The sequence below is a fragment of the Lygodium microphyllum genome, chromosome 19 (assembly GCF_053477565.2).
Source record: "Lygodium microphyllum isolate KBCC chromosome 19, Lygodium_microphyllum_v1.1.10, whole genome shotgun sequence".
Lineage (NCBI taxonomy): Eukaryota > Viridiplantae > Streptophyta > Polypodiopsida > Schizaeales > Lygodiaceae > Lygodium > Lygodium microphyllum.
The window spans coordinates 40273647-40417825 of record NC_141153.1 but is presented as its reverse complement, the minus strand read 5'-3'; the positions used below and the strand labels follow the sequence as shown (position 1 = coordinate 40417825).

The following is a 144179-nucleotide window of genomic DNA, read 5'->3' as shown; positions in this document are numbered from 1 at the left end:
CACACAACAATGAAAGAAAGATGATAAAATAGAAGAAGTGAATAGAAGTTTCAATACTTACATCGAAAAAGCTTTCGTAGCATGGATGTACCAATAAGAGTAAATACAATTGAGACCTCCCACCCTCATATAAACCAAGATTAGGATTAGGGTTTGCACCCCCCTTTGAATTTTTTGATTTCAACAACTATGAATTAGGGTTTGTGCTCTCTTTTGGTAATCCTATCCACTTTGCACTTTGTGGGATTTCGTTTGGTCCTTCTTTGTAGCATGCTTTGTCCTTAGCCTAATTAGACATATCATACACTATTTTGATTATAAACAAATGTATGTAACCCACACAACAACTATGGATGTGACAAATACAACTACGTGGGTGATAAATACAATGTACACAGGAGTGATCCCGGCTCTCACAAAATAATACATGAATGATGATAACATGTCCATGAAGTACAATAGATAATACAAGTCCCCAAAAAGAATGTACTCAAGTGATCCAAAAAATAATATTCTTTCAAGAATAATCACAACAACTATGCTTTGACTTTATATTGACCTCTTTAAATTGCTTTAATTATAGCCTTCCACATTTACTTTTAACACAACGTATGATTTGCTAAATGATAAATAATGGTGTACTATGCAAAGAAGCTCAAGTGATATACAATACATGGCCCATGTAAGAATATGATAAGAATATGATAGGGTGGATAGATGGAGCAATGCATGTACATTTGTATAGGTGAATATGATACACTAATAACTAGCTCCACCAGATCAGGATTGTGGTGGGGGGTAGACTAGGTCATATATCCATGATGAGATTGTATGGGGATAGCATCTGGTCTAGTTCCTCAATATTGTTATGTGCTATTTGTGTCTTTGGTAGATGTCCCTCATCTCTCTTTGGTATAATATTTTTGTTTGGCACCTTTGCACTTACAATTGACATATTTTTGTAAACTTCTTAATTCTCTGTGTACTATCACTCTTCTTTGTGTAGTGTGCATTGTGTGTGGCCACTGTTTGGGTGAAATCAATGAGATGTGACCATTGTCCCCTTGTTTATGGAGTGACTTCCCATACTAATGATATGCATTTCCAATTAGGATTTGGCCTATGTGTTGTTGGGCTAGAGGTTACATGACTAGTCCAAGGGAGGTGTCTTCTTTGAATAGTCCCTACATATGCAAACATACTGCTCCGTAGTCTCCATCTCCTCTTGGCATAGTTTCTAGATCTCTTAACCCTAGGGATTGTTGAGATATTGAGCTCTACATGAGCTGGCATCCATTATGTGCCTTGGTGATGTGGGAGGATATTACTCATTGGTAGGTTAGGTGATTGACATGAGGATACACCAGTGATTCTATAGTTGGACTATACCCATGTAGTCCACCCTTGGTTGTGGTACACTTATTGTGCCACCTCTTCTTTTCTTAATGAGTTCATACTTAGTGACTACATGTACATAGGTTGTGGTACTTTCATATTAGTCCTTTATTAGGTTGTAGAATAAGTTCTTTTGTGTGGAAGAAGAAGAAGAAAGAAGAACAATGTGATTTCATACTAATCTCTTTGTGTGCTCAAGTCTCCACTTCTTTTGTGTGGGTGCTCTTGGTGTCTTCACCTCTCTTCCCTCTTGTCTATTTTTAGGGATGTGAATCACTCTCCCAATCTTGATCTTGAACTAATGAGAGGAGACCTTGATTTGGCCAATGGCTACTAGCATCTTGTGTGGCATGTATATGTCTAGGTATCAAAGTCTCTCCATGAAACCATCTATTGTAGTACTCATAAAGTGGTCCCTATAGTATAACACTTTTGTGAGAAGGGCTATTGAGGTGAGATCCATGTCTGCTATATGCTCAATTGATAGATATCTTGTTACATGACTAGTTTTCTCTTAGTTTGAGAGAGATGCATGGAGGGGGGAGTTAGGGCTATATTGAAAGGGGGATTGAGGGACATGGTCCATGTAAATCCCATATCCACAAAGCCACTACTCCATCTATGCATACCATGAGATCTCGTGTCTTGGCCTGAGATAGCTATCTAGAGGCCTTGAAATCTCTTCTAGAAGTAGTTTGTATGGGTTAATATCACACAATTTGTGTATGAAGCTGATGGATTGAAAAAGGGTATCCAAAACCATGGCAGGTATAGTAACCTCTGCTTTAATGATCTCATGTGATACTCATAGTATGTTGTGGATCATTTCATGAGAGTATGATGATTTATGGTCTCTCAATCTATGTCCATAAATATACATCAAGGCTAGGGGTCCAAACTATAGTATACATCATCATTGGAGTAACCAATGTGTCAAGTAGCCACCTTTATGTATGGAGCTCATGTAAATGCACTCAATGGCACTATCTGTCTAACATGGCCAATGTTGCATATCCTCAAATAAGTCGATATGTGGCTACTTGTGCTGCGGTGAATTTCCAAGAGAATGTACTAAATTGTTTGGTATGGAGCTTGTGTGCATGACTAGTAAGCTATGATGGGTGAGACTCCATGGAGATGAGAGACAACACAATGTTTGTGAGAGAATTATTGCAAGTACACACAAGTTGAATTAATAAACTAATAATGATGATTGATATAAAAGTATAAGAACTAGGATCTCATTATATAGGTTGTATAAGAACCTCGGGGAGTCCAATCATAAATATATGTATGTATCACGTGGATTCAACATAAGGGATTTTTAAAATACCATTTTTAAATATCCTTTACATACAGAGAGGTCCCATATAAAGGGTCACAGATAAGGATATTTATAAATAGGCCTTGAATGCACGTGATCTAGAGGGTATACATATAGTAAATTCCACAGGATAAGAACTAGAAACTCCTTGTATATGCCTAGGGTTTCCTCGGAACATTTGATCCTTATGCTAGGAGGTGTAAAAGGTGTTCTCACCTTCAACACACATATACACACATGCAAAATTTTTTTCATGGATACTTGAAAGAGTGACATAGAATATAGAAAAGGAAATGGGACATGTTACATCTAAGAGATGGTGTCTAATCTTGTACAATGATTCTCAAAAAGAGAGATATAAATGTAGAGAGATGCAACATGATGATGGAGATGGCATGGCCTAGTGACAAGCTTAGGGACCTAAAATAAGGCATGATTCAAATGTATATGTACATAGCTTCGAGACTAATCAAATATCAGCATGGCTCAAAGGCACTGAGCATATGGCTAGGCCAAGTATGCTTATATAGCTTTTGGGGTAAATTGAGAGGCCATTAAAAGTGGTTACAACCACCTTGAAATATAACTCCTTAAATGATTGGAAGGAAAGAAAACAAGTATAACTCATTTGGATCAAATCTAAAGCAAAGGACCCCAATGAATTATTTAGTATTAATGTGATGGGAAGGTCTTAGTGCATGCATGAACATGGCCAATGTGTAATTCCAATTATATTTTAAAAAGTTAAGTTTTAAGTTTTAATTTTTGATATTTTGATATTTATTTTAAAATATGAAAGTAATATTAAAAAATCCACCACTCAATCATAGGCATGCCATATTTTATCATGTTGTTTTTTTCTCTTGTGTGTAGTAATTTTGACGCCTTTGTGATTTTTGCGATTAATTGGGAGGAAAACATGCTTTTGCAATTGCATGCATAGATTGTGTTAGTGTCCATGAGATTGAGAGTGTAGTGGGGGTAGTGTTGCACTGAAAGAAATTGGTTATAGCAGGAATTGGTTGCCTATGGTTAGCCCACATTAAATTACTTAAGAAATCTCTAATATTGAAACCCCTCAATACACATTTGGATTCTCAACACAACTCATTGATACAAGACTTCTCAACTCACCTCAACACTCAACTTATTGACACACAAATGTTCAACTCATCAACATTCAACTCATCAATACTCAACTCATCGACACATGAAACTCTCAACACTCAATGTATGGGCATATGAAACTCTCAACACAACTCATTGGCACGCAAACACTCAACTCATCAACACTGAACTAATTGATACAAAAATACTCAAGTCATCAATACCGAAATCATTGGCACACAAAACTCCCAACACTCAACTCATCAATACACACAAATTCATCAATACTCAACTCATCACAACACATGAAACTCTCAACACTCAAATCATTAACACACAAACTTGTTGTCATACATACTTTTCAACACATCAACATATCATCATAGAAATCTCTCATCACATAAACCCTTCTACTCATCAACTCTTTGCCACATAGACTCACTAGCATGCCAACTCATTGATACATGAAATTGGTCGTCACACAAACTTGTCAACTCATCAATACATGAACAACTCATCACATAGTAACCAATATTGGCTTGCCATATAGTAATTGTTGGCCATTGAAAGTCTTTGACACATGACTTAAGTTTTTCATTGAATGGTTGATATCATCTATCTCATAGCCTTCTTCACTTTGGGCTGATAAAACCTTGTTGGTGTTTATAAGTTAGAAACTCTAAGGGATTGTTGAGAATCACTTGAATTTACTAGAAGATCCATACGTTGCACCATGATACACTCAATTCCATGGAACAAAGTGACAAGGCCAAGCATACTTGTTTGGTTGATGTTCTCCTCACACATCATAGGAATTCAAATACCACTAACAAGCATAGGGCATCACAAAGCCATTTAGACATAGCTAGAGTCTCATTGGGAGAGAATAACCAATTAAGCTTAGGAGAAGATCACAAGACTCTTGAGTTTAATCAATAAGATTCAGACATGTAACACTCACATGAAGGCCCAAGGGAATCAGAGTTTTGAAATTGCAAATGATACCCTAGGAAGAGGCTAAACATCTCTTTTAGGACTCAATTGAATCCTTATGCTATCCAAGCAAACCATTGCCCAAAAGAGACCCAATTGCACTCCAAAATTGGGCTTCACATGTAGTGTCTTGCGAGATTGTGAAGAAGGTAGCATCATTGCGAAACATTGAAGCATTGAAGAAGATTTTGTCTCTAGTGGTGCATAAAGCATTTAAGTCTACACTTCTTCAATCTTGTGTCAAGGAAGCCAAGTTGATCAAGCAAGGGTAAATCACATCAAGTGTCTCTTTTACATTCAAAGGCAACTTCATTATGCATTCAAAGGCCACAAAATTTGAGAAACAAGAGTGAACATATCAAACTTCAACAAGTTGTAAGAACCATCTTGCACACCAAATTGATGAACCAAGTTGTGGAAGCAAGGTGTGATAAATCAACCACCCTTAGAGCCCACATAGACACCTCCTCAATAATCAATTCCTAGACCCACCCATCTTCCCTTAGGACATCTAGTGACAATTGAAACCAAGTGATTTAACGTGCATTACAAAAGCTTAGATGCTCACATGATGCATGTTATTGCACAAAATACCATGAATACACATGCAACTTGAATTAGGTGCATGGTCATATCAAGGATATGCTTCACAATCACTTGTAGTTATGATAAGAAGCCTAGAATATCATCCTAATGCTTCTACATGATAGAATATTCTTTAACCCCTTTTGGCAAGTCCAGTCCTTTCTTGATGTCTAGAAGAATTAGGCAAGTTCAATTGTAGCCCTCAAGCATTGAGGAGTGCAAGCAAGCTAGAGGATTTCAGAGCCCTAAGTTGCAAGGAATGATCAAGATGAATATAGATTAGGAAGGAGACATTTCAATTGCTTAACCTACTTCTTTTGCACCAAAACTTGCCATATTTGGATCTCCCAATAGTTTTAATTATATCCAACTTCTCAAGGTTAAAGATGGTACTATTCCTAGAAGCATTTGCCATTATGACATCAAAGCAAAGAGACAATGATCTATTATCATAATAGTAAATCAGACCTAAAAATTGAGCTAGAATTGAATGCAATAGAGGGAGCACAGCCCAAGGTATTGCAATCCACAAAGTAAAAGCGCTAGAGTGCATGATACAAGTTTCTACTCTTAGTAAAGTGGCTAATTTTAATAATGCTACCCATAAAACTATATTAAATAATGAGATAATTGTAGAAATAAGTCCAAAATAGAGTGGTTTCATTGCCAGGGAAGTCTAGATAGCAACATGACTTACAATACAACTAGTTGTGTCCAAAAGAGGGCATAAAACTCTGAGGATCAAATATTATCAAAGGTCCCAAAGGTGTCAAATACATAGATGCATCTTGAATAAAGGGGTAACCATGTACATAAGCTAATTGTGCATAAGAGATCTCAAAACAATGGTGAGATCTACCAAACCGTAACCAACTCACTGATTATGAATAGTGAAGATCAATACATAATGAAGCATATATCCATGATTGACAATTTGTCAAATAGGTCGAAAAGTATTGAATCAAGTAGAGATGTGCCCATAGTGATCAATGATTGCAAAGACAAGCTGTACATAAACCAATGAGAATAAAGAGATATCCCATGGGCTCAACAGGACAAGATATGTAATAAAAAATTGAAAATACTCCCACTGGAAGTAAACTAGAATGTTATAGAGTAAGCCAAGCTCAATGTATATACACAATAACACCTGGAAGCCCAATAATACCAAGCAATATATCTTAGAGCATACAAATGACATAAATATCCAAGCTTTTAAGTGGTAAAGCACTAACCAATGAAACCTCTACCAAGTATGAATGTAACAAAGCTTGAAATCAAAGCTCAAAGATCAAGCAAGAGCATATTCAGCGTAACCAGTAGTGGTAAGCATGCATTTGATCCAAGAGGATTCCCTAGTGGCATTAAAGCAGGTATTTCAATGATATTTAATATATAAGCTTGTTGTCCATTGTTTATGATAACAATAAATATTCCAATGGCTAAGAAAGGAAGCTCTAACTAATTTGTAGAGCCTTCTTGATCACTGATACATCATCTTAGCATTGAATTTTTAGGGCATAAGCATCAAAGGAGCATAAATCTTCAATATTTTTCTACCCAAATTGTGAACAATAAGCTTGTCCACAACAATGATTCAAAATTTCCCCAAATGGTGTAGAATGGAGTGTAAGATGCTAGGAGGAATCCCTAAATGCTAGATAATGAGAAGGAGGAGTGCCAGGAGCCAATGGCTAAGCAAATAGGGTAGGGATAGTCCCTAAAAATGCATCGCAAGTAGTAGACTATTCCTTGGGCTTTTCCTTGTTGTGGGTAACGTTTCAAACTCTCTTGCTTCTACTGAGTGAATGTACTTTGGGGAGGTATTGGGCACCTTAGTTGGAAGAAGGTGCAGTTGCCATGGGAGCTTAGTTGAAGCTCTCTTTCCTAGGTTAAAAAACAAATGGTTGAATATCCTCAAGTGCATATTCTAATATTGGTTTGAAAGAGTGGGCAAGAGTGAGAGTGAGAGAGAATATCAAGTAGAAGAAAGAGAGAAATGGATATGGAGGTTTGAACTTAAGAGAGTAAGACCAATATGTGGAAACTCCAACAGTCATAATGTGTAACTTGCCTTCCCTTTTTAATTCCATAGTACATGCTACACATAATGCAGAGGGGGCACATTTGGTTGACAATGCAAAAGTAGAGGCTTCTTTTGATAAGCATGTCTCCCTTGATTTTGGGGCATCTTCTCAGGGAGATGATAGATTCAGATGGTTCTCCCTTGTGTAGAAAGTTGATGGGGACACCTATTATTGACATTGATCTTTTGTTTCTATATAAATTTTTGATATCCATGCTAAGTCATTATGGTATCTTTGTAGTTTATGTACACACTTCATACTCAAGGAACCACATGAGTGCTTTTGGTTTGTACATTTTCCTCAACATGATCAATGATTCATCTCTTGAAATAATTTCGAAACTAAGTTATAGTTAAATTTCATATCATATTTTTAAAAGATATTTATGGTTGGAATTAAATACCATTATAAGTACATGATTTGTGGTGCTTTGCCTAAGCTACAAGTTTTGAGTTATGATCTTTAACACAATCCTAATTTGAAGTAGGTTATCTATATTTCAAGTAGTTCTCCAACCTTGATATTCTAGGGATATTCTATCATCTTGCTTTCATTGTTGAGAGTGAGTGAGTGAGAGGTGTGTTTGACCAAGGGCATAAGGAAAGATGAAGCTCTACATCATATTATTATTATTCTCTATTTTTTGGTGCACTTGGTGGTGGATGTGAAGGAGAAAGGCCATCAGACTACATTACTTGGGTCATGGAACCATCTTTGAGCCTTCAAGATTTTGGACTACAATGCAAAAAGGTAAGTTGGTGAGTGAAATGAGTTCACGACACCTCAAAGCTAATCTTGTGCTCTTGCATTTTTGGGTTGGATAGAAGAATTCATGGTTAGTTAGAGTGAAGTGGCAAGAAGAAAAGGTGAGACATTGTCAGCAAAGTGAGTTACAACTTCTAAAATAATAAAAGTCCATTAGATATCCCAAATTGTGTGCATTTAGCCTAATATTTTGGTTACGTTTCCCAAAAGAGGATGCAAGGCTGATTCCATATTTGTGGAAACCCTAAAACACAAGGTGGAGCACAAATCCTAAAATGCAAAAGGAACGCAAACCCTAAAATGCAAATAGGATGCCACCCTAGAGAAGAAGCCAAATCCTAATAATTGCTACTTCTTGTGTTCCTCCGTGGGCTCATCAAGAAGTTCAAGGCATACATCTTCACCTATGATGAGGTCCCATAGACCTCTCCCCATCAAAAAATTATCCATGGGGTAGGACCATGCATTATAGTTATCCTTAGTCAAAATTTCACCCACAATTTGAGTAATTTGTGCAGTTTTTGACATTATTATAGTTGTAATTTTAGAAAAACTAGCAATATACAATGTGCCACACCATGTCCAAGCATGTGAACAAGTGCATCAGCCACCTAAATTTGAGAGCAAAAAGCATTAAAAGTGCCCAAAAAAATACACATAAAATGAGTTCCAATTATATGTCTATCATCATACATGTATCCAACTATTGTCACATATACTCATACATCATGCCCATACATCATATATCATCTATCCAGCATGAATAAGTGAAAATGGGGCTCACATTGTATACAAGTCCAAAACTGACCATTATCCTTGCTATTTTTCTATATTTTTTGTACCAAGAATCGATTGCTAGATGATCTCAGTCCATAGTAATTTTCCTAGAATTTTTAAACCAAATTTTCACTTTCCAATTTGCATCCAAAAATTTCATAAAAATGAGACTTTTAGCCTTGAAACAACTAGTTCAATAAGACTGTAGTGTGAACACAGAATAGTGAACCAGTTTAGAGAATAACTAGTTCAAGCCTACCTTTAGTGTGAATAGAATTCACGAGATATCCTATTCCTAGGGGGCTCTAGTGAGAACACTCAAAATAACTAGTTCAAATGGTTCAAGTATTGAAAAAGGCTTGACAAGGGGGGCTACTTTAGCCTTTCTAACTAAAGGCTTAATGGTTAAAAGGAATGGGATTAATCATGGCTACCTTGCACCATTTTTGAGGCAACAAAATGAGCACAAGCCTTCAATGTGGCTTCATGAAAGTAATTCAATTGAGGACATCCTCTCATCCTTTGCATTGCAGGATAGAGGTCAAAGATCTCTTTTCGAGGTCATAAAAGCAAGCTCTCAAACTTCTTCTCTCTTTGTAATGTAAGACTCCTACTTCTCTTTTTCGAGTAGGCCCTATGCTTCTAGCAAGCTGCTCTTGAGCTTTTGAGTGGCAAGCAAGCCTTGAGCTTAATCAGCCCTTGAGCTTTTGGCATCCAACCATGACCCAAAATTGTAACCAAAATTGATCAAAATCTTATTATCATACATCCATTTGGAGCCTTCCATGGCTTCCAAAATGCGTTCAAAGCAAGCATCAATGCCTGAAATCCAAGCTCTAATGACTCTACAATCCTTGTACATGTTTTGAGTGGATTAGGGAGGATTTGTACTTGATTTAATGGTGGATGGAAAGCTTTCAATTTGATGTAGACCTCAATTTATCACATTCCTCTATCCAATCCTTCAATCCCACACTACAACTCTGATACCGACTGAAAAGAATCAACATGGATGTGCAACAAAAGGGAGATGACACAATGCAAAGTATCCCACTAAAGTGACAGATACACATTGACCCTAAAGTCTCTATGCATAGCCTCTCTTTTATTTAGTGCATATATAGGATATGGGCTTAGCCTATGTTATATTTCTCAACATCACTATTATCTCACAATTGGGTCAAAGGCCTAGCTCACCCATCCTAGGGTGGAGTTTTTAGGAGTGATCCATTCGAGGCCTCTCCATTTTGATCTGCTTATGGAAGCTTACTGTTAGATGAAGATTTTGTCTAGAGAAGGGTTCTTACTCCTTGGTTGGCATTCTTCATTGAAAAACTTCATTAGCATTGACACTCTTTATGCCACTCTTGGCTCTGCATCTTCTATGGCCTTTCACTACTTCTAGGATCTGAGAGGGGGTGTTAATAGACACACATGTCTTATCCCATCATCTCCTATCTGTGAGCCTCAATCTTAGGCAAAAAAGGGTACTGAGAGCTCTAACATTGTTTTTGTTTGTGATTTTATATGCTTTAGGCACTTTTGATGGAGGGTACATTAGATCGTTTCTCTTTAAGCGCAATGTATACTATCTTGGGTACCTACTTTATGGGTCTCACCACTTGATTACCAGGTTCAACCTGAGTTTTCCTAGCTATAGGTGGCTTGGCCTCTCATTCATTCATTCATCACATCATTTTAATCATCCAACTAGTACTCCTCATTCTCTTTCATCCCTTGCTATGGTCTACCCACTTTGATGATTAGTGATGTATGTTGGGGCTAACCATTATTGCAGCCTTGTATCTTTCAACCACCATTGCAGTTAGTTTGTTCCTTCTCTCTTGTGTTCATAGAAAATTAAAAACCACATGTTGGGCTCCAAGCAATATATCACCTTGCATTCAAACTCTTGTAACATCAGAATCCATTTGGCTATTAGTTGCCCAGTGACATTCTACTACTTAACCAAATAAATTAAAGTTGAATGATCCACATACAAAATAAAAGTGTGCATTAGCAAATAATGCCGAAAATTCTTGATGGAATAGACCATTCTAGGGAACTCTCTTTCTGTGAGACTGATTAGTTCTTGTCTACATTGAACAATCTCTTGCTTGCATAAAATACTGTGTGGAACCATCCATTGGCAACTTCCTGCATAAGCACACTAACAATAGCCATATAAGGGGCATCAATAAATACACTAAATGGTTTCGGTGGGATCACAATTAGGGCTCTAGAAAGTAATAGATTAAGGTGAGGTGACAAAATGCTAAGCTCACCTCTTGATTCCACTAAAAGATAGGTTTCACCACATATGCCGATTTGTTTAAAGGGATGCCCAAGTGCACTAGAAGTCACAAGTGGTGACCATGCCACCATATTTTCCCCAAGAATCTAAGTAGTATAGATGGCAAATCTAGCATTATGGTTTGCATGATTGCTGGCATCTTGGTTGGCTCGATAGCAATGTCATCTTGAGAAATAATGTGGCCTAGTAAAATGCCACCATGAACAATAAACACACATTATAAAGGATATAAACTTAATATTATCTCTCAACATCATGTTAGATAAAGCCATAGGTGCATCAAATGAATCATTGCTTTTCCAAACACACTAAAGTCATCCAAAAATATTGTCATACAATCAATTAGATAAGGCCCAAAGATCTCCTGCATGTCTCTCTGAAAAGAGACTAGAGCATTTTTTAGACCAAACCATATCACAATACAGACATACACACCCCATGTGTTAATGAAATTTGTTTTAGATTGATCTTTTAGGGAAAGTTGGTAGAATTTTTTGTAACCACCAAAGTTATTGAGAAAGGAGCACACCTCGTGGAGGACAGCCTTTTCATCTAGAATGGTATCAAAGTAGGAAATGGGGAATGGATCCGGAATGGTGGTTGCATTAAGATTTTTGTAGTCAATAAAGATCCACAGCTTCTTAGTCTTCTTGGGGATTGTGATAATTGGAGAAATTCAATCAGCTTGATCAATTCAGACCATAACGTTAACTCACAATAGTCAATCTAACTCCTATTTGACCTGTTTGGCCATTTGAGAGTTCATCTAGTATCATTGCATTTGAATTGGAAATTTTAAGGGAATCTAGTGTTGGTATAATCTTGAGTCCGGTCCTTTCATCTTTGAGTACTCCCAAGTGAACGCATATTTAAACTTAGTCAGTAAACTAATGAGTTGCTCATGGAAATTTGGATTCTGATCTTTACTAGTTAGATATTTTTTGGGACCAAGAAACACTGTGGCTAATTCATCTTCCTTCACTCTTGTGACCTTTTGCATTTGTGCCTCAAATTTCTACCAATGAAGGAAGATGACTTTTATCTCACAGTCTAGGTTCTAGCATGCAGAACTAGTCAAATTCTCCTCCACCTTCTTTAATGTTGTATCCAGTAGACTCTATGGCTGCATATATTGCTAACTAATCTATAATACATTAATTAGATACCACGGTTGTAAATATGCATTAGCCTTTAGAAATTCCTCCTCATCTCATCACTCAAGTCTTCTACCATATTGATTGTTTTGGCCACAATCGATCTACATTGTGGTGAGGGAGGGGTAGTATTTTTCAAGAACAAAGTCACTTTATGTTGATTCTTGCAAATTATGAGTTTGTCTTTATCCTAATTATGGGTGACTCTTGCTTGGTGGAGCTAAGGCCTTTCCAACAATAGGTGGTACTCTTTGCCTGCATGCTCCATATTTAACACAACTAAAGAAATCAAGAATTGAATTGTAGCAATTTCTAGAAGTTTAGAGCATATGATACCAAGTGGTCTCACCCTTTGCTGATTTGCCATTCTTACTAGGAATGGGGCCAGTTCCCAATCCATCAACCCTAATTCTTGATAGGTTGCCAATGCAATGTTGATATTGGATCCATTGTCAAGCACGACATTTTGGATGATTCGGTACTTGCATGGAACAAGAATTATTGGAATGGTTAGATCTAAAAAAGGGCTCAGTGGTAGTGGCTCTTGTTGGACTCTTCAAACTATTGCCTTTAGAGAGTTAATAATGATAGCTGCTACTTGAGATTCTAGTAACACTGGTTTCTTTGCTTGAATTATCTTCAATAGGTGATCCCTGAAAGCTAATATAAGATTCAAGAGATCTCCTGATGGAACAATAATATTCACTATCCCCCATCTGATTGATTCTTTCAATGAGTCTAGAACAACTACAACTTCTAGTGTGTTCCCTTTGACTGTTGTGAGTTGGGAATCATTTTTATTGCTTCTACTACCTCTAGGATTAGCATCCGAGGTCTTCTCATGTCTCTATCTTGGGAAATCTTTTGGATTTTTATTGTGCTCTTAAATCGAGATAATCATTCAATATATGACTTTTTTGTTTGCCAGAAGATACCTATGGCTTCTTCCCTTTGTGAATTCAAGGGTGATCATCTGAATTCTTAACTCTAGTGGGTTGCAAATCTTCTCTCAAAACTTGATTTTTTCTCTCGTACTTTGGGATTTGTACTTTCCATCCATATTCTTGCTACAATTTTTACTTTATAGACTCCAAGATTATGGCCATTTGTAGGGTTGGTGACTCCATCCGAGGTGTGGATTTATCTTTATACCTTGTTGTACTCCCTGTGGTGCTACTGGGGTACGTGCATCTCATTACTAGCTAGACTGTGGATAATTCATTGCAGTGCAGCTCCCTTTTGTTCCTATTAGTAGGGTTTTATCATCTAAACTATCCTTATGTTGTAGAGGATTTTTCTCTACACATGAGCTACCAAACCAACTTTGGGGTTTAACTTCCAGACTAAGCCTTAGACTAGAGCTCGACGGTGGATATTTCATCACATTCGACTCTCTTGTTGAGCATCTTTTCACTTGATGGTGGACTTTCTCTTGCTCTTCCCACAAAGTTTGTGTGGATTTCAATGCATCCTCCTTGTATGTTTTCATGGACCAGGTTAGCACATGAACATCCGATTCCATTAGTTCCTTGATTTCAAGTGTGTTGGATACGAGCATGGGTGTTGAGCTTTGTCCTTCCCATTTTTGGGCATCATAGGCTTGAACTTTTGGACACTATAATCTCTAATGTCCTTCCTGTGTATAGAAGAAACAATGTTTAGAGAATGGTCAAAAATTTCTTCGGCCTCTTCCTCCTCTACCATGCATACCATGGCCACCATTGGGTTGCTAGTACTCGTGATTTGTGTAAGCAACTTTAGATGTCTAAGCTTAGTTTGTTGGAATGGTGATCCATTGGCCAGATAGGGATGCTCGAGTACCTTGCCATCCTCTCAGGTGGGCCATCTAGTACTTGCCATTATATCGGCAATACTCGATGTTATGAGAGGCCATATTACAAATACACCATCTCTAATTTAGGCCACCTTTAGATGGGGTTATTGCATTGTGTGCACCATAGATTTTTAATCTAATTTTTAAAGTGCTCTTCGAGGTTTTCTTGCCCTTGTCCTTCTTCTTACTCTTGCTGGGCTTTTTCTATTCCTTCTCTTTGGAGTTAGTTTCCTCACTATTGGGTTCTATCTCCATATTGGAATCAAAATCAAAATCACTAGTGTCATCACTTTGGCTCTTTTGGGCCAACTTGGTGGGTTTCTTTCCTTTTCTTGACTTTTCCTTCAACATAAATTGTTCTAATCTGAGGGCTTTCTTGTAAAATGGGTCTAATACTATTACCAAACAAGTCAACAAAAGTAAAATATTTTCAAATTGGCTTATTGAAGCCTTGGACATATAAGGTATTCAACATTTTGTCTTTGTGTTGGACATTTGGGTCAATTCTATTGTTAAGGATGGTGAACTTGGTTGTATATGGTTGGACAAATCTATCTCCTTGCTTAAGATCACAGAGCCTTTCTAGCTTCTAGGCATTCATTGGATTGGGCTTGAATCTAATACATAATGTGGTGAGCATATCATTCCAGGTTGGCCATCCATGTTGTGCCGCTACCTAGGTCACAACCTTTTTTTGCATCAAAGATTTGAATATGGTAACTTTGTGAGGTTCATTGACATTGATTGTGTAAGAAAAATCAAACTATTGGATGAAGGCATCTAGATCCTCATTTGAAGATCTCAAAAACTTTGGAAATAAAATGCAAGGCGGATGAGCCGTTGGAATAGAAAGTGAAGATGTATGAGGGGGTATTGGTAGGATAGAAATCGATTAAATAGAAGCTAAGAAATGACTCGCTAGGTTTAGTGGAGTAGTGGGAGCAATTGATAGAAGTGCATATTTGCTACAATATGTAGAGAGGAATGCAAATGGTACTATTGCAATTGTAGAGAGGGTTGTTGTGCTCAAGAACATCATCATCAACCGAGGATAGAAGGAGCCTTAGGAGATGCTACCAAGATCATTGACCTGAACCTAGAGCCAAAATTGCATCAATCGGGGACCTTTCAAACGCATATGCGTTCAGCTTAGCACATGGAGGAATGATGATCATGATTACCATGTGTAATCGGGTCCAAGAACCATTGCCATAGGACAAAGGGTGGTCACATACTTAGAGCCAACATAGGTGGACATCAACATTCTAATTTACAGTCAACATCTAGTGTACAGAGTTTGATAGAGTCAAATAAATGAAAATAGATACCAAGATACTCAACCAAGGAAATCGGTAAATGCCTATTGCTAGATAAAACCCGTACAGGAGTCCCAATAGAGATGAAAATCATAGTGACAAAATACTCTGGAACAATCAAAGGAGAGATAATATAATCTCATACACTCAAGCAACCAGTGATATAAAGATGATGGAAATACTATTGCCAGAAGTCATGACTCAAGACATACAAAAGAGACAAGTCTAGTACTGTTGTAGCACTCACGATGTTTGGTCGAAGGGACACACAAGAAATCTACATGTCAAGCCTGATCCCCTTAATCCTTTGGTCCCTCGAATCTCTTGCTTGCGTAAGTCTCTCCCTTGTTATAGCCTAATTTGGCATATGTGATATTCTCTCCATCCCTATGCCGTACCAATAGCCATAGCTGCTCTTGCACTTGTCGGCTCATTAATGTGTCACTGGTAGTCCTTTCTTTAAATGTTGTTGTCACCTTTAACACCTTGCACATGTGATATGTATCGAAAAGATTTAAAGGGGGGGGGGGGGGGGGGGGGGGGGACTCTCTTATGAGCCTATTCCACACTCTTCAAATGCAACGGGGGGTCCATTTGCTTGTACCCCCCCACGCGTTTATATATGATAAAATTAAGGGGGATCATCCCCCCTTTCACACGTGATTCCAACATATAAGGGAAAAATTAAAGGGAGGTGCTTAGCACACCCCCCCCCCCCCCCCCCCCCCAACACACACACACACACACCCCTTATATGTCATATAGTGAAAGGAGGGGTGACCTAAAACTAGGGGAATTAAAGTAATACAAAATTATATAAATAATTTTTTCTATGGCAGGGGGTCTTAATTTTTTAATGAACTAATTATTAAATGGGAGATCTAAAATAATATAAAAAGTATATTTTTAAGCAATACTAGTGTGCGGGCAGGATCGGGGGTGGATATGCTAAATGCTAGGCATTTGGTTGTGGGGTGCCAATGCCCCTCTGCTTATGCAATGCATGGTTATGCTCCCCCTGAGCCTTGCCATCTAGCCCTACCTTTCTTTCCTTGTCTCTTAAACCTTCTCTCCTAGTTAATACATTTTTCTATAAGGGTTGGGCTTTTGGATGTGGGATACCCATGCCCCTCCACCTATGCAATGTGTGCTTATGCTCCCCCTGAGCATTGCCATCTAGCCCTACCTTCCTTTCCTTGTCTTCATCCTTCTATCCCAGTTAATGCATTTGTCTATAAGGGTGGGGTTTCCCCCCTCCATGCATGTAACAACTCTATGTGATACAATTGTCTATGTAGCACATAAAAAATGGCATAAATATTAAGGATGCTCTAGTTTTCAATTCAACAAAAAACCCAATCATGGGACTTGTAGTACCTAGATGAGTTCAAGGGCACCGTGGATGCCACTATGTGCTTCCTTCTCCTATATTCCTCCTTCAATTGTATTTGGTAGTTCAGTGAAACAAAAGTGGAATGTTAGGATTTTCTTTCCTATGGACACAATTTTGGGGATATTTTAAACCCACCACGTGTTTCTTTCATTATGTTCTTTAAAATTCTCCTTTTGTAACACATCTCTCTATGTATAATCTTGTGGACTCTTTAATTTTTCCTTCTTCAATAATTATTAATCATAGTAATTAGAATCACTTTCACATCACATCTTGCTATGGATAATTTTTGTATGCCCTTTCAATTTGTGGTTTTATAATTATTTAAATATAATTGTTCATGTATGGTTGTTAGGACTTGTTCAAATGTTTGCATCTCTTTAATTATAATTTTTGTAAGACCTTTCAAATTGGTCTCCTTCAATAGGTATTAAACGTGGGATTTAGAGTCATTCTCATGACACATCTCTTTATAATAACTTTTGTAGTTATTAAATGTAATAATTAGATGTAGAAATGATTGTATTTGTTGAAATAAGTTGTTAAAATGTTTATACTATTCTAAATTCTACCATGGCATGAGATAGATGAGGAGCTCGGAAGAGAAGGGCAAGGATGAGCTCAACCTAGATCTTGGAACACCTCAATCCCTACAACCCCAACCCCAATAACCAACCAAACCCACAAGGTTAAATAATGATAGGCTAGAAAGAGAGTTGAACAAGAGAATCATGAAAATATGGGATGCGATAGAAGATTATAATAGGAAAGAAAAGGAAAAAGACTAACTAGATGGAGCCATAGAAAAGATCAAGGAAAAGATGAGACAAGAAAAGAGATAGAAGAACAAGTAGAGTTCACTAGGAAGAATCTAGAAGAGAAAGGATAGATAGAGCAAGATGAGAAGAAACAAGTAGAAGAAAACAAGAAGAAGAAAGTTAGAAAAAAGATTGAGCAAGTAGAAAGAGGCATAGGAGCCAAGCTTGGATAACGAGTGTGAAGAGCTAGAAATCCAAAGAAAGAAGATGGGCTAGAATAAGAAGAGAAAAAACAAATAGACCAAGGTATGAAGGCCAAGAAAAAAAATGATAGAAGAGAACTTATACTTAGGTGAGAACAAGCAAGAAGAAGAGGAGCAAAATATAGACCTAGGCAAATAAGGCCAAAAATACAAAGGAAAGATAGAGAAAGAGGAGAATCATAATGAGAAGAACGAGAAGGTAAAACCAAACGCCAAGAAATGGAGGCAAGCCGCTAGAGCCAAGATGAGAGATGAGAATGAAGATGCCTCCCAAACCCTGCAAGCTAAACTCACAGCTAAGGATGAAGTAAACCAAGCTTTCGAACCAAGGCCACATTCCATCCTAGACAACTCATATCACAGTAGGAACGAAGTGTACTTCAGTAATGGATTCATTGGCTACACCTTTGAGCCCAAAGAGACAAACCCTTATGAGCATGTACAAAATGAGTAAAGGATAAAGCCTTAAAGAAGGGAGAGCATGAGGTATCTTCTACACCATTCTTATCGCATTGACGACCTGCAAGACACTTTTATGGGAGAAGCTTTCACTGCTTGTCTTGGAGTATGACAAGTGACTCAAAGAATTTGGAGCCAATGGTTTTGGCTCCACCACGACATTTACTAGAGGGATAGGTAAAGGATTAGAAGAAGGAGAAGAAGCTTTGCGTCCACACTCATCCTGAAGAGAAGTATTATCAAAAGTACCCCCATTTAAACCTTGTTTAAAAGGACCCAGTGTACCAATGACAACCCTCAAGTTTTACAGAGTCATTAGCAAATGGGATTGAAGCATGTGGACTTGTGGATTGATAGGGAAATCTACCCTATTGATCCCCTAACTAATAAACCTCCGACTTTCTCAGTAATTACAAATTTTTTGAAGTATATGAGAGAGGATAATAATGGGTTCCTCGATTACACAAAGTGGCTCAACGATCATGCATTCAAAGTATTTACAACCTGCCAAGCAACCATTAAAATGTATCATGAAATCATTGCACATCAACTTCATATACAATAGCTCATGTGAAAAGTGGTGCAATTGAATGAGACTATAATTCAACAAAATAATTAGATTATCACAATGCATGACACTATCCATAACATTGGTATCTCATATGAGGAGGCAAAGGCACAATTGGACGGCCTTAGAAAGATCAACAACAAGCTAATATAGGAGTGCAAACAAAAGAAGAAGCCAATCAATGAGTTAATTGTGAATAGGGGCTAGTGGAAGCAACTTATAAAAGCATATAAGGAAGCTTAGAATGAAAACCTAGGTGAGAGTGAGCTTGAAATATCTATTAGAGGATTGCTAAAGGAAAGTACATTGAAAAACACTTTGAGCAATCCAAAGTTCAAGGTTGTCAAGGAGAAGATGATTGAATCCACATTAAAAGATGTGTCAAACAAGTTCTTCAACTATGGATACATAATCCATTTGTGACAAGGCGAGTATTAGTACAGTGACTTACCTAAAATATTCAAGGATATGAAGACTAGGTTTGGTCTATACTGAAGAGAAATAGAATCATATATCTTTCTAGACCTTCAAAGTTAATAGAGTCTTGAGGGTAAGTTAATACAAAGGTTTTGGAGTTGATAGGAGATCCCATGCATGTTCACGATATGGACACACTAAAGATTGTAACCAAATATGCATATGAGATTAAGTTCACCGAAATAAAAAATTATTATCTAAATCTATACAAGGTACAGATGGCAATGGTAATGTACTATAATATATCTGTTAAGGAATGTAATGGTAAACTATAGTTTGTCATAAAATTAGATGAAACATAGGTTATTAAAGGAATAAAGCTTCAAAGAGTTGGCGTAACTTTGATAAACACAACTTTAGAATTTGACAAGAGCAACCCAATAAAAATTAGTGTTCAATCAAAGCCCCATGTGTGGTGGCTTGCTATGTTTGACATTCCTAAGGAAACATTTGAGGTGTTACAACTATTCTTTATGTACACAAGCATTCCAAACATCATCCATCGTCAGGGTGAGATGCTCTCAATTGAAGGGTATGGTCAATACTTGGTGGAATGGCATCTTGCAAGAGACTTGAAAACTTTAAAATGTACATGTGGAATATCCAATGGTGCAAATGCAAAGCATCCATGCCTATATTGCTTGACACAGAGGATGAAAGGAAAGGATAGGAAGAACTAGCAACGGCTGGCAAGTGTTGCACCGAGACGTGATAAAGAAGAACTCACTTGAAAGCCCATCTTCAATATTCCATTGAATTGTATTCATATATTTTCATTGCATGCTATTTTTTACACACACAAACATTCCAAACATCATCCATCGTCAAGGTGAGATACTCTCAGTTGAAGGGAATGGTCAATACTTGGTGGAATGGCATCTTGCAGGAGAATTCAAAACTTTAAAATGCATGTGTCAAATCTCCAATGGTACAAATTCAAAGCATTCATGCCTATATTTCTCGATAGAGAGGATGGAAGGAAAGGACAAGAAGAAGTAGCAAAGGGTAACAAGTGTTGCACCAATGTGTGATAAAGAATATCCCACTTTGAAACCCATCTTCAATATTCCATTGGATCGTATTCACATATTTTCATTGCATGCTTTTGTCAAAATCATGAAGAAAATTATGTATGAGTATATTTACTTTGCTTATAGGATGCAATTAGAAAAAGAATCCATTGCAATGTATAGAAATGTGGAGCAAGTGCTATCAAAAATTGGGCTACACAAGCATTAAGTAATAATTGAAAAAGATGAGAAGAGATTTAAAAAAAATGGTAACTTGCCAAAAAAGCCTTGCTTTGGAAGAGAGAAGGCTAGGAAGTTTCTTTCAACACCCATCAGTGAGGAAAAAAAAGTCACATTTCATAGGCCATAAGATTACGATAGGTGAAAAAAGTTGCATATTGCAGTTCCTAATCAAAGTAATGGAGGCAAAACAAGGTTATTGGCCAAAGTCAATGTTTGGATTAGTCTCAATAGATTGGATCTCTTACTTTGAAAGATGGTATTTGATCATGGAGATAAGCAAGAGTTTATTGCTGATGATGTGCATAGCTTCTACGTAAACATGGTGGAAGGATGGGGCAAAAGTTCTATCATACATTACATGGTATATACTAAGTCGATATTTTTAAAAAGATTATGAATTGTATAAATTATTGAGCATAGTTTTATCCGTGTGTGATATGTGCCTTTGTAGCACATCCTTGAGGTGCATGGGCTATACTTTGTAGAAAAGGAAAGCATTAGAATTTGGTCCACACAAGGGATGGAAATTTCACATTGGATAGCACTTGGTGCATACCAAAGGAAAACCGATCATGGTGGAGGGGGTAAGTGGCAACAATCCAATGATCCAATTGCTATCTTGGTGGTACAAGAATATAATAACAGATGAAGGTCAACTCTCACATAAGAAAACAAATGAAAGTGTTGATGAATTGACTACAAACATGATTGACTCACTTCATGTCACTAAAGAGTGTGTTATGATATCTCAAGTGCTAAAGAAATCTATGCCAAGTGGCTAGAAATAAGGCTTTGAGAAGTCAATAAATGGGTTTGAAAAGAGCTGAGATACTAGGATAAAGAATGTATTCAGTGTAAACGCAATTCATTATTTAAGAGAGAAGGAGAGAATATGTCTATGTGAATGAGTCTTAAAGTTTAAGGATTATATAAGAGGGTGTCAGTTTCTATCTCATTCATTGAGATTTCAAATCTCTTGCTATGAAGAAAATATGGCTAGATCTAAGGTAGCTGCAAAGAAGCTTCCCCTCAGAGCTCCATATTGTATTCAGCTTCATGGAGTATCTACTAGCTCAAATATAGTCTTGGATAATGGAACTTCACAACCTATGAATTGGCCAACCACTTCTCAACCTAACCTTGCTTCCCCAAGTTGCCTTAAGAGGGGTCCTCCTTAGCATCTCCATAAGAAATGCAAGTGGAAGTCAAGTACAATGGCCCTAAGAGAAATCAAAAGTATCAGTGCTCTTTTGATCTCATCATTCAGAAGGAAAGTTTCTCAAGACTTGTTCATGAAATTTTGCAAGACCTCTATTGCACAGAAAGTAGGAGGTGGTTTTTGGCACAGGGTCAGGATAGACCCAATCGCTTCACAAAAGAATGTATTCATACTTTATAGTGTGGTGTAGAGGCCTTTTTGGTAGACTTGATGACTAATGATCAACGTTGTGTAATACATATGAAGCGTATCACTATAACTCCTAAGGACTTCCAACTTGTATGAGATCTTCAAGCAATAAAGGATGCATTCATTCCAATGGAATGAATATAGTTTGAAATATTATATTTTATGGAATAATGCTCTCCTTGTGCATTGGACATGTGACTATGTCCCAATGCAAAATTGTTATCCTTGCTTAAAAATATATATTAATTTTTTGTTGTCGTTCTTCGCTCTTAGCTTCAATGTGCATCTTCGTTGTGGTTTTTACTAGCATTATCAATTTCAATAGGAAAAACATGTGAAAATTTGCCAATTCTCATTGCAGACTTTACTCTTGATACCTCTATATAGTCTATGTGTGGTGCAAAGTTTATGGGGGCTTGCAATCACAACATTCATTTTTTCATAATCAATCCATCCATAATTTTGATACAAGATAACTTTAAAATACCAAAGGCGAGAAAAGTGGCTCCAAATGATACCAAACTTTGGACAAGGGATCTCTTGGTTTTTTTTTTCCAAAAAATATATATTGGGCTCTTAGCGGTGCACTCTATTAATTGACATCAAAAGAGAGGTGCCTTCTCCCCATCTTGGGTGGATGATCAAATTTATGTGCCTTATCTTGATTAAAAAATATGTATATGTGTTCAAAAAAACCAAGGTTAGGGTAGGCATTTCTCCCCCAATGTCCAATTGGATGCATGCATCTTATCTCAAATTTTAAAGTACATGTACATACACATATTCGAATAGTTTTGAATATAATTACATAAACACAAGATAAGCTAAAAAATAATTAAATTTTAAAACATTACAAGTGTATAATTTTACAAAGAAATAATATTTTATTAGCCAAAATTTCTTGAAAGCTTACAAGTGTTGGATATTATAACTTGTGGAGTTAGAATTTTAAGGAAACTCTACAATTTTTGAAATATATGGAGCCATGCACTTTCCACTAGGAATAGTATCCTCAACTCAACTATTTCGAATCTTCCTATCATCTAATTTAAAATAGAGACTAGGAGGTGGATTCTCCATTAACAGTATGATGTTTGGGCGCATTATACTCAAGGGCCAATCATCTTGCATTTGTAACACTTGGGGTTCACGGTCCTCATAGATGACAGTAATATCCACAATTATACTTTTATGTTTGTCTTGATCAAGGTAGAACCATTCGACCTTGAGCATCCTCCATCTATAATACTTAAACACTAGGCATAAAGTCTGTCATACAACAAAATACCTACAATTGGGAAGGAAAGTTAGTTTATCCATCCCAAAGTAATAAAGTAGAGGAAAATTTTATCTTAAAGCCATATCCCTTGTTGTGACTCAACACTCTACCGTATCACGAGCTATGAGTGATTTTCGATGTCCAAGTTTTGCCTAAAATTCTTGTTACATAATTCTCCAATGCACTTTTCATGACATACGTGCTTTTGATACATCTCAAACTCTCACATTCCTTGAACATATGCGCAAAAATTGCAATCGGTATGAGCCAACTTAGGTGCACATTCTTTGAGCGAGTGCTTGGCTTCATAGAGTTCAATATGTCTACTAAAATTTTTGTGCTACATGTGTAAAATGTTGCTACTACACAATGGCCATTCTATGCTATTGAGATTCGATATATGTATAAACTCAAGGGTTCCATATTCTAAACTCCCCTTGGGCAAGATGTACTTAATGTGATACAATGATTTACTATTTGCAATGTCTCATTGAACGGTTACAATGGGTAAAATATGTATTTGCTTTTGCATGAATACATGTTGTACCAACACCTTTGTTACAAGGTGAGAATTAATATTCCTTCTTCTAAGAGCTAAAATTTTAACCTTCTAGTGCTTTGATATATCAGCAATTGCATATGCTTTCACCATGAAAGTTCCCTTCATACTTGGATGAATATGTACCCAAGATAAGCAATGATGATACATATTCAGGATTGAAATTTTACCTTCCAATGATTTGATCTATCTACAATTGCATATGCTTTCATCGTGAAATCTCCCTTCATACTTGGATGCATATGTACCCAAGATAAGCAATGATACGTATTAGTGATCCAATTCCTTCTTCCTATTTCTTATTACATACTTTTATCAATAAATTGAATGTTCTTCTCTCAAACATTATAATGTAGGAAATAGATATAAAAAAGTATGTGTCAAGCCCTAAACATTAAGCATCTTAAGTCCAACCAATAATCTAGCAATATGTCGTACACATCAACATGGCGTTAAAGAGATGTTTATGCTTTTGTAAATAGACACAAACATTGATATTGAAATGCATATAGATGTGTACATTGACAAAAGTAAGGATTTGGTTTCAAGGCATCACTTTAATCATAACATTTACATGAAATAGAATGGAAAGAGTAGTATAAGAATACTCAAAGAATTTTGCAAAAAAATAAGCTTTATAATGAATAGGAGTCTAATCTAACTCAATACATTGCATAAAAATGTAAGTATTAAAGAGTATTCAATACAATGATGACATCCACATGGAGTGCAAATTTGAATAGGCACATTATTGGATTAACACCTTAGATATTCTATGACTCAAACATTGTGCATTATATGGATGATATGATACACGAGTTTCATGGATCATAACTAATTGGCATGGAGATCCAAATGGACATGTAGGATAAAAAAATCAAAGGATTTTTTAACCTTGACTTCCAATAGATCCATATCTTCAAGTACAACGGAATCAAATCACACCACAGCAAAGTAGTCGATCAAGAGTCTTGTGCTTCACCTAAACTTTGCACAATACTTGTATGTCACAAAAAAATAGCACTTCAATAACAACCAAAATAACTAATTATTCACGAGTTCTTGCAATATAAAGGAGATAATTTATCTATAAGGTAGTATACCTACACTACTCTGTTGATTGCAGCAACTATAACATATCTGAAACTTATGATCATCAAAACCCATTGAAATCATTGACATGAGAAAACTGTGACTAGATTGTTCAATTGATAAATTCCTTTTAACAAAAAAATGTCTAGATAGTTGCATGAATAAAAGTAATATAAAATTGTGTGAATTTTGTTGATATATTTACAATCACACCTAATGTGGCCTCTTTGTATGAGAAAGTTCTGGGCTTAGGACATGCAGGCTACAGTAATCCCATATACACAAAGAGGAAAACTACTACCCATCTAGCAACTATAAAGTATATGATGAATACAATATCATGATGCTTTTCCATTTCACTTAGTGTCTTGGTCATTGTCAATATCATACTTAAGATTGTGTTTATGAGTCTAAGCTTTCATCTTGGAACCTAATTCACTTGAGTAACAATTGGTCAAGTCTTCAGTCTATGTCCTCATGAACTTAAGCTTCATCTTCCATCCGCCATAGTCATGCTCTAGATCCGTGTCTTTTCACATGGTATCAGAGCATAGCTGAGCATGACTTAGCATGTCTTAGGCCTCCTCTTTGCTCTTTCAACTCCTCTTCATCTCTGGATAGCTCAGGATTAGCGTATATTCTTTGCTCTACCTTATGTTAATAGCTGCAACAACAATTGATCCGAAAGTTAGAACTAGCATCAAACCCTACTCTAAAGATAGCCAAAAAAAGGAAAACAGAGAGAGGAAGAAAGAGAGAGTATGTGAATGAGAGAGAGAAAGCAATGAATACATATCCTATCTTGCCCAAATTGATCTCTACAAAAAGACAAAAGAAAGAATTACTATTTACATGAAGATAGCTTAAAAAACAATAAAAAAAAGAGAAAATGATAGAGAGAAAAAGACACAGAGAGAGAGAGAGAGAGAGATTAGCACTTATGCAAAATCACCCGAAATGATAGCTACAATAAAACAATAACAAGGGTTAGAACCAACACTATGATATATGGAAAAGATAACAACAAAGAAAATCCATATAGAGAGAGAGAGAGATTAACACCTTCACCTCTTGCTCCAAATGAACTCTACAAGAAAATAACAACAATTAGAACCAATATCAAAGTCTATTGAAAATACAACAAAAAATAGAAACAACACATAGAGAGAGAGAGAGAGAGAGAGAGAGAGAGAGAGAGAGAGAGAGAGAGAGAGAGAGAGAGAGAGAGAGAGAGAGAGAGAGAGAGAGAGAGAGAGAGAGAGAGAGAGAGAGATGAGCACCTATGCCTCCTGCCCAAAACAACCTTTGCAAAGCAAAATAATAATAATAGTAAGAAATGATATCAAACCCTATTGAAAAAACAACAAACACGAGAAAATGCAAAGAGAACTGGGCACTTGTGTTTTGCCCAAATTCTAGAGCTGTAAGGAGAAGAAAGTGGAGAGGTAAACAAAATGCTCAAAACCCTATTTACTCTCACCACAGAGCTTCAATGGAGATGAAATTTTATTAAAATGGAGAAGAGAGGGAAAGTAGTCTGCTATTACACTTTTAGGTCAAATTGATTTCGTGAGGGAGAGAGAAAAAAAGAAAAATTAAAAAATTTCAAAAAAGAAAAATTAAGAGGTGAGAGAAACTTAAATTTTGTGTACTATTCAGCCACTCCTTTTTTACTAAATGTTGAGATAGCAAGCTCAACACATGGGACATTGATGATGGACCGCCTAGCTAGATGGATCCGAACTTCTACACTTAGCACGTTGGTCATTATGATACTCACATGGCCATTGACTTATCACGTATTATATTTAGTTTATTACACCTATCTACAGCTGGCAAAGATAGGTCAATTAGTATAGTCTGTTATCTTTATGTTGTATCTTATCTATACTTTGTGTACATTGTATAGTGTGTGGAAGAAAAAGAAAAAATCAGCAAGAAAGCGTTTTGACCTCCATCTCTCTTCTTGTGTTCTTAAGTGAGCTTCCTCTTATGTATACAGTGTGTGTTTGGCACAACAACAACTCAAGCAAGTCCCTCCGCGCAATTCTTGATATGGTATCAGAGCGGCGCCACTGAGAGAGGTTGATTTTGAAGGCTGAAGTGAAGGAAAAGAAGAAAGGTTCGAGCAAGCAAGCAACGGGTAATAAGCTCTCCAATTATTCCACTCTTTCTCTTGGATAGTGCCTGTGGAGGCACCGAAAGCAGGGTAGAGTGAAAATCTTCGATTGTTGTGAGATTTGGTGTGCGAGCAGAGCACTATATATTCTGCGAATTGATCCTTTAGGGATTTCCCGTAGTTTTTTTGGGCTTCTGAGGCCATTTCAGGCCCCATTTTAGAGCCGCAAGGTTGCGGACAGTAGTTTCAGGGTATACTGTGATTTTGGCTGTATTGATCAAAAGTGGGTGCACAAGTTACAAATTTTGAATCTATTTTTTTTACTACGAAGAAAACATAAGATTTATTTACAAACAGGTTGCAGATTACATGAACTATTGAGCAATCAGTAAAAAAGGCTGCTTGATATATTACTATGCACTTGTTGTGAAAGGTCGCAGAAGACTAGCTTGCTGTGTTATATTATTTTTTGTGGTAATGGCAGGGAACAGTGGAAATCCCATTATTGAGAAGCTCGACAAGAACAACTACCCTTCATGGAAGTTCCATCTGACGAACTTTCTCATTGGAAAGGACCTTTATGAGTTTATTTCAAGTGAAGAAAATGAGCCGGAGTTGAATATCCCTCCGACTGTAGATGAATTAAAGACATGGAAAGAATGGAATGCAAAAGACAAAAAGGTGATGTATTGGCTATCTACAATCATTGATAATACTATGCTAGGACATATCAGGAATGTAGAAACTTCACATGCAGCTTGGATAATTTTTTAGAACATGTTTTCAATAAATACAAAGGCATGAAAGATTCAACTCAAGCAAGAGTTGAATGCCTTGAAGAAAGAGAAAATGTCTATCAATGAGTATGTTTTGAAGGTGGTGAGGAGCATTGCAGATGCTTTAGCAGCGATTGATGATTATGGTCTAGTTTCATACACTTTGAGTGTTCTTAATAATTAGAAGGCATGAAAATCATTTGTCACTTGTGTATATATACGGGAGCCATTTTCAAATTTTGATGAGCTGGTCTTTCTCATGATTACCAAAGAGATCAATATGTAGGGTGACTCATCTGAAAGAAATGGTGAACATGTCCAAGCATTTTACTCAAGTTCAAGAAGGGGATGTGGTAGATCCTCTTCGAGAGGGCCATGGTATAGCACGTGCTGGCGATAACCAGCAAAACAAGTCCAATCAACAATTTGGTGAAATGCAAGTTTCATAAGGCCGAGAAAACTTTAGAGGCAAGGGGAGCTCTAGAGGAAGAGGTGGATGGCAGAACATGGGTTCTTGAAATTCTGCTATTGTTTGCCATTATTGTGGCAAAACAGGCCATACTGCAGCCCATTGTTATGCTAAGAAGGATGATATTTGCATTCGTAAATTGCGGCAATGAAACTATGCATCGTCTTCACAATAGAATGAAGATAAAAATGAGCGTCTGTTTATTATGCAGCATATGATGAATGCAGTTACAGGAAAGGGGACACATGATGATGTATGGTATGTTGATTCATGTGCATCTAATCATATGACCAGTCATGTCGAATGGTTTGGAGAGATGCAAGACTTACAAAATCTAGGTTATGTGCAAACGGGTGATGATTCATGCTAGGCAATTTCACACATTGGAAATGTTCCCTTGTCCTTGCATGATGCCTAGACAAAGAGTCTAACAGATATATTACATGTGCCATCAATCACAAAGAATCTAGTGTATGTTGGCCAAATGGTAGAGCAAGGGTTGCAAGTTCGATTCAATGCAAAAGGTTGTTTTGTAGAAGACTTAAATTATAAGTGTAGGTTGGTCACAAAAGGAAGTAGAGTTGGCCGCATGTTCACTTTAGATGCTGGAATTCCTGCAATGGATGCTGTTATATATGCTAAAGGAAAAGGAGTGGTTGCAGACATTGAAATATGGCATAAATATATTGGATATGCAAATGTGCAAATGCAAAAATTAATGCAGTCCAAAGGGTTGGTTATAGGGTTGCCTTCTTTTAGAGCTGCAGAATTTCATAAAGTTTGTGAAGCATGCCAATTTGGTAAGCATGCGAGATAACTCTTTTCACATGACAAAGAAGTGAGTAGAAATATACTTGATGTAGTGCATATAGATGTTTGGGGGGCTTCACAAAACGTATCTCTTAGTAGCAGCAAATACTTTATTTCATAAAGGAAAAGAGTGATGTATTTGAGCACTTTAAATCTTTCAAGGCAACTGTTGAAACATAAACAGGCTTGAAAGTTAAGTGCTTGAAATCAGATGGAGGGGGGGAGTACCTCTCTAATGAGTTTAGTGGCTTCTTGAGGACTTATGGAATAAAGAGTCAATTTACTTGCAGGTATACCCCATAGCAAAATGGGGTTGCAAAAAGAAAAAATAGGCATATTGCAGAAGTTGCACGAGCATTAATGGTGGCTGAAAAGAATATGCCAAAATATTTTTTGTCTAAAGTTGTTCATACTACTGCCTATATTATGAACAAAACTCCCACAGTTGCAGTTCATGGGATGAATCCCAAAGAATTCTTTACAACAAGAAGCCCGATGTATCACATTTAAAGGTATTTGGTTGTGTTGCATATGTTCATGTGCCAGATGTGCTACGGAAGAAGCTTGATCTAAAAGCTGAAAAATGTATTTTAATTGGATACTCTTTAGAGCAGAAAGGGTATCATTGTTATAACCCTGTCACATGTGAGTTTAGAGTGAGCAGGAATGTTATTTTTTATGAGATGAGCCATGGGTATGCACCTACTGGTGATGTATTAGATGATAATGATCATGATAGCTATATGCAGAAAGAAAACCAAGAATCACAAAGTCTTAGTGGACTAGAAACATCATCTGGTAGTACATCTATAGTGAGCCCTTGGTCTAGGAGACTAAGGAGTAGCCCCACATCTTCAGGTGGATCTATAAGTGTTGTAGGCAAAGACAAAGGAAAGAAGAAAGTGCTGGATGGTAATGATGCATCTACTAGTCATTTGGGACTTGATGGAGATTCTACTAGTTCAGAGAGTTTGGATGATGAGCTTGGTATTCCTTCAATCAGGACACCAAGTGTATAGAGAGCACATAGTAATGTAAAGTCTCCATTGAGTGATCCAGTGGTACGCAGATCTAGTAGGGTCATATACCCTATTAAAAGATTTGGTTTTGAAGGTTATGCAGCTCACCATTATGCTTATATTGAGCCCACTTGTTTTGAGGATGTTGTTGGTCATGCTCATTGGGATGCAGTAATGGATGATGAGATAGTTGCATTAGAAGCTAGTAAGACTTGGGATTTGGCACCCTTGCCTAAGGGTAAGAAAGCTATTGGCTATAAGTGGGTTTACAAAGTCAAGCATAATGCAAATGGTTCCGTTAGCAGGTATAAGGCTAGGCTGGTTGTGCTCAAACATATGGCATAGATTATGAAGAGACATTCAGTCCAATTGCTACGATGGCAATTGTTAGATGTGTGATTGCCTTAGCAGTAGCCAAAGGTTGGAGTTTACAGCAAATGGATGTTAAGAATGCCTTCTTGTATGGTGAATTGCAAGAAGAAGTGTATATGGAGCAGCCAACAGGTTATGAGGATCTAGAGCATCCCACATATGTGTGCAGGTTAAAGAATGCACTCTATGGGCTAAAGCAAGCACCTAGAGCATGGTCTAACAAGATTGGAGAGTATCTTTTCAATATTAGATTTTGTATTTTTGATGATGATCACTCACTTTATGTGAGAAGGGGAGATGCAGTTTTGGTCATCATAGTCATTTATGTGGATGACTTGATTATTACAGGTGATAGTGATAATGGGATTGCTCAAGTTAAAGAAGAAGTTTGAGATGAACGATTTGGGTGAGCTGAGATACTTTCTTGGTATTGAGGTGATGTGATGATGGTATATGGCTATCCCAAAGGCAGTATGGCTTGGATATGTTATCCAAGTATGGTATAACAGCATGTAAGTCTCTTTCAGTATCATTAGAGCAAAATGTGAAGTTGAGTACTAACGTTGGGGATGAGATAGAAAACCCTACTATGTTCAGAAGGATAGTAGGAAGTTTGCTTTACATGACTATCACAAGGCCAAACTTGAGCTATGTTGTTGGCCTTGTTAGTTAGTTTATGCAGATGCCTAGAAAGCCTCATTTGGATGCAGTTAGACGTATATTGAGGTATGTGAAGTCCACTTTACATTATGGAATTTTTATGAGGCAGGTAAGGATGTATAGGTCTTTGGATACACAGATACAAATTGGGCCGATAGCATGTCAGACAAAAGATCTACTAGTGGATTCATGTTTTCCCTTGGTAGTGCAGTAGGTACATGGAGCAGCAAAAAGCAACCTACAGTTGCTTTATCGAGTACAGAGGCTAAGTATAGAGGTGCTACTATGGCAGCATGTGAAGTGGTATGGCTGCAAAAGTTATTAGGTGATTTTGATGTGCAGGGAGATGTCCAATTGTCATTCATTGTGACTACATGAGCAATATACAACTAGCTAGAAATCCAGTATTCCATGCTAGGACAAAACACATTGAGATGCACTACCACTTTGTGAGAAAGAAGGTACTTGCAGGAGAGATTGACTTGGTATATGTTAGCACATATGATCAGATAGCTGACATTTTCACAAAGGCATTAGGTGCAGAGAAGCTTCGAAAGTTCTGAAGCTTACTTGGAGTTGTAGAGATAGAGTTGAGCTTGAGGGGGAGTGTTGAGATGGCAAGCTCAACATGTGCGGACATTGATGATGGACTGCCTAGCTAGATGGGTCCACACATCTACGCTTAGCACGTTGGTAGTCATTATGATACTCAGATGGCCACTAACTTATCACTTATTATATTTAGTTTGTTACACCTACCTACAACTGGCAAAGATATGGTGCCAGTCGATTAGTACAATCTGTTATGCACTATTTGACTTAGTAGGCCACTTTCCTTTATGTTGTAACTTATTTATACTTTGTGTACATTGTATAGTGTGTGGAAGAAGAAGAAAAAATCAATAAGAAAACGTTTTGGTCTCCATCTCTCTTCTTGTGTTCTAGAGTGAGCTTCCTCTTATGTATACAATGTGTGTTTGGTGCAGTAGCTCAAGCAAGTCTCCCCACCACCTGATTCTTGACACTAAAAACCCAAGATTTGGAGAGAGAATATTCACCCTCCATGGAGTCACCATTTAATCTTCGTATAGGACAATTCAAAAGGCCCATATCTGAAACTACATTATTTTTAAGGGCCCATTTTTTAGTCCAAATTTTTCCTAATGTGGGATGGTAAGATGGTCGAAACTCCAACAAATCCTTCAACGATGGTTAGAAGGCCTAGTCTTCTCTCTCTTTATGAATTGCATCTATGAGACAGCTAAGACATGCATGGATATTGATATCTAATATGTCGACCCATCGAACCTTAGTCTCATTAAATAAAGAGCCAGATTGTTCATTCTATAACAGTAGATTATGTTCTATAATAGTAGATTAATGTGTCCAACTCTAGGTCAAAACAAGTTTAAGCTCCAATTCAATGTTTTCATAGTGATCTACAAAACTAAAGACTCATAGGCATGTCTATCATTAATGTCTTACTAGTCTCAAAATCCAATGCATCTAAAAATAGAACATCACGTTTTCTTACATTCAAACAAAGTTTCTCCACCAATTTACTGCACTGCATCAAGTTATCTTGAAATTTGTAGAAGTTCCATGTTAACTTGATACATTGCATCAATTCTTTTTGAAAATTTGGAGAAATTCCATGCCAACTTGACACACTGCCATAGTAGGACTCGAGTATTATCTCAACGTATTCATCATGTTACCTTAAAAACCATTATCAGCAAATTTGATGTAGTGCATCAAGTTTCTTTGGAAAGTTAGCAAAATTTTCACTTTACCTTAATGCATTCATCAAGGTGCACTATGAAAACTATTCTAATTTCCTTTCAACTTGATGTAGTACATCAAGTTGCTATGTTATGTAAGTAAAATATTGAACTATATCGATGCGACACATCAAGTTGCATTAGAAGTTATTGTAGTATCCAATCAACTTGATGCAATGCCACAAGTTTTCCATCACAAGTTATAACACTTTCATATTGCCTTTATTCATTATATCAAGTTAAAAGGTGCAACATATTTACAAAAAAATGATATATAGTGTCTAATTGGATTTGAGTTATGGGGATCAATTGTATCCAACATCTACAACACTATAGGCCATGGGAATGAACAACAAACATGTGAAAACTTCATACTGTCCATGATGTACTCTTATTAATATGTACTCCTATTGGTATGTTGGTTCTTAATTTTTTGTATCCAACATCTACAACACCATAGGCCATGGGAATGAACAACAAACATGTGAAAACTTCATATTGTCCATGATGTACTCTTATTAATATGTACTCCTATTGGTATGTTGGTTCTTAATTTTTTGTTTACTTTTAATGATTTTCTAGTAAACAAGATTTTTGCACCAAAGAAAACAAAGACATCAAGGAGTATGTTATTTGGGAGGATTTATCTCTACGAGAGCAGTGAACTTTATTCGATTCAAACATAAGTGCAAACCTTTTGGGTAAGTTGCATGTTTCTCCTAAGGAGATTCCTCAAGATTCTCTAAAATATCAAATATTTCAAAAACTACTCATATTTTTTTTAAAATCCAAAAATCAATGCGTGTTTTCAAAAACTCTCAACTTTTAGCTATTCTTGCTAATTTGATGACTCTTTTTATGAAAGTATTTTTAGACCTACCACGTTTTTGGCCCCTTGTTCTACCCAAATATATTCCTAGATTTGAAATTTGAAGGATCATTAAATATATTTAATTTTATATAAAAGAGAAAAATGCTAAATTCCAATGTTATTATGCTATGTAAAGTCATAAGGATTTTGGTACTAAAGCTTTGCTACTAGATCGAAAATCCAAACATCCATAAACCTCTACACCAAAATCTTCAAATATTCATGTTTGACTTGGTAACTAAAATTTTTCTCTAATCTAATTTTACTTAATGTTGCTCACTAATATTTGAGATACAAATGTAGTGTGCTACTGCAAAATAGTCTTACATCCTTCTTAGTACAAGCCTTAATATGCTTTTGTGACATTAAACATGAGATTGATAACTCAAGGGCCTATGTGAAAAGTTATTGTCTAAAAATTGTGTGAAACTAAACAACAATCTCAAGCATGATTTGTCTTCTTAAGGTGATTACATACTTAGCAAAATTATTGATATGCTTCATAATCAATATAGGAAAACCTCATATTTTGGCATTTAGCATGTACTTTGAAATTCAGGTGCTTGAAGTGAATAATATCTCATAGACTTGAAGAAGCTACCTTCTTGCTTCTATTGGGTTGAGTCAAGTTACTATACTTTGAAATCATTATAATGTTCATTGGAGGGATATTGTAATGGTTACTCCATGACAATTAATAATAAAACCATAGCATATGGGTTAACCTTTATTTTAAGATGAAGATTGATCACATGACCTTTGTTTAGAGCATATACCTTCGATGATTTTTTTAATCTCTATGTCCTAAAAATCACAACACATTGAATGAGATGATGCCTGCCTTCATAAGCTTATGCTCTTTCATGCATTTCCTTAACATATTTTCATTTATGATAAAATCATTGAATAAAGCTTACCACTAGGACTTAGCAAGTCCTTGCAATGCATGTTTCAAAATATTCAAAGTATATGTACTCTTGGACAACTTACATTGAACTAAGATGAAACCATGAACGTGAGTCTCATTTGTAATTTCCAATTTATAATACAATTATTAGGGTCCATGTAGTTTGTAATCCTATCAAACTTAAACAACACAAGACCTAACAAGGACCTAACCTTCATGGGGCGTAACATGGTATTCCATTATTGGTGGGCAACTTGCATGCCGCTAAAATATACCCTAGAGTCATGGTGATTGTTGTTGATGACCCTTCTGGACCATGAGGAGGTACTCCATTTTTCTCTCATATCTTACTTAACCCTTTATCTTCATTGCCTACTTTAGTTTTTAATCTAACTTACATCACCTCTTCTTCCTTGACCAAGATACATTCAGTTATAGATTTTTCTTAGCTCCTACTTGGGAGCTCCTCATCCTCTTCTTTTGTATGTCCAACTGGAGGATTAGTTATTCTATCAAATGTTGTGGAATGCTACTTTGAAGAATTTTGCTACCCAAACATTCATTGGGTGTTTCATTGCATTTCACCCTTGATAGGGGTTGATCACTCTTTCTATGCTCCGCACTTTCTCACATAGTACTTTGACAAGGATATCTTTCATGCCAATTTAATACATACAAACTCAAAAACTCCATATCATAGATCAAAGAAGAATAAATGAACAAATAGATAAGTAAAAAAAGTTTGGGATTTTTTTATTGAATACAAGATGTAAGAGAGATTTGTGTGTGTGGGCGAGCGCACGTGGATCACACACCCACACGCATTAATCTATTAAAAAAGTAAAAGAGAGTCTTATATGTGGTGCATATAATTCAAGCAACGTTTCATAAGGACATGCAAGCTTCCATTCAAGAGAGAGAGAGAGAGAGAGAGAGAGAGAGAGAGAGAGAGAGAGAGAGAGAGAAAGAGAGAGAGATGAATCTATTAAAAAGTACAGAAATTTTTAAGAATGAGATAATTAAAAAATGGTTTGTCATGCGTCCATTTCATGCAAGATGTGAGAGAGGGAGAGGGAGTGTGTGTGTGTGTGTGTGTGTGTAAAAGGTTTGCCATGCGCCCATTTCATGCAAGATGTGAGAGAGAGAGAGAGAGGGAGGAGGGGGTATATTTACTCGAGTCCATAATCAACAGCGAGGAACACGTCTTTGGAGAGTGAGACGATCATCGGGCAACGGAGCAGCTCGCCTGGTTGATTTCGAACACGGCCGCTCGTTCCCAAATTATCACGCCTGCGGCCTCACGAGCGCAGCTCAGCCAGGCTTTGTAGCTAATCCATCCATGGAGGTACATCCAATTCGGACAACGATGAGGCTGACGGTTTGTGCCATCATCCTATCGATGGCTTCTCTCGTCGCATCGGCGAAGCTGCAGGACAATGAGGTACTGAAGACAAGGTTGCAGCAGAAGAAGGCCACGGGTGACTCGATAAGCCAGCAGCTAGAAAGTCTGATCGAATGCCTGGAGGCGGCCGGCGTGACGAACTACACACTCCCGGGCTCGCAAACCTTCTACGAGCTTCTGGATTTCTCAGCTCACAACTTGCGGCTCAGGGAGGCGGAGCTGGCGGCGCCGAGCCTTCTCATTCTGCCACGGGCAGAAGAGGAAGTGAGGGCCGCGTACGTGTGCGTGGCAGGGGGCGGGTTCGAGTTCCGGGTGCGCAGCGGCGGGCACGACTACGAGGGGCTGTCGTACGCGGATCGCGGCGCCGCTGATTCCTCTTCGGGCCCGACCAGGTTTGTCGTCATCGACATGATGAACCTGCGGCGAGTCGACGTGGACCCCGAGACGGCCACCGCGTGGGCGCAGTCGGGCGTCACTCTCGGGCAGCTCTACGTGTCGATCTCCGAGGCCCTGCCGGAGTACGCTTTCCCGGCGGGGGCCTGCCACACGGTCGGCGCAGGCGGCCACTTCAGCGGAGGAGGCTACAGCTTCCTTTCGCGCCGCTACGGCCTGGCGGTGGACAACATCCTGGACGCGCTGCTAGTGGACCCGGCGGGGCGGCTGGTGGACCGCGCTGCCATGGGGGAGGACCACTTCTGGGCGCTGCGGGGGGGCGGGGGCGGAAGCTGGGGGATCGTGGTGGCGTGGAAGCTGCGGCTGGTGCACGTGGGGGGAACGGTGACGGCGATCAACAGCTACAGAACGGAGGGGGTGGCGGAGCTGGTGGGGGCGTGGCAGACGATGGCGGCGGAGGCGGCGCCGGAGGAGTTACTGATATCGGTGTATCTGAGAGGGGGGAAGGAGGCGGGGCTGGTGGCGGCGGTGTACGGGTATTATGTGGGGGCAACGAGGGAGGAGACGGTGGAGGTGGTGGGGAGGATATTCCCGGAGCTAGGGCTGAGGTGGGAGGAGACGAGCGAGGGGAGCTGGCTGGAGGCGGCGGCGGTGGTGGGGAGGGTGAACGGGACAGCGGGGCTGGCGGACCGGTTCAATAGTGCGAAGCTGTCGTTCAAGGCGAAGTCGGACTACGTGCAGGAGGCGCTGCCGCTGTCGGCCGTGCGGGGGGTGCTCTCTCTCATCGAGTCGTCGGACCCATTCACTGGCACCCTGTGGCTGGTCCCCTTCGGCGGCTTCATGTCGCGCGTGCCCCGGGGCCGACTCCCCTTCTCCCACCGCGCCGGCATCCTCTACATGATCCAGTACCGCGCCCAGTGGCCGTCTAACACGTCCTCCCCGGACGAAGCCATGCTCGCCTGGTCTCGTCTTATCTACTCCTTCATAGAGCCCTACGTCTCCCGCAACCCTCGCCTCGCCTACGTCAACTACCTCGACCTCGACCTCGGCACCAATGCCACCTTCGAGGGGGCTCGGGCCACCTGGGGAAGGAGCTACTTCGGCGACGACAACTTCCGTCGCCTCGCCCGCATCAAGGCTCGTGTCGACCCTCACAACGTCTTCCACCACCCTCAGAGCGTGCCTCTCCTTCTCGACGAAGACGCAGACAACCGCTCTGATTCCTATGTTGGTGGCGCAGCAAATGTGCAGATGATACGTCAGTCCCCTTACGAGGATGGCGCATCCACTGCTGCTTGACTAGCTAATGCATCCGATTATTTTCCTTAAAACGTCTTGTCGACATCTATTAAATCCTTTTTCTGCAACAAACCCACCATTGGTTGGCTCAACCATTGTTTGTTTCATCTTCGACGTCGAAGGTCCCCACAGAGAAAATGGAGGTTGTCATGCAGTCCTAGAAAAGACACTATAAGTGAGAGCTTATACAAGAGCATCCAATCTAGAACTTTGTATTCCTCAAACACTCACAAGTCTTCTTCCAATTTTTGCAATTCAATTGTCAATAAAACCTTGAGTGTTTCATGAGCATCAAACTCTCTCTCTCCCCTCTCTCTCTCTCTCTCTCTCTCTCTCTGTGCATCAGGCATCATAGGATTATTTCTACAACATTAGAGAATCATAAGGTTATTTCTACCATGGTTTAACAACGTTATGTCTAGATCATTAAGGACTTAAAAGGTACATGACATCTCTACACTTTCTTTATTAAAGTCATTTAGCACGATTTAAGCAATGTAATAATAGCCTTCACATGCTTTGTCTATACCTCATTTTGAAGAAGAACTACATAGAAAAAACTACATTATACATTTTGGTGTAGTTTAGAACTGGCATTATAAAGAAAGCCAGTGGCTATGTTATCATTACACACTAACTTCGAATGCTTCAAAATGTTGATAGTTTGTCTTTCAATATATGTAATGCTTTGAAAAATTCTAAAACTTGTTATGAAAGATAGGAAGAAAAAACTCAAGTTGAATAGTCTTTTCTCAAATCATCCTCAATGATGCTCCTCAGAAAATAGACTTTTTTAGCCCAAAGGATGATATGATAGAAGGTATACAGAGGGTCCCAATTATGGTTTTTCTACTATAAGTATCGTGTTGAGCCATACAAATAATCATAACACATCAACCTTTGCAAGTGTCCTCATCTACCAAGTGTGGCTATGAATACTATGAATCAATCATATGTATACTCATACATAAGATTCACTTTTATATCTCACATTCAAGGACCTATTGTTTATCTAATTTTAAATCGCTTAAAAGTTACTTAGTCAATGTGACGCATCATTGTTGCTCACATATATAGCATAGTTTGCTTCGCCCCTTTGGCCTCATTTTAGAGAGAGCAATTCGTCTCTTTAGAATTTGGCCTCATGTAAATATTGAGAACCACATTGGGAAAAGAACCAATAAATTTGAATGCACTTGCATAGATGGGATTTTATGGCCTTTTTTTTAAAGATAAAGATCAATGGAGAGACGTACAACAAGCATACAATGGGAGGTCAAGGATAATGAAAATCACTATTCCTCATGATGTGGATGAAGCAGTACCTAAAGAGAGTAATCTTTGTAAAAGGTTTGTTCAATATTCTCAATATTCTTTATCTCTCTATTTACAGGATATTCAAGGTGATTATTCAAGACTTTGTTTTTTAACATTGTTGTTGTTAAATCTCCTTAATGATTATGGCTTAGTAGATAGCTTATTAAGCATAACTAGAAAAAATATGAACTCTCTTTTGGGGGTTTAAAAGCAATATATATTTTAAGAGGTGGATCTTTTGGATTGTCCAATCGAAAGATAGGATGTTCATTGTGGACATCGCTATCACAAGTGAATCCTCTCTCTCCAAACCTTGAATTTTTGTTAAACCAAACACATGAAGAAGAGTGTTTTAATGAATGAATTGGGTAAATAAGATCTTGCAACATTAATTTTTTGAGTTTCTCCTCCTCTACTTTTCCTCTTTTTATGGTCCATTTTCAAAAATTGATTGACTTTTCTCCCTCACCGGCAAAACTCGTTTTGAGCTGGGAATTTAGCTACACACCCTTCCTTCTCTTTGATGCTTAACTTTCATCAAGTTTTGTTTGCTATTCAAATATAAATAAGTGTTTTGATCATCGAGCTTAGCTATATAATTTCTTCTACTTGCATTAGTACATTTTTGGGAAAACATAAACCCCATCTTCTATTCTGAAGCTCTTCTCACGCGTAAGTTTTTTCTATGTTTTGCTCAAGACTGAGATTAATCACCGCTTTTAAGTCAATGGTGTTTAGTTGGTTGATTCACCTTGTGTGCAAGTATAATACAAGGGCATATTGAAACACGTGTTTTTTGAATGCTTTAGTAAGGTGAATATTCATCTTTCTATGGTCCTAAATCTGAAAACAAAATGAGGTTTTGATTTTTACACACACACAATTTCCTACCCCCCTACTCCAAATGACTTCACAATCTCCCTAGTAGCTAGGGTTTAGGTTTTTAGGTTCTTTGTTAAGTTTGCATATACCTAGTATTCAAGTACCAATTATGGATGATACAAAAGAATGAGTGGCTTAGTCTTGACCAAGGCATTCATAAAACAAAGTTATAGAGTACCTTAAGAGAGCTACTTTAAGACCCTCTAAAAGGGGTCAATAAGACCAATAACTAAAGCATGTATTTATTATTTCATGACTAGATAATGATGTTGTTTGATTGAATAGCTCTTAATGCATGTGAAGTATTGTTGTAGAATATTTGAATTAAGGATCCAAATATAAGGATTTCATCTTGCTTACATTATGCAATCAAACTATTTTAAAATCAAAATGGATGTCTTGAAATGACATTTTTCTATACCTTAATGTGGTTGTTCCCTAATTTCTATGTGTAGTAATTAAGAAGATTCCTAAAACCCATCACTCAATCCAAAAATTATGAATTAATCAAATGAGGAGAGATTATATCATAGTGGATCCACCTTAAGTCCACTAGTCATGTCATTTGAGGCAATGATAAATCCCAAAAGGCCACTACTCAAGACAATCAACAATAGAGTAATGAAAAGCCCAAAGATGATGTGTTCACCCTTAATCATTCTTAGGAAGCCATCGTGGCTTTATTAGTAATTACCATGGTTTTTTATAAGATATGGAAGGGAGTTGCCATGTGCCCAATGTCTTAGGGCATTGGAGGCTCCAATTCTAAGGATATTTAGCTCAATGTAGGACAAAGCAACCCTATCAGTGGTTACCCATTCTAGAAAGAAAAAAGAAAGTTGTATTAACATCCTTTTAGACTCCTTAAGGGCATATAAAACAGACACAAATCAAAGTTTTTAGTTACAATCTACTTCAAGGAGCCATTTGCACAAAAGGAACCACAGCAAGGTGCCATTAGTATGAAAAAGAAAACAAACCACTAAAGCTATCAAAGTTACTAAAAACGTCATGCCCCAAAAGTAACTTAGTGTTTCTATGATGTCTTTGCCACATCAATAAACTACCCATTTGTCCCAAAAGTAACTTAGTGCTTAGGCTAGTTAAACTCCTCTATGATGACTAAGAGTGATGAAGAGAAAATTTACTTTGCAATAAAAATATAATTTGAAATGACTATTTGGCCTATTTATGTGTCATGTGCCTAAAGAACATGTGAAGGAATAGTCTATCTAAAAGAATTAATTGAGAAAGCTATTTATTGGTCAAATAATATGGTAGCATGCTATGCTTGAAAACTGAGTGGAAAGTGAGTGCAAGGATCCCTAATAGATGTACCCTACAAATGAGTGGAGATAGTTGACCGAGTAGCTTTTCAAGCTCTAAAGAATGCTAGCTGAAAAGTGAGGCTAGAATCTTGGCCAATTCTATTCAAGGGAACGATGTGGTAAGAGTACTAGTTCTAGTGATTGTGGAAGCAAATGCTACTCTCTTATGAACTAAGTACGAGTTGATCATTCATGTGAGTTGATCATTCCGAGGAGCACCTCTTGTTCGAAGGGTACAACTACTAATATTTTTGAAACTAGATAGCCCAGCTTGGCCAATCAACTAATCGATAAGTTAGATCATGCCATACCTTTATAATGTAGCTCAAATTCAAAAGGATATTTCATCCCCTTAAACCAAGTCCATCACATTAGTTCTACTACTATTGCTAGTTAGTGCCTAGTGCTAAGTAGTGTTCTCTAATGCTAGCAATATCACTAGCAATGCTATTGCAACTACCAAAGCAAGTTAGTAGTAGTATAACATTGCGATAAAGTTAGGGCAATTATAGTGATAGTGCTCTTACCACCCTCCATATTGTTAGTGCCAATTGGTGCTACAACAAGAGTTAGTCAAAGCCTACCTCAAAAGACCATACCACATGGTTTAGACTTACAACATGAGTTGTTCAAGCTCAAGAAGAGCTAGAGAATGTGCCAAGAAAAACTCATGTATGCAAAGGCTTACTTCAATTCCACATCCCTTTAGTGCAATCGTTCCTGAAAAATCCTTTTTGTCTAAGTTGGGAAAATTAAGTTTCTAAAGCACCAAACTTAGAGCACATGAGAGCAATATACATTTGCAATATCCACTAATTCCTAATGACTATGTGCTTTATCACCTCCAATGTAGATGCTAGAGTATCTATTTTCATTTGAGCCTTCAACTATTGTCATCAATTGCACTTTCAAAAGTCCCTATAGCACTAACCATGGCCATGTTCACTTTTTGGATAGCTCAATTCCTTCGACTACTTTTGAGTCATGAACCACAGTTTCAAACATCTACATGGCACTAGCTTTGCCCATGTTCACTTTTTGGATAGTTGATTTCACATCTTGAGTCTAAGGTAATTAGCCCTTTTTAAGTGATGCAAATGCTTCGGCATACTCAATTCATCTTTGTTTCCAATGTATGTTGCCATCAAGCGAAATGGGATGTGATAGTCAAAGACCCATGTATATTCACTCAATTGTTTGCACTTTTTGGTTGTTCCCATACCATCTACACACTACCCAGGGTAGAACCATCTAGTCCAAGAGCTCTAGGATTTGCATGTCATGTCATTATATGCTTTCATGTGCCTACTCACCCACTTTTGCAACTTTTATTGGAGCTTGTTTTGATGTTGAGCAAAGGAAATAACTTTTTCAGCAAACTCCATTCATGCAATCAACCTTGTATTGGTACATACATTCCTCTCATACTCATATGTGAATCCTCTTGTGAATGTCAAGGACTAGATCCATTTGGTCCAAAAGTTGTGGGATTTGTATATGTCATGTCATTGTATGCCTTCAAATTCCCGCTCACCCCTTTTGCATCTTTTATTGGAGATTGTTTTGATGTTAAGCAAAGCACATAACGCTTTCAGCAAACTCCACTCATGCAATAAATCCTATATTTGTATACCCATAGAATGGCTTACAAGTGCCCAATTAGATATACTTAGTCACTTCAAAGCAATAAACAAGATTGCCCTTGCGTATGATAAAGATGTTTCAGATTACTATTGTTCACAGTATGTTGAGGTTGCTGTTTATCTAAATTATCAACAAAGTCTCTGTTTTCCATACCAGTCATGGTGAGTTGCTTGTGACAACATAAGCAGAGAGTTAAGCAATGTAAGAATCATAGAGCCTTCATACTTTTGGGTTCCCTGCTGCATTATTAATGATAAGTTTGCTACAAGTTTGCACGTTGATGATTTGCCATTATCTCGTGGTCAAGGATATAATAGACAGATAAAATTTAAATAAGTTCCCTACATGTTTGCACATTGATGATTTTGCTATTATTAGCAACCTTTGCCCTCCAGTCGTGGAAGGGTGTGCTCAGGCCCCACAGGACACATTGCAGAAGAGAGAAAAACAGAGACAGCCAAAGCAAGATGGGTAGATAAAATGTAGCACTGCAAGAAATGTAACCCCATGTAGCATTTATCACCAAGTCCCATAGCCATCTTACAGATAACATCCCTGTTAGTCTTTTAGAAGAACAGTACATCTCACTCCAGTATAAACTTAGAATCATGCAAGGGGACAAGCTTCAAGATAGCCCTTCAAATGTTTTCATGGGCTCTCACAGTGCCAAAATCATCTTTCACGAGATTTACATCACCAATTGATCCAGGCATAAGCTGATATCTTCATTCTCTAAGAGCATGCATCTCCTAGTCTATACGTCAAAAGAATAGAAAGAGCCATGATACAAATAGGGTTCATGCCGCACTACTCTATAGGAATGAGCAAAATGACTGCAACAAATGTACAGAGGCCTCCAGAAAAGGACTGAACTATACAGACATGTAGACAAAACCTCCTGTCTTAGGGCAACGAATGCCCCTCTATTGGATATATATGTTGGGGCATTGTCATACCCCCAGAAAGAACAATTTCTGCATAGAGAGTAATGAGATCATGTAAGGGACTATACATTGTAGAAGACAAAATAAGACTACCCAGAGTAGCAACTCCAACCTACCAATTGCTTCTCGAACAGAAAGGTTCGGTCGGATTATGTCCTTTGAATTTACCAAGACAATGTCTCCAATGTATAAATGGTTTGTTGGAACATAAACACTGCAAAGTTCCTCATCTCCTATATCATTCTGCCAAGGGAAAAGAAAAATGGAAGGAACACTGACCCATTATGAGACACCCTTAAACAGCTGCAACTAAATAAGACACTCGGGGCCCAGGACACTTAAGTTATACCTGAAGAACCAGCGAGGAGGTGATAAACCCAAAAGCATACTCCCCGATTCGTGGATGTCTGATTATTGCGACTTCTTTGAAAGCTTGGGAATTCTGGTCTGGAAATGTAAGTGCACAGGCATGAGTATATGCTTCATCCATGAAGGTCTTAAAAATTAATGATGCAACGAGTCATGCAATGCATCTGAATTGTAGACTATGACATTCCAACCATAGCCACAGCTGAATGTAGATGAAACAGGTACAACACCGCAACTGGCCTCACTTTTTATGGACATAATTAAATTTCTTTGATCAAAATTGTTTGCAGTTCTAAAAGGTATGGGAAAGGTCTCTAATTAACAAGCTTGCAAAAGTCTAAGAAGAAATTCCTTGAATGGTAGGGAGCTCAACCTTGTGTGTGCACTATAGGGCTCTCAATAAGTTCAGTGTCCAAAAGAAGTTTCGCTCGTCAAGGATCAATCAGACTTTGAATCAATTAGCAAGGACAATGATTTACAGCAGGCTGGACGTGAAGTCTAGCTATCACTACATCAGAACTTCCCCAGAAAAAATTGTTACAACCCTGACCAATTTTGGCAAACTGATACTGAGATTGTCTTTATATAAACCTTAACCCTAATGTAACACCGTATAACCCTAAATTTTATCAGTGGTGGAGTAAAAAGATAAGTACCAATCATTAGAGAAAGACACAAGTAAGTATGTAGTATGTAGGAGTCTATGGTGGACAATGTTGCTGAGCAGTATGAACAGTATAAACTTCAGAGATAAAGGTTTCTAGCACAGAGAGAATTTGTTCATAAAATTTCCACAGCTGGAAAGAGCATCCCAAGACAGTTCATTAGATTGCACAATCATGTTTCATAATGATGGATCTTGGCATGGTAATGCTGACACAGCACACTACAGTGACTGACTGTGGCTTTGTATTTTGAGCTTTAGATCTTAAGATTTTATTTCAATTTATAAACATTGCAAAGAAATAAAGCTACATTTATAGTCTAAATCTGACATTTGCCTTCCTTTTTGAGTTTTGAGGATGACAAACTGTTGTTTTTGGGAAAGACAGTCACGGTGCCAGATATACTAATAAATATGACATTTATGGGGAAACACCTTGAAGGAGTCATTACCGTGCATAACGGATTTCAGAGGGCACAAGTAATAGCACACTTTAGTAGTGTGTGACCAAGCACTTAGGCTATTTAATGTATGGGCCTCAAGCCAATCAATGCATGTTGAAAAGACACTACAGCCAAGTGAGTGGGTGATGTAGTACACATGCACAACTTGCTAAGGATTAGTGTTATTATATCTCTAAAGTGTCGTGCCAAGGCTGGGAGGTGAATCAAGCAACTCACACTGATCTTGTCTCTCTTCTCACTTTATTGAACTATTGACACCCTAATTTCTAGTCAGAGCAGCTATCTTTCATCTATCATTAGCCCTGAAAAAGAGCAACTCACACTCTGATCTTGTCTCTCTTCTCACTCTATTACACTATTGACACCCTACTTTCTAGTCAGAGCAGCTATCTTTCATCTATCATTAGCCCTGACAAGGAGGGGGGAAAAAAGAGCAAATCCATGCAGCACCAAACCTTGGAAATTCAGGGGCATGAAAAGTTTAAATCTTTAAAGTTTAGAGGTTTTGCAAATGGACAGCACACATAGGTGTGGAATATCAACCCTCCATGTGGAAGCCCTCATTTAGCCACATGAGTTAGTAAGGATACATGGATTGGTAGGAGAGTATAGAATTAGGGTCATGATTGATGACTCAACCGCACATAACTTTATCAATTATTCCCCTAACAAGAAACTTAAGCTTCCCCAACCAACAATTTTTAAAGCCAAAAGAAAAAATGCGGGGGCGGGGGGTGGGGCCCAGGGGGTGGGTTGTATGTGTCTCAAGATGTTTCAACAAAACATATTCAAACAAATAAAAAGTTTGCGAACATTTGCATACTCAATCAATAGTGTATGATAAAGTCAAGAATGTTATGCAATCAATAGTGGTATGATAAAGTCAAGAATGTTTCAAAAGAACATACTCCAAAAATAAAAAGTCTGCAAACATTTACATCCTCAAGCTGAAACCAGCCTCTTTCTTCTTACAAAAGGGTGGTGGAACCTTAAATAACATTGATTTACAACAATCAACAGCAAGCAATAAATTCATAAAATGAATGACAATTGAAAGTTCAGCAGTTGCCCTCAAGAAATTGAGAGGAGCTGACACCTAATTGAGCCCAAATCATTGGCACCCCGTGCAGTATTTCTTTTCACATCAATTCCAAAAACTTGTTTTACACTCCAAAAGATGGCAGCCCTTGCCTCAAACTCCAGATATTTACCGTGGAGTTCCCAACTTCCTCTATTGACCAAGCCAATTCTCTTAGAACATTTTGGAATATCTTCTTATTCTCTGTAACCAGCAACCTTCAAATCCAATTTTGCCCCTTGATTTGCCACATCTCCACCTCTTACTACTCATGGAATCTCATCCAAAAATCTGGGAATGCACATCCACTTGTGGGGTACGGGGAGCTTTCATGAATCATAGACATCTCTAGAAGTAGATCAAATTCTAGGATCTAAAAATAAGTATAGTTTATTGTCCTCCTAAAACTTGTATTTTCTTTGTTTAGTTGGTGAGCATGTAACAATCGAGCGCAATAAAGAAGGCTCAACCTAGAAATGATGAGATAGGGCCATACCTCTAGTCTCAAAGCATAGATATATCAGCATGAATCAATATGAGATTCGACAAGCATTAGAAAGTCTCATTGTCCATTGGAAAGATGTAGGAGATGATTTTGTAAGTATCCCCCACATGCACCCCCTAGCGGCCACTGAACCTCTTTGAATTTTCACAATCCACATTAACTAAACTAGAAGGCCTTCCCATGGCAAGAAAGTCGATGCATGAAAAACAATTCATAATCGGAGACGTTTTACAACTAACCACGTGGCTAGGGACAAGGTGGCGTCATCCTAACCATATGTCAAGCGGCCCTAGACACAATTAAGTGCCAAGATCCAAGGATTTTACAACCTAGAAGTTGTAACTCTAATCTAACCCCCGTATACACTATATTATCATGCTACCCTCTGATTTGCATACCTTCTATGAAACCAGCCTACATTTTACAGATGGGTGGTGGAACCTTGAAATGCATTCGTTTACAGCAATTTATAGCAAGCAATAAACTCATAAAATAAATGAAAAATAGAAATTTAATACTTTACCACTTTGGGCTAGATTGCTTCAAGAAAATTGAGACAAGACGACACATGATTGGCCCCAAACCCTTGGTGCCCCTTGCAGTATTTCTTTTCATATTCATTCCAAACACATGCTGTACCACTCAGAGTCGAGACTCCAAACTAGGAAGGATTGCTCTCCAAGGATTCAAATCTAAGAGAAACATTATAGACTGAGCCAATCCTCCAAAAACATTTGGAATACCAAGCTGTCCTCTAACCAACAATCACAAAATTCAATGCACTCCATAATCTAATGCACATTTAGGTAAAAATTTGATATTAAACACTTGCATGCATGATGGAAGTTCCAAATGAGCAACAACATAGAGCCCCAAATCACCCCTTGCTATTGCATGGAAATCAGCCCTACTATAGACCTAGAATCTCACCTATTCTACTATCCACTAACCAAATTTGCATCATTAGGCTTCCCCAAATTAGGGTTCACATTCCAATGATGCCATGTGAACCCTAATTTTTGTTGGTTATACACTAAGAACAGCAAATCAGCCATCCACAACACAATCAGGTTCAAATCCCAAATATCCATCACCAGATGGCACATGCATCAAGCATAAATGAAAAAGAAGAAGCAAGAGACAAAAAACTCTACAATTGTATACATTCCAATGCTAGCATGAGGGCCCTACTCCTTGTAGGTTACACACAAAAACTAGCAAATCAGCATCCATAACACAATTAGGTTCGAATTTGAGGCTCAAGTCCCAAATTTCATCGGACAATGATCAGCATCATGTTCTCATGCAAAAACATGTCAAAATCAGGTCACCTACCCCTGATCATGTATTTAATGCAGTCACCTGCATTACTTGCATGCAGACCCTAATCCTCAAGTTCAAGTCCGAGGATTCAGTCCCCAATTTCCTTCACTAAATGACACATGCATCAAGCATAGATGAAAGAGTTCTTAAGAAGCAAGAGATAGAGAATTCAGCAATTCAGGTGTCGATCAGCAAACAGCCTCAATTTCTCACACAAAAACATGCCAAATCAGGTCGCCTACCCCTGATCATGCATTTCATGCAGTCGATGAAAGTGTTCTTAAGAAGCAAGAGAGAGAAAATTCTACAACATATCAACATCAATTTCTCGCACAAAAACATATTTAAATCAAGTCACCTACCCCTGATCATGCATTCAATGCAATCACTTCCAAAAATTGCATTCAGACCTTAATCATTGCTGGTTACACACTAAGAACAACAAATCAACAATCCACAACACAATCGGGTTCAATTTGAGGCTCTTCCTTCACTAAATGGCACATACATCAAGCATAGATGAAAGAGTTCTTAAGAAGTGAGAGAGAAATTTTGCAATTCAACTGTCAAACAATGACCAGCATCAATTTCTAACGCAAAAACATGTCAAAATCAGGTCACCTGCCCTTGATCATGCATTTAATGCAATCATCTACATTATTTGCTGCTGTTCAGCCCAACCTACCACCCCAAAACTGGTCAATTGCATCAAATACAGTGATAAATGCTGTCGCCTGCCGTTCTAGCAACTGCTGATGGAACATTTTAGCTCATCCAGCAGCCTTTAGCACCAAAATCCTCCCCAAATCAGGTCACCCTGCTGCTATGGTGCTACAGCAGTTCTATCTCCCTTCAGAACTAAGATCTCCACCCTCAGATCTGCCCCAAATAGCTTTACACAACCTTGCATGGTATCCAAACTTAGCCAACTACGAAGTGTCAAACCTGCCCATGCAAACATGACTCAACTTGCTACTAGCTCCTAGGCTTGGAGATGAGCCCATTTGGCCCTACGTTTGGGAAGTGAGTCAAATGTCTATTTCTCTTATATTCTTCACCATGGGTATGGCTCGGACAAGCTAGAAGAGCTGGCGGCGCCTGGTACAGCTAGCGGCGACTATGTAGGAGTTGGCAAAGTTGGCTCGAGGAGGAACTGGCGGCGACTGCTAGCCAGTCAAACGGCACTGCCTAGGCAATTACTGGCCAGTCAGGCGGCACTGCCTGGGCAGACAACGGGCAAGGGCAGCAGCAATTGGAGAGGCAAGCAGTGAAGCTTGCTAGCAACAAGTTTGGGGGTGGCAAATCTGGATAGGCGACTGGTGCAGGCAAATGTTGAATCAAAGATGGCAGCTATCAGCTCAGCACACAGAGTGTAGGCAGTAGAGAGAGTTAGAATGTGATCACAGCACGACTTGATAAGATTCAAAGTGTGTAAGACCAAGTACAAAAGTACAACCCTTAGACTTCAGGGTTGTGTAAGGTGCCTTAAGGTGCATTCACACACGAAAGTGGGTAATGTGTGATAAGTGATCGAACTGTGTAACATAAATACACAAATGAGTAATATGACTGGGGGGGGAAAAAACCTCTTACGAAGAGTAAAAGTGCCCCAGTATCTTATTGTGGATCTCCCACACTCCTATGTGAGCGTAGGCGTGAGTAAAACCCAACAATTTCCAAAGTTTCATATGAGTTTTCTAAAATGTAAGTGATGAATCTCTTTCAAGATAAAAATTATTGAATTTTTCTATAAAAATAAATATACTTAGGATCCCACAAGCCACAACAAAACATATATTGAATATGATTAATATTATATACACAATGTAACTAAACAAAAAACAAACCAAAAATGTACATACACAATACACTATATTCCACAGTCCATTATCCAGATTCCAGCTTTCATGAATAATGCCATAGATCTACTTAAGCATACCAACTACAATCAATGCCAAAAGAGCAACAACAATTTATGTCTCTATAGGACATGAAAATGAAACTATGGACCATGTAACATGTGATATGTCACATGAATCATGAAAGCTACTAATAAACATGTTCAAACTTCAAATGATAATAAAAGTCTAGTCAACAAATAGGAGTTAGGACCAAATGCAAACGTAGCTGCACATTCTTGCACCAATTGCGAATGTTTTACCAAGAAGCATCAAAAAGCACTAATTGTGAATAGGACAAAGTTGAGAATGCTACTTTTAATAGGCCATAAAGAACAATTACCTTTAACTCATAAAAGGAATCAATGATCTAACAAAGAAACAAGCCAATGGAAAATTCATGACAATAAAGATTAATTTGGACATTTCCTACATTTCCAAAATGCCTACCCATTTCCTATGCATAGGAAACACATATCTTGGCAACTATGGGTGGAAGATTATGGTGTTGAGGAGAGAGAAATTATTGAATGGATAAAGAAAAGACAGCGCTTCCAATCGAGGAGAGAGAGATTGAGTTTTGAGTTAGGGAAAGAGAAAGACTTCACATTGATCACAAGTATTGGCATAGTCTTGGGTGGCATTAGAGTTGATTGCATGGCTAAGCTAGTAGGATAGTGAATTGGGGCACCAAATGGCAATTTGTCATAGCTGACATGGCAAAAGCATGGTAGTTGGAGCAGCATCATGAATTGTTGGGCGACTAGCTGAGTGGAGGAATTGCCGTATTCACAATGAATGGTCCACATGTCATCACAATAGGTCAATTATTCCCATAAGGTAGGTTGGCGACAAAACCTTTTTTCTTAACGTTGTCGGAGGGGTTTTTGTCGAAAGGCCAAATCCACCGAGGATCAGAGGTAGAAGGAAGTAAAGATAGGAGATGGAAGAGAAGATAATGAATACACAAGAGGTAAACACAATAATGACAAAGCACAATGAATCAAATCAATATGTATTGACAGAACCTGAAATTCTTTGTCTGGCACTACTCAGAAGCACTCTCTAGGCATTAGATCTCCTGGAGCTCCTTCGTAGAACAAAAACGTGGATTAAAAATAACAGCTTCTTCTCTGCTGCTCGGAACCCAAATCGGATGGCTCCATTGGCTCCGGAAGGGAGGTAAAACCGCAAGACACCCGCTCATGGATCTCCCGGATCACTTCTTCCTCCTCTTCCAGTTCAAACTGCAGTTTTCAGCCTATCAACAGCGATTGCGACGTGCGCGATTTCACCAATCTATCTTTTTTATGAAAATCCCATAACTAGCTGAAAAAGCAACTTGCTTTTTGCAAGCCATCCTAATCTAGAAGCTTTTTTAACTTTTTCGGATTTTTTACAATAAATAATATCAAAAATAGGCTAAAATTATCCAAAAATCTACTATTTTTAGATAATCCATGCCACTCACACTAGTACTAATAACTCAGATCACATTTACTCTCTTGATCAATAAGAAAGTCGGATGATGATGCATTCCAGAGTTTTTCACACCGTATCCGCGTAGTGGCACGACAACGTAACCATCCAACTATAGTAGCCCCAAATCAGTCCGCCCAACCAAAAAAAAAAACACATCGCATTAATCGCCAATCTATTATTTCAACAATCTATCATATCTTCTCTTTCAAACTCGGTGCTCACGTATCCACCAATAAAGTAATCTCTTGCTCTCTCTATCCTCCCTAACTTTCTCCATTACTCTCCAACACCACGTTGAACTTTTACCATGGCTTCTCACGGCATGCATCTATTTGATGCACCGGTTGTGAATGAGTTGCAACACATGTAGGATGCCCAACTTCCCCTAATCTTGAACACATGTACGGATGTCATCCCAAAGGTTCTTATCCCTAATGTTAGATACAGATTCATTAATTGTGGTAGTTTTGCAAGCCCAATTGAAGGAGATACATCGACAATTTGGAAATTGTGAATCGTGACAAGACAAATATAGACTCATGGTTGGCCAAATGGATGGCAATTCGTCATGGCTAACGTGACGAAAGCATGGAAGTTGGGGCAATGCAGTGAATTGTTGGGTGGCTCGCAAAGTGGAGGAATTGGCATATTCACGATAATAGTCCACATGCCATTACCTTACATCAAGAAGTGTATGTCAACGGAAGGACAAGGAGGGGAGGCAAGGGCATGAGACATGGGGGAGTGGGGCTTACTTATTAATCATCTTTCCTAACATTCAAACTAACATAACTATCCAACTATAGTAGCCCGCCGAGCCCAGTCCATCCAAAAACAAAAAAAAAAAAGCATGTGCATTAAATACAGAACATCCTAAAGCCAATCCATTATTTTAGCAATCAACAACCTATCATATCTTCTCTTTTGAACTTGGTACTCACATATTCACTAGTAAAATATTCTCTCTTCTCTCACTCTCTCTATCCACCCTAACTTTCTCCATTACTCTCCACACAACTACCTTATTCTTTCACCATGGCTTCTCTCACAACATGTGTCTATTTGACATGTCAATTGTGAGTGGACCTCAATACATAGAGAATGCCCAAGTGCCTTAATCTTATACGCATCCAAAAGCATCATCTTGAAGGTTCTTCATCCCTAATGTCAAACATAGATTCGTCCCTTGTGGCCACATTGCAGACCCAATTGAAGGAAATTCAACAACAACTTCCTAAGTTGTATATCCCACTTTTCATTTCTACCCACGGCCATGAGGACCTTCCCTCTTCAATTCCAACCTGATCCCTTCAAAGGGGAGAAAAAGAAATGAGACGAGAAAAACATCAACTCATGATTGCCCAAATGATAACATATCTTGAGATGTATCAATTCAACGATGTGTAGAGCATCGAACATATACAAATTATGTTACAAAAAAAATGTACACTTGGTGGACAAGGCTACATTCCAAGCCAGAGACATTGGAAAATTTCAACCTATCTTTTGGAAGCAGCTTGTGACTGACCATTAGATTGAGAATTTCCACAAGTTGTCTAAGTTAGATATCAACATATATTCACAAAATTTCAAGGATCTCCTTCACAAAACAAAGGCCTTAGGTAACCTGCAGTCATTGTTCTATATGTGCTACCTCTTTGGGTTGCCGCCGGAGTACCAAAATGAGATACTTCACAACTCTCTACATCCTTTGGAGGATGCCTACAAATTACAGAGATTTATGATAATATTTTGTCTGCAAGTAGGGATAGCTAGTCAATGGGCAAATCCCATCGAGTTGACTCCACCACTAAGTCGAAGAGACCCCTATACCAATAGCATCTCATCAATTATGCTCAAAGTCATGAAAGAAGAAGAATGGTAAATGCAAGCCCTTCAGTATTTTTTGGTAATATTCAAGTAAAAATTTTGCAAAAAATCTTCAATTTTATCTTCAATTTCTCAACAAAAATTGGGGCTTTTGTAAACTTAACACAAGTTCATCAAATTTGGGGCACAATCCAGCATTTGGATCAATGTTCAACTCCATTCAAGTAAAATTTTCTTCAAAATTCATCAATTTCTCTTCAATCTCTAACCAAAATTTGGGTTTGCTCAAATTCATAACCAAGCAATTTGCAAATCCATAACCAAGCAATCTGCAATTTCAAGATTTTTCCTCAAATCAATTTTAGTGGTCTCAATGTACACAAAAATATTATTATCTTCTATGTTGGTTCCCATTTTTCTCAACATTGATTTATTTTTTTGAGCGCCATTTTCATGTGAATCTTCTCAAAATTCTAATGATACTTGCATTTTCAAAACATCCTCCGCCATTAATCTCTATTTTCAACATATTGTTGATTGCCACCTTGTTTGAGTGATACTTGTTTCACAATATTATTATTTTCAGCATATTTTCTATCTCCTCAATAGAAAATCAACAAGAGAAAAATATTATTTTCGTATTATTCAACTCCATCAAAGCAGTCAACAATCTTCTATCAGTGATTCACCATTATTTGGGGATTTCTTCTCTTTCCTCATTTGAAAATTATCATTTTATTGCTAATTTGCTTACACCCATGGTGGCTAGCAATAATAATGATTTATTGGGCATGCTTGGGGTTGACAACAAGCTGGACAACACCAATTACCTAATGTAGGCATATATAATGCGACATGTTCTTGTCATGAAGAATCCATGGAACATTGTGATTGGCATAGAGCGAAGTAGCCTTTGAAATGTTGGCACCGTCTCCCACCACATTGAGAGGTGGCTCTCATGATGTTGAATCCTCTTCCTCTTCTACACTGGCTCCCACCAAGAACAAATCCAATGGGATGGCCAAGTTACCCGATTCCACACATATGATCATGCCAGACAACCAAGGATGTATGGGATCAGTCTGCTTCATTGTACCAAGTGCACAATGAAGCATATGTTGCTTACCTACATAAGTAGCTGGAAGATGTTCACATGGAAGAAGAAGGTAATATGGATGCTTATCTTACAAGCACCAAATATTGATAAAGAGGTTCCAAATAGTCAGTTTGTTTCCATCACTCTTAATGGGCTACCAAAGTCATATCAAGGTTTTGCTATCAATTTGCAATTGGTAACTATGGGCAACCAACTTGCTTGTATCTTCAACTAGATTGCGTCTCTTTTGTTGCAGAAAGAACAAAGCCATCTCACTCACAACGATGGCAACCAAACAAGCATTCCCTATCCACCATCGTGGAAAAGGTAAGAACCAAGTAAAGAACAAGCATGCTGGTCAAGAACCAGTAAATACCCATGTTGGTCATTCATCTCCTTCATCAAATAATTCCTCCAAGAAACCTTCCCATGCTATTCCATCCTCTCCCAACCCTTCAAGGACAAACCAAAGAGGTGCAATCATTGCCAAAAGACAAGGTACAACATCACTAAATATCATATGTGCATTGCATCAAAGGAGTCTGGTCTTGTTGTCACCAACAAGACCACCAACCTCACCAAGCACAATGAATACACTTTCTTCATGGAGTGTCATACAATCCTTCTATTCATGATAGCTTGTTTTTCTCTTGCTGGTGCTACTTGGTATTTCAACAATGGTACTTTTGAGCACATCACTTATCACTTCTTGTCAAGCATTATTTTCATCTATTTCTCATGTACCTATTGGGTTGGTTGGGGGGGGGGGGGGGGGGGGGGCGGGGGAATGGGGGGGGACAGTCGTCTATGCAAACAATGCCTCCTATGCAATTGAAGGCATTGGTAATGTGCAAGTTAATATTGTTTCTAGCACTTCTATGACATTGCAAGACGTCCTCTATGTACCAAGCATTAAGAAGAACCTTCTTTCCATCTCAACCATTGCTATTGCTGGCTTTCATGTTCTCTTTCATAGCCCTCAGGATATAGTTTATGATGATCGAGAACCTTCTTCCATTCTTTGACCAGCACTCTTACATTAGGACTTATTGCCTTGATTCTTATGATCAGTAGCATGCTGAAATTTCTTTTGATCATGCTCCTTCAGCAAGTGAACCTTCTATGGCATATGTTTCTTCAGTAATAAATATTTTAGATTTATTGATTTTTATTGCATGTATTGATGATATGCTTATTATTGGAATCAATGTTGTCCAAATTGCAACATTACAACACCATTCCGAACAGCCACCTATTGTCATATATGTCAATGTTCTTCATCCACCTTTGGCTCCCAAAGCTATCATTTGGGTATGTGTGTGGGTTTTTTTTTTTTGGGCGGGGCAGGGGGGGGGGGGGGGGGGGGGGGTTGGGGGGGGGGGGGGGGGGTGTGCATACTTCCATCACTGACAGATTATTCAACTACCCAATCAAGTTATTGTCCCAAGTAGGAAGTAATTGAGCAATACATTCATAGAGAAAGAAAGATAATGAATTAATTTATCGATGCACAATAACTCAATCACATAATGAGAGGTGTTGTATTAATGAGTGAGAGAGAATATAAGATTCAAGGCAATCGAAATGAATAATGTCACACTTATGTGCTAATGAGGCACAAAGTGTCTTTTTATAAAAATGAATCCTAGCGAGTCGCGACTTGACCAAAACCCTAAATAAAACCCTAACTCTAGTGTCACTTGGTGCCTAGGACATTGGGGGCAACAGCTGCATTTAATGAAAATTTAAATGCCTAGGGAGCCCAAATCATGGCTTAAAGGGCATCAATGTATAGCCCAAGAGATGGCCTACAATCCTCCCTCCATGAAATGGGTGGACTGATCTAAAAACAATGACAAAATGAAAGAAAATATAAGATCATGGTTGCATAAGTTCATCCAAGTGGATACAACAACTTATGACAATACAGAGTATCACAAATCATGGAACAAACCAAATCAAGTTCAAGATCAACCAAGTTGTCTTCGGTGGATACCTAAGACAACTCTATTTCTCCAACTGGCATCTGCTCACGAATATAATGGTAATAAACTTCTATATGCTTTATGTAGGCACAGAACATTGGGTTCATGCAATGGCCAACTCTATTTCTCCAACTGACATCTCCTCACAAACATAATGGTAATGAACTATACATGCTTTGTATAGGCATGGAACATTGGGTTCGTGCAATGGCCAAAGCACTCAAGCTGTTGGTGTAATAAGTGTTGGAGTCATCTGGTGCCCATGAAGATCTGTGAGTAACTTGCGAAGCCAAACACTCTCCACTATGGCTGTGAACGTTGCTCTCTACTTAACATTACAACTCGAAGTAGCAATTGTAGTTTGTTTCTTGCTGCACCAAGAAGCAAGAGATTTACCCAAGAAGAAGCAGTTGTCACTATGCGAGACATGAGAATCTGAATATCCAACCCAATCACTATCAAAATATCAATGCAAAGAGAGGAAAGAATCCGCCTTGTAGAAAAGGCGGATTCTTTCCTCTCTTTAAGATACCGAAAGACACACTTCACTACCTACCAATGAAGTAATGAAGGGCTATGCATAAATTTACTCAACTGGGAGATAGAAAACTGAAGATCAGGTCTCTGTGACATAGATAAACCAATCATCTAACAACCTACTAAAATAAAGTAGTATTAAAGGATTTTCTACCATCATTAGAAGTGAAACTAAAACCAAGCTCCAAGGAGTAGACATGGACTTGCAATCCTTAAACTAGAAGTGTTGAAGAATCTATCCAATATACTTGGACTGTGTCATGATAATACCCTCTCAATGGTGGCAAGTTGGATATCGAAGTAGACCATGATCTATCATGGCAAAGATCTGCTGTAAAAAAGCCTTGAATGCTGCAATTTGACCAGCATTGATTGTCACGGGGACGTGAAATTTTGAGATGCTTTAATCTTGCTAGTAACATTTGATTAAGTTACTAATCAAATGTGCAAGGTTGTTTACCACATGTGATGCACATGGCAGTTATTTCATGGGAACGGGCCAAGGACCCCGAGGATGCAGTGGGTGCTAAAGGCAAAAGTTGTGTTAAGTTATGCCAATTGGGTTTTGGTGGTCAGTTGGTGCCAGGTTGGATCCTAGGACAATAGTTTGGCCATTAAGTGTCAGTGGTGACACTAGGGACTAGCATTAATTAGTTAATTAACGCTAGTCTAAGGGTCAACAGAGGTTGGGAACCACTCCAAGTTGCAAATGGCCTAGCCAATTTCATTCCAGATGGGCATGTTTAATTTTGGGTAGGGTCAAAAGGGTTGAAATTAATTTTCAGAATTAATTAATTCTGAAAATTAATTAATTCTGAAAAATTAATTTAATGGCTGAAAATGCATTAGAAAGGCTGCCACTTGGCAAAACTTTCCCATGCAACTAGGGAGAAGGCTGTTGGAGGGTGGTGGAAGTGGAATTGCAACCGTTTCGGAGCTTGGTAGAGGGAGAGCAGATGATCAGATTTGGCTCACAGAGGCGACGATGACTGATCGTGCGCTGCGATAGGACAGGGAGTAGCAGGTTTTCTCTTTTGCCTCAAGAGAGGCGGTGGTAGAAGAGGAGGGCTCGCCAACCGAGCTTCTATTTTACCCCCCTTTTGAAGCTGTTGGTGCCATTAGATTTGTCATCAAAGCTACGAATCAAAAGATACATTTCAACTGATTTTCTCTCTCTACAGCATTCTCTCATCTCCTCCAATCTATGCTCAAGCATTCTCAGTAACTTTCAGCCATTGGTAGCAGAGTACAGCCAAATTTGGTGGACAGCAAGAGTTTACTGCTGTAAACCCTAAATTACAGCAGTAATTAGGGGTTAGCAGTCACCTTGGGACCCGTGCCATCAGTCAAAGGCATTGTACACTGAAATCAGCACCGGAAATTCGTGGAATTGTGAGGATTTCAGATGCCAGCCCATCTATTGTGAATTTGGGGCAGCATTTGACCTGTTGGGGTTCCATTAGAGCAAGTCCTGGGTAAAAATCAAGGGGCAATTTGCCCGAATGCTTTGCTGATTATTGGAACAGCAAGGGGCTTTTGAATCAGCCAAGGAGATCGTGAAATCTCGGCTTGTAATTTATCCACCAACAATTGAAATTAAAGAAATACCAAAAGGGGCTCGAAAGGGGCGCCAGTTTTGGGGCCAATAGGGTGTCCACTGTCCAAGTTTATGAAGGTAAGTAAGTGAGCATTTCAATATATGGTCATTTGCTAATTGCTGTAATTAAGTGCTTAATCAGGTCAAACAGAAGGAAGGCTGGTTTCATGGTTCCATTGCTAGGATAATCACTCAATCTCTTGATTTAGTGAGCTTGAGGCACCTGATTGCAAGCCAAAGCTTTGTGCTATTGCTGATTTTTGTGCTCAGCTGAGAAATTACAACAACATGTCTTCAAATAGTGAGATGGAATCAAGCAATGATGATGCCTCTCAGTATGGACATTCTCATGGGAATGAAGGAAATGCAATGTCTAATCTTGGACAAGGCTCTCATGATGGCCAACAAGCTGAAAATATTGCTGTTGGGCAAGATGCAGGGCCTTCAAGCCGTCATGAGGTAGATGACTAGCAAAGTGAAGAGAAATTTGATGACCAGTTCAAGAATCGGATGAGGACAGCAGCAAATCTCTTTGCTAAATTGGCAAAGGATCCTCAATTCACCCGATTTTTGAATGCTCCGAAGAAGAACAGCAAGGGCAAGAAAAAGAAGTCAACTTCTACACCTTCGAGACAGCAAGGTGCACCGAAGGTAGTGCCAAATCCTTCACTTGAAGCTCCTAAAGAGGCCAATGAAGCTAAACAGTTGATACCTATGGGGCAAGGAATGCAAATGCAAGGCCATTATGGAAGTGCCAATCCAATGGATTTTGGATAGCTGAGCATGCATGCTATGATGGGGCAACCAGCAGTTTGATGCAGCCTATTCAGGGGGAAACTTCACCGAATCCTCTAAAATTCGAAAGGCAACCACTTTCTTAAAGGGGAATGCATTGCAATGGTGGTCCACGCTCTTGATGCAAGGTAGAGTACCGTCAACATGGGTACAATTCAAGTAAATGTTTGCATCGAATTGGTTGACTAGTACCTTTGAGGTGGACATCATGACACTTGGAACAAGCTTGATACAAAGGAATGCAAGAATTTAGAGCAATACAATAAGAAGTTTTGGGATGCATTGCTGCCCATCACTTCTTATCGTGCCATACCCCTTCATGAGCAAGTGGAAAAATATGTATGTGGGCTGCCCAAAGGAATTAGGGATTTTTGCATAAAATCCACCGTGTCTAGCATGTCTCAGCTCATAGAGACTACTGCTACAGCCAATGCTTTGCTGCGTGGAAAGGATTCGGGCTTCCAAGAGAGCAGGGAGAAGCCGAATAAAAAGTTGTTTAAGGCTGAGAAAAGGGGCATATTTGAAAACCAGCCTGAAAAAAGGCCAAAACAACAAAGAAAGGGCTCGAAAACATTGGCACAACGTAGGGAATTGATGGCTGCAAATAAATGCTTTATTTGTGAACAGGAGAGTCATATTGCAAAGAACTGTCCCAATAGGCAGCAAGCTGCAAAATCAGAAAATCAAGGAGATCCTAAGGGTAAAAGGCCCAAAACATCAGTGGGATTGGTGCCCGATGTTGTTAGTGATCAGCCCAATGATGATGCTACTAAGTTGTGTTGAGCATGGGGCAAAATTAGGGATCAGCATGCATTGATCACGAGCCAACTTCATCTCTACTGACATGGCAGCCCGTCTAGGCATCAAAGAGGATGAGATGGGAGCCATGGGGGAAGTTGAAATGGCATGTAAGGGTCATGCAGAACCTGTCACACCACTCATTGGAAAGCTTCGGTTGCACATACAAGGATATGTGGACAGCGAAGAGTTTTACATTGCTCCACTTGAGGGTTGTGATGTGTTGCTTGGTATGCCATGGTGCCACCGTATGCATGCAATGATTAATTCATATGTAAAAGAGATCATTGTTCAACATAAGGGAAAGACACTCACACTTGATGTAAAGTTGAAAGGGGAATCTATCCCTATTGTATCTGTAGTTGCTATTTCTAAAGTAATGAAAAATCATCTTTCAACGTATTTAGTTTTTACTAAGGATAAGGATGATAGTGAGAATGTTGGGAATATGTCTAAATTAGAGAATGATCGCATGTCATTTCTAAAAATATATGCTGATTGCTTCTCTCAGTCACTTCTAGGGCAGCTACCACCTGAAAGACCCGAAGATCATGGTATAGACCTTATCCCTGGAAGTAGCCCTCCTAATAAACCACACTATAGAGTCAGTGCAGCCCAACAAGAGGAGATTATGAGTCAAGTAAATGAGCCGTTAGAAAAAGGGCTGATTCAGCCTAGCTCATCTCCTTTCTGTTCTCCAGTGCTTGTGGTACAGAAAAATGATGGTTCATGGCGTATGTGCATTGACTATCGTGCTCTGAACAAGATCACGATAAAAAACCGCTTTTCGATCCCTCGGATCAATAATGTTATGGATAGATTGCAGGGGACAGCAATATTCAATCGTAAGCATAGACTGGTTATCAATGACAAGAAGAGTGAATTCTTTTTGCATGAAATCCACTTCTTGGGACGTATTGTATCGGCTGATGGTATTCGTATGGACCCTGCTAAGGTTGAAGCAATACATTTATGGCCAGCTTTGAAGAATGTTCATGAGATCCGTAGCTTCTTGGGTTTATGTTCTTACTATAGAAAGTATGTACGCAGGTTTGCTGAAATTGCATTTTCATTACATGCTTTGCAAAAGAAATATGTGCCATTTAGATGGACAGCAGTGGAAATTTCAGCATTTGAAAAGTTGAAGGAAAAGATGACTTCAGATCCTGTGCTTGTGTTGCCTGATCTAAGGAAGTCATTTGTGGTTCAGTGTGATGCATGTGGTAACAGCATTGGGGCTGTCATTATGCAAGATGGCCGAGTTGTGGCTTATGAGAGCCGAATTCTCCACGGTGCAAAGAGGAATTTACAGGTTTATGAAAAAGAGCTCTTGGCTGTAATTCATGCACTGTCTACGTAGAAACATTATTTGTTGGGGGCTGATTTTACAATGCAGACAGAATATCAGACTTTGAGGTACTTTCTGACGCAAACAAAGTTATCAGAGAAGCATATGAGATGGGCAAATTTTCTCTCTATGTTTCATTTTCAGATTGTACACATTGATGGTGAAAAGAATGTTATAGCTAATGAACTGTTACGTAAGCCACAAATTTCAGCCATCACTATGGTTTATCACACTGAGTTGGATGCCATGAAAGAGCAATATGCTGTTGATTCGGACTTTGCTAGTGTTTATGATCAGCTTTGCAATGGCCAAAGGCATGAGCATTTTATGCTAAGAGATGGATTTTTGTTGATGCATGGACGACTGTGTGTCACAAAGCAGTTAAGACCTAGAGTGATCATTGAAAGTCATGCTACTCCGTATGCAGGACACAGAGGTATTGATGCCACAGTCAAGGCAGTGAAGCACTTCTTTTATTGGCCAGCTTTGAGGCATGATGTAGAGCAGTATGTTAGGGCATGCATCATATGTCAAAAGGTAAAGCATGATAGGCAAAAGATGCCAGGCTTGTTGCAGCCCTTGCCTATTCCAGATAGGCCTTGGCAGAGCATTGCTATGGACTTTATCTTTGAGCTTCCTAGGACATCTACAAGGAATGATGGGATATAGACTATTATTTGCAGGTTTAGCAAACAAGCCCATTTCATTCCGGTGAGGAAGAAGATAAAGGCTGATCATATATGCAACACATTTTCAAGTATCATGGTATACCTGAGTCGATCATCAGTGATCGAGACCCTCGGATGACCAATCTATTCTGGAAGGGGTTGTTTGAGAATATGGGTACCACGCTGAAATTCTCATCATCCTTCCATCCGCAGACAGATGGTCAGTCTGAGGAAGCAAATTCCACAGTGTTGGATCTTTTGAGGTGCTATGTTTCAAACCACAAGACACAGTGGGAGCCGTATTTGCCATTGGTTGAGTTTGCATACAATAATACGGTGCATAGTTCCACAAGCAAGGCTCCATTTGAGGTGGTTGAGGGTGGTAAGAAGGTTCCACCTATTTTGCACACTAAGGATAAGATCTTTGAGGCTGATCGCTTTGTGGAAAGCTTGGATGCAACCTATGCAAAGATAAAGTATGCACTTCAGAGATCACAGGACAAGCAAAAGTAGGCAGCTGATAGCCATAGACGTGCTTTGCAGTTTGCAGAGGGCGGTTATGTATTGCTGCGTTTTGAAAAGGCAAGGCTGAAAAAGATGAAGAGAATAGAGAGGTTGTATCCGAAGTTAAGCATGAGATACTATGGGCCCTTTCAAGTGTTGGAAAAGATCAGCGATGTTGCATATCGGCTAAAATTACCTCCGCATTGGCGGATACACAATGTCTTTCATGTCAGTTTGTTGAGAGCTTTTCATGGTGATGTGCCAGAAGATATATATGTTGAAATTCAGCCAGAGGTTGACGAACTAGATGAGATCTTGGTACCCGAGTAGATTTTGGTACATAAGGAAAGGAAGGTCAGAGGTAAAGTTTCCAGAAGATATTTGGTGAAGTTTCAAAACTATTCACCAATGGATGCAAAATGGATGGAAGAGAATGACTTGGTTGACCATCCTCAGTTGTTGCAACTTTATCTCGATGCCTTTCAGTCAGAGCCAACTTTGGATTGGGCTTACTCAGGTTCAGCAGAGCGGTGGTCAGGAGCATTGTCTGATGCTCAAGGGGGAGGTAGCACTTCCACTCCACCGATTTTGGACAGCTCTCGTATGTCGTGGATCTCGGATGTATTCAACATGCATCCAAGGTACTGTGAGATACATGTATATGAGTATGGTCGTCACCGCGGCTCTAAGACTATACATACATCCAAGGTACTGTGAGATACATGTATATGAGTATGGTTGTCACCGCGGCTCTGAGACTATACTTATGCATGAGTTTTTGGACGAGTTTGGCATGAGTTTTTGCCTCAGTTTTGAGATCAATTTCTGATTAGTTTCAGCTCAGTTTTTGATCAGTTTGAGAACCGTTTATGATCACTTTGGGATCAGTTTTGCATCAGTTTCTGATCAGTTTTTTTTTTAACCATCAACTTGTGATCAGTTTCGAGTCACATTTGCAGCCATTTGTAATCAGTTCTCATTCCATGGACAGCCGCATGTAAACGAATGTCGTTGATAGTTTCACCCATGGTTTATGCTGAGAATATGCTTTATTGTGGTTTTGAAGTCAGAACGATTGAGAAACATGAGTTATAGATGCATCCACTGGTTTCTAGTCAATAGTTTTAGACTGTTTTTCAGTTTTCTATTATGTTTTGCTGGCTGGAATTTTTCAATAAGTTTTGCGCATATGCAACGGTTCGTCAATAGTGGCAAATGTTGTGGTGACTGTCATGCCAAATTGAAATTCCAGTGCAATATACTTTTGCTTTGGCCCAATGCAGTGCAATTGAGGACGATTGCAAGGTTTTCAAGGGGGAGGTCTATCACGGGGACGTGAAATTTTGAGATGCTTTAATCTTGCTAGTAACATTTGATTAAGTTACTAATCAAATGTGCAAGGTTGTTTAGCACATGTGATGCACATGGCAATTATTTCATGGGAACGGGCCAAGGACCCCGAGGATGCAGTGGGTGCTAAAGGCAAAAGTTGTGTTAAGTTATGCCAATTGGGTTTTGATGGTCAGTAGGTGCCAGGTTGGACCCTAGGACAATTGTTTGGCCATTAAGTGTCAGTGGTGACACTAGGGACTAGCATTAATTAGTTAATTAATGCTAGTCTAAGGGTCAACAGAGGTTGGGAACCACTCCAAGTTGCAAATGGCCTAGCCAATTTCATTCCGGATGGGCATGTTTAATTTTGGGCAAGGTCAAAAGGGCTGAAATTAATTTTCAGAATTAATTAATTCTGAAAAATTAATTTAATGGCTGAAAATGCATTAGAAAGGCTGCCACTTGGCAAAACTTTCCCATGCAATGGGCATGTTTAATTTTGGGCAAAGATCAAAAGGGCTGAAATTAATTTTCAGAATTAATTAATTCTGAAAATTTAATTTAATGGCTGAAAATGCATTAGAAAGGCTGCCACTTGGCAAAACTTTCCCATGCAACTAGGGAGAAGGCTGCTGGAGGGTGGTGGAAGTGGAATTGCAGCCGTTCGGAGCTTGGTAGAGGGAGAGGAGGTGATCAGATTTGGCTCTGAGAGGCGACGACGAACTGATCGTGCGCCGCGACAGGACAGGGGGCAGCAGGTTTTCTCTTCTACATCAAGAGAGGCGGCGGTAGAAGAGGAGGACTCGCCAACCGAGCTTCTGTTTTACCCCCCTTTTGAAGCTGTTGGTGCCATCAGATTTGTCATCAGAGCTACGAATCAAAAGATACATTTCAATTGATTTTCTCTCTCTACAGCATTCTCTCATCTCCTGCAGTCTATGCTCAAGCATTCTCAGTAATTTTCAGCCATTGGTAGCAGAGTACAGCCAAATTTGGTGGACAACAAAGAGTTTACTGCTGTAAACCCTAAATTACAGCAGTAATTAGGGGTTAGCAGCCACCTTGAGACCCGTGCCATCAATCAAAGGCATTGTACACTGAAATCAGCACCAAAAATTCGTGGAATTGTAAGGATTTCAGATGCCAGCCCATCTATTGTGAATTTGGGGCAGCATTTGACCAGTTGGGGTTCCATTAGAGCAAGTCCTGGGTGAAAATCAAGGGGCAATTTGCCCGAATGCTTTGCTAATTATTGGAACAGCAAAGGGCTTTTGAATCAATCAAGGAGATCGTGAAATCTCGGCTTGTAATTTATCCATCAACAATTGAAATTAAAGAAATACCGAAAGGGGTGCCAACTTTGGGGCCAACAAGGTGTCCACTGTCCAAGTTTATGAAGGTAAGTGAGCATTTCAATTTATGGTCATTTGCTAATTGCTGTAATTAAGTGCTTAATCAGGTCAAACCACCCTATCCGAGAAGGAAGGCTGGTTTCATTGATCCTAGTGACAAGCATGTCATCAACATAAAGTACAAGAATACTAAAATCAAGTCCTTGATGTCAGACGTAAAGAGTAGTGTCAGTAGGGCTATTCTAAAATCCAAGATGCAATAGGTGAGAATGTATATGGGCGTACTAAGCCCATGGAGCTTGCTTTAAAACATGCAAAGCCTTCTTGAGAGGACAAACTTTGCACTCAGAGTCTTTGACTGCAAATCCTCGAGGCTGAAAAACATATACCTCTTCAATGAGATATCCGTAGAGAAATGTCGTCTTGATGTCCAATTGACGCACCTTCCAATGAAAGCGGACAGCAAGGGTAATAATACTCTTAATGGTAGTAATGTAAGAGGTAGGGACAAAGGTCTCCTTAAAGTTGATCTCTTGGTATTGGGCATAGCCCTTAGCAACAAGGCGGGCTTTGTTACTGTCATTTGACTTCCTTTAAATTTTATAAACCCATTTGGTACCTATTGCGCGCTTGTCGTGAGGCAAGTCGCATAGCTCCCAAGTGTCATTCTGATGGATGGAATCAATCTTTGCTTTCATTGCTTGGTATTGGGCATAGCCCTTAGCAACAAGGTGGGCTTTGTTACTGTCATTTGACTTCCTTTAAATTTTATAAACCCATTTGGTACCTATTGCGCGCTTGTCGTGAGGCAAGTCGCATAGCTCCCAAGTGTCATTCTGATGGATGGAATCAATCTTTTGCTTTCATTGCTTCCATCCAACATCATCTGAAAAAGCATCTTTATAACATAGAGGTTCTTCATTGCATGCTATAGCCACCAATGCACATGCAAGAAGATTACCTTGTTCCTTACGAGCAAAGGCTCATGTCACGAGGATATGAAATTTTATTGCTTTGCTTAGCATTTGATTAAAAGTTAATCAAATATGCTAATGTGACTTGCATATGTGAGGTGCAAGTTAATTATTTCATAGTATGGGACCCACGACCCCAAGATATTAGTTAGTGCCAAAGGAAAAAGTTGTAATAGTAAATCCAGATTTGTCATTGATAAATGTGACAAAATATAGGAATCTACCAATGGATTTGGTCCGTATAGGACTACAAATACCATTGTGAAAGAGATGCAAAATAGATATAGAATGAACATGAGAGTCCTAAGGGAAGGAGGATCACTGCATCTTACCAAGTAAACAACCTTCACAAATGTGACTCGATGACAAATGAATTTATGGAAGATCTCTTATCATATCCTATGATGACTGAAGATTCATCCATGCTCAATAGTTAAAGTGGCCAAGCCTCTCATGCCATAAATGTGTATCATGAAAGGATTCCTTTGTTGATAAGGCACTGTCAATAGGATTTTCAGCAAGCTGCTGATGACATGTATCAAGACGATAGAGACCTTTAGGAAGGGTGCCTGTCAAGACAAAAGAAAAAGAAACTTGATCATCATATACCACACATCAAGGGCCATCAAAAATGACGCAAAGCCCTGAAGTTGCAATGGTTGAAATGGAAATAACATTCTTCTTAATATTGGGCATATAGAGAACATCGTGCAATATCAAAGGAGTGTCAAAATAGAGACAACTTGCATAGTAATGCCTCTAACTATATAAGAGGCATTATTAGCACACATGATTGTACCCCCTTAGATACATCAAAGAAAGAAAAATAACATTTGGCAAGAGGTGATATGCTTAGATGCACCACTGTCAAAATACCAAATAGAAGCCACATCAGTGATAGAAAAACAAGTATTATGAATAGAAGGATTATACTAACACTGAATGAAAAAAGTATAGTCTTTAAATTGAGAATAATTTGTGGCCTTATGTGTGAGAGTGAGACCGACCTCCTCCTTTTTCTGCGATGATGCAATGCGCTTACAATATTCAATGATGCCATATGCCATGCCCCATCTTTCAACAATAATTACACCTCTTAGATTTGTTGACTATACCCTTTGAAGGGTTGGAGGAGAATGGATCAACATGGAAGGATGTTTTCGATGGAAAAGGAGTGGAAATAGAAGGATGACCAGCATGAAAGTTTGCTGATTTTTGAACAGTGGCCTTATTTTTTACCTTTGGTTTGGCTTTTCCACGATGATAGGTGGAGAAGGCTTGCTCGGTCGCAATGGTAGCATTGCAGTTGAGATGGCTTTGTTCTTCCTGCAACAAAAAAGACACAAGCTAGTCGAAATTGTAGGTAACTTGGTTGCCCGTATTTACCAACCACAAAGTAGTAGCAAAACCTTGATATGACTCCAGTAGACCATTAAGAGTGATGGAAACAAGTTGATTATCTAGGACCTCTTCATCAATGTTTAATAATTGCTCAATAAGATCTTTGATGCCGGTGAGATAGGCATCCATGTTACCTCCTCCTTCCATGCGAATGTCTTCCAATTGCTTACCTAGATAAGCAACACGCGCTTCATTGCATACTTGGTATAATGATGCAAGCTTATCCCATGTATCATTGGCTGTCTTGCATGATCTGATGTGTGGAACAATGTCTCTCCTAACGGATAAAGCAATACGACATACACTTGGGCATCATCGCCATCCCATCAAATCTGTTCGTAAGTGGAAGGCGATGTGGAAGGGAAAGATGATTCGGCATTATGAGAGCCACCTCTTGATGTGGAGGAGGGAGGTGGTGCCACTGTGGGAAAAGCCGGCTTTTGCTCGGTGTTATTGATAATATGCCTGGCAGCCAAAAAAGATGATTTGAGGCAAAAACCCCAAATTTTGGCAGCCCAAAAATGTAGAAGTGCAAAGACAATGTTAGGAGGGGCAAGTCATATGCCGAGGAGGTAAAATTGTGCAAGAGCCCCAATATTTACCCCAAATTTGAAGAGAATTTTAAAAAATTGGATAAATTTATTATCCAATTAATGTCAAATGCCACATCTCAAGGAGAATTGAGCTAAGCCTCTAAAGAATGTTTGATCTTGTCTCCGTGTTTGTACATAAATTACATGAATAAATCTCATGCTAACAGGGTTAATTAAAGAAGCTATTTTTTGTATATTACATTAACCATGCTAGATAATTAAATAATTAAGAAACCCCATCTTAAATGGGAAGCATGAGGGTAGATCCTTGAAGGATCCATTGGGTGGAAATTTGATGAATTTCAAAATAGCCCCAAATTTTCAAAAAAAAAATAGGTAAATTTGAGTTCAAATGGGGAAAAGCCCCAAATTTTACCAAGAATTTGAAGAGAGATTCAAAGAATTTTGTGAGATTTTTACCCAGATGATGCTGAATGTCATGATCGTTGATGGACTGAGCCTCAATGTCAATGAAGAATGCCAAATTCTTGAAGATGTTAGCAGTCGTGTGTCCTGAGTGGTCATCTCCTATTTGTGAACCTCAATCTGAGTCAAATGAGGACATTAGGAGCTCTGACATTGTATTTGTCTATCATTTTATGTGTTTTAGACACTTTAGATGGAGGGCACATTAAACATTTCTTTTTGTGCACTTTTGGCTATTTTTAAGGGTTTGACCACATTTAGGTTTTTCCCTCTTTTTTGCTTATATATAGGCCGTCTGTCCTCCCACTTTCATTATCCATTATCCATCATTGATCCCTCGTGATGATCAGCCAACCCTCCTCATTCTCTCATCCCCTTGCTACCGTCTAGCACCCACACTGACGCGTAGAGTTGCATGTTGAGGCTAACTGCCGCAGCCTTGTACCTTCATCCATTGCAATCACATTGTTCCTTCTCTCTTCTACGTTCTCTTTGTCTCCTCTCCGTGTTCACTTTCCTCTTTCCGTTGCGCACTCTCACATGGTATCAAAGACACATGTGGAAGCCAAAGATCTCGAAGGAGAGCGTGCTGTCCACGACAAAACTCACCATGCGTCATCCCCACACGCTGCAAACCTTGCACTTGGAGTCAAACAAGTAGGGCAGGCTTTACCAAGTTGTGTTTACCAAGGCAGATTTGTGTTTTGCTCCTGGGTGGCCTCTACCAAGTTGGGTGGCCATTCTATTCGCTGGCCAACACCGAAACAGAGCTGCATTTTCTGCACGTAGTCCCCCGGCACACATTGTGCAGAACCAAGCCCTGCATTACCTATGTTTTTGTGCAGGCAGCCCTTGCATCCCTACGTTTTGTGCGAGCACGCCATTGGTCCTCCTGGGCGGCACCTGTTCTTTGCTAGAGGGCCTGTTTACAAGCGGACAGATTTCTTTCTTTGTTGTGTTCTCATGCTGACTGGTCTTTGTTGACTAGGGTGACTTCTTTTTTGTGTTGGATGGCCTCCATTGTAGAAGGCATCAAGGCAAATTTGTGTTTATTGCAAGTACACCATTTCCAAGTACTCCTTGTACATTACCAACCCCTAGATTGGTTGCATTTATAGACTGAAGACCTATTTTCCTCTGCATTTACTACTTCCTTTCTCTGATCGGCATGTGTGTTCCCTTCGACATTAGATACTCCCCATCTACCTTACCCCAGTTAGTCTTCTTTTGTACCGTGGCCCAACAGACCCCCATTGTCCTAAGGACACCTCTCATTGGTCACCTTTATTCCAATGGCAACATCTTTTATTTTCTTATAGGTACTTTATTGAAGGACATCTATGGCTGATGGATATACTAAGGGGAATCGTGTGGTTCTCGATCTTTTAGACCGACAACCATCTTATTACTCTTTCCCTTTATATTCTTCTAGGGCTTCTAGTCCCCAATTGGAATAGATAGCATCTCCTAAGCAAGTACCAATCCTATTCTGTCTCTCCACATCCGACAAGCTGCATGGAATGAACTACCCTCTATGTCCGTGGTGCATGGAGTGTCTCCTCGACGATTGTGACCTTTGGGATTTTGTTACAATCACTATACCCCAACCTACCATATATCCTCATAGTGTGATCCCTATGCCAAGCTCTCCCACCAAACGTGAAAGCCATAAAGCCTCCTTGCATGCCTTAGTGGCAGCCACATACTCTGCCTCTGTAGTAGATAGTGCAACACACTTTTGTAGCCTGGAGATCCAAGAGACTGCTCCTCCTGTGAAAGTAAACACATACCCAGAAGTGGACTTTCTGTAATCCGCATAACCACCATAGTCTGCATCCGTAAAGCCAACAACAGATGCCTTCTACCTTCCAAAGCAGATGCACAACTCCTTTGTGCCTTTGAGGTATCTCATTATACCTTTCATTGCATCCCAATGCTTCCTGCCAAGGGTTGCCATGTATCTGCTAACTACTCCCACTGCAAAGGCAATGTCAGGATATGTAGCAACCATAGTATACATCAAACTGCCAATAGCTGAAGCATATGGTATCTTGGCCATTTCAGCCTTCTCATCATCAGATGTAGGGTTGTCCCGTACATTGAGTTTCACATATGGAGACAGTGGAACCCCAATCGTTTTCCCCCACCCTCCATATTGAAACACTGCAAAACCTTGGAGATATACTCTTGCTGAGATAGATTGAGTATCCCTGCCAGCAATCAACATGTCATCAACATACACAACCAAGATAATCGGACTGCCATCTGCGGCCTTCTTGGTGTACAAGCAATGAACCTCTTGACTTCTATGAAAACCTTGAGATTGCATGAATGTATCAAACTTATGATACCATTCTCTTGGTGCTTGTTTCAACCCATACAAACTCCTTTTGAGTTTACATACCATCTTTTCTTTCCCTTGTTCAATAAACCCTTCAGGTTGCTGCATACATACGTCCTTATACAAATCACCATGTAAAAATGTGATCTTTACATCCATATATATGAGTTCCTTATCTTCAGCTGTAACCAAGCCTAAAATGGTTCTCAAGGTAGTCATCTTGACTACACGAGAGAATATCTCATCAAAGTCAATTCCATACTCTGGCTTGTACCCCTTTGCAACCAATCTTGCTTGTACACCTTTGCAACCAGAAGTGACCTTCATCTTGTAAACCCATTTGCACGAAAGTGTTTTATGCCCTTTAGGCAACTGCACCAAGTCCCAAGTGCCATTTTTCTCAAGAGATTCCATCTTTGACAACATGGCTTTATACCATTTTTTGTTGTCCTGTCTGTCCATTGCTTCCTTGAAGCAAGATGGCTCACCACAGTCGGTCAACATGACATAATTAGCCACATTATTTACACCAGGAACAAATATGTTAGGTTGTTTAGTAGCCCTAGAAAATCTCCTAACCCAATGGTAATTGTTTGCTGGTTGTTCCAGCAAATTTCCATTTTCAGCATGCTGTCCTAGCATTTCAGCCTACAAATCAGCATTAACAGCTTGCTGTCTTGGTTGTTTCTGCACATGTAGTGGCTCATTATCATGGGCAATAGCTGGCTGATCATTTCCACCATCATTTTCTACATTTATACAACAGGTATTTGCTGTTGTACAGTGGGCACATTTTGCTGTCCAAAATGTATTTCTTCCCGGAATACAACCCTACGGACCTCCTCAGTCTTTTAAGACTGTTTATGCATGCGATCTTCCCAGAAGATAACGTCATTGTTGCGTACTACTTTCCTTTTCTCGAGATCCCACAATCTATATCCCATTTCACCCTCATCACCATATTCTAGGAAAATACATTTACAAGACTTTAGCTCAGTCTTTTAAGACTGTTTATGCATGCGATCTTCCCAGAAGATAACGTCATTGTTGCGTACTACTTTCCTTTTCTCGAGATCCCACAATCTATATCCCATTTCACCCTCATCACCATATTCTAGGAAAATACATTTACAAGACTTTAGCTCAAGTTTGCTGCGTTTTTCTTACGAATGTGCACAAAAGCCTCGCAACCAAACACTTTCAGATGAGCATATGAAGGTGGCTTGCCCAACCACGCTTCTTGGGGAACTTTCCTCCCCAAAGACATGTTTGGTGACCAATTAATTAAGTGAACGGCTGTTATAACAACCTTTGCCCAAAAACCATGGGGTAATGTAGCATGAGACAACATCGTACGGACCTTATCCTGTATGGTCCGATTCATACGCTCTGCAACTCCATTTTGGGGTGGATTATGAGGGGCAGTGAGCTCCCTCTTTATCCCTTTGCTGTCACAAAATGCCTGAAAGGCCTTAGACACATATTCCCCACCATTATCAGAGCGAAGACACTTGAGTGTCTTATCTATTTGATTTTCAACCAATGCCAAGAATTTTTTAAACTTGTGAAGCACTTCATCCTTGCTACGAATAGGATAAACCCATACCTTCCGTGTAGCATCATCAACAAAGGTGACAAAATATTTCTTTCCCCCTAAAGATAATCCTGGCATCTGACATACATCTGAATGTACTAACTCTAGAGGAGAAATTTTCAACGAAAGAGACTTTTTATGAGACGTCTGTGTATGTTTGCCATAAATACAATGATCACAATGCTCAAAATCAGCATAACGAAAACAAGGCAAGTAACCCAAACGAGAAAGCACTTTCATTCCTATTTGACTCATGTGTCCCAACCGGCCATGCCACAAAGAAACACTTGGCTGCTCGATCATGGCAACAACATGGTCACACACACTAGATACATGAAGTGGATACAAAGTATCACTCTTGCAACCTTTGGCAATAACCCTAGATCCCTTACAGATCTTCCATTTTCCATCACCAAAGGTGGTATGAAAACCATCATCATCTAGCTGCCCTGTGCTAATCAAGCTCTTCTTGAGCTAAGGTACATGCCGTACATGCTGAAGTGTGAAGACAAACACAGCCATGTTGAAACTGTAACTGCATGCTGCCAATACCTACAATCTCACATGCATAGTTGTCCCCAAGATGGACAACACCATGTCGACCCCCTGTATAGGCAGAGAACCACTCATGATGAGGGGTGACATGAAAGGAAACACCTGAATCAAGAATCCAGATATGCATGTCATCATCTATATTTGCAAGTAAAGCATGTGTACCAAAGTGTGAAGAGACCAAAAGTACATTACTCCCACTATCACTGTCATAAGTGACTACATTCACCTCTTCAATTTTTACACTGCTCTTTTTAGGCTAACTATCCTTCTCTTCCTTGCTATCATCTGTCTTCTTGCCCTTTCCTTTCTCTTTCTTCCATTTATAGCGGTCACGTTTAAAGTGACCCTTCTTGCCACAATGATGGCATTCAACATCTTTGCCACGCGATTTACTGCGTCCCTTGCTATCAAATTTGCCTTTCTACTGTGATCTGCCCCTAGTATATAAAGCACTGCAAGACTTACTGGATGCATTATTCTGCCGATTCATTTCTTCCATGAGTAGAGCACTCTCTACATTAGCATACAAAAGAATCACATTCGAATTGCTCATAGCAATCCTGAATGTATCCCAACTCTCTGGTAGAGTGCAAAGCAAGAACGTAGCCTTAAATTCTTCATCAATCAAGAATTTCAAGGCAACCACTCAAGTGAGTAGACATTGTTGTACCCTCTTTCATACGCAAATCCATAAGCTTTTTCAGCCAATACACTCTGCTTGCAGCACTCTTCTGTGCATATAGTTCTTCCAGTTGAGTCCATATAGCATATGCAGAATCCAAACCTTCAATATTGAACAACAAGGCATCAAAAATCGACATCTCAATGGTTGAGCGTGCAAGCTCATTTAACACATCTCAATCTTCCTGTTCCATGTCCGCGAGCTTTGCCCCTTTGGTTTTAATCGGCTTTGCCTGCTTCTTTTGCAACAAGATATTGTAGCACTATTTTTGCCAAACTGCGAAGTTATGTGCTCCTTCAAGCTTATTTATGTGCATCAAATTACTGCTGTCATTGCTGCCAGCCATGATTTTCAGCCCAAATGTGACCAAAAAACAGCAAATGCAGGCCCAAAACTGTCACCCAAGTGACCAAGGTACAAACAAGTACCAACCAGCAATAAATAACCACGTAGAAAGAAGTACAGATTTCAGATCTGTAATTAAATTTTCAGAAACACCAAACCATGTGCTACAGCATTCCACAACTGATTACAGCTGTTCGAAGGGAATATGCATCACATTACATGAGAAATCCCAAAGTTTAGCTGCAATTTCTGTTGTGCATGTACCCACGGGCATAAAATTTTGTGCTCCAAAACTTTGTGCTCAAAGCATCAATCACACACCTGCATTTTCTTTGTCATGCATAGGACAGGTCAATTTTGCCAAAATAGAGCAATTTCAGCAAAACCCCCAAATTTTACCAAGTGTTGATGTCCAAATTGCACGGAATTCAAACTGCATGTACATAAAATGACCAAATGCTGCACAGATTTTGCCCAAACTGTAAAAGCCCCAAATTGCACAGGGTCCAATGTGCATCAATGTCAAGAAATTGGGTAAATTTCAGCCAAATTTGTGCATGTACATGAAAAGCCCCAAATATCGGGGACAAAATGTCACAAATTCCTGCAATTTCTGAGACAAATTTGCTTGTCATGCATCACATTCCCCAAATCTAGGAAAAGCCCCAAATTTTCTGGACCACAATTGCACAATTCTGACCTTTTGTGCCTGGCACGCGAAACCCTATCAAGAAAGGTGCATCACATTCCCCAAATCTGGGAAAAGCCCCAAATTTTCTGGACCACAATTGCACAATTCTGACCTTTTGTGCCTGGCACGCGAAACCTATCAAGAAAGGGGGTAGAAGTTGATTTTTATTTTAAAAAATAACTGTTTTTTTTTAAATGTGACGGGGTCCGTTGACCCCGTGCAGGTCACCAACTGGACGTCGCCTGCGCCTACCCGCCACGAACCCGTCGTCGCTTGCGCCTACCCACCACACGAGCCCGTCGTCGCGACTATTGCCCGACACCCTGGTGCCTGGTCGCTACTCCCTGTAGACGTCACTTGCGGACGTCACTTGTGCTGCCTGCTAGTCCCATCCATGAGCCCCGCTGCTGCCCATCACACCCACTAGTCCACGTTGGGGACCTGCTGTCGCCGGTCATGATTCTGCCTACCTCAACCAACTGCTAGTCTTCAGTACAACCTGTGTTGAACAAGCCTTGTGGCTCAAGCAGCTTGTGTTGTGGTCTCCGGAAGCTCGCGAAACCTGCGCTCTAATACCAATTTGTAGTAACGGATTAGACACGAAGATCAAGACAGTCAATCGTCACGCGCAACAAGAGACAAAGAGAGTGAGAGAGAGCACAGCAGAGAGTGCATGTTTGTAGGTACTATGATGAGAGAGTACGTTTAGGTTTTTAGACAGATATATATGTGTAAGTACAAGTGCTAAGGGTGTGTTCACACCTAAGCCCATTTAAAGGCACGAGGCCTTTATTCCCAACACATCTCTTCCTCTAAGCAGCCTTGGCGCATTGCTAGTGGTGCATGGAGTCCTATGACTTCCCAAGGTGATTTGTTACGGGTTCTCCATCCGTCAAAGGGTATCATCACTACTAGTGACATTTTTCCAGTGTCTATTAGTGGTGTTGGCACCTTGCCTCTATTGTCTAACCGTCCATCAAGCTCCACTTCTGAGGCCCTACCTAGTTTAGCTCCAAGACTAGGATTTTTCAGGGCTGAATGTGAATTCCAGCTAAATTCAAGTGGAGGACTGGCTAGCCATTGAATTTGGGCCATTTCCATCGTCTATGAAGTGGGTGAAGGCCAATAAAGTGCCCGAATCAAGGGGCAAATCAGATTAAAGACTTACTGGTCACTTTGGACAGCAAGGGAGTTTGGATTGCAAAGGGAACAGGGAGAATCCCATTGTAAATCAACTTTTTCTTCAATAAAGCTAAAGGAATACCGAAAGGGGCACCAATTTTGGGCCAATCAGATGTGCATTGTCCAAGATCAGTAGGTAAATTTGTATTTTCAGATTTGCATTTATTCTTTGCTGCTGTAATTGAGTTGTAATTAGGGGTTTACCACCCATCCACGGAAGGAAGGCTGGCTTCAGTATTTGTCTATCATTTTATGTGTTTTAGACACTTTCGATGGGGGGCACATTAGTGCATTTCTTTTTGTATACTTTTGGCTATTTTTTAAGGGTTTGACCACATTTAGGGTTTTTCCTCTTTTTCACCTATATAAAGACAGCCTGTCCTCCCACTTTCATTATCCATTATCCATTGATCCCTTGTGATCAGCCAATCCTCCCCATTCTCTCATCCCCTTGCTATTATCTCACACCCACACTAACATGTAGAGCTACGTATTGGGGCTGACTATTGCAGCCTTGTACCTTTAGCCATTGCAGTCACATTAATCCTTCTCTCTCCTATGTTCTCTTTGTCTCGTTCTCTTTGTGTTCACTTTCTCTTTCCGTTGCGCACTCACAGAAAAGCCCCAAATTTATGGGTGAAATTTGGGCGAAATTCAGCCAATTTGATGAAAAGCCCCAAATTTGTCAATGATCAATAACAAAATTCTTCGATCCAATGTTGAATTCAAGACAATTTATAGCAAATTCAAAATTCCTCGTGAAATTTGACCAAGCTATACTTGAAAAGGGCAATGAGTGCAAACAAAGGCTTAAATTGTGTGAAAATAAGAAATAATAGATGAGAGATAAAAGAATAATTGTTATTAAGATAGAATTTCAAGTCAGGCCCAAGGCGATGCAGCCTGTCAGTTGATCGTTGGCAAGATGGGAAGGCTCGCTAGCGAAATCGATGATGGCGTGAGTGTCTAGGCGACAAGATTGACAACGGTTTGGTCGGCTTTGGGGCAAAGCATAACATCTCGATGTGGCTTGGGCAAGATGAAGTTGGCCACAACTAGGCACAAAGGCAGCAATTGAGGGCAGCAGTAGGTGGTGATTGTGCCTACAAGTAGACAATTGGCTAGGCAATGTGAGGATCAAACTATCTGCCACACAATGAATTGTCAGGAACAGATGACTTGGCCAATTGGCAAGACAGCTCAAGGGACCAAAGACAATACCACAAGAACAAGTCAATTCCTCAATAGCAAGTGAGATGATGCAAAAGACAAGTTGGTGTCCTATCAACAATCAACCAATAGGTTACCACATCATTCGTGGACTTGTCGCCTGGGTTCAACTTCAAATTCTATCCTTAAAACAATTATTCTTTTATCTCTCATCTATTATTTCTTATTTTCACACAATTGAAGCCTTTGTTCATATACCTTGAGGACACCAAGGATTGAAGCCTTTTCATGACAATTTAATTTTCACACAACTACATTCAATAAAAGTTTAAATACCTAGGGAGCCCAGATCATGGATCAAAGGGTATCAATACATAGCCCATGAGATGCCTACACAAGCTTCATCATTGACAACACTATTATAAACCATTGGCAAGCAATGAAGAGAGTCTTCACATACCTCGAGGACACCAAGGATTGAAGCCTTTTCTACAAGGCTATTTCTTCACTTATGCATGATTTCATGGATTGCAATGCGGCTGATCATTTACAAAAAAAATTGACATATATTTTCATAAAGGCTACTCCTCTACTAGAGTCTAAAGCTATTTGGCTATCTTTATATGTGATACCTTTTAAAACATGATATATCATTTATTGTATTGTCATAGGTCACTATAGCCATCCGGATGAACATGTGTAACCATGACCACATATATTATTTTTTCTAGGATTTTGTCATCTTTCCTACATTAGTTTGCCCATTCTATAGAGGGGGGTTGTAGGCCATCTCAAGGCTACACGTTAATGCCCTTTGATCTATGATCCGGGCTCCCTAGGCATTCAAACATTAAAGATAATTGCTGCCCCTAGTGTCACAGACCCTAAGTAATACTAGGGTTTAAGGTTTCGTATGATGGTTAAGCCATTCAAGGTTAGGTTTTATCATAAACAGGTACTTTGTGCATCATCAGCACATTAATGTGGCATATTCACTGTGGTCACCTTAACTGTTGCACTTTCTTTCAGTCATTAATACATCACCTCTCATTTTGTGATTGAGTATCATTGTGCATTATCTTTTCATTCTCTATCAATTAATCACACATTTACTTCACACCTAGGCCAACAACCATGAGGTGCCCTCATAGGAAACCCAAGTCACAAAATTGTACACCATCATTGAAGCATCCAACCTTGCCACGAAAGAGGGGTCCAAATCATCATGAAAACAGAGCACATTAGTGTACAGCCAAGGTGACACACAGCAGAAATGAGGATCCAACAACCATGAGGCGCCCTCATAGGAAACCCAAGTCACAAAATTGTACACCATCAATGAAGCATCCAACCTTGCCACAGAAGAGGGGTCCAAATCATCATGAAAACAGAGCACATTAGTGCACAGCCAAGGTGACACACTGCCGAAATGGTTGGTTGGAAACTGGATCCATCAAGACATGGCATTGTAGGGCAGATACATCTGCTGTTCTCATTGCAATAAAAGGCATACATCATTATATGGTGGGCAGTTAAGAGATGTTCTAGCACCTTCTTTTGACATCTCCCATAAATGCTTTGGATTCTCCTATCTCATAGCAAAGTGAGCTGAGAAGTATTTTCATTTTTGTGGAAAAAACTGATAATAGTTGCTTATTCAGTGGTGACATAATTTGCATGCAGAGAAAAACCTTGGCATATTATTATTTGAGACATTTGTTGCTTGTCAGCACTCTCATCCAATCTCATCAAGTGACAGTAAGCTCTTCCTAACCATGCCATATGGACAAAGCATTACAGCACAGATGGTGGCTTTCCCCTTTTAGCAAATTCAAAATGACAATGAATGTGATTTCTCAAATAGGCCAGTAAGCTTGGATCTAGCATACAGACCAGTAAGCTTGGATCCAGAGTCACAATGAAAGAAGCTTTGACTACAAGCCTCAGCTACATAAAACAAGTATTTTGCAACCAAAAATTGTGAAAATACACAACACAATAAGGCAATACAGAATACTACCAGGTGAAATTGCGGCACTAATCTGCTTTGATGCTGAGTATATGTGCCTAATCAGTGGCATCCGCTTGATAAACCATTCGCCAAGTAAGAAAATGGAAGCTCCGACCCATGATGACACAAAAACACCAACAGAAAAAATAAAGATAATTGACGTAACAAAACCCAGTCCTGCAATTCAACATGGACACAAAAATGGGAAACAAGAATGAGACTAGGCTTCCACTGGATTTCATCTTTTACTTTAAGCCAAATAAAAGAGCTCTCACCAAAGATGTTGATGCCAAGTTGTGCATATATAGGAGAAAAAAAGCCATCAAAAAACTGGATGAACCACCAGGTCACATAAAATGTGATGGCTATTGGAAGTAAAATAACACTGCAATGAGGCAAATACAGTTTCAAGGCTAAACACCAAAAACATGATTTTCACTAGAGCTACTTAATTTAAACATCAAACAAAATACAACTTAACAAAATGCAATATTAACTGTTATAGATCCAACATACCATCCACTCATGAACTTTTTGGAAACCCAGCTTCGCATTGAATGATATGCCTGCAAAACAAGAGAAGTAAAGTTTTAATATGCATGACTAAGTGAGAGATATGAGCTTTTCAAAACAACACATATGTCCAAAAGCACAAATAGATAGATGATGACTACAAAAGAGTAAACCCAAATGTAAAAACTCAGGTACGTTGTTCTGTTCATAATGATGTGCTTCAAGTGGTCCAGGATGATGAGCCCTTTAGATGATGAGTATGTCATGTCTCCACACTCTCTTAAGACCCAAATGAAACCTAGGCATCAGACCAAGGGCACTGCAATGAGCTGCTCAAGGGCTTGTGGTGATGGCAGCCAAACAGGAACACTCAACAAGAAGAAACAATGAAGTCAATGAACAAAGAACTCAGCTGAATACTAGATAAAAGCCGGATACATTGAAGAACCCCTCCAAATGCTACAATGTGTAGCCGTAGTGAGGGTGCTAGAAGTAAGAAGGCACAAAATGATAATAACCCACTGGCACATGTGCCTGTAAATAGGCAAGAAACCCTAAAATACGGGACCCAAAACTAGGGACAAAAGACAAAAAGAACAAAAGTGACCAAAATGAGTGGATCCAGATAGAGCTCCTAAAACCCCTAATTGACTCGATGTAGAGCTCAAAACCAAGAGATGATCATGACCACTAAAAACCTTCTCTAATCCTAGATGTACTTCAACTCCCATAGGATGCAAAAGATGAAGAATCAAAGGCAATGGAAGACCCTTCGTGAAAATATCTGTCACATTGTGTTGAGCTAAAATATGCACTAAATGCTGTTTAGCCTCTTAAACAGCCACAAAACATGCTTAATTAATAAAAAAATCCTAAAACGGGGAGCCGTTCGAGAGAGTTTCTATGCAAACCCTAATTTGGAAGGTACAAGCTGCCCACCATTCAAGTCTATCCTTCTATGCAGGTTTCTCACTCTTCAATGCAGATTTCAGCCATTAGCCTTCCTCCAGTGGCTGTCCAACCTTTGTGATTGCCACCATGTCCTCTTCATCAGCTTTGGCACTTGGCAACTGCTCTCTTGCTGCTGCCCTGCTGCCCTACAGCTTGGCACCCTTCCTACTGCTGTGTTTGGACATCTCAGCCATCACCAACCTCTGTAGCCTCCAATTCTGCTTGCATTTTCAGCCCTTGATGCCTGGCAACTGGTGGATCTTCTCTTGACTACCTGGTGGCTCTACTGATTGCTGCATTTTATACTTTTTGGTGCCACCTTGACTATCATCAGCCTCCTCAGCTGTCGCCCTAGTTCTTGATCACCCTCAAGGATCAGCGTTTTCATCTTTCACTACTTTTTGACACTTTGACTAGTGGTTACAGCACTTGGGATCTGTCTCTAGTGGGGGGCACCACACTACAATACTCTACTACTATGCCTTTGACCATTTCTGTACACTCTTACATTCATTTACTACATTGATTCATTCACTTCAGAGTTCTCCTTCTCTCTCCATTTGTGTGTGTTTTTGTGTTTTGAGTTTTGCATATCACTATCTATGTCTCTGTGTCTCTGTCATGGTCGTACACTCTGTGTTTCCTCAGTACAAGCCCTAGTAGCTTCTTCACGTGGTATCAGAGCCAGACCCCGTTGCTCTTGTCACTATCTATGTCTCTATGTCTCTATCATGGTCGTACACTCTATGTTTCCTTAGTGCAAGCCCTAGTAGTTTCTTCATGTGGTATCAAAGCCAGACCCCATTGCTCTTGTAAAGAGTAGCTTGTGGATATTGTGGAGGCTTGGTTTTGTGCGAGGCACACGAACGACTCATAACCGAATCACAATGTCTCAGACACCTCCTTCTTGGGACCCCATGGTGTCTTATCAAGCTTCTCCACCATTGGAGGCCCTAAGGAGGCATTATGGACTCAGTAAGGAGGACAGCATCTCACCTCCTATCCCAAATTTCAGTTTCATGACATAGAAGGAGTTTGAAGAGTACTTGCGCATTACGTATAGTCAAGCTTACACCCCTCCCACCAACTTTCCTACACCATCCGAACGTGTTGGTGAGGCTAGCCACCTCTCCGATCCTGGAGGACATAACGACATTTGGGACAACTAGTGACCCATCTTCTTCCTCTCAGCCACGCCTAGTGTCAAGTTTGTACAACCCCTTTGAGTCATATGAATTAAAATCCTCTCTTGTTTCTCCTTTTGCTATGCATGATCCGGATGATTTTCTATACATAAACTTCAATAGTGGGGACTCTTGAAGCAGACATTCTTCATCAGGTATATATACATCTTCTGTTTCATCCCGCCCTCTTCTTATACACAGTAAGGAGGACAACATCTCACCTCCTATCCCAAATTTCAGTCTCATGACATAGAAGGAGTTTGAATAATACTTGCGCATTACGTATAGTCAAGCTTACACCCCTCCCACCAGCTTTCCTACACCATCCGAACGTGTTGGTGAGGCTAGCCACCTCTCCGATCCTGGAGGACATATGACATTTGGGACAACTAGTGATCCATCTTCCTCCTCTCAGCCACACCTAGTGTCAAGTTCGTACAACCCTTTTGAGTCATATGAATTAAAATCCTCTCTTGTTTCTCCTTTTGCTATGCACGATCCGGATGATTTTCTGTACATAAACTTCAATAGTGGGGACTCTTGAAGCAAGCATTCTTCATCGGGTATATCTACATCTTCTATTTCATCCTGCCCACTTCTTATACACACCTCAATCTCCTCTATTTTTCATTCTAAAACCTTGGATTGCACGCTACTTCTGCATCCAACACACTAGGAGTTGGATTCTCCATCTCAGCTCCTAGTACTTTCTCTTTCTCCACACCATCTTCTACCTACCCTCACTTCACTACCCCTTTGCGCCCCAGTATGTCATTAGGGAGAATGCCACCCTTTAACAATGTGCCTTCCGCATACATGTGTTAGCAGATATTAGTCAGCTCATGGTGTGAGTCTGTGTGCAGAGGCTGGGCATTTTATGTAGCATTTTATGCAGTATTTTATGGCACATTTTTGTGGCCATTTATGATGTATTATTTAGCATTTGTTGCTGGCCGACCAGCATTAAATGCTGGCCGACCTGCATTTTATGCTCCCCACTTTTTGTGGCTATTTATAGGGCTCCTCCTCCACAGTCTTTGGTACTTCAGCCATCAGTGGAGATCCTTCTGGGAGAGAGGAGCCGGTGCTGAGGAGCCCACGCAGCCAGTGACTCACCGTTGTATGCTGCTGTCTCGTGTTCGATATGGATTCTATTTCCCGAGCATACATCTGAGTTCTCATCTGTCTACTGTGTTCATTCTTTCTTCTGTCTTGTGTTTCAGCATTTATTTCAGCATATTCTTCACGCTTCCATTGCTGCACCACTTCTGACATGGTATCAGAGCTCAGGCTGCAACCTATTTGTGCTGTGTTTTCTTGCTGATTTCAAGATTTACACCCTTCTTGCTGATCAGGCAGCTGTCCTTCCTGCTGGCGACTGCTGATTTGCTGCTGGCGACAGTGTTTCAGCATTTGCGTTTTGCGTTTTTCTGGACAGATTTGCGTTTACTGCTGTTCCACTCTTTGCTGCCCCTGTTTCCTTCATCAACCTGCTGGCAACAGTCTTTAGACCCTGTTTCTTCAGTTTGCAGCCTGTGTTTTGCTGTTTACAGCATTATTTTTGACTGTTTTTCTGATTATTCAGGCCGTTTTTGCTGTTTTTGGCAGTTTTTGACTGATTTTTTGACTTTGTGTAGCAGCTTTTGGCTTATTTTGGTCAGCCTTTGGGTTATATTGCATGTGAACTCACTATTTTTGGTGTTTTTGGTTGCGTTTTGGCTGTGCTCACTCTCCCAACGACTTTCTTTTCTTCTACTTCTCTTCTTATCCTCTCCATATGGCTCCTCCGTGCACTTCCTACAAGCTCCCCCCGGAGTTTGATGGAGTGGCCAATGCTTTGCGGGCGCAGACATCATCGTCTCCTGTCAGTTTTACACATATGACCTCGATGCTTCTTGAGCATGAGGCATCCTTGAGATTACAGGGGCGGCTTCCGGCACATTATGGAGGTGAGGCTTATGTAGCTTCAGAGAGGGGTGACGGGAAGAAGAAGTCGAAGGCCCAGTGTTACCATTGTGGCAAGAAGGGACATTTGCAGAAGGACTGCAAGAAGTTAGCGGCTTCCAGGAAGAAGGAGCAGAAGACGAAGCGGGATGGTGACTCTACCGATGAGTCCTCTCCTTCATCAGACTCCGACTCCGATCCTCCGACCAAGGAGAAGTCTAAGGCGCGGAAGGGATCCTCTTCTTCGGATCGCGGGAAGGGCTTGGTGGCCCCTTCCTCGGCTGCTTTCTAGTGGTGGTGATGAGGTCATCCCTCACGACTCTCTTGTGCCAGAGAGGGAGTGTGAGCGGGTGTTGGTGGGGCTGCAGTGCCTCATCTATATTTTGATACAGGTGCACAGGTTCCAGAGAGGGACGTCCCTGACGCATCGACGGTATCTGGCAGTGAAATCCTAGAGACTAGTGTTGATTTCAGGGTTCATGATGAGCTGTTCTTCTTGACAGAGAGCGAGAGGCTTTCGTCTGGAGCTCACATGAGGGGACACTTTGGTGGTTTGGCCAAAGGCGGGAATCCATGGTCACATGTTCAGAGACATGTTTGGCAAGATTGGCTTTGTCTGTCCTGAGTGACATAGGTGACATTACACAGAGAGCTGCTATGAGTCTTCTCTATTTTCAGGTGTTGTTGGTATGATCGACATCGACATCAGATACTCTCCGAGGCTTCTTGGTGGTGGGCTGGCCACTCACCGCTTGGACATCCATGGTCCTTCTGGTGTTTATTTGTTGTGTAGTTTATGATTCTCCATCATTGTACTATTTCATTGTATCCGATCACACATGATCTGAGAGAGGGTGTTAGCAGATATTAGTCAGCTCATGGTGTGAGTCTGTGTGCAGAGGCTGGGCATTTTATGTAGCATTTTATGCAGTATTTTATGGCACATTTTTGTGGCCATTTATGATGTATTATTTAGCATTTGTTGCTGGCCGACCAGCATTAAATGCTGGCCGACCTGCATTTTATGCTCCCCACTTTTTGTGGCTATTTATAGGGCTCCTCCTCCACAGTCTTTGGTACTTCAGCCATCAGTGGAGATCCTTCTGGGAGAGAGGAGCCGGTGCTGAGGAGCCCACGCAGCCAGTGACTCACCGTTGTATGCTGCTGTCTCGTGTTCGATATGGATTCTATTTCCCGAGCATACATCTGAGTTCTCATCTGTCTACTGTGTTCATTCTTTCTTCTGTCTTGTGTTTCAGCATTTATTTCAGCATATTCTTCACGCTTCCATTGCTGCACCACTTCTGACAACATGAGCACTTCTTTTCACCCTGGAAACTGTGATGGACATCCCCCTCGCTACCCCCGGATACTCACATCCCCATTCATTGACCTTTCAGACACAAGAATTTCCATTCTCTACTTATATACATCATCACACATTCCTTGGGTCACTCCTAGGCATGGATTTCCATTTTCTGCTCCACATGTCCCTATCCCTCCTCCATGGGATTCTCATGTAGTTACCATGCCTATGCCTAGTAAGTCCATGCCCACATTCAAATCCACTATGCACACTTTCTACATGCATGGTAGGCACTCCGGGATTAATTCCCAAGTGTACTCCACACCCCCATTCTACCCTCATTACACACCTTATCCATCTCCTAGCACTACCACTCTTGTTGCAACAACCAAGAATGCCTTCACGGATAAGACTAGTTTTAAAGGGTCGAATTTCAGCACTTGTTCAAACTTTATGCAATAAGTGCTTGAATCTCAAGGACTTTAGGACCTTGTCATTAGCCTAGAGCCTATGTCGGGACCCTCAATTAGCTCACCTTGATCACACCCACCACTGGAGAACCCACTATGCCACTGCCAACATTGAGCTAATGTAGGGGTTGTTTCCTGAGTTTCACTCTCAATTACAACATTTTCCCCTCACATCTAAGCATTGGAGTAATCTCATTGACCACTATAAGGCGTGAGATCACACTTGAAGTATCAATCTCAATTTTGAGCTTCAAGAGTTTTCCATTAAGAAAGGGTATGATTTGTAAGTCAAGTTGGCCGAACATAAACGGTTACTCGCTAAGTTTACTACTACTAGCTCGCCCAAGACAGGTTACGTTCTTTTTAAATAAGCTGTCTAAAAAATACTTCCATTTCATTTGGCACATTATCTCATTGCCCCAATTGCCAACCTTCTTTGAGTTCAAATCTTGCATTACATGAGGCTACACGATCAAGTCCACAAGAAATCCTCCACATACTTGTATTCAAAGAGGGGTTGATTGCCTCTTCTTCGCAAGGTAAAACCAGAGATGGCAAGAATCCACAAGATGCAAAGGCAACTCATAACAAGGGTGGCATCCCTTCCTCCGATGGAACCAAAGAAACAAAATCAATCTGGCAACAACTCCCTAAGAAAAACGCGTTCTGCACACATTGTCAGAGATCGAGCCATGTGGACGAGGAGTGTCGTACCAAGGCCCAAGGTCTTCCTTCTAAGAAACCCTAACAAACCATTGTGCCTGCCTCTACTTCTACTAGACAATCCAATGGAGCTACGGCTCCCATTGCTGCCCCATCTACTTCATCTGTCCCCACGGCTACTGGACATATGACACACAGCCAACCTCAGCAGCCTATATCTTTTAGTACTCCCAAAGGATTAGCTGATTGGTCTGCAAGCTCCTCCCCCATTGCAATCTTTGTATCCGTTCTTAGGTCATCCTCAGCATCTTTATCTAGGACTACTTCTCCAACTTGTCAATCATTTCCTTGGCAAAGACGTGCTAATGGACATATGCAATGGTGGCCTCATCCTTAATTTTTCCTTCTTTAGTCTTCCGCTACATTCACTCACAGATACGTCCTTATTGCATTGTTTATTTAGCTTTACTTTCTATTTTGTCTTGCTTTAAAGCATCTTACTCTACTGAACTTTGTGCTTGCAGATTTTTTTCTCTCTTTTGCAAGGTTCTATATTTCAGTGTAGGTCTAACATGCAACTTTGCACACGTCCTTCCTGGGATAGTGACATGAGATGCGCACCGCTCCTTTCACTGTCTCATCTTCCTAAGATATTTTCTCTTCTACCAATATAGAGGTTTCCCCTCCCGAGGCGGATCGTGCAACATCTCTCTTGATACTATCATGGCAATGTCTTCTACTTTGCTCCTCCGTTCGGAGAACTTCATCCTCATCTTCATCTTCGTCTTCATCATCATGATTCTCGACACCACACAAAGGCCGACATTAGGCTCCTCTTCCTTCTTCACTAGCGTCATCCAAGGTTGAGAGGGGGTTGGTACCCTTTCATGGTATTCTACAGGTTTCTACGCTTGTCTTCAACATCGGCCTCCTTTCCATGATGTACCTTCTCCTTTGCATTGCATGATTTCATCATCTTTGTAAAGGATGCTTAGGCAAGTGAAGAATTTTCCCATGAGGGACATTTCAAGTGACGCCTACTGTATGAGCATTCTCAACATGTAGCATACTATGCATCTCATTATGCAGAGGGTGCTTAGGCAAGTGAACATTTTTCCCATGAGGGATGTGTCCAAGTGACACCTATTGCATGAGCATTCTCAACATGTAGCATACAATGCATCTCATTGTGTAGCACCCCTAAGCAGATTCTAAGGTATCTCCACCGACGGTTCTTACATCACACCACCACTCCTTTATCATCTTTTCCCTCGTCATCAACACCCTCGAGTAGTTGGGTATGCTTGTTTGTTTTGTGGTGTGTTGGATCTAACCATCCCCTTTCATTCTCCCATATGAGCAGAATTAATCAACCGCAAACCATCTCTAATCAAACCATTTAACCTTTTTTTTTTTGTTCATTGCGGTTTCATCCACCTTCACAAGACTTGGTAGACACTAGGCAGCCAAAGTCCACCCTTTGTCCAATGCCCTAGCCTCTCTAGGTGACTACTTGGACTCCCTTAGTAAGATAACCATTGCCTCTATAGTCTTGGTAGGCCACTGCGTAGCCACTGTACACCCTTTGTCCGATACCCTAGCTGCTTTAGAGTGGGACATCTTGTGATAAAACTAGGTTGGCCTTCCTTTCTAGACCTGTTTTGGGCATAGTGACAGGAAACGGCCGGAACGGCCCCCCGGCACGCGGAATCGCCGTCCCCGGAATGTATCCGTCATGGACCGCATTTCCAAATGATGGAACGTTCCCTGTCCCGTTTCAGACAGGGCGTTCCCTGCTGCGTTCCCTGTATGAAAAGGGACAGGGAACGCCACGTGGCAAAACTTACCTGCGCCCGGTCGCGTCCTGCTCCCTCCTGCATCCTGCTCCCGCCTGCATCCTGCCCCCAGCCACCTTCATTCTCTTCCTTCTTCTTCTTTCTTCTCTTCCTTCTCTTCCCTCTCTTCCTTCTTCTTCTTTCTTCTCTTCCTTCTCTTCCCTCTCTTCCTTCTTCTTCTTTCTCTTCTTTCTCCTCCCACCTCCAACCTCTTCCTTCTCTTCCTTCTTCTTTCTCTTCTTTCTCTTTCTTCTCTTCCTTCTCTAGGTTTGACGTTCCCGTTCCTACTTACTTCATGAATTTTGATTTTTTAAATGCCGTTCCCGTTCCCACGTCCCCGTTCCCTTGTTTGGCGTTCCCGTCCCCGTCCCCATCCCCGTTCCCCGTTCCCGTTCCCCGTTTCATGTTTCTATGGCTTTGGGCCTTAGAGGGGATGTTGAGCTAAAAAAAGCACTATATGATGCTTAGCATCTTAAGAAATCCCAAAATATGCTTAATTAATGAAAAACCCTACAATGGAAAGTAGTTCAAAAGAGTTTTTGTGCAAACCCTAATTTGGAAGGGTCCATCCACATCTATGGATAGATAGGCTACCCACCATTCAAGGCTATCCTTTTGTACAGGTCCCTCGCTCTTCAGTGCAAATTTTAACCATCAGTCTTTCTCCAGTGGCTGTCCAGCATCTGCAACTGCTGCCACATCCTCTTCATCAACTTTGGCACCTGCACCCCTTCCACTACTACGTTTGGACATCTCAGCCATCGCTAGCCTCTATAGCTTCTAGTTTAGCTTGCATTTTCAGCCCTTGATGCCTAGCAACTGGTGGATCTTCTCCTAACTACCTAGCAACTCTACAGACTACTGCATTTTGTACTTTTTGGTGCCGCTTTGATCATCATCAGCCTTCTCAACAATCGCCTCGTTCTTGATCCCGCCTCATTCTTGATCCCCCTTGGGGATCACCGTTTTCATCTTTCACTACTCTGACTAGTGGTTACAACACTTGAGATCTTTGTGATTGATTCACTTCAAAGTTCTTTTCTCTCTCAGTTTGTGTTTGTGTTTTTTGCATTTTGATTTTTTAGTTTTGTGTTTTGCATTTAGGGTTTGAGTTTTGCATGTCACTATCTATGTCTTTGTGTTTCTATCATGGTCATACACTCTATGTTTCCTCAATGCAAACCCTAGCAATTTCTTCACACATTGTCCATTATGGGACAATAAACTAGCTCCAGTTTCCCATCTTGGATGCACTCCCAAAAATCGTGATAGAGGAATTGAATGTGCTTGGTGCAAGTATGAAGCATGAGATTCCCACAATGTTGCTATGGAGGTATAAGAGAGACAATGAACACAAGACAATGACCAAAAGTGGGCAATAGTCCCACGCTAAAAGTTCTAAGTAATGGAATAAATAAATAAAAGCACTATAGATTTAAAGTATGTTGGACCTAACCCTAAACTAGAGTTAAACTCACTTTCAAAGATAGTGACACGACCAACTTAGTTGTGTCTATGCCACACACTTAAACATTGGGCATACCTAGAATTGACAAATTCTAGCATCCCTCTATAGTGCCAATGTGATGATGTTCAAGGAGTGAATCGATCACCAAAAGGGATTAAGTTCAAGGATTCTCGAAATTCCTCAAACTTTTCATGTGACACTGCCTTGGTGAAAATATGTATAGAATACTCTTGTGTGAGAATGTAGACCATGCCAATCTCCCTTGCATGTGATCTATCACCAGAATGAGAATGAACTTAATGATTTAATTAAACTTCACAAAGATTTTAAATTAATATGAACTTCAATTCTCATACCTCTTAGCTCTTGGGACGGTGAACACAAGCAATGTGGTATAAGAGCAAGGCAAAAGTAACAAGGTGCAATGTGAAACTTTCATTAAGTTGAAAGTTTGCACATTTATTCTAAGTTACATTGAATTTTTCACCCAGTAAGCAGCTCACTTAGGGCACTTAAATTATTAAGCAGGCCCTGAGCTAAAGTTTCATCCAATCAGTAAGTCAATTATAATTAATGACTACATCATCAATTAGCCCTTAATAAAAAACGAGGCTTGATTAAGGGCAACTAGCTATTTGGAACTCCTCTCTCATTTTTTTAGCAGCCCAAGTTTGGACTCTGGAGACAGCCAGTTCTTCTCTTCTTTGCTGCAAAAATTGTAGGTTTCAGCCATGGAATATGAGCTGACAGCATGCATGGAGTGTGGACTGAAACCAGCCTGCCTTCTTGGCAAGGGTAGTGATAATCTAATTTAACTCAAAATTACAGCGAGCATTAAATACATAAATCTGAAATACACAATTTACCACTTAATCTTGAACAACCAACATCAAATTGGCCCAACAGCTAGCGTCTCTTGCAGTATTTCTTTATCTCGTATTGTTCTAAGGTAAGTACAATGAAATATAAGGTAATCTCCTTCAATCCTCAATACATTGGCTGTCATAAAATGATCTATGCTGCTTGGACACAATTTGCCCCTTGATAGTACAACAACCTAGGCTCAAATTAGGTCAAATTTCTGGCATGTGGACCACAATAATTTGAGAATAGGCTATCCCTTCGTTCAACTACAAATATCTTGCCTTCAGTTGCTACTCCAAAATCCTGAGATGGGTGTGGAAATCCTAAATTTTGCAGTAAATTAGGGTTTTAACAGCAATTTCTGCAATTGTTCTTCACCCCAAGCTAAAATTGGCTGAAAACTATTGAGGGCTAGTTGGTAAACAAGAGAGAAAATCAGCTAAAAAGAGTATCTTTCAATCCATTGCTCTAACGGCAATTCTAATGGCACCAGCAACTTCAAAAGAGGAGTAAAGCCTCAGTGTAACTGCCAAGCCTCTTCTATCGCCACCTCTCACTAAGGCAAAGAAGGAAACCTATTGCCCTTGTCCTATTGCATTGTCAATCAATTGGTGCCTCTCTCAAAGCTCATCCAGCAGCTCCTCAGCCTCTAAATGCTGAGGATCACCCTCAACCAGCCACCCTCCAATTTGCATGAGAACTTTTGATAAATTGGCAGCCTGTTTTGCCACTTAGCAGTTTTCCAAAAGTAATTTCCACCTAAAATTAATTAATTATTCTTTCAACCCTTCCCAAGAACTAGCTAGTGCCCATCCACAATTAGTGTGCTAACCCCCATGCCACTTAGTAGCTTTCCAAAAGTAATTTCCACCTAAATTTAATTAATTATTCTTTCAACCCTTCCCAAGAACTAGCTAGTGCCCATCCACAATTAGTGTGCTAACCCCCATGGGATATTTAATGTCCCAACATTAATTGGCCTTGGACTTAGCATTAGTTTATTAATTAATGCCTAGTTCGTATAATGTTACCATTGGACATTTAATGGCCCAATTAATGGCCTAGGTCCAAACTGACACCAAGCACCTGTCTAGCATAACTTTGTACAACTTTTGCCAATGTCACCCAGTAATCACCAAGGTTACTAAGGTCTCACTATCACTTAGTTGACTATCATTTCACATGTGCACCTCACATACGTACGATTAATAATGCCAAAGCTCAGTATTAAAAATACACATCCTCAGGGCGCCTACGCAGTGGTGTGCCACCCTAGGTAGCTTATGCCTATAATAGGTAGTCACTTCATTCATTCTTCACTCTTACCACTCTCTTCAGTCATTCTTCGCCCCTCTTCCTCCGTCATCAAACACCCTTCCCTTCTCTCACCAACCCCTTCCATTGCCCTCACACCCCTTGAGGAGGACATTGCGGTTGGAGGCTCACGGCTACCTTCACCCTTTCTCTTTTACTATAGGTGCCCTATTCCATAATCAAGCCTTGCATTTGGAGTATCTTCCACCTGGCGTCACCATCATCTACTTGTCGTCAACACCCTTCTCCATCGGGCTCCACCTTCACCTGCGTTTTTCAGTGTGGAGATCTTCTCCTTGCCTGGCATCATCATCTCCAAGTTGGCATCAACATCCTAGCCTTTGGCGACAATCTCCATCATCGAGCACCGGTGATTTCATCACTCTCCATCGTAGGGGCTGTTGGAACCTACGTTTTTGCAGCTTGGCTCCTCCTCCATCACATGGCATCACTCGTGTGTCAAGAGGCTACTGGGACCTGCGTTTTTGCAGCCCGGTTCATCCTCCATTATCTGGCATCATCATTATCCACCTGGCATCGGCATCTAGGCTGCTCTCCCTACGTTTGACAGCTCTAACATTCTAGGATTTGTATTTTGCTGCCTAAGTCACTCCTCGGCATCAGAGGACTACGATTCGCTCCCTCAATAGCTAGTGATCATCTTCCACATCTTCGACGGCATTACAAGACTGCGGTCTAGTGCCTCGATAGTTGTCTTTCACCTTCCAGTGATTACTTCAATAGCCCACTGCTTGGAGGATTGTGTTTCGCTCCCTTCACTATGCAAATTCCCCACAAGTACTGCCACTTGATTCAGACAGGATAGTGCAGTTATCTTTTGAGCTTCAACTCTACTATATCAACTTTTCTTCTCATAGCATGATTCAATGCATCATCACCGTGTTCTTCATGTTTTTGAGTTTCTCTTCTATCTCAGTGTTTGCCGTATACACTCTGTTATTCCCTGCAAACCCTGTTGTCTCTACAATGTCGCTTATTTTGACATGGCATTAGAGCATAGCTATTATTTTTGACACTATCATCACAAACTATCACATCAATCTATTTAGCTTGTAAACTTGCAAGAGCTCTCTCTCTCTCTCTCTCTCTCTCTCTCTCTCTCTCTCTCTCTCTCTCTCTCTCTCTCTCCACCATGGAGCTTCATCCCCCATAGCCTACTGGTCACACACGCGAGCTCCATACCCAACAGTGATATCAGATCGGGTTCGCCTCCAGCTTCACCCATGGCTGCCCAATGTTTTGCTAGTTTTCTTCGTGTTCCCATTCTACATGTTTGCCACTAGTTGTTTGCTGCACAACGTCTGAAGAAGAAGAAGAAGAGGAGGAGGAGGAGGAGGAAATATTGCACATGTGTTCTGCACCTCTCATTCACGACAAACCTGCCACCAGTACAACCCAATCACTTTGCCCGCATTCTCTGCACCTTGGTTAGACGTGTCCCCCGATAGCTACCGTTTGCTCCACAATCTACCCGTCAATCCTACCGATTGTGCACCCCTATCGCATCATTCAGAATCACCCTTGTCATATCACACCATGATGCTTCCAACCCGTTCTCATTTCAACCAATCAAAGGCCCAGAAGGTAATATTTTATTATTGAACCTTGATCTAGTAAGGTTTTAAACTTTACTCAAGGGCCTATTCACATGGAATTGGGGATTTTAAATTTTGGGTCAAATTTTCATAAATTTTGTCAATCAAATTTGGGGCTTTTCAAATCTGAGTCTGTGTTCTTTAAATTTCTTCATTAAAATTTCATCCTCTTTTGAATTCAAGCTCTCTTCATGGCATCTACCATCGGGATGTTGAGATATGGCATCACGATTGAAAAATTCTCAAGCATTAACTTTTCCATCTAGAAGACAAAGATCCAGCTCATACTCATGCAAGAAGGTGCATGGAAAGTCATCTCCATTGATAAGCCAAAGCACATTCAAGGCAACACACAACTTCATCAAGAATGGCTCGAGAAGAATGAAAGCGCACTCGCCATCATTAGGCTCGGCCTCTCTGACAACCTTCTTCATTGCCGTGATCTTACAAAAATGGCAAAAGAGGTATGGCCTTCAAACCACATTTGGGGGAGATATTAATAATTCCAAATTGTTTGTAAAGATACAATTGTTTAGTATCTTCTACAATCCTTCGAAAAATCTTGAGCAATATCTCAATGATATAAGTCCTCTTTACCAAGAATTGACCACTCTTAAGCCTCATGAAAGAAGTACAATTCAATGAAATCATGACAGCTCTCAAGGTGGCTCAAGAGATGAAATATAAAGAAATGGTCACTATCCTTTTGGATAAAAAAAGCCACAACAAAGATGCTAACATTGCACTAGTTGCCTTCTACACCAAGAAACAATCGCCTAAGTGCCAATATTACAAGCATGGGTCACACTATTGATCGATGCTACAAAAAAAAGGTAAGCAGCAACACAAGCAACACGCCCAACATGCCGCTGCTAATACCTTATTTAATAGTGACTCTGACAAGCCCCCTACCACCTCTGATAAGGCCCTTAATGTATCTATTCAATCATTGTCACTTAGCAATGATAAACCCTATCAATATGCTTTTTTAATCAAATCTTAAATAAATAAATAATGTGTTTTGAAATTAGACATTGACCGTGCCAATGGATGTATTAAGACCTTTTCAAACACTTACTATGTGGGGTACTCTACCTGGATTTCTATCCAAAAATATTATATTTTCCTTTTATGATTCTATTAGGAGCTATGTTTCAGGGGGGGATTGTAACTACTTACCACATGACCTCTAAGTTTATCCCGGAGGCTATATCCATATATTTGGCCTCTGGTCATTTACCCAGTGCCTCTGAGCCACGTTGGCTTTTGATCAGCCTTTGATTGTAACCACTTACTACATGACCTCTGAGTTGATCTCAAAGGCTATACCCATATATTTCGCCTCTAGTCATGTATCCAATGCCTCTGAGCCACGATAGCTTTGATCAACCTCTAAGCCATACACACGCACATCTGAACCATGCCTTACTTTAAATCCCTAAGCTTTTTGGTAGACCATGTCATGACCTCAAGGTAACTATGAAACACTTCATTCCCAAAATGTTTCACCCCTGAAACGTTGTGTTTCACCTCAAAATATTTCACCTCTGGACAAGTCCCAAGCAAAACACCAAGTAAAATAGTTGGATAATATATATGAGATAGTTTTCTTTATAAACAATGAGTGGCAACTTACATATTTATACCATGTGAATCATTTCATGTCAACAAATGATGTTTATCCTCTATGCTGAGTGTCTAGAAACTCTCAAAAGAGCAAGAAAATATACTTTTTTTCCATTTAAAAATGTTGTTTCAATCAACCATTTCACTTAGGGTGTTTCGTGCTTCATTGAAACGTTTCAGGCATTTCAATCATTTCACGTTTCAATGCCAACGAAAAACATTTCGCAGTTACCATGCATGACCTACACGAGTTGTATCTCCCTTATTTATGTGTCTCCTTTCCAGAATCATTGTACAAGATTAGACACTATCTCTTCGAGATAAGCCCTTCTCTTTTTCCTTTCTTGTATGTTTCGTGTCACGAGTTCAACCATCCATGACCCGAATGGGAAATTTTTTAGATTACTTTATCCCCATGTGTGAACACACATTATTATGTATACAAGTGTGTATTTAGGTGTGAACACCTTTTACACCACTTAGCATTTAATAAGGGTCAAAGTTGTAGATGGATATCTTCATAGCAGCCAAAAACGTCAGAAACGTTTAGAAATGAAACGTCAGAAACGTGTTTCGTAAGTTTCTTTCAAGAGGGGGTAAAATAAGAAACACGGGTTTTTTTATATAGGGATTTTTAATAGTTTTGACTAGGGAAAGAGGTTCTAAACCTCTATGAAACTCTCTCTTAAACAAAGAATGGCTAATTGAGCTTAAGTGATAATAGAGTCAATTGAGAATAATACATTATACGTGAACGTGATGAGTTGTTTTTTTTTCATACGTCTCGATATCCATGATCCATTATTGACTTGTCACCTTTGTCAAAGTTAGTAGTCTTTGGACAAGCTATACTATGGTTTAGAACTCAAACATTATAATTTATACATATCATACAAAGAAAATTGAAATTAACATGTAAATAGCTTATCTATAATATGGACTAAGTCAAGTTGCAACATCATGATTCTCATTTCAAAACAAACTAACAAAATGTCAAAATCGAGAATGAATCATAATATATCATAAATAACTCATAAATGAGACTAAAGTCATATAGTATTTAAATCTCAAGACAAGAATAGATACTAGATTGAAAAAGTCCAATAACTAAACAAAATCACAAAAAAATCAATCTCTCGTCCAAAATCTTGAGCCCTCACCAATCATTACACATCATCATCATCATGTTTAACATTGCCCCATAGTTTTTGTCAAAAAAACCATGTTTTGGGTTCCAACTCACTAAATAAAATATAATATAATAAAAATGCCCACGTTTTTTACTTTTAGAAACGTTTCGTACTTTAAGAAACGTTTCCTAAGTTTCAAATTCAAAGAAACGTGTTAGCTGCTATGGATATCTTAGCCTATATATTCAAGCCCTATCACTTGGACTATCATCACAAACTATTGTATCAATCTATTTAGCTTGTTGTAAGAGTTCTCTCTCTCTCGCTCTCTCTCTCTCTACACCATGGAGCTTTACTCTCCATAGCCTGTTGGTCACGCACGTGAGTTTCGTACCCAACAGAAACCAATGTAGTCCTTAGACTATGTATATATCTACTCACCTGTAATACTACATACTGTTATCAAGACAAGTGTTGTACAAATAGATGAGGTAATCACATAGTTACCTGGAACGGGGAACGGGAACGGGAACGGGACCCCCTGGAACGAGGGGAACGTCCAAGGTCGGGGAACGGGAACGGGGGGAACGGCACATGTCTTAAGTGCCCCAAATATGCCCTGCATGACCCAAACTGCCCCAAAGAATGTCCCTCTAATTGCCCCAATACCCGTCAATGCATGAAATTGACCCAAATGTCCCAACATTGACTCGATTACCCCCATAGCTCCAAATTGCCTTGAATTGCCCCAATTATCCCAATTTCCCTTGAAATTAGACAATATAAATGGATGAATACCTTGGAATTGAGGATCGGCTGAAATTTGATTCTGATTTGCAAGAGTTGAAATTTTGATTCTGAAATTTGATTCTGAAATATAAACCATTTCACTTAGGGTGTTTCGTGCTTCATTGAAACGTTTCAGGCATTTCAATCATTTCACGTTTCAATGCCAACGAAAAACATTTCGCAGTTACCATGCATGACCTACACGAGTTGTATCTCCCTTATTTATGTGTCTCCTTTCCAGAATCATTGTACAAGATTAGACACTATCTCTTCGAGATAAGCCCTTCTCTTTTTCCTTTCTTGTATGTTTCGTGTCACGAGTTCAACCATCCAAGACCCGAATGGGAAATTTTTTAGATTACTTTATCCCCATGTGTGAACACACATTATTATGTATACAAGTGTGTATTTAGGTGTGAACACCTTTTACACCACTTAGCATTTAATAAGGGTCAAAGTTGTAGATGGATATCTTCATAGCAGCCAAAAACGTCAGAAACGTTTAGAAATGAAACGTCAAAAACGTGTTTCGTAAGTTTCTTTCAAGAGGGGGTAAAATAAGAAACACGGGTTTTTTTATATAGGGATTTTTAATAGTTTTGACTAGGGAAAGAGGTTCTAAACCTCTATGAAACTCTCTCTTAAACAAAGAATGGCTAATTGAGCTTAAGTGATAATAGAGCCAATTGAGAATAATACATTATACGTGAACGTGATGAGTTGTTTTTTTTTCATACGTCTCGATATCCATGATCCATTATTGACTTGTCACCTTTGTCAAAGTTAGTAGTCTTTGGACAAGCTATACTATGGTTTAGAACTCAAACATTATAATTTATACATATCATACAAAGAAAATTGAAATTAACATGTAAATAGTTTATCTATAATATGGACTAAGTCAAGTTGCAACATCATGATTCTCATTTCAAAACAAACTAACAAAATGTCAAAATCGAGAATGAATCATAATATATCATAAATAACTCATAAATGAGACTAAAGTCATATAGTATTTAAATCTCAAGACAAGAATAGATACTAGATTGAAAAAGTCCAATAACTAAACAAAATCACAAAAAAATCAATCTCTCGTCCAAAATCTTGAGCCCTCACCAATCATTACACATCATCATCATCATGTTTAACATTACCCCATAGTTTTTGTCAAAAAAACCATGTTTTGGGTTCCAACTCACTAAATAAAATATAATATAATAAAAATGCCCACGTTTTTTACTTTTAGAAACGTTTCGTACTTTAAGAAACGTTTCCTAAGTTTCAAATTCAAAGAAACGTGTTAGCTGCTATGGATATCTTAGCCTATATATTCAAGCCCTATCACTTGGACTATCATCACAAACTATTGTATCAATCTATTTAGCTTGTTGTAAGAGTTCTCTCTCTCTCGCTCTCTCTCTCTCTACACCATGGAGCTTTACTCTCCATAGCCTGTTGGTCACGCACGTGAGTTTCGTACCCAACAGAAACCAATGTAGTCCTTAGACTATGTATATATCTACTCACCTGTAATACTACATACTGTTATCAAGACAAGTGTTGTACAAATAGATGAGGTAATCACATAGTTACCTGGAACGGGGAACGGGAACGGGAACGGGACCCCCTGGAACGAGGGGAACGTCCAAGGTCGAGGAACGGGAACGGGGGGAACGACACATGTCTTAAGTGCCCCAAATATGCCCTGCATGACCCAAACTGCCCCAAAGAATGTCCCTCTAATTGCCCCAATACCCGTCAATGCATGAAATTGACCCAAATGTCCCAACATTGACTCGATTACCCCCATAGCTCCAAATTGCCTTGAATTGCCCCAATTATCCCAATTTCCCTTGAAATTAGACAATATAAATGGATGAATACCTTGGAATTGAGGATCGGCTGAAATTTGATTCTGATTTGCAAGAGTTGATAATGCATCAAATTTGAACTTTGCATGGACTCCTAATTAGATTGTGGGTTGTCTTGACACTTTGAATCTTCAACCCGAGAGAGAGAGAGAGAGAGAGAGAGAGAGAGAGAGAGATTAGTGTGTGCACATTAAACAATGGAGATGGGTGAATATGTGGTAGAAGGACTATGACCCAAGCTTTTTTTTAAAAAACAAGAAAAAACGTCAATTTTCAATAAACAGGCCTGGAACGGCTGTTCCAAACAGGGAAGGGCAGGGGGAACTGCAGGGAACGGCAGGGAACGTTCCTTGGCCGTTTCACCTCCTTGGAGGGTTTGGAATGCGTTAGGCCGGAACGGCCATTCCCTGTTTCTATGGGTAATCAACAGCCTAGTTATAAATAGAAACATCTGATAGATCACTGTTACCATACATTGAAAGTTTATACCATGCTTCCATAGGTGTGCTCATAGGTTTACAATCTTGTATGTTATCCGTTACTAGCAACGTCTGAACGTACTACAATTGAGACATGATAATACCACGCAAACTTTGGGTGAATTGAATCCTCAAAAAATAGTAAAGTAACAATATATCTAACATATCAAAGGTAGATCTCAATTCAGCCTGGAAATCTACAATTTTTCCCTCATTCGGTCCAATGAGTAGCATATCATCACATCAAGAATGATCATTATGGAATCCCCCCCTTCCTTCTTAAAACAGAGGGTGGGTTCAATTTGTTGGAATATAAAGGCCCGGTAACCTCCATGTATATAGTACACGCACATTGTACATGTGAACGCACCCTTTACGTGCCCTAAGTATAAATACATTTTATTACTTTTATCTTCTCGTACTTTCACTCTGCTCACTCTCTCTCCAGCCGTCATACTCATACGCTCTTGTTCAAACTCAAACCAGCTGAGCTATGCCCTGTCAGTCCAACAACTAGTATCAGAGCTTACGGTACAAGATCATCAGGTCGTGCAGGTGCTCGCGACAGGCGTGCAGTCGGCTAGAGTTCATGTCCAGCTCGGCTGGAGTTCGTGACGAGAATGGAGTTGGGCAACCACACTGCCGAGTAAGCATGATCAGTATACACCAAGCATACACGGCATAACGTGCGGCAAGTCGACAGCGGGTCAACAGACCCCTTCCCCAAGTCCAACAACAAGCGGCATCTCGGCGGGCAGTACGTGACGCGTCAGTCATACGTGACTCGGTGGGCAGTTTCGGCAGGCAGATGCGATGCGACAGGGGTCAACGGCGCCCCCCCCCCCTCCCGATTAGTTCCGTCATTTTTTTTTTTTATAACAAATCAAATTTCCTCTAATCCCCTCATTAGCCTTGGCGGGTGTTCACACACCAGAGGCACAATTTCAAAATCTGTGCAAATTGGGCCACAGAATTTGGTGCTTTTCCTAGATTTGGCATCATTCATGCCTGTCAGTGACTTTTGAGTCGAAAATTGTAGACATCGCGTGCGGTGACGTCAATTAAATTGGGGATTTTGCAAATTTTGTCGAAATTTTGCCTTTCTTGGGTAAAATTTCTGACATTGGACCCCAGAAATTTGGGGCTTTTCATGTATTGGTAAAGCTTTACTCAGCTGGGTCAAATTGACTGACATTCATGCAATTTTGGACTTGAAATTTTGGGGATTTGTGCAGAATTTGGTAAATTTCTGCATTTTTTGCCCGTGCAGTGGTTGGTTAATGTATAAACAGCAGAGATTCATTTCTGGTTGAGGAAAGACAGCAAGGTATTGGTTCAGCTTGTGCTTCCACAAATTAGTGCATTTACTCTTGTGTTCGTGATAAAATGGCTGCAACTTCTTCCAGTTCAGACATCAAGAGTTTGATGGAGATTAAACGGTTTGATGGTTATGGATTTAACCTTTGGAAAGACCGTATGCAGGGCATTTTGTTCCTAAAGGATTGTGAGGATGCTTTGCAGGAAGATAAACCCGCACTAATGTCTGATGCAGATTGGGCCAAAGTGAATAAAAAGGCTGTGGCTTACATAAAGATGGGTGTCACTGATGACATTCTGACAGACATTAAGGGTTTAGACACAGGTTATGCAATATGGGAGAAGCTGAAAACTACTTATGAGATCACCACACCTGTTAATCAGGTGCATTCAATGCGCAAGTTGGTGAATATGCGACTGGATGAGTCAAAGCCTGCAGCTGAGCACTTCAGTGCATTTACAAGGATTCTCAATCAGCTCAAAGATGCAAACTTGGACTTTGATGATAAGTTGAGGGCGATCTTTTTGATCATGACACTGCCAGACTCGTGGGAAACCTTGGTGGTTTCACTCAGCAATAACCCCAATATCTCATATGATGGGGTGAGGGGTTCTATCTTGAATGAAGAAATTAGATGTATGTCTAGTGGAGAAGGCAGCAACTCAGCTTATAATATAAGAGGCAGAGCTGAAAAGAAAAATGCATATGCAGGGTAGAGAAACAGGAGCAAGAGTAAAGGAAAGGATAAGAGTGACATCACTTGCTATCATTGTGGTCAAAAGGGCCACAAGAAACCTGACTGCAGGTACTACAAGAAGGAACAAGAGAGAAAGAAGAATGCAAGACATAAAAATAAGAAGAAAGAAAAGACAGATGCATTGGAGACATCCAAAGGCAAAGAAAAGGCCAATATGGCCTCCAGTGTGGTCATAGAGAAGCTTTCAAATACAAAGGCTGATGTATTATGTACAGTTGATTATGATGCCCTTGTATATCACATGCAGGATATGCAGATTACCAAGGCTGATGTGATTGATGCACTCTTGTCAGTTGATGATGGTGTCACTCAGACTTGGATTGTAAACTCTGGTGCCTCTTTCCATGTAACTCCTTGCTTGGAGTGTTTTGCTATGTTTAATGGAGGCAGTTATGGAAAGGTGTACCTTGGAAATAACCATCCTTGCAACATTGATGGGATTGGCACCGTACACTTGTCTTTAGACAATGGTCAAGAACTTGTGTTAAAAGATGTCAGATATGTGCCTGGCATTAAAAAGAGTTTACTATCTATTGGTCAACTTGACTTGCATGGCTACACCACACTGTTTGGTGGTGGTTTGTGGAAAGTAAAAAAGGGTTCCATGCTGATTGCAAAAGAAACCAAGAAGAGCACATTGTATTGTTTGCATTGTAAAGCCTTGAATGGCAAGTTTCTTGCAGTTGCTGAAATTTGCGGCCACTTGGAGTTATGGCATAAGAGATTAGGCCATATGAGCCAAAAAGGACTTGATATTCTTACCTCTTTGAAGAGGGTTGACGGAAAAGGCTCTAAACTTGATTTTTGTAATGAGTGTCAGTTTGGAAAGCAAATAAAAAATTCATTTTACTCTGGTGTCTCTCGTAAGTCCAATGTCTTGGACTTAGTGCATTCTGATGTATGTAGTATGCCCGTGAAATCATTGGGTGGTGCTGCATATTTTGTCTCCTTTATTGATGATTGTTCCAACAATTTGGGTGTACTTGCTGAAAAAGAAAAGTGAAGTGTTTGCTGTTTTTAAAACTTTTCGTGTATTTGTGACCACTCAAATAGATAGAAAGCTGAAATGCTTAAGAACTGATAATGGGGGTGAGTTCACATCAACTGAATTTAAGTCATTTTGTGACTTACATGGTATTAAGAGGGAGCTTACAGCCCCTTACAGTCCTTCAAATGGGGTGGCTGAAAGATATAACAGGACTTTATGTGAAAGAGTGTGGTGCATGCTGTCCACTGCCAATCTCCCTCATGCATTTTGGGGAGAGGCACTCAAAACCGCGGTTCACATTTGCAACCGCTCTCCAAATAGGTCCTTAAATAGTGCCATCCCTGAGGAGGTTTGGTCTGGCAAATCAGCCTCATATGACCATCTACATATATTTGGCTGTGATGCTTTTGTATATGTTAGGGATGAGCTGAGGAACAAACTTGACCCAAAATCCACCAAAGGCATTTTCATGGGCTATGGTGATGAGGGTGAATTTGGCTAGAGAGTGTGGATACCTCAGTCCAAGAAAATTATTCGCAGCCGTAATGTTGTGTTTAATGAGGCAAAATTGTTGAAAGGCTCTTTAGCCTCTAATGAAGATCTGAAAAAGGTGAAATTTCAAAGTTTACAGCCACCCATAACTTCAAAAAATGAGCCTCAAGGTGCTATACCACAGGCTGAAACTGATGATCAGCCGGTTACTTTTGAGCCAGATGATGATGGACAGCAAATAGAAGCACAAGGAGGTCATGGACAGCAAAATAGGCTTGCTGATTATGAAAATGCAGGTGCTGAAAATGAAAATGAAGGTGCTGTACAGCATGAACAGCATGCTGAAAATGGTCTACAGCAGCAAATGAATGCTGAAAATAATATACCTCCTGATGTAGACCCAATTCCTGACAATGTTGATCATTGGGTATGCAGGTCTACATGCGTAAGAAGGCAACTACATAGGTTTAACCCCTCTTTGCATTATGTGATGCTTACAGATGAGGGTGAGCCTCTTACATACAAAGAGGCCAAGTCATGTGAGTTCAGCAGTAAGTGGGAGCTAGCTATGCAAGAAGAGATTAAATCTCTATATGCAAATGATACTTGGGATCTTGTGTCATTACCAAAGGGAAGGAAGCCACTTCCAAACAAATGGGTGTACAAAGTCAAGACAGTTGATGGGAAACCCAAGTACAAGGCAAGGCTTGTTGCCAAAGGTTATGCACAAAAGGAAGGAATTGACTTCCAAGAGGCCTTCTCACCTGTTGTGAAGATGACCACTTTACGTGTGCTTTTTGCTCTTATTGTTGTTTTGGATTTAGAGCTGTATCAAATGGATGTAAAAACAGCTTTCTTGCATGGTGACATTGATGAGGAAATCTACATGAAACAGCCCGAGGGCTTTGTAATTCCTTGAAAAGAATAGATTGTGTAAGCTAAAACGCAGCCTGTATGGGTTGAAGCAAGCACCACGGCAATGGTACAAAAAGTTTGATACTTTTATGCTATCTCATGAGTTTACACACAGCCATGTAGATCATTGCTTGTACATGAAAAAGGATACAGATGGCAGCCCCATAATACTTGTTTCGTATGTGGATGATATGTTACTAGCTGGGAAAAGAAAGACTAGCTTGGATGCTCTCAAAAATCAGCTGAAATCAGCTTTCTCCATGAAAGATTTGGGGAATGCAGAGCATATTTTGGGCATGAGGATTCGTAGAGATAAAATGCAGAAATTGCTGTTTTTATCTCAAGAAAAGTACATTGGAAAGGTGCTGGACAGGTTTAACATGGCTGAAGCTAAGCCTTTTGGGGTACCCTTACCTCCTTATCTCAAGCTTATTTGCCAACAACCCGAAAGATGACGTGGAAGCAAATGATATGAAGGGAATTCCTTATGCATCAGCTTGTGGCTCTCTTATATATGCTATGGTTGCTACTCGTCTAGACATTGCTCATGCAGTGGGAGTTGTTAGCAGGTTTATGTCAAATCCTGGCAAAGCACATTGGGAGGCTATCAAGTGTATTCTTCGATACCTTAAGGGTACACAAAGAAAAAGTATTTGCTATGGGCAGGATGCACTTAGTTTATAGGGTTATTGTGATGCAGACATGGCAGGTGACTTGGACACTCATAGGTCCACCAGCGGGTATGTCTTGACAGTTGTTGGTGGGGCTATTTCTTGGTATTCCAAGTTGCAAAACATTGTTGCACTGAGTACCACCCAGCAATCATAAGCCATACAAGACTTTATTCAACTTGCATATATTGTGCTCTTGGCCTTGTACAACAAAGCCTAGAGGGTGTGAAACATACACTTCCTCATCCAAATCGTCATTCAAAAATGTTGTCTTTATGTCCAATCGATGTACATCCCAGCTAAAATGTGCAGCCATAGCAATCATACATTTATTGGTGGTCATCCTGGATGCAGAATCAAATGTCTCCTCATGGTCAATGACCTTTTTCTAAGCATATCCTTTTGCATTATTTTGCTCCATAGAGCTTATCCCATCACTCATGGCTTGCAGCAATACACATCCTATCGTACACCCTCCAAACATGTAGGCTACTCGTCTAAAAAAATACTAATAAAAGTATATGCTTCCTCATCATTAGTAAGATAGCCCACATCAACAAAATATGCCTCCCTTGCATTTCTAGCACCTGAACATGCACATTGAGGCAAAGAAGCATCAATACAACTCTCTTTAAGAGTTTATAACGGCCATCTAGGGACTGTTTTGGATTATGTACAGCAACCCGTTCTTGCACAATTATCTCATCCATTGCCTAGGAGAAACTAGATCGGCTAGAAGCTGATTTGGGGCAAGTAGGGCACGTTCGATATGCTCTAATTGCTGAATTTCTGCATGATAATCAGCTTTCAAACCAACATCATCCAAAAGAAGACCCTCAAAAACATCCAAAGAGTTTGACATGGCTGGCATTTCAAATTCAGCATGCATGTGTACTGAATTTTCAAAGCATATAAGATCTATACTCATGAAGAATCTTGCATGTGGAAGGATAATACAGCAATACCCTTTGCTTTCCATGTTATACCCAACAAAAGTGCTTTTTAGTGCCTTGTCATCAAGCTTTCCACAAAGCTCTTTGGATACATATGCGTATGCAATACAATTGAAAACACAAAAGGAATCCACACTAGGCTTCTGGCATACCATACCTCATACGGTGTAATTGTCTTCAATGCTTTCATAGGAGCATGATTTAAAACATGATTTGCACACATAAGGCCTTCAACACAAAATCTGTGTGATAGCCCTTTGCTCTTCAACATGCATCCACTCATTTCCATAAAATTGCGGTTCTTGCATTCCACTACTCCTTTCTTTAAGGAGTCGTCCTCACTATAAACTAATATGCAATGCTATTGTCCAACGAATAAGCCTCAAAGGCTTTAGACATATATTCCCCCCTCTATCTATACAAAGATTATACACTTTCAAAACAAATCCAATTTCCAATTTAGCGTTCAAATGTTTAAAATGAATAAACACATCCAATCTGGCAACCAAATGTTTGAAATACAAAAACACATCAAATTTGGCCTTCAAGCCACACACCCAAGTGTACCTAGAGTAGTCATCAATACATAAAGATGTCCCCCCAACAGCATAGGTCCGCATGGGATCACTTACATCAAAGTGTATAAGCTATAGTTTTCAAACAGCATACACCGCACCATCCTTTTTAAAGGCAAACCAATTCATTTCGCCAAGAATGCAACTCTCATTGGCATGGGGAGATGGGGAGATGGAGCATCCAAAGTAGACAAGTCATCAATCATCTAACACCTCTAAAGAGTCATGAGATTGCTAAAGCTCTTGTGCCCATATCTAGCATACCATAACTCCACATTTTGCATTGCAAGAGTAAGTGTAGCAACTGAAAATGCATTGTCTAATCTCTTCACATATTCATCCAAGAAAGAGACCTGTGTAAAGTTCCAAAAAGCCCCAATGTATAATCACACTCTCTATCATGCAAAATGCATTTGTCATCCTCAAAGATCCATTTATGTTGAAAGCAAACACTGAAAACAAGTTCTTTATAACCCCTAGCACATGTAAAACATTTAAAAGTCAAAAATTTATACCATCTGCTATCTATAATCAGCACCTCACCAATACCACAAACTGCATGAAAAGTGTTGTTGGCACAAGATACCTTCTTGTCAAAAGGGGTTGAATGCATAGAAGAAAACAAACACTTCCTAGAAGTGATATGATATGATGCACCACATTGTCAAAATACCGAATATTTTGTCTTTGATGCATTAAAGGTTGACCCATCCATAGAAGAGCCATAACTGCATGTAAGAAAAGTATAGTCCTCCTCCATGAGGTTGGCTAAAACATCACCATCAATCATGCGAGTGGCTGATGTCTCTTGAACAACCATACCAAAGTCCTTTTACTTCTCTTTTGCAAGCTTTTTTTTCGCATTCGTCATGTAATGGCCTGGTTTTTTGTAACACTAGCACTTATCCTTCTTCTTTGACTTGTTTACATCATTACTACCCTTGTTTGAAGGCCATCCAACATCAACTTTGGGCTGACTCACATTTTGCTTTCCTTTCCCTTTGCCTTTGTACCTAGAAAGAATGGCTAAATCACCTAAATGTAGGGCCATATTCTTTCAAGTCTGCTCCCCTTGAAGCAAGAGACCAATCAACTCCACAAATATAAGAGGCTCAGATGCCCCCTAAATGACAAATTCAATAATGTGTGGACACCAAGGTATGACTCTAGACAATTTAAGGTGATGTTCACCATCTCACCATTCTATTGTGAGACAAGAATACTCAACGGAACACTTGATTGCCTGCAGCTAGTCCCTTTTTCTTCTTTATTCGACAAGGGCAACTACTACAAATAAGGTGCTCCAATTCTATCCTATTAGAGCGACAATGTTCCCAAGCATATAGATCCTCGACTCTTCATGCTCACTTGCATCACTTCAGGCAACCTAGCTCCCATTAATCATATCATTCAAGGCATGCTCTATTGAAGTATAGTACAGATGTCCAATCTCTAGAAGATCTAGCATAATAGAAGCACTTGAGTATAATCAGACTAAGGATGATTTTCCCTAAGCACCCATAGGACAAAAATTTCAGAAATTCAAATTGACTGCTTGAACAGTTTTCTCATTCGAAAGCTCCATGCTCAGCTTATCTTGAGAGCTAAGGACGTCATTTGCTTATAGTTTTTTGAATGTTACTAACATCTCATGCAGATCTATTCTAACCAGCTGTAGAAACATGTTAGAAACCCACTTTGGGACTTATACTTTCCCAAATTGGATAAATCCCCAAGTACTGATGTTTCCCCTAGACAAAAACGAGCTCTGAAGTCGTCACACTGCCAATATAAACGAATTTCCATAAAAATATGTACACTCCAGCGGCTTCACCATAGAAATTACTCTTCAAACAGTAGTAACATACTCCAGTTAAGTCCGATGATATGATTACTATCTTTGCTGAATAAATCTCCAAAAAACTCGCAAAGATCTGTGTGCTAACTTCCATTCTAGTAATCATGCGGAGTAATTAATGTATTGAAGCTTGTAGGCCTACGGCAGGAGGTGTCTGCAGCAAAATCAGATGGGCCTGATGAACTTGTTGTCTTAATGTTTCCATCGTAAAGCGCAATCAAGCTACTGGCTTTGCGGATCTCTCCGACAAGCCATTCAATTGAACAAGCCAAAAGCCATTCGACACCAAAACAGCACAAAAGCAGGACCCGGCTTATGAAACTCGCCTCGTGATGAAAAGCTCCGTTGGCAGATGGACTGGGTTTGAGGGGGTCCTCGGCATCATCATCATTGTCTGCATGAGAGGCCGGCATGAGGACCTGCCGATCTGCTGCACCCAACCTGGACGCCATGGGAGGGCCAGTCGAGGATGAAGCAGCTGGTTTGTTGTCCTCTCCCATTGTTTTTTTTTACTGTTGTACCTTTGTTTGGGCGAGGGGATATGGAAGAGGAAACAGCCTCAGGGATCGAATATTGGAGTAACAGCAAAGGAATTTCGATTTTGCTCACTCTTTCAGCAAGTGCCACAGGAACACAGAGAGAGAGAGAGAGAGAGGGAGGTGTGTTAAGAAGTTAACGTCTCTAAAGGACCTGATGTACTCATAAAACAATTGCTTATATGAGACCTCCGCATTGTGTCTCTAAAGTTGACGTCTAATCATAAGAGTACAACTGTCAGATAAATGCAGTCAGCTTAGATTGCTCAACGGGAAAGCAAGTTGCTTTATGTTGAAGAAGATAAGCCCACTATAGAATCGAAAGATGACAATTGCATGAGTAGCTTATGAGGGTAGAGGACCCGTCGTGTGACACCCTTATGAAGGTGTTGAGATCTCTACAAAGTCATCGTAATTTAATTAAAAATTTGGATCAGTAGTTGCACAGATGCATCCCCGTAATCGCACAATTGACTGAATCAAACATCAAGCTTTTCATGCTTGCACCGATGAGGATTTATGGATTGTGATTTTGGGCGTGGGGGAGGGGGAGGAGGGGGGTTAATGCACCTACACTCAATCACTCACTCAGCAAGGCACATTGTCCTCAGCAATCTAAGGGTAGTGCTTATTATTGATTGATTCCAAGGTCTTAAAACAACTCATTTTAGCAAGATGGTCAATGTGTGACTCTTCTATCAAGCTTGTCAATGTTTGCCACACTACAACTTGGGGGTCTTAACACAGCTTTTCCTATCAAACTGGCTAGGGTTTGCCCATCTAGATTCAATTCTTATTCTTCTTCATACTAGTCCACCCTCGACTTAGTTACATTTGAGGAGTGTAGGCTTTGCAAGTCCTATGGTAATCTAAGATATGACTCAAGGTACATTGAAAGTATTATTAGTATTCTCCTTGAGCTAGGTCATGAAGGCCTCTTTACCGCATTCGCAAGCCTCCGCTTCCAAAATCCAAGTGGCTTCTTTGAGAGGGCGCCCTTTCCACTTGGTGAGATACTCAAGGTAACCCTTGTGCTCCTAGTGCCAAAGGATTGCTTCTACTTCGAAGGGGCTGTTGGAATTTCAGTGGAACGTGCCACCCCCATTGGGTGTCAAGGTAAAACCTGCATAGAAGGCATGCATGGAATGCATTGTGGACATAAATGCTTTCTAGCAGGTCCATGTGACCTCATTTAGAACTTGGGTGATACGGTAGGATCCATAGTACCGATGGTTGAACTTGGGACTCATATTCTTTGGCAAGGACATATGCTTGGAGCTTACAAGAACAATGTCGCATGTGGTCAATAGTATTGCCTTGCGTTTCTTTTTGGCTTGTTCAATCATGGTGATTTTTCTCTTTTCCAAACTCTGCTTGGCTGTTGCATTTCTCTCTTTCCATTTGTTCAAGAAGTCTTTTGTATCCTAATCTTCTGCTTTGGCCACTCCTAAGGCTAAGGCCAAGGATGTGATAACTTCTTCCCTATGGCTAACTCAAAGGGGGTGTAACTTGTTGCTAAATGGATTGAGCTGTTGTAGTGGAACTCGAGCACATCAAGGTACAATGCCCAATCCTTTTGGTCCACTTGGGCATAGCTTCTGAGATAATCTTCAATGCCATCTATCTCAAGGTGGAAGGATGACAAGAATCAGAGTGTGTCTCCAAAGTCTTAAAGAGTTCTTTCCACATGTCACTCATGAAGCAACCATCTCGATCTCATACAATGGTAGCCCATGTAACTTGAAAACATGCATAAAGAAGAGGCGGGCTACCTCCTTAGCATTCAATTGCAGCTTAGCAGGAATGATGCATGCTTGCTTGGAAAAATAGTCCACCACTATAAAGATGATGGTATAGCTATGGGATTTTGGGAGTTCTGCAATAAAACCCATGCTACTGACGTCCCATGGGTGGTTTGGCACAGCCAATGTGGTTGAAGTAAGCCAGTCAGCTTGGTATGTGGAGCTTTCACTAGTTGGCAAGTGGGATGAGTCTTGACATAGTCTATGACCTCCTCCTTCATGTTTGACCAAAATAACTGCTTCCTTAGAGTTTTGAGTGCCTTGCTTTAGCCCTTGTATCCCCCTAGCTTCTCGTCATGCATTTCACGTAGTATGATTTTCTTTAACTCCACATTATTGGGAATGTACAATCTCTTGCTTACAAATAGGATTCCCTCTTTCAATGTATACATGCCATGTGGCATCTTCTCAACTCACACTTCTTCTATTATTTTGTGCATTTCCTAGTCATGTTCTAGAGCCTCCTTCATTAACTCTAGGAAGTTGCTATTGGCTATACTCACTGCTTTCAAATCGGCCTTATGACTTAGTGCATCTGTGATCTCTTTGTAGATCATGGCTTGTGTTTGATTTCCATGCCGAATTCTACCAGGAAATCTAGCCATCTTGCTTGTTTGGCAAACTTGGGCTGGGACTGAAAGTATTTGAGTGAGATATTGTCCATGAACATGACTTTGTGCTTGTATTGTACATAGTGCTTCCACATTCTAAGACAATGCATCAACACTCCCCCAATGCCATAATCCAATGTGTTTGTGGAGATTTCGAAGGGCTTGGTGAAGTCTAGCACTTTGAATATAGGGGTCTAACTCATACACTCTTTCATCAAATCAAAGGCAACTTATTGCTCACTTTCCCATGTGAAATTCCCTTCTCCTTTGCTTAGGTGAGATAGTGGGACTATGACCATGCTATAATATTTTACACATCTTCTACAAAAATACAATGAATCCTAGAAATTCTCAAACTACCTTTACTTTCTTGGGGTCTATTTTGATGCCTTTTTCTCCTACATGAACCCTAGGAATTCTAATTCCTTCACTACGAACTCACATTTTTCGGGTTTTGCATACAAATTGTGTTGCCTCAGCTTCTCAAAGACTAATCTTAAATGCTTCTTATGTTCCTCTAAAGTTTTGTTATAGATTAAGAGATCATCTATGTAGATAATGATGAACATATCTATCTCTAGCTAGAATACTCCATCCATTAAGCCACAAAAGGTGCCCTCAATCCAAAGCCTAGGACTAGCCACTCAAAGCTTATGTATCTAGTACAAAAAGCTGTTTTTGGGATATCTTCTTTGGCTGTACGGATTTGGTAGTAGCATGACCTAAGATTTATGCAGCTAAAGTATTTTTCTCCATGGAGTCCATCTAATAAGTCCTCCACTAAGGGCATAGGATATTTGTTCTTAATAGTGATCTTGTGTTAAGGGCCCTATAGTGTACACACCCCATCCTTCTTCTTGACAAACAACACTAGTGCACCAAATGGAGACTTGCTTGGTCAGATAAAGCCTTGCTCTTCCAATTCATACAATTTCTTCTTCAATTGCATCAACTCATTGTGATTCATTCGGTATGGGGCCCTAGCTAGTGAAACTGCCCTTTGGATTAATTCAATCTTGTGATCTACATCTCTTTTGGGGGGTAAGCCTTTGGATAGTTCCATGGGCATCACATCTACATATTCCTTCAGTTTCTCTTCCACTTCATTGTTGCCAAGTTGTAATTTGGGCAACTTGACAATCTCATGTTCCACAAGTCTGAACATGCATAAGTACACCATATCTCCTTGCTTCATTGATTTCTCCACCTGTTTGGCAATGCAGGACATGATACAAGGTATAATGTTTGTGACTTGCTATGGTGTCACTTGAATTGGAGCTCCTGGTTTGCTAGGTCCTAGCTTTGTAGCATGGCAAGAGACTCCAAGCTTGTTCTCCTTCATTTGCACTTTGATTGGCATCCTACATGGGAGTTGCATTCTTTCACATGGCACTCTTATGCCCTCTCTTGCATACCCACCAACATCTCATTAAGTCCTTTGCCAAACATTGCAATCATGTACTTGTCATAGAACTCCAAACCCAAAATGATCTCAAAATCATCCATAGGTGTTGCTAGAAAGTTGAGTCAGCTTTCCATTTTCCAACTTTCACTTGTACTTCAAATACTTGCTCTACTTTCTTTGCTTCTTGTTGCAAGAACGTCATTGTTATTCCTTCAGGGGCCTTAGACAATTTTATCCCATGTTTTGTTGCACACTCTAGTGTGATGAAATTGTGAGTGGCTCCAGTATCTACCATGATTGTTTGATCTCTTTCACTAACTCTTTCCTTGAGGTATAGGTGATGTATTGCTACTACTAGAGCCGCCATACATTGGGAATGTGCACTAACTATCCCCACTCTTGGGTGATCTAGGCTCTCTTCACTTCCATTGGGGATCTCCTAAATGCGTAGGGATTGTGGCTCCTCTCTCTATAAGTGCTTGTGATTGTTATTCTCGATCTACTTGTTGAGACGATGTCTTCCATGGGGTATCTGTTTTGGTAGCGTGGTCCCTTGTACTTGAAATAGCCTTGATGGTTGAGACTTGGGGTCTCCACCATGATGTGTTTGATCCTGTAGACCTATAAGATGTGCTAGGATTTGGTCTGTAGTGGTTGTTTTCCCACCTTCCAAATGCTTCCCTTGGTACCAAGACAGACTCTGAAGTGGTTGGGTTTACTCCAAAATTTTAACTCCAAATCTCCAAGATGGGGCATCTTGGGGGGTTGGATCTTGGGATCCGGGTGAGGTTGGTGTTGAATCTAGCTTGACTCCATTGGGCTATCCTCCTCCCTTTTAAATCTACTAATCTTTCAACAATCTTCATGGCCCTAGACTCATTGGTTCTTGTCTTTCTACATCTCTTTTGGCGCACTCTTGCATGTTGGATAGGAATCCATGCAACTTTATGTCTATTATGTCCATGTTCGAGAGTTGCAGCATCAATTGTCTATACTTGCTAACATATTCCTTCATTTTCCCTTGTGCTTGCTCGAGATTTTGCCACTCATCTTTAACTTTGAATTTTTCTATCTTTGGGATGAAGTAATCTTTGAGTTTCTCTTGTAGTTCTTCCCATGAGAAAACAATGCATCCTTGCTCTTGCTCCAATAAATACCAACTAGTAGCATCCTCATCCCAATAAATGGCTACCACTTCTCCCTTCCTACCTTTAGTGATTCTAGCATACTTCAAGTATCTATTTATCTACCTTTGCAATCCATTTTATTACCCATCTCTCTCTCCCTTGTACTTGGTGTGTTGAGGCATCTTGAACTTGCCATAGTCATCCTCTGAGCTTTCACTCTCCTCTCCATCCTTGTTTTTTATCTCTTGTCTTTCTTCTTGTCCTTCTTATTATTTCCTATTCAGATTCTTTCTCCTTGTCCTTCTTTGTGTCTTGAGATCTCCTAGATGTCTCCTCCCTAACTAACATATGTGCCAATCTATCTATCTCCTCTTATAGTTTAAGTCTCTTCTCTTACTCCTGTTGTTGTATCAACCACCCCTCCTATCCTTGCTCCTCTTCAAACTTTCTTCTCTTTTTATCCTCTTTCTCCTCCATTTGCATGTTCTTTTAAATTGAGTCTAACGAGCCTAACATGCCCTCTAACTGCCTCTCTAATCCAACTATGCTTTCTTCTTGACTGTCTCTCTATTTTTGACCTTGTCTCTTCTTCTTCTCTTGAACCATTGGGATGGGTGCATTCTATTTGTTTTCCTCCATGTTGTTGTGGGGAGTGTCGCGACTAAAAATGGACTCGACACTAGCTCTAGGGCTTTAATCAAACTCTTATGCTCACCAAATCACCCTCATGGCCTCGTGACTAAGAGCGTCTCGAGGCTACACACTGATCTAAATAAATCACGTATTTGTATCAATTTGTAGTCCAATGATTTTGCCCATTCTCAACTTCAAAAGAAGTATCCCACACATGCACGTGACTAATACCTTATTGCACACACATATAGAACACCCCTAGCCGATCATTGTGGCTCTTAATGGCTCTCCTACACCCTAGGGATTGGCCCTTGGATGTGCCATCTCAAACATAAAACACAATCGTGATATTTTTCACTCTTTTTCCAAACTACACATTCCAATAGATATTTTGGTTTCCTCATTTAATTAGTCCCCAAAGAAAAGCGTACTATCCTAAAACTTTGGGATCCTCACACTCTCATCGTTGGTCAATAGTTTTAGTAAGTAATTGCAATGCATCCAAGAGACTTCCTCTTTCTTGATATCATGTATAAGAATGCAAATGCAAGGTGTAATGCCATATAATGCTCAAAAAAATTAACCATAAATTAGCTAACGTGTCATGTAAAAAATATTCTTTCAATGATTTCCTTTCTAAAGTATTGCTTCATTGCTTAAAAACAACACCACCGAACTAATTCGTGCTATTGTCCCTTTAAACTTAAATGAAAGAAGTCCTATATATCATAATGTGTATGGAAATATGAATTTAATTAATGCTTAAATTTCCATAACCCCTTTCTCCCTACCATTTAGATTTTGCAATCATGCACCTTTAAGAGGGTATTTCATGTCATTTTTCCATGTAGAAAAGTGGTAAACACACACTTTTACATAAAGATGGAGGTAGACTAAGATAAATCTCCATGCCCTACCTTCATCATATATCCACATGCATATGATTAATTTATAATAAATTTTTACACGTAAAAACTAAAAATTTTCATCAAAAACACCGCCCGTTAGCTTTATTCCTATTTTGTGTTAAAACAAACTCAAAAGCTAAAAGTTTGCTATTTTGTAATTTGGGCTATTATTTGAGATTGAAGATGAATAATACATAAAATACATGCTTTGTGGAGCACTCATACAAGGCATGGGGGGAGATTGCACCCAATTGGTCTCTTGTTCATGTCGTTCATGCTTTTTACATTGAAATTTGTGCAAAAAGTAGAGTTCTATTGTTCTTGGGGACCTTCCAACATTCACTACTCGAGCATACAGCATCCGATGTGCGCACCATATTTGGCATTCCCAACAATTGATGTAATGAAGGTTCATGAAGATATAGGTGGTTTTGCCAAATGGGGAAAGAAAGATATAGTGGTTGTTTCAAACTAAATAATGATTCATGATGAAGGAGATGTTTGCTAATCAAACCATGTCCTACCTTCTGAGGATATTGATGTATGTGCTTAGCATTCATGAAAGTGGGAGACAACTTAGAGTGATGCTATAGAAGGCAATACGATGTGTGTCGGGATAGGGGTTATATTATTGGTTTTTCCATATGATGTGATCAACTTTGATTGTTGGGAGAAGAGGATGTTGGTGTGGCAGTAGATAAAGCCTGTTTACCGTAGCACAGAGGAGCGGGAAATGGAAAAAAGAAAAGAAGAAAAAGGCGCCTTAACTGGCAACTAGGCCCTGGAAAAAATTAAATGCACGGGCACGACCCTCAAGAAGTCTTAGAGTCGCCCAAGGAGAGTAAAAGAATGAAAAGCGCACCATTAAGTGCGAAAACACTTCCAAAACCTTGTAAGAGAGTGCTAGGCTCACTCCTATGCAAATTGTATGCATTACTTGGGGATAGGATAGACTAGAACGGTGGGAAATGAGAAATGGGCCTAGGCTAATGGCCGGCCATGTAAAAAAGGGGGATGACCGCCCATGAAAAAAAGGGCATGTATATAAAGTTGAAAAGTGAATGGAAAGCTCATTCTTATGTGTGGCCAAAGCTTCTTTTTCTTCCTCTCTTGTTCTTGCCTTCTTGCTTGTGCTTGAGAGAGGGATTGAGAGAGTGTGAGGGAGTGATTGTGTGAGAGTGAGGGATCTTGGAGAAGAAGCTCTCCATCTTCTCTCTTCATCTTCTCCTCCTCTCTTCTCTTCTCTTGTCTCGCACGTGGCTATGGAGGATGAAGCTCATGGGAGAGGGATTGAGGTTGCTTGAGCTTGCCTCAAGGATCGTGGAGCTACCGGTGTGCAAGGAAGAGGAGGGTACTCGATTGAGCATCAAGGTAAGCTCACTACACTCGTAAGGTAGGCATTGCGCGTCGGCTATGTGAGAGGTAGCCATGGCCGCTCGGTTCGAAACACTTGAGCAATAAGTGGTCCGTAGGTCTCGGGGTAGAGCTTGAAGCTCCGCTCCATTTTGGTTCTGTTGCCGGGACCGACAGAATCGAGCCTTGAGCGCCGCGCGCATCAGATCGAGCATGGAAGTAGGGTTTGCAGCTTGAACCGGTGCTTGAGATAACTAGGAGATTTAGGAGGGTTTAATCCGTGAAACAAGTAAGTATTTGGGTTTGTTGGAAGCATTAGATTAGGACTACTGTTCTGCATTTTTGTTTTGCATATTGGTTGCACTAGGTTAAGGTTAGATTAGGGTAAGAAAAGAGAAAACAAAGGTTCTGGCTGCTCCTGAAAACAGGAAAACAGGGGACCAGATTCAAGTTTCTGTGTGAAACGGGGACAGGGAACTGGCTGTAAGGTTTTGCAGTGCTGGGAAAGGACCTTAAAAGGCTTGGGAGACCAGGACAAACCTCATTTCTTTAGTTAGCCGAGAGAGAGAGAGAGAGAGAGAGAGAGAGAGAGAGAGAGAGAGAGAGAGAGAGAGAGAGAGAGAGAGAGAGAGAGAGAGAGAGAAAGAGAGAGCTTTTGGTTCACATGACGAGGAAATGCTACCCCGATTCCAGGCGCCATCGATTCGTGCTGCTCCAGGCGAGTCTAGTGTTTTCCAATAGTGCTTTAATCAGATATGGGAAGTTCGTGGTGATTGTGTGCAGCAGACATTAAGAAGGATTCAAACGCGCCAGAATCGCGCTCGCCGCCGACGCAGTCGGACCAACTCACAATGGTCTGATTCCCAGAATCGGATTACCCGAGTCCTGGGGTCGGACCGTCCGATTCCCAGAATCAGACCGTCTGACTGAGAGAGTCGGACCAGACCTGTCCGATTGCAAGAATCGGACCAACCCGATCGGACGTGCCATGTGGCATTCGGACTGCCCATTAGAATCGAACCATCGTAGTCGGACCATTGGAGTCGGACTCGGACCAGGACCACTTTGAAAGTAGGACCACCCTCCTGGTCCGATTCCCAGAATCGGACCACCAGGGTCGGACGAGTCCCAGAATCAGACCAACCCCGTCCGAGTGTTAGAGTTGGACCAGATCGGTCCGATTGCAAGAATCGGACTGTTCGACTCCCAGAGTCGGACCAGCTCTGTCCGATTTCCAGAATCGGACCATCCTGCCAGAAGAAAAAGATAAGGATCTTTTGTTGGCCTTGCCACAGACCTGACCCCAGGACGCAACCCTGAACACCCCCAAGACCCAGTTTGACCATTAGGAACGTAGAGACTAATTGAACTTAGGGTGCGGAAAGACCGTAGAATAGCCGGGAACCGAGTTGAGAACTCAAATTAGGTTGGGACTGTGGGTGGAAACAAGGTGGAGTTTGCATTAAATGCTTTCTGCATCGGCAGTTCACTCTTGTGCACCACTAAGTTTGCACAGCAAGAAAAGAGAAAAGCCTGTTTTTGCACCAAGCACCACGAAAGCACTAAGCACAACGTGTGAGTAAGGATCGCAGCTACTTTCGAATAACAAGGAACACACTAGGATATCTAATAACATTAAGGAATCCACCAGTAGGAGAAGACCCTAGGACTTAGACAAGTGCCTGAGTGCCCTACTAGTAGTACCTAGAGAAGACACGAAGACACGGGAAGCAACAAGATAGAGGAGTGGAAGCTGCCGGAGCTGATTGGATTCATTGACAACCTCGTGGAGCTGGAAGCAGAAACGATGTCAGGATCAAGAGGTGAACAAGGGGAAGACCAATTAGACTTAGGAGAATTTCCAACCTCGGTTCAGGAACTGGTCCACGACTACGATCTACTCACCAGGACCGTGATCCAAGGTAGATCTGTAGAGGAGGTGGTAGCTAACCTAGAAGAAGAGAGAAGAGCTATCAAGAGAGTGCTGGAAGGCATAATTGCCTACAACCATGAGCAAAGGGCTAGAAGGTTGCAGCAAGATGTGGATATGTACGAGGCTAGACGAGTACTAGACCTAGCCGGGGCAGCCAAGTCCGGACCGAACGTAGAGAGGGAACGGGCAGCAGAGGCTGGCATGACGTTGAGTGAACTAGTGGCAAAGCGACTCATGGACAATACATTCGTGGAACAGAGTGCTACTGCCCTAGCCACCACACTACTATCAAGATTGGGAGTCACACAAGGGGCTAAAGGGCAGGCTAGAATCCCCATAGTAGCAAAACAACTAGCTCGATACGAACCTAGTAGTGACCCGTACAACTTCATGGAGCAGTTCGAGGAAGTATGTGAGGCGAACGGTCTTACTGACCCTGTGTAGCAAGCTCAAGCCTTTGGCCTGTGCTTAGGCAACAAGGGGAGGACCCGGTACTCTAGTCTGGATGACGCAGAACGTACAAACTTCGCTCGCCTTAAGGGCCTCTTCATCAAGAGGTTTTCGGAGGTGGGGTATTCGGATAACCTCATTGTTAGGTTGATGAATATCAATCAAAGGGAGAAGGAGGACGTTAGGGATTATGTCACTCAGGCACGTAGCCTCTACAAGAGAATCCCTGCCAATGAGCAACCTACCGAGAGGGCAGTGTCTACAATGTTCATGAACGGGATTTAGAGTGAGGAGCTCTACAAGGCTTTGGCCAGTAACTCCACCTTACAACGAGACGTGCTAGCTCGAGTCTTCGAGGAGGCAATATGCGTAGATCATCAACTCAGGGAACGTAGCATGAGGACTACCAATTGAGATAGTGCAAGCCAGAGGGACCCTGAGAGATCAACCACCTTGGGGGAAAAAGTAACTGCTAGCATGCAGGATAAGGGAAAGAGTGTAGACCACGACCAAGGGATGACAGAGATGAGAATGGAGATTGCATGGTTGCAAGAGCTCGTTAGAAAGCCAGTGAGATCGCACGTACAATGTGTGTACTGCAGCGGCAATCACCTCCTAGTTGAGTGCCAAGATCCTAGATCTCAACCGTGCTCAAATTGCGGTAGATTAGGGCATGATGCAGTGCATTGCAGAATGCCGAGGAGATTCCCATACACGCAGCAGTACAACCCTCCATACTTAGGTAATAGGCCACCTAATTTCTTTGGCAAGGGAGCCCAGTTAGCTCTTCTAGCACCAACTGACTCAAGACCTGCCATGCCTAGGCTGGAGATGAACCCAACTGGTATACCCAGGCCACCAGGGCCTTTTGTGACTCACCCATCTAGCGATGCTCCTGTTCACTTTGTGGAGGAGCCTAATGAGGAAGAGACATATGTCAATCCGTACATATCCTACGACGAGGAGGGCAACCCAGTCCTGATGGACTATCGGCCAATGCCGGTGATGGCTTTAGGAAGAGGATGAGGTAGAGGCTTTGGAGGGCCCAGCCAGGATCCAGTCACATGCTGGACTTGTGGCCACCCAGGCCACATTTCATCACGCTGCCCAGAGCGAGAACAAGCTAACAAAGACAAAGCGGATCTTCGATGCGCAGAGTGTGAAATCACACATCTGTTTCCTGACTGTCCTAGGGCGGAAGCCATCAACCAGCTCTGCCAACATGCCATCGGTGTCTTTGGGGCTCTTTGGAGTGGAAACTTTTGGTAGTGAGGATACGCCCATCCCACTACATGCTATGATGCGAGCTCAAACGAAACAAGCAGGCATCTCCTTGCCAGGGCCAAGTAACCTTGATGCAACCTCAATGGGGAAGAAAAGCCGGAGGAGACGGAAAAAGAGAACCGACGCAAAGATAACCCTTAAAACCGAGGAAACGACTACGCTAGTAACGGGAAAGAAGGTCATAGATGCAGAGGCAGAGACCTCGGCTCCTAAGATAGCAGAGCTAGGGAGTGCCAAGGTAGGGGAATACCCCCATCCCAAACGGCAACTCGAGGCTATAGCCAAGGTCAAGGAGTGGGTCAAGGATGCCCAAAAGCACCTCAAGGATGCTGAACTCAGCAACAAGGCCGGGGGAAACTTACCAGGGCAGACAGAATGCATGGCCTAGAACTGCTAGCCTTAGAGGAAGGCAAGGGTCCAGTAACCTCCTCACAACCTTGCTGTCTACTCCAGTAACTCTAAGCTTGGAGGATCTGCTTAGGCAAAATCACTCCTTGTGGCAGGAGTTAAAAGACTTGATTGAGGGACATGCAGGACTTGCGGGTGCTGATCCGCAAGATCATGATGCAGTTACACGGATCCCAAGTCTAACTCTACACTAGAATCCTAAGTCTTTGCACATCAATGCTTTTTGGGAAGGCACTGAAAGGCACACAGTTTTGCCCGTCCTAGCCTTAGGAGACATGACTCGAAAAGGAATTGTAGACACAGGCACCTGTGTTAGTGTGCAAAACCATGCACTCCTAGAGGCATGGGGAAACCCTCCTATGGAAACAGCTAGGTTCAATGTTACATTAGCAAATGGAAAGAGGGTAAGATCATTTGGGGTCTTAAAGAATTGGCCGGTAAAGATTGCCGGTGTGCAATTTTCTGTGAACTTCATTGTCATGAAGGGAGTGGATTACGACATACTATTAGGCTGACCTCGGATGAGGAATGCACGAGTCATAGAGGATTGGGGCAATGGATTGATTTTCCTAGGGAACAGAACTAGTGCAGTGAGGGTAGAGATGGACACTTGGACGACGACACCTGTTGACCTAGCTGCCTTCTTAGCTATGCTAAAAGGCAATACTCAAACGACCAAGCCCTATGGATCGCTCGCTAGATATATTCCTTGCCTTGAGGATGAGAGGGATTGGATGCACGTTTTGGCAACCATTGACCTACCATTCTCGGATGAGGAAGGACCACATCAGTAGGCTGCTAAAGCCGCAACCATGCAAACTGAGGAGCCAGTTGTGCCGCTTTGCATGATGGCATGAAGCTCACTCAACCCGGGAAAACCGGCCTCGTCCCGCATCCCCAACAACAAATTAGAGCTTCAGGAATTCATAGAGTATTTGACCAATAAATTGGACGGAAATTTGGCTGCTAACTTAAAACCTCTACGTGACCTTTTAGCTAAACCAGAATGGAAATGGACCAAGGTCCACGACTTGAACTTGTTATATAACTGGGCTTTAGTTACTGATGACAAGGAGATTGAAGAGGGAAGCTTAGGGGATGACGAGCAGTCAGAAGGACAGGACCCGGATGATGAGGAGTATAAGGACTGTCACTCTACGGGAGAAGAGAGTGAAGAAGAGATAGACACAATAGAGTACGACACGGAGGGAAAAGCGATAGAACAAATCAGGGCAGACTTGAGGCCTAGGAAAGAAGGGATCAATCAGAACGAAAAAGGAGTCATGCTAATGGAGTGTGATAGATCCTGGCTACAACGCATAGGAGCCGTGGATTACGAGCAAGCCGGAGTAGCACAACCATGGGTAATCCCAGTGCTCAAGACAGACGCACCTACGGAACTACGACCCCCTGGGGAAACACCTTCCTCAAGTGAGGGATGCGAGTTTAACTCAGAGTCGGAAGTTAGCACTGAAAGTGATCCTGAGATACTGCAACCCTCTAAGGTCAAATGCACCAAGGGAGACTTGCCAGTCCACCTGAGGCACAGGAGGCTAAAAGAGGAGGCCAGAAAGCAAGCAAGGGACTCAGAAGCTGAAAGGCAGAGGAAACCATAGGATCTGCCCAAACGTTTTACAAAATTTAAAAAGGGTGACAGAGTGGTGATTCTGTTAGGTGCAAAAAGACAAGGTCAGACTAGTGAACCGATCGAGGGACCCACCAAAGTCAAAGAGGTTAACTTGGCTGGGAAAGGCGAAAAACCAAGACCGGTGTTTGTTGCAGATGACTTGGTGGAGGATGAAGAGACCAAAATCATTGCGTTCCTGCAAGAGTACATTGACATATTTGCCTGGACATTGGACGAACTTAAGGGAGTCGACCCTAGGGTCGTGACTCATAACATCCCAATGGTCCCAGATGCAGTGCCAACAAAACAACGACCTTACCCCATGAATCCCAAGCACACCCATGCAATGAAAGAGGAGATTGATAAACTCATGAGGGCAGGTTTCATATATGAAATCGAGCACATGGACTGGGTATCACCTATCGTGATTGTCATGAAAAAAATTGGAAAAATCTGAGTGTGCGTGAATTACAAAAAAGTGAATGCCGCTACGAAAAGGGATAACTATCCTTTACCTTACACCGAGCACATGCTTGAGAGGGTAGCAGGAAAGGAAGCCTACAGTTTTCTGGATGGTTTCTCGGGCTACAATCAAGTGCAAGTGCACCTCGACGACAGGCACAAGACTGCCTTTGCCATGGAATGGGGCGTGTTCGCCTACATTGTCATGCCTTTTGGGCTAATGAATGCACCTGCAACTTTCCAACGCCTAATGTGCACTATCTTTAAGGACATGCTTAGGCGCGAACTGGAAGTGTTCGTAGACGACCTATGTTTACACTCTAGTTGGGCCGAACACTTGGAGAAATTGAGAGCTGTCTTTGAAAGGTCTAGGCTGTACTACCTCTCGTTGAACCCCTTAAAGTGCCAGTTCTGGGTAAAACATGGATGCATCTTAGGGCACATAGTGTCAAGGAACGACATTGCTACTGACTTTTCCAAAGTCAAGAGTCATTGTTGACTGACTACCACCTGATAACTACAAGGGAGTTTAGTGCTTTTTGGGACACACAGGATATTATCGACGATTTGTACTAAATTACGCACTAATAGCCAAACCATTGTACAAGCTATTGATAGTGTTTGAGTGGACGGAGGAATGCCAGCACGCATATGAGGAGTTGAAAAAGGCTCTTACGACTGCACCAATCTTACGAGCCCCAGACTGGAACGTAATGTTTCATGTACACATAGACGCCTCTAAGTTCGCTATTAGAGCCGTGCTATGCCAGCCTGGTGAACATAACTTGGGTTACCCGGTGAGTTTTGCCAGCAGGCAGCTCACAGAGACTGAGATGAACTATTCCACGACAGAAAGGGAGGGGTTGGCCATGGTATTTGCGGTAAAGAAATTTAGGCACTACCTATTGCCCACTCCCTTTGTCTTCTTTGTTGACCATCAAGCCTTGCTGTATCTTGTGAACAAGCCTTGCGCTATGGGATGCACAGCTAGATGGTTACTCCTCTTACTGGACTTTGACTTCTCTGTGGTTGTACGCAACGGAAAGCAGCATTACATGGCTGACCACATGTCTCGCATACCCACAGGAGAAGCTGCTGGACAAGGCGTGCCTGACGATTTACCGGATGCCCATCTCTTTAACCTGTCTAGTGAATGAGAATTATTTAAAGCTGATCTAACGCCATATTGGGCCGATGACATAGTGCAAGTGCTAGAAAATGGACTACCAGAGCGACCCATTGAGAAGGCCAGGTTGAAAAGACTTATCTTGAAAATTCAGCCATACCAATTCATAGCTGGCCAACTCTACAGGTTGGGACAAGACGGTTTATTGCGCAGATGCGTATGTGAGCACGAGATGCACGACGCATTGAACGAAGCACGTGGCAGAATCGCTGGAGGACACTTTAGCGGGGACACAATAGCCCGAAAGGTGCTACAATCCCAGCTATGGTGGCCCACCCTCTTCCACGATGCAGCTAAATTTGTAAAGCACTGCGATGAGGCCAAAGGACCAAAGTGCCTGTGCAAAAGGACAAGATGGAGTTAACCCCTGTCATAGCCCGACAACCCTTTGAAAAATGGGGCATCGATTTTATTGGACCTATCAGTCATGCAGCACAATATTCCCAAGCTTGATACATCATAGTGGCGACCGACTATCTAATGAAATGGGCAGAGGCACGAGCCACGAGGAAGAATGATGCTAGGACCACCGCCAAGTTCTTGTGGGAGCAGGTCATTTCATGGTTTGGCTGTCCAATCAAACTTGTAAGCGACCAACGCACACACTTCATTAATGAAGTGATTGCCCACTTGCTCTCTACCTTCCTAATAATTCATCGGAAGTCCTCTCCCTATTACCCTCAAGCTAATGGCCAAGCCGAATCCACAAATAAAATCTTAGTCAATGTGCTTACAAAAGTCGTGTCTACTTCAAGAAGTGACTGGGACAACAAGCTAATGGCGGCCTTGTGGGCCTATTGCACAGCTTATACAACGACTGTAGGACAGACGCCCTTTAGGTTGACGTACGGAATTGAAGCCATTTTACCCTTAGAATTCTTCATCTCTAGCTTGCGGCTAGGAGTCTAGGAGCGTTGGGAGGGAAGAGAGGCCTGGACCAACCGCTTGGTGGAGCTAGAGCGCTTAATGGAGACCCGACTCCTCGCCACTCACTCTCTGATTTGTGAAAAGGCTCGACGAAAGATGTGGTTTGACAAGCATGTCAAGCAGCGAGACTTCCAACAAGGGGACCTTGTTCTGCTATACTCGATAAAAGGACATAAACAGAAGATGAAGTTTCGGGGGACTAGGGCCTTTAAGAGCATGCATGATTGGTAGGACCGGGAATGTCGAGTTGGAGACACTTAACGGTGAAGGAATAGGCTTTTTTAATGGTAGCCACATTAAGAAGTACTATCCTCCTTCCCATCCATTACATGAGCCACCCATGCTAGAACCCCCACTGAACGTCCGCATGGCTACTGTAACTGACCTTACAGATCAGGACGAAGAAGCAGTGGCACTGGCGTACCTATGAATCACAATCACAGTAGGAGCGGTTCGAAGCCTTGATTGATGAAGGTGCAGACTACAATATCTTGACGCGTGACCATTGGACACGCATTGGTCAACCGAAACTATAGCTAACGCTAAACTCATCCTGTTCGGGGGTTACCGCTTATTCACTCCTAGGGAAGTGCAAGGTGGTCGTTTCCATCGAGTCTGAAAGTTTACCAGCCTTCTTCCATGTGTTACCTGACACTAAAGGAGCCGGTAATGTGTCACTATTGGGTCGCACTATCAAAAAGCAAACAAACTGTAATGTGGATTACAACCTAAATCGCATACATCTTGCTATCGGCAATGTGCGTATAGTGACAACCTTCAGCAAGGGTTGTCTTAATTCCCCCACCTTTACAAAGCCACCGGTAGAAACCCCTACAACCACACTTCAGCCGGAGTCTGAACGGAAGGAAACTACGGCCTCGTGCTGGGCTCTCGACCCCAGGCCCAAACCCACCAAGAGCGCTCACAAGGCCAAAGAGTCCACGTCTCTATGGGTGCCAAAACGACAAAAACCACATCCGGGTAGACCACCCAAGTATGATCCTAAACGTTAAAATTATCAACCGTCCCGACCTAAGAGGCAGTCTGGGCGTTATCGCCGTAGACACACAACCACGCCGCGCTGGATTCCCAAAGATCTCTTGCGGGCACAAGGATACTACAAGGGCAATCCCTGGATTTGGGTGCCTAAAAATGGCCATCTAAGAAGCTCGTCTACAAGCAATCTCACCCTAATGAGGGAGGCTAGCACAAGTGGCGCCCAGAACATAGTCAACAGGCCATGGCCAGCGATGGCTAGCAAGTCTCAGCTCATCTATCAACCAAAGCAAATGCCACAGGCCTTAAACCTACCTAATCCAGAGAACTTAAGAACCACTATGACTGCTCACTCGGAACCTAGTACAACCCCCATGCCCCCGGAGCTTCCTACAGCACCTCAACGTGCTTCAGAGTGCAAGGCCCAACCTGTGACACCGATGAGGGAGTCACCACTATCCAGTCCAGTTGCACCACCCCCACCAGCGGATCTTAAACCTTCATACGCAATACGACCTTTCCTCTCCTTGGCTAAGGACCTTGCTGCAACTTCTGGGGATGACCTAATAACCTGCATTAAAATGTTGGACGAAACTTTCACTACATTTTCTAGAAGTTATGAGAGGCTAGACCTAGGTCTTCTTGACAAAATGCTTGCTTCAGATGTTCGTGCATTACCATGCACTTGGAAGGAATACGAACTTATGACCACTAAATTCCCCAAAATTGCTGTCGAATTGATAGCAAACGACGAAATCTCAAAGGATCAAGCTGCCCTTAGAAGACTTATCACTTCGTATTGTAAGTCTCCTCGTTCTGCTCCTAAACAGGAGTTGCAAGAGCTCATGCAGATGGCAAGCTCGCCTTCCATGTTCTTGCAACAGTGGTTTACGCTAAGAATCCAATGGGAGAAAAAAGGTTGTCGAATAATGACCAATGCTGAGCAATGCAGGGCAGTTAAAACCATTGAATATGACCCCACTTATGTGGCACCTATCTCGTTTAGGGTCTTGGCCATCACCCGTAATCAGCATTTGGACGACTATGTGCTCGCCCACCCCTACATTGACCAATTCCTCACCGTAGAGGAATTACATGTCGCCAGTCGCCTCAATACTGGAGATCTCTTCCATGATGTCTTGACCTACATTTCCCAAGTCTCCATCCAACCATCTACTCTTGATTGTCATGCCCAACTCGAATACAATCCAAGCTTCTATGATTGGTTATTGGCCAGGTAAGTCAACCCACGCGAAATAGTGCTTACCTCGTCCTTCCTGTGCTAATCCTAGGAAGGATTCCTTGAAAGATCCCCAACGGAAGGGGGAGCAATGTGAGCAAGAGCATAGCAAAAATGAAAGTTATGCTATCTAGCTAGCAGATTGTTATAATTAAGTAAGTTTCTATGGAAGAATACTGCAAAGGAAAACAATAGCAATGGTCAAGCCTCTAAGCAAGTATACCCATTTTGGGCACATACATTTTTCTCTCAAACTGAGTTTTGATTAGAAATAAGCTGATTGTTAGGCATTAATGTTGGCATGGTGTGTTGACAGGTCACCACCATGGCAGGACAAGACAAAGGGAGCAAACTCCCATTCTCTGAAGAAGAGATGACCAAATTCGGCATCAGCATCGAGACACGAGGATTCAGTCAGTTCACTTTCAAGCTCGCACTGAATCTAGACGAGGCCATCCTGGAGGAACCTGCGATCAAAGACTTGGCGGACAGATGCCACCTTCACAAGTATGTGGAAAAGGTGGGGCAGGCCGTGGATTACAGCATGTGTGCGGGTTTCCTGAGGAACTTCGACAAGAGCAGGAACTGTGGCACTGCCACAGTAAGGACAAGGGAGCAGGAAAGAAGAATCGAAGTGCCCCTCAATGTAACAATCATAGAAAAGGCCCTGGGGCTCGTGCCCAAGAAAGAGAGACGGCCGAGACGGGATGTTTATGCCATGCTGGGGGTAAGGAAAGAAGCGGTGCACAGCGTGGATGGAATCAGCTTGGCTGACATCTTGGACCCAGCAGTGAAATTACAAGCGAAGATGATCCATACCCTCTTCTCGGGCCAACGGTACAATGAATTGATGAACAGAATCGGGGTCCCACTGTTGGAAAGCATCGCAGCAGGAGTCCCTAAAGAGATAGACTGGAATGGATTCGTACAGAAAACCATTCAAAGTTCAGCTGCCCTCCTCACTCCGATGGAAGCACCAGTAGGAGGAGAATCCCCTGCCTTAACCGCGCGCTCCACAAGGAAGAAACCTACGTCAAAGGCAGCTACAATCAGATACGGGGGTATCTTGACAGCCATCATAGACAAAGCAATAAAGGATGAGGGCTTCATGGATGAGGAAACTGCGCATCAAAGCCCACCTCACCACGAAGGAGGGGAATCAAGCGAAATAACAATAAGTGACAAGGGAGAGCAGGAGGTGCCGCCTACACGAGCGAGCAAACCCGAAGAACAAAACAAGAGTGACAGGAGACAGAAGGAGAAGAAAGAGAAATTAAGTAAGAAAGAACGGGCTGACATCAAAAGGGCTCAAAGAAAGTCTCGAAGAGCTGAGGAAGAAAGGAGGAGGAAAGAGGAGGAGGAGCTTGCAAGGATAAGAGAGGAGTCGAAGAAGGCAGAAGAGGAGTCGAAGAAGCCGAAGAGCAGCGACTGAAGGAACTGGCCGAATTGGTAGAAGCTACACGAAGATCTATGGAAGAGACCCATGGGGACAGAGAACTTGAACCTGTAAGCCCCCGCCATAAAGCCGAAGCTAGTACAAGTGTGGACGCAGCTCCAGTGGTTGTAGGCAAGGGCAAGTCCCTCCTACATCCACTTCCTTTCTCCTTTGTGCCGACAATGGCTGAAACTACGACTGCAACCACCGCACAACCCACACCTCCCTTGACACGGCACAACTCATGACTATGGTGCAGATGCTAGTGAGTAAGGTGGCCGAAATCGTGCCTGAAACTAGATTGAAAAGGCCCACCGCCATAGATGCAGAGTCACGGAAAGACCCTAAATGACAAAGGCTGGAGGGATCGACCACCATGCCCCATACTCCCATGCCTACCGACACTGACTATGATGCATATGTGGCCGAGCTACTGACACAACTGGACAAGGCAAAAGAAGAGAAGAAGGTGGCCTTGCTCGAGCTAGAGAAAGAAAAGGAGACGTCAGCGGCCCTCAGGCTAGAAGTCTCAAGGCAGGAAGTCGACAGATGGAGAGAAATAAAGGCCTTGCAGGACCAGCTAGCAGAAAAAACAAAGGAAGCCCAAAACAATGAAAGCTGCCTTAGACAAAGGCTGGAGGACAAGGAGCAGAGCCTGGTGGTGGAACAAAGGAACCTAAAGCTACTGATGCAGCAATACAGTGATCTACAGCAAAGGGTCGCCCAAGTGGAAATGCTCTACCAGGGGGTTCAGGAAGGCGAAGCCACTGTTCCACAAGACCATGCCACGGAGCCCCAGTCGTGGCGGGAGCTAGAAGAACAGAACATGTTAATAAGCGAAATCGAATTCCTAAAGAGTGAAGGGCTAGGAGTCTCAGTAGGCTAAAGCAAAATGGCTACCAGATGAAGTGCAAAGATTGCAAGATGCACTGAGACCTCCCAAGAAGACGTAGAAGCCCTCATGGCCATGGCTTTCAATAAAAAAAGGCTATTCCTCGTTGAAATCCAAAGCCAAGAGCAGCTGGTGCAGGAAAAATCAGAAATCCTGGCCGAGGTGCACCAAAGGCTCAGCATTGTCGATCAAGCCACAGGGATTGCTGAAGAACAGCTAGCTTAGAAATTAAGAGAAAGAAACCAGTTATGGTTTTTATCAAATGAGCAGCAACAGGTAGTAACCACCCTGGCGAGCCAACTAGAGGAACTGAAGAGCACCCTGCCTTGACACCAAGAGAACCACGAACCGGCTAGGTAGAGGCTGCAAATACATTGCTGGCCATGAAAACCTGCAAGAAAACTCTCCTTCTCACCAAGAATCCATGCTCTCCAAACACACAAGAGGAAGGCACACAAGAAATTGAGAAAAATTCTTCCATCCTCACTCTCTTCCTCTTCCTCACTCTCCATGAGATCTTGCAATGAAAGCACAAGACAGGGAAGCAAGAACAAGAAGGCAAGTGTTGTGCCAAAATGAGAGAGAGAGGAGAATGAAGCATGAGAGGAGAAGATAAAGAAAGGAAGAGAGAGGTTGTAACCACCTCAACCTCCCACCTCCCCAAATCACCCGACAAGCCTCCTCCTTTTCCTTTCTTGATATTATAAAATCAAGTTGCATACATTGGCTAAGGTCTAAAGACCCTTTATTTTTGGAATGAGACAAAAGGTGTTTGACCTTCCCTTTTTCTTTCAACATTTTTTTAAATGTGAGCCTTTTGGACTACACATTTTACATTGCTTCATAGACAAATTTTGACAAAGGGGTACATTTGCAATGAGTCATTTTATAAAAAATTGTTTCCATGCGAGCACATTTTGGTGCCTTTATTTGCATTGATTTCTCGATCATCATTCCTCCCACGCTTAAGTGTGAAGCGTCCCCGCGAACAAACTTGAAGAAGAACCACAATCAGCTCTTCCAAAAATCTTCATCTTCATCATTAGTCTTCAATCTTCATTTCTTTTCTTCAATCTTCTTTGAATTGGCATTGGATAAGGAGTGAAACAACACACAAAATAGAAATACACAACTAGGATGTCAAGCCTAGGTTTAAACACATGCCAAATAAAGCTACAAGAAAATACCCAAAAGATAGGGCTCTTCAGCAATTTGAGCACAAGAGCAACATCACACTTAAGTTAGGTTGAAAGACAATCACACTGTGAAGCAGAATAATAAACCCAAAAATATATAAAAATGAAGTGCATCCCTTGCAAAGGATATGGTATTGAAGTTCTCCCACCCGATAAAATGTGTTTCGAAAAAGGAAGGGAAGAGGTTTTATTGAAGATAAAACAAAAAAAAACAAAAAATGATCTTGTGTGCTTGAAGGAGAATGATCTTGATGAAAGGGCATGTTAAACATAAAGATGATGCATGTGAATGAGCCTTAGAGAAAAAAAAATTATAATTAAAGGTTAAAAATGGTTGGTTCATGGTATTCAGGGTCTGACGAATTAAAAAGAGAGAATTGCAGAATAGGATAATGCCACCGTTGATGCCACGTGTAGGATGAGGAGGCGTGTGGACTAGATGGGACATTGCTGGTGCTTGTCGTCGTTGCTACGGATCTTGCAGTAGGCGTATAATGTGCTGTAGGTTGTACCGTGGGCCGACAATTTCTTGCCCTCATGTGAGGCATTGGCATTGCAAGGAGAGAGGCTCAATGGGAGAGAACGAGTAAGGCACAGGGTGGTGTTCGTTTGTTGGTAGAAGTAGACACGAACGGCGTGTGGTCGTCTGATGTAGCTACCAGCGAGGATGGAAGCGGTAGTCCATTGTTTTGTTGAAGAAGGGGGTGAGAGGGAACGATTGCCATAGTCGAGGAGGAGGAATGGAGGAGCGGCAATAGAAGACCCTGGGAGGGCTGGATAGAGTAGGTGGAAGGGGCGAAATAGGAGAAGCAGGTGGGGGTGGATGGTGGGACTGATCGAGCAGACTAACCTGCAGGCCGTGGATGGAGAGGTGCAGGGAAGATTAGCGGGCTGAATGCGGGTTTAGGAGTGGCTGCTAGAAGTGGACGAGTACAGGGAGGAGGCGAAAGTTGGAGTGGAGGGAAGATAGGGGAAAGTAGACGGAGGACAGGGAGGGATCGAGGCATGGATGACTTGTGGTCGAGGGAGTAGGATTGGGGGGGGAAGACCAAGGCCAGCAGCACGCACGATAGTAGCATGAAGCCCGTTGAATAGCCTCCTCAATCCTCTCTTTCATTCTCCTCTAGCATCTCAGCAAGACTATCTTCATCCCTTGCTCTTTCCCTTGAAATGCAGCAAAGAAAAATTGCATTCCATGGCAAAAATACACCTGCAAATCCTTTCTTCTTGCAAGTTCCATGACCACCTCTTTCCTGGCCAGTGCACCAAATGAAGAGCACCTTGCCACGACACCAAGAGAACCACAAAGCGGCTAGGTAGAGGTTGCAAATACATTGCTGGCCATGAAAACCTGCAAGAAAACTCTCCTTCTCACCAAGAATCCATGCTCTCCAAACACACAAGAGGAAGGCACACAAGAAATTGAGAGAAATTTTTCCATCCTCACTCTCTTCCTCTTCCTCACTTTCCATGAGATCTTGCAATGAAAGCACAAGAGAGGGAAGCAAGAACAAGAAGGCAAGTGTTCTGCCAAAATGAGAGAGAGAGGAATGAAGCGTGAGAGGAGAAGATAAAGAAAGGAAGAGAGAGGTTGTAACCACCTCAACCTCCCACCTCCCCAAATCACCCGACAAGCCTCCTCCTTTTCCTTTCTTGATATTATAAAATCAAGTTGCATACATTGGCTAAGGTCTAAAGACCCTTTATTTTTGGAATGAGACAAAAGGTGTTTGACCTTCCCTTTTCCTTTCAACATTTTTTTTAATGTGAGCCTTTTGGACTACACATTTTACATTGCTTCATAGACAATTTTTGACAAAGGGGTACATTTGCAATGAGTCGTTTTACAAAAAATTGTTTCCATGTGAGCACATTTTGGTGCCTTTATTTGCATTGATTTCCCGGTCATCAGGAACAAAGAAAACGGATGGAGGAGAGAGCCATGGAGTGGAAAAGGAAAAACTTTGACAGGGTAAGGGACTTAACCGAACGCCTGGCGATGGCAGAATGCGAAAGAATGCTTGCCAAAGCTAGGGTTGAGGCTGCAGAAATAACCACTAAGACTCAGCGGACAGGCCTTCCTCAACACAATGCTCCACGTGACGCAAGCTGAGGGCGATGATCCAGTGGAAAAGGTGAAAAGAAAGTTGGAGCTAACCACCCGAGCTCTAAGATACGGTCTTCAAGAGTGGGAGCTTCCAATAAGTACAGGAATCACCAAAGAGCAACAATTCTACTACCTACGCTGTACGGGCCTTTCCACTGCTGAGCTCAAGGAGTTAGGTTTTCAGGAGCAGGAGCAGCCACCACCACCACCACCAGTCATTCCCCCTATGGTTGAGCAAAATGTCAAAGAGGGTCCGGATTTCGAGCAAGATGATGACGAAGAGCCGCAAAGGATGCCGAGTCTGCCTCAACCCGAGATCCCACAGGAGGAACCTGCAGATGCCGATCTACCTGAACACATAGTTGTAGCAAGGAGAAGGAGACAAGAGTTAGCTGAGGAGGCCCACCGTCGAGCACGCACACTTCCACGACAACTCCCTGAGAAGCCCATGCCACTGAGGAATGATACACATCCTGTAGACTGGCCCCAGGAGTTGGTCATCTAGCATCAGCGAGAGTTACATAAGAGGCCGTTCGAGCTTTCATTTGCTTTCCCACGCTCTCTGGACCAGGCCCTGCCTCTAGGAGTCATAGCCAAGATCAAAGATTTGGCTAACGAACTTGCAAACAGATGGATGGAAGAAAGGAGCATGATAATGACTAGGTGGCGACAAGAGCCACAAGAGTACTGGGAAGACAAGGTCAATCTGGTTCCCAAAATCGTCCAAGGCTACGAGGCACATCCGAGATGGCGGAGGAGGATTTGGGACACCAATTTTGATGCTTGGACCGTATTTTATAGTTCACTCCCCGAAGAGCGTAACGATCCCATATACATGCCCTACCCTTGTAGACATGGAGTGGACTATGATAGAGATTTACATGGGGATTATGACTTCCCGAGAATATATAATGTTAATGCTAGGAGCCCTGAGGAATGCTTAGTGTTTAGGGTAGAAGATATACTTCCCTCCATAAATCATTTTCTTGTAGACTTTTCTTCCTGCCCTGATCCGGCATTTTTGACCACTTGTAATTACCTCCGACTTATCAAATTCCTGCTACTCCAGAAACCCGCAGCTGAGGAAGCCCATCTCCCCCCACTCTTCTTTGATATTAACCTAGGAATAGATAGTAGAGCCATGACTAGGTTGATGATGCAGGCTGCTCTCCTCCCTGCCTTCTGCCTAGAGCTCTTAGAAAATATGAGTGACACCCGCTTTGCAAGGTGTAATCACCCCTTCTTGTCCACCACTCCTCTGAGAGCTAAAGCCGGTATTAAAGAATACCTACAAAGTCGCACATTTTTATCACAATGCCTGCGACTGTCCCGTGACTAAATAGGTGCCATATACCTTGCCAAATGTACTCTCTCCTATTCTTAAAAAAAAAAAAGGGGCCAGACAAGAGCAAAAACAGCTAAGCTGAAAGATGAATTTACTACTAAACAGGTTGACAGGGAGGACACTTCACATGTGCTTGCAGTCTTTCTTCACTATTATTGTGCACCACATTCACTGCATCTAGAGTCCTCTCTAGCCCCTCTCCCACTTCACACTTAGGGCACATTAAGGGCAGGACTTTCAAACCTGTCACCCTAAGTTTTGCACCGCACCTCCAACAATGCACGAATTGGGTCCTCAAGAGTGGGACATTCCCAAGGACTTGCCCAAGGTTAGACCCATTTCCCAATTCCACTAGCACAAGCACCATGCACTACACAGTGAGACAGACACACCCCCTAAGAAGTGCACAACTTTTCTTGCAGGTTATATTCGTGTCTCCAGAGCTAGTTGTTTGGCTGAAGAAGATCGTCCACTACATTCTCCAATGGCAAGGAATTTTTCCATTAGTCGGACATAACTCCATTCCCACAACTTTGAAGCTTCACCGCAAAGGTCTAAAGGGCTCCACACACTTTATGTTGCCAAACATCCGTTTCTTGATGGCTGCCATGACTGAACCAGATCAAGCAGAAGAAAACCCTGGATGGATCTACCATTGGCATAGATCTTGGAACCTCATTGTCCAACGATCCCTGCCCAATGCCTCAAGATCTACGGATCGCTTATTGATTCCACAGGCCTGAAGACCTTCAACTCAAAACTGAAAACCTTCTACTCAAGGACAAGGATCTCCAACCACACCCACGGGTTTTCAAGGCAAACAGCGGCGGTTGGCGGGTTTTTTCAGAATAAATCCCTCCAATACCATCCTCCTAAAGGATTGCTTATTGCTTCAAGCGTTTCAGATACTCAAAGGACAACCGGCTACCTAACGGGGCGCCACAATAGTGTGAAAGATGCCTAGGATCTTCATGGAGCCTAAAGCACGCTGGAATCTCTCCTGGTTATCGTCATCAAACCCCATCACTTCTCATTCACAAGCATCAGCGTCATCTACTCACCCGGTCCACCTCGCGACATCATCATCTATCCCACTACCTCCCACCACCGTGCCATGGGACTGGCACTTGGCTAGGAGGGGGGTAATGTTTACCACCACAGCACAGAGGAGCGGGAAATGGAAAAAAGAAAAGAAGGAAAAGGCGCCTTAATTGGCAACTAGACCCTGGAAAAAATTAAATGCACGGGCACGACCCTCAAGAAGTCTTAGAGTCGCCCAAGGAGAGTAAAAGAATGAAAAGCGCACCATTAAGTGCGAAAACACTTCCAAAACCTTGTAAGAGAGTGCCAGGCTCACTCCTATGCAAATTGTATGCATTAGTTGGGGATAGGATAGACTAGAATGGTGGAAAATGAGAAATGGGCCTAGGCTAATGGCCGGCCATGTAAAAAAGGGGATGACCGCCCAAGAAAAATAGGGCATGTATATAAAGTTGAAAAGTGAATGGGAAGCTCATTCTTGTGTGTGGCCAAAGATTCTTCTTCTTCTTCTCTTGTTCTTGCCTTCTTGCTTGTGCTTAAGAGAGGGATTGAGAGAGTGTGAGGGAGTGATTGTGTGAGAGTGAGGGATCTTGGAGAAGAAGCTCTCCATCTTCTCTCTTCATCTTCTCCTCCTCTCTTCTCTTCTCTTGTCTTGCGCATGGCTATGGAGGATGAAGCTCATGGGAGAGGGATTGAGGTTGCTTGAGCTTTCCTCAAGGATCGTGGAGCTACCGGTGTGCAAGGAAGAGGAGGGTACTTGATCGAGCATCAGGGTAAGCTCACTACACCCGTAAGGTAGGCATTGCACGTCGGCTATGTGAGAGGTAGCCATGGCCGCTCGGTTCGAAACACTTCAGTAATAAGTGGTCCGTAGGTCTTGGGGTAGAGCTTGAAGCTCCCCTTCAAAGCCCTTGATCAAACCATAGGAACATATATATGTGACAATCTCCACTGTGTCACTTTCGAAAGATGGCCTATTAAATAGGTCACCTTTGAGGATGGAACACCACTACTACAACAATAATCATACATGCAATTTATCTCTACAAATGCATGTGCCAAAAACATGGAAGATACCAATGAAGATTTAATTTCTACAAAAAAATAAAATTTTATTCGAAAAAGCTCATATTATATAGTCAATAGAAATCCTCGAATTTTTGCCTCGAAAGGTGCAAACTTGATAACTTCTATGGACTCCATTTCAGAGGTTTCCACGATTGATTGTTGCACCAAGAAAAGTGTTGTCAGTTTGCTAATAGAGAAGCAATGCAACAATTACATAAATACTTTTGGGGATTGCAATTTGAAGACTGCACAAACTATGTTTATGACAAGTTTGAGTCATCATGCAAGATTGATCATGTGGGAACAAGGAAATAGAACTTCATCTTCAATGGACAAGTGGGATGTGGAAGGGCATGGTGTGAGATTCATGGAATCCCAAATACATATTTTTATAGGTACAAAACGCAATTTGAGCATGGCATGAGGAGGGCAATGCATGGAAATAGGGGAGTAATAAGAGCAGCTTGGGATCATATAGAGATGGGAAGAGCCATCCTTAGAGACTTTGTCAAGAAGAATGGAGAGCAAATGCCACATAAGAGTAGAACAATGCAAGATGGATCAAGGGAGATACAATTGGTCATTCTACATGTTTACAAGCAAGTAGATATATGGGGAAAAGTAAATGCAACATTGAATGGTATTGGATGTAATAAATTGTTGTTGCCCACCTTCAATCGTATTTGGAGCATAGAGTTCAAGCATGTAACCTTAGTAAATACAAGTGAATTCTCCAAATGTAATATTTTCTCACAGATCAAACAACAACTTGCACCAGTGAAATGTTCTCAAGAGCGAAATGCGCTTCTAAAAAAGTGTCAATGTTACATGCTACAACAACAAAGTTATCGAAACATATACTATAGTTGGCACTTGCCGCAGCATTAGATCCAAAGAAAAACTTGTGCATTATACATGGTAAGATGGACTAGCAAAAGATAGCTATCCCTAGATTAAGGTTTCGATCAAAAGAGATTGAAAGATCTACTCAATTGCCAATTTCTTCAATAGGCATGATTACACATGTGTGAAAACACGAGATCTAGAGCATGGCATCTATGGAGGCTCGTAGACATAGACCAAACTCATATGTACTTGGACATGATAGAGACAAAGTGACTTGACTAAAGGACACAAACCAAGCAGCATGTACACTAAAATGAAAAGCAAAATGACAATGACATTGCATTAATCTCATAGGAAAATGACAAGCAAGTACAATGATATATAGAATTGGGGCGCAGCCTTCTTCTTTATGCCTATGGGATTCAGTTGCCTGCATGTCATTAGCCCAGGACTGCCTCATACAAAGAGGCTACAATAGTTGTGATTGCAAATCTCAACACCCCTCCTCAATCACAACCAGATTTACAAAGTGTGTAGAGGCTTTAGTGAAAGCAACACCTGCAAAGTGTGGGCACACCATAAACATGGCAAAATACTAGAGGCTATTGTAGAAAAGGCTAAGTGTGGGTACCACAATCTTGGTGGACATCCAGAGGATGTAACAAGGGTCTCACAAAGTGTACAGAGGCTATAGTACAAGGCTACATGAGGAGTTTACAAGCTTATGATAAAGGCATTTGGGCTTTAGACATTACACAGCTAAAACAATCTATTAGAGTAGGTATAGAAGGACTGATGAGGCTTGTCCTTCTCTTGGTGGTCTTCTTCTTCTTCTTCTTCTTTAATTGCAGCAAGATAGGCCTTATGGGACCTCTTTCTAGTGTGGAAAACTTCTCAATGTGTGTGGCAAAACTTCTCAATGTGTCCGGTCCTCTTGCAAAAATCACATAAAAGCTGGTCCTTCTTGCCAATGTACCTGTTGCCAACATATAACGCTTGTTCATCTCTAGAGGTGCTTAGTTCTTCCTTAGTTTTCAGCTTCTTTTCCTCTTCTAATAGTGATGCTTGGATATCAACAAGCTTAGGGTTTGGCATATTGATTAAGGTCGTTGATACATTATTATATTCAGGAGGCAAACTTTTAATCAGAACACTAATATAAACATCTTCTTCCATTTTAATGTTAATTCCTATAAGCTAGGTTAGAAGTCATTCCATGTAATTTAGATGTGTAGCAAGTGGTGTGATGGACTTCATGTCAAGCTTGAAAAATTCAATCAAGACACCATACTTTGATGACTTAGACTATGCACCAAACAAAGTGTCAAGTTTCTTCCATGTATCATGTGAAGTATCACAATTATCCACATGGTGGATATAACTATCGTCTAGCTCTAGTTTGATAATGTCCTAAGCCTTATCATCATTCTTTTGCCAAGTGGTTGCTAGGTCCACATCACGAGGCTTCTTTTCTTTGCCATTTGTAATGGCCCAAAGACCCTTCTTCATTAGGATGAGCTTGATGTGGGTCTGCCAAGTGTGAAACCTGATCCCTTTGAACCTGACACTTGGAGAGTCTTTTACCATATGGGTGTTGCAAAGGCAGGAGCAAATCAACTCCAAGAATTCTCAGTTTTTAGCTCAAAGGTTGATCTTGAGTGTGCACAAGTGTCAAGAGACACTTGTGATGAGTAGTATCAAGAGATACTAGTTATGACAAACTAAGTGTTCCTTGCTTTGTTAGACTTGAGTTCTTCAAGAACCTTCAAAAATCTGCTCCAAAAACCTACTCCAAATCTTCCAAATCCCCTCCTTGATTTGATGCTGGTCTGGTTTGGTAGTAGACTCAAGTGACAAGGTGAAAATGAAGCTTGAGAAGGGCTATGCTTCAAAAGATTTGCAAGAAAAATCTCCAAAATCTTCCCTCCCCAATGGTTTGAGGATAAATTTTGCTAGAGTCCTCAGTGGCCCAGCAAATTAGAGTGACAATGTCTTAATCCAAGTGGTAGGAGAGAGAAAATGAAGAAGAGGAAAATTTTGAGTAATTTTGGCTATGGTGTTCATAGTTAGGGTTTGCTGGCAGGCCTATTTTTTCCTCCTGTGTGAGTTGTAGACTTGATCATTTCCCAATCTTTTTTTATGGGATGAAGCTTGGTAGATAGGCTACCAAAGCCCCATGATAGCATGTTGAATCGCACATCCTAGGGAGCACACCAGCATACGGATATGCAGATGGACACAGAATGAGATATCAAGCTAGAAATCTGACAAGGCCGGGCTGAGGGAGGCTCAATGTTGAGGTGTGTTGAGATGCAGAGTTGCGTCTTGAGTCAAAGGACAGATCCTTAGAAGAAAGCGTGTAGAGATAATGCATCTATTGCAAGATCCAAGAGCTCAATTAGAGCTATGTGCCGTTTGGCTATGGTAGACAAGAAGTTTGAGTGGAGTTAGAAGTAGGAATGGAGCTAATTATGAAGTCATGAGTTAGCCTTGAGCTGGGGGCAATGATGGAGGAGAGCTGAGAGAGCAAAGAGAGGACCTAAGACATGCTAAGCCATGCTCAACTGCGCTCTGATACCATGTGAAAACATGGGATCTAGAGCATTGCAGCTATGGAGGCTCATATGTACTTGGACATGATAGAGACAAAGTGACTTGATTGAACGACACAAACCAAGCAGCAGGTACACTAAACTAAAAAGAAAATTGACAGTGACATTGCATTCATCTCATATGAAAATGACAAGCAAGTACAATAATATATAGAACTGGGGAGGTGTAGCCTTTCTTCTCTATGCCTATGGGATTCAGTTGGCTACATTTCCTTAGCCTAGGACTGCCTCATACAAAGAGGCTACAATATGTGTGATTGCAAATCTCAACGACATGGGCCTAGAGAAGGTAGATATGGACATTTATCACTTGTGCTATAACCTCACAATCCTAACTTCATGATTTCCTCATTTTCCTTCTAATTCAAGAAATTGGAGTGACTACACAAGCATGCAAATGGTGATCTACAACTAGATGGAATGTTGAGATCAACCTCTGTAAAATCCCTCAACTCAAAAAAAGCACTGGACCACCATCAAGTTGTTACACAAAATAAAGCATGCATGGAAGATAATACACCATAGGATGGCCATCATCATTTCAAACGATTGCCAAAGAACTTGCTACTTCAACTTGATAATTATGGATCAAAAAATAAAAATCGCTATCTCTTTGCATATCTATCATTGCTTGTTGCACGAGGAACATTCAAGATGATCCAGTTTGGGTTTCTCATGGTGGGTCATACAAATGAAGACATTGATGCAATGTTTAACAAATTTTCAGAGAAGCTAAGGACGAGCATGACCTCCACTTTTCCTCGTCTTATGCAACATTTTCAATCATGCTAGATGACAAGTCCTACATCTTTCTTATTGACACATATGCCTGACTTTAAGAGATACATTGAAGGATACTTGTGTGATTCCAAAGATACACTTGTTGGTCACTCAAAACCTCTTCAATTTTGGTTTTATATGCAAAGAGATACACCTATATCATGCAATACAAGATGCATCCAAAGTCCCCATGTTGGATACCAAGAGAAGGTGGCATCAAATTATGGAAGAGAGACTTTGTAGGAAAGCCTACTCTTCCAAAGGGTGTCCCAATGTTGTTGCCCATGTTTGAGTACGTTAAGGATCATCAAGAAGTAGTAAGTGGAGTTAAAGATTATTTGAAGTATTGGGAAAGATAGTCAAATGTACAAGGACCTAAAGAGAGTTCACAAAGTTTATAACACCAGTGGTTGATTATTGGAAACATATAATCTACGTTCTTCAAACTCCAAATGTCCAAGAAGATATATTTTTCATAGATTTTTGACCACGAACACAAAGTGATGTAACTAGTATAGATGTAGATAATGCAAATGACTTTATTGGATTGGAAGAGTTGAATGATCACTATTGTGGTCCTCTAAGCAAATGACCCAAACATGCATTTGAACCTATTCTTGATGTTAAGAAATATGACTTTGTGCTTGTTAGATCTTTAGATCCAGTATATCCAATATGGCTTGGTGTTGCACAAAGTGAGATGGATATAAATAGAAACTCCAAAAACTTCAACAAGGTATGTATACAATATTGGGCACCAGTTTGTTGTCGTCAAAATACTACAAATGCAAAGGTGTATCTTAATTGTTGGGATAAATATTGGATGTGCAACAAAAAAGATCCTAAACAATGGGAAAAAATAGATAGCATTGTCTTCTCTTAGATGAAGAAAGGTACAAAATCTTCCAAACAAGAATCCACCGATTGAAGATTTTCCTTCAAAATTTTCAAGGATATTAAAACTAAGGTGTTTATTAACACCACCTTTTTGAGTTTTTTTCAATCTCTTGGAAACAACCATAAGCAATAATATGTTCCATTGCACCAAGATCCAAATTAATGAAATTCACAAAATTCATGAAATCTATTTTGATTTGGAATTCCCATATTGATGGGAAATTCTCAAATTCTCGAATATGGAGTTGGAATGAAAGAGGCTTCAGAGATTCATATCCTATCATACTTGATGGTGCATTGTAAAGTTTGTCATGAAAATAAATACATTTCGAAGACAATGTCCTTTTGAGATTGGTCTTTGTATATATGCTCGCAACAGAGTCATGAACTGCATCAAAGATTCCAACTATACTTTTGATAGGTTGTGAATCTTCAAGGTTTGATGGTGGATATATATCTATAAACATAGAAAAACTTGAACAAATTCTTGAAACATAAAACAAGTTTGAAGCCCATTGAAATTTTCTAGTAGACTTACAATTAGGTCTATGGCATGGCATGTCAATGGGCTTGTTCTGTAAGTGTAATTCCAAGGGCATATATGCATGTTGTATAAGCATCTCCTTGATCTTTTTTGTAGTTGTTCAAGCTTGAAATCCTTAGCTCACCCCTCGTAAGTGCCAATGAATTCATTTCCATGTTTTCTCGTCTTCTTTGTCTATAACATAACCCAAGAACCATAAAGATGGTAGTAGGAATCTACCTATTGTTATCAAGGTTGAAATTGTTATACATTGTGATTGGTCTAATAAAAGGTGAAGGATGCAGAGGACGTGAAGCTTCCATCGAAATAGAAGATGAAGCAGAATAGGACATTGAGTGAAAAGAGAGACTAACAAATCTCATGCAAAAATGAAGGGAGGGCATACACTTAAATTGTTTGATATTTTAAAGAAAAAGAGAGGAATACTACAATGGAGGAAATATGTTTGGGTGTATTATTCATGAATTTTAAGAAAACAACTTGGAGACTGCAAGGTTATATGAGACTGATAAGAAATATATATATCTAGTGTCTTTAATTGTACCAATATCTCTTCTACTTTGTGTCTCCATAAAATTATTCTCCAAAAATACCTCAAAATTCTTTATTTAAAAATCTTTAAATATAAAATAAAAGACTTCAAAATTGAAAAACTCCTATTTTATCGTAATGGTAGCTCTTGCCTTGTTGGTTGTTGAGAGACTTTCTCTCTCTAAAACTAAAAGGCCTAAACTTGTGTCCAAATCTCCTATAATGTTCACTTCTCTTGAGCCTACCCCTAATGGTAGTACTATGACATATCCCAATAACTCCTCTTATCCTATCAAAGAAGCTAGAAAAATTATATTGATTATTGTTAATAATATTACTTTCACAATTATGGATGCTTTGTTTTTACTAGAGATAAAAAAGAATTTCTATTAGTTTTTCCATTTACCAAGATTGGCTTGATGGTAGTTCATGATCTCTCTTGTGGTTATAAAATTATTGGATCTAGCTATGAAAAACATGTGAAAGACATGTTGAAAATTCATATGCAGTTTTAGATATAAAACTTTAATGTGCGCATTTTGGTCATCTGAATTTTGCAAGTTTGCTATGTCTATAGAAATTTAATATGGTATTTTCATTGCCTACTCTTGAGATACCTAGAAAATCCATTTGTGAACATGCATATTAGGTAAAACACATTATATTTTCAAAAGATTCTTCAATGAGAGCTATTTAGAAACTACAAGTTATAGGTAGTGATGTTTGTGGTCCAATGCAAACAATATCTTTTGGAAAATACATGTAGGTTATGACATTGATTAATGAATACTCAAGGCGGTACATGGGTATATGGTTTAAAAAGGCAAGTTTGACATGTTTTTTTGCTTCAAGCAATTTGTTAGCATGGCTAAAACTTTGTCAAGATGTAAATTAGCCACCCTCCATTTTGATTAGGGGGATATATGTGCAAGAAATTTAATGCACATTTGGTTGAAGGTGAAATAAAATATCAATGTACAATTCCATATACACCATAGCAAAATAGTATAGTTAAGAGAACTATAGATCACTCATGGAGATGACATGATGCATGATTACAAGTTGAGCTTTACCACACATAGTTTTTGGCTTGAAGTTCTTTTATGTATAGCATATGTACTTAACAGGTGTTCTACTAAGGCTTTGTAGTTCAGGATACTTTATGAGGCTTAGCATTGCAAAATACCATATGTGGCTCACTTGCATGTTTTTGGTTGCTTGCCTTTATGATTTAGTTCCAATGCAACAATGTAAGAAGTTGGATGACAAGGCTCTAAAATGTATTTTTGTTGGGTATAGTAATAAAAGAAAATGTTGTAAATTATACCTTTCACAAAGTAAGCATATCTTGGCTAGTTGTGATGTTGTCTTTGTGGAAGATGTTGTTTAGCCTTTACTTTCATGTATGAAAGAGATAGATGTATACTCATAGGAAATCTATGACACTTTATTACCTCTTTTTAGTGGTATGTAGTCACATGCAGTGCCAAATGAGGTAGTTTTTTAGCCTATGCAGGTTTCTCATGATAATATAGATTAGCCTATTTTTGATGTAGATGTAAATGATGCACTTTTTGATAAGATAGTAGAGATTGAGCACTCTAGGAAAAAACCAAAATAGATAGCATAGATATTATATGATAGTAAATCGGACACGTCATGCTTGTTTGGGCCCTCATAGTGCCTCTTACACAAGATTGTTAT

At 40.7% G+C, this 144179-nt stretch overlaps 1 protein-coding gene and 1 pseudogene across 1 annotated transcript; one reads left to right on the top strand and one right to left on the bottom strand.

The window, feature by feature from the left end:
• The first annotated feature begins 36310 nt into the window (after nucleotides 1-36310).
• On the top strand, nucleotides 36311-38038 carry LOC148019780 (reticuline oxidase pseudogene; annotated as a pseudogene).
• A 5666-nt stretch (nucleotides 38039-43704) lies between these two features.
• On the bottom strand, nucleotides 43705-109041 carry LOC148019779 (protein LIKE COV 1-like). Its single transcript, XM_087699943.1, has 7 exons — nucleotides 108620-109041; nucleotides 80260-80309; nucleotides 80019-80128; nucleotides 79753-79920; nucleotides 44503-44600; nucleotides 44270-44396; nucleotides 43705-44183 (listed from the first exon to the last, which is right to left on the bottom strand). Exons 1-7 carry the CDS (start codon nucleotides 108791-108793, stop codon nucleotides 44113-44115), a joined length of 798 nt encoding a protein of 265 aa, XP_087556069.1. The 5' UTR covers nucleotides 108794-109041; the 3' UTR covers nucleotides 43705-44112.
• Nucleotides 109042-144179: the final 35138 nt, after the last annotated feature.

Excerpts from the sequence above, each read along its gene's own strand:
- LOC148019779 (XM_087699943.1), bottom strand. The coding sequence starts at position 108,793 with ATGGGAGAGGACAACAAACCAGCTGCTTCATCCTCGACTGGCCCTCCC. Across the intron at positions 80,310-108,619 it reads ACGGAGCTTTTCATCACGAG|GCATATCATTCAATGCGAAG; the intron begins GCGAGTTTCATA and ends CTTGTTTTGCAG. Across the intron at positions 44,601-79,752 it reads TAGTGCCGCAATTTCACCTG|ACCAGAATTCCCAAGCTTTC; the intron begins GTAGTATTCTGT and ends TTACATTTCCAG.